Raw genomic sequence first — 130,476 nt, forward strand, 5'->3', positions numbered from 1 at the left:
TATCCTGAGATAGATTTGAGCTGGTCAACTAGATTTATTATCTTCTGATCATAAGTCCAACCATTGAGCGGTTGACAGTGGAACGTCCTCCCCACTCAGCTTTTTGCTACCCTCTCCGTTTCCCTTTCAGCACTGCTGCAGGTCTAGTGCTTTTATCCAGACACTCCTTCCCACTTTTTGCCACAGTTAAACCTATGCATCTGATGCCTTTTCAGTACCTTGTGAGAACTGGGTTCCAGCACATTCACTGGAAGACAGGGGTCTGCAGAACCAAACGTCACTCTCAGCTGGGCCCCTTGGTGGCAGTCTCTGCAGAGAGGCCAAACAGGCTACGGAGGCTAAACTCCTCTTAGCCTACAAGGAGTTCCTGTCAATGGGCAGCCATTTATCAACTTGGAATTCACTTAACCCTCCCCCACAAAAAATAAATCCCGGAACCACACAACAGTGGACATGTCCTGTTGAGACATACCACAACAGATAATAACAGGCAGCATTGGTGGTGGTGGGGAGGAGATAACAAAATATGCCACAGGGACACAATATACCAGTTCTTTCATGGGAATACCAGTGAGTTGGCATAGCTGTAGGTACAGCTTTTATTATTTCAAAAGTCAGTAAAGAGATTCCAGGTGCATGTTTTGTCTTTTACATTTTCTCATAAGGGTGTTGACCAGGGTTAGTTGGAAAAGATGTTAGGTGCGTATTCCTGTTTTCCAAAATACAGTACTTAGCAGCCTGGGCATATCCTGACTAAATAATATTTGAAGAGAGGCATGTTGTGTTGTCTGACCCAGGAACTCCTGAATTTTAATCACAGCTTTGGCAGTGACTTCTCTTTCAACCAGTCACTAAACTACTCTCACAATTTTGCCATCTGTCAAATGGAGAAAATAATTACATCACAGGGTGTCATAACTATTACTTAATGTTTGTAAAGTGTCTTGAAGACAGAAAGCTGCTCAGCAATATATCTCAAGCCTGCTGGTGTATTTTTGTTCATCTTTATATTTTAGCTACCAATGTGTTTGGAGTCCAGCAAAAAAAGTTAGTTGAGTAAAAGGAAAACTTGTGGGAATCTGAGAGAAGGCCACATAGCTCTTGGAACGCATCTCCAACTGATTGCTGAATAGTTCTCAGTAGTTGCATTGTTCCCTAATTGCCCTGCATGTCCCTGAGAACTTTCGTTCACACCTGGCTCTCTCTCAACACTGGGATTCAGTCTCTGAGGTGCCACAAGTCCTCCTTTTCTTTTTGCAGCTACAGACTAACACGGCTGCTACTCTGAAACTGGATTCAGTATTACCTCATGTGGTTTGACCAGACACTGACTGTCCTTCTGTCTCTCCATTTTTGAAACATCGCTGTGAAGCATCCTGAGTGTTTGTGGAAAGTGGGATGAACTAGTGAAGAGGTAGTCAATTATTTTTTGTCAAGGTCCAAATTTCTCGGTTAAGGTATAGTCAAGGTCCAGACTCCAGAGAAGAAAAAAAAATAATGATGATATTAATAAGTAAAAAAAAGATTTCAGGGTCCTTTCGAAAGCATCTGGCAGTCTGGGTTTGGCCTATGGTTTGCCTACTGACTACCCCTGAACTAGAGTGATTGTGGCAGAGAAACCAGAGGAATAGAGAACTGCAAACCAACTGCAACCACACACACAAGACAAAGCTCTAGACAAAGTTTCGGTCTAATACCCGAAAAAGAGGAAGCCAGGGCAGTGATGAAAGAATGAAACTCAAACTTCCACTTATCAGAGTAACTGATGGAAAAGAAACTTTGCTTTAAGTATTAAGTGAAATACACTGTTGCAAACTAAAGAGACTTTGGAAAAAAACAGGGAAAGTTAATTTTGCTCTAGAGTTGAAAACCCCATATCCACACTGAACAAGCTTGTGATTGAGACACTAGACTAGGATCTGGAAGATCTACATTCAATTCCTCCATCTGCCTCAGGTCCCCTTTTCAAAAATGGAAATTTCTCCCTCTTTTTAGAGGTCTTGTCTTTTTGGACTGCAAACTCTTTAATGCCAAGCACACCAGAACCCTGATCTCTGCTGGTGCGGCTAGGCACTACTGTAATAGATATAAGAGCAGTTCTTATACCCTGATCACTGGAGCATGGCAGGGCACGGACACAGTAGAATGATTAGCCAGCCATGCTCACGTTCTTTCAATTTTTCTAATATTTTTAAAAAATCCTAAGTCAAATACATAGAAAACAAAGAGTGAGTGCAATACGGTGTGAACTCGCACATTCTGAATGTCTCAATGGAGTATGAAGGGGGCCTCCTACCTGCAATGGCCTTAGAGAATTCTAGGCTATAGCTTCTGCCATTTTACAAACAAGAAGTTGTGATAAGTCACAGCAAGCTGAAATTGGCTAATGTCCTTGTTAAAACAGGATATAGCTCCAATAGCTAAAGTATCACAGCTAATTAAATTGCAACACTGACTTCTAATCCGAGGGGCATCTGCCTTGTGTGCCTCCAAATGCACATGCAGCATCCTCCCCAAATCATATTAACTTTCTCTAGAGGTCTGACATTTAAGTTAGCATAAACTACACCCACTGTCCTCCCCCAAGTGATCAGAGAAAGCAGCCTGAGTAGATTGTCACCTTTTTGGGCACAGGGCTCTTTGTCCTGTGTTTGGGTAGCACATAGTACCACAAGAATGCAAATAATAATAATAGTCACAAGACCCTTTCAAACCACATCTTGACTGGAACAAATTCCAGCTGATAAGCTATATTAAATACCAGTAGTTGATTGGTAGCATCTGCTGTTTCTAATAAGCATAGCAGAGAATGGAAATAGGATGTAGGAGCCAGGCTTTTTTTTCCCCTGATAAAGGCTGTTATAGGAAAGTTGAAAGGGAGCAATTCTGTTCCGCTCATCCAAGGAAGTTACTGATAAAAATGCCCTGTTTCTTGGCCTTGTGACTAAAATGAAGTATAGAACCAGTTTAATACCTGTCACAGCCTCTGACAGGGGATGATGTCTGCCCTGGTGTGCAGGTGGACTCAGGTAATGAACAGGTCAGTGAGGGAGCTCAGCCAGACTGCATAACACCCATGGATTTCCCTACAGAACCCCTGTTCATCAGTAACAGGACAGACCAGATGGCTGCTGTGGGTTGTCAGAGGCTTGAACAGGGGCCCCATTTAGTTACTCGTGGGCCTCACAGACGGTTTATTCCCAGGGCATATGTAGTGACACCATTTGTAAGAGACGAGGTGAGTGCAAGAAGGCACAGGACCAATACCCCCATAGGGCTAATAGACAAACTGAGCGTTCCTGAGACCAGACGTCATGAACAAGCAGAAAAAACGCTTGGCCCAGCCAGATCTCCCATTGAAACCCCACAGCTCTAAGAGAATCATTCTGCCCTGCCTTCCTAAATGGAACCCCAACGGACAGCGTTGGGTACCCCATCGTTCCCAGAGACAAGGTGAAGCAATTCTATTCTTCCCAGCCCCATCAAGTTGCCATTTCCCCCTATTCTTAGCACACATCTCTTATAGGGGAATTTAGTAATTCACCCCAGCTGAGCCCATTCTCACTGCCCTCTTAGTCAGGGTCATTACAATTAGTATAGGCATCTGTGTTGTTTACAGGGCTCAGGGAGCATCTCTATTAATCTTCTCCCTGCCAAAAGAGTCCATTGCCCGCACCACACCATGAAAAATGCCTGTCTGCTTTCCAGACAGGGGTATTGTCCGAAGCACTTTCTCGCCCAAGACATAACACGGCATTCTCTCTGACCTGTGGTAGTGCCCTTGGAAGTACCTCAGATTTTTACCCCTGTGCCGGCTGTGCAAAGACCCAATGTGCAGCCTATCTGCTAATCAAGTCCACATAAGCTGTACTTTAAGTAGGATTGCCACTGCTAAGGTACAAAAAACCAGGAGCTCAGCGATGATCCTGGACAGCTGGCAGTGTGCACTGAGCACCTGTACAGATTTCCCAGGACAGATTTGATCCTGGGAAACCCTGGCTAGATGGCAGCCCTAATTTTACATGGTCCCTAGGCCTCGTGCTAGCTTCTGCACGGGAAAGAATTGCACCCAGCAGGAGCAAATGAGACAGCGTGTTGCAGTGACATCTGAGTGATGAAGACTCATGATTGGCTGAACAAAGCCAGGTCCTGCACTCAACTTGATGGCATTTCTGTCTGTCTATAACATGGTAACTTTTGAACCCTGCATCCAATCAGTTCCAAAATGATGTAGGAACAATGGGTAGAACCCTATGGATTTTGGTGAAAATAGGAAAACAATGGACACACAAAGCCCTTGGCATCTAGTTAACAAACCGAGCAGCTTCAGCCACCTCTTTGATTGCCTATAATCAAAGAACCAGTTGATGGCAACCATTAACAACTGGTTAACACAGAGCCTCTGCATGAGAGAGATTAAGGGAGGTGCAGGGAATCCTTGAAATAGAGGGACAAAGGCAGGAAGCATATAGTGTTTTTGTTGTGTGATTGCTGGTGAGTATTTGCTTCAGGATGGGGGGCTGTCTGTAAGCAAGGACTGACCTGTCTCCCAAGATCTGTGAGAGTGATGGGTCATCCTTCACGATAGGTTGTAGATCCTTGATGACGCGTTGGAGAGGTTTTAGTTGGGGGCTGAAGGTGATGGCTAGTGGCGTTCTGTTATTTTCTTTGTTGGACCTGTCCTGTAGTAGGTAACTTCTGGGTACTCTTCTGGCTCTGTCAACACTAACCCAGGAACCTATCCTTGCAACAAAGCCCATTTCAACTGTGTCCACATATCTATTCAGGGGACACCATCATAGGGCCTAATCACATCAGCTACACTATCAGAGGCTCATTCACCTGCACATCTACCAATGTGATACATGCCATCGTGTGTCAGCAATGCCCCTCTGCCATGTACATTGGCCAAACTGGACAGTCTCTACGTAAAAGAATAAATGGTCACAAATCAGACGTCAAGAATTATAACATTCAAAAACCAGTCGGAGAAGACTTCAATCTCTCTGGTCACCCGATTACAGACCTAAGAGTGGCAATTCTTCAACAAAAAAACTTCAAAAACAGACTCCAACGAGAGACTGCTGAATTGGAATTAATTTGCAAACTGGATACAATTAACTTAGGCTTGAATAAAGACTGGGACTGAATGGGTCATTACACAAAGTAAAATTATTTCCCCTTGTTTATTTCTCCTCCTACTGTTCTTGGAGGTGCTGGAAAGGTGCTGGAAATGGCCCACCTTGATTATCACTACAAAAGGTCTCTCCTCCCCCCCCACTCTCCTGCTGGTTCTAGCTCATCTTTCTTGATAACTCTTGTTACAGTCTGTATGGTAACACCAATTATTTCATGTTCCCTATGTATATAAAATCTCCCCACTGTATTTTCCACTGAATGCATCCGATGAAGTGAGCTGTAGCTCATGAAAGCTTATGCTCTAATAAATTTGTTAGTCTCTAAGGTGCCACAAGTACTCCTTTTCTGTCATTGGTATCATGCTAAACTAGTGCTTAAAGAAATGGTGGTTTTAAATGTGAGTGGAGAAGAACAGATCTCAGTTTCAGTCATAAAGCACATTTGCTCATCCCTTATCTTTTGCAGTCATCATATGGCCATTTAATCTCACTTCTTTAAACGCTGAGCAATGTGTTTGTGTTTCTAGACATTTCTGCCTCTTTTCTATTTACGAAACTTGGCTTCTCTTTCTCAGATATTGTGAATACTGACTTCTGCTGAGGTGTGCAGCAAGTTTAATCGACCCAAGAGAAATAGAATCAGATTTACAAAGATATTTATGTGCTAAAGATGCAGATAGACATCCAGTGGGCTTTTTAGAAGGCAGTGCCCAACTCTCACTGGAGTTAAAAATCTGGCCCAAGGCATTTGAAATCCAAATAAGTGCCCATCTGCATATTTAGGCTCCTAAATACCTTTGAAAATATGGTTTTATGTACTGACCAAAGTGAAGAAGGGTTCAATATTCAAGTAACAGAGCATGAGACTGTTGGAGATATAGATTCCATTCCCAGCTCTACTGCTGATGGGTAGTGTGACCTTTGGCAAGTCATTTCAGTCCAGATCCTCAACAATTTTTAAGTGCCTGACTCCCACCGATTGGGGAGCCTAAATACCTTTCAAAATCTGGGCCTTCATCTCTCTGTACCTCAGTTCCCTACGCATGAGTGTGTGTGGGTGGTGGGGGAATGGAACACAGCTCCCTGTGCTCAGCTAAAACAGAGGCGAGCCCCCATCCCTCCTCTGCCTGGCTTGGATAAGCAGGGCTTCCCTACAGCTCCCCTCCTCCTTGAAGGATCTGGTAGTGGGCAGGGTGCTTCATTGTAACTTTGCTGCAGTTCCCACAGCTGTAAAATGGGGGTAACACTTCTTACTCACCTTTGTAAAGTGCTTGTAAAGCTATGGATGAATGTACCATTATAATCTTTGATGTTTCCCCAGCTTGTGATGGATCCTCACTATTTATTTATTGTTACATGTTTTTTTAAACATCTCCACTGTGGCCATGGATTTCATAAGCATCACAGCATTTATTTGAACATAAAATTCTACAGAGGACATGAAGTCCAGAAAAACAACCTGAAATACTCATCTCAAGATTCCATCAGGAAGCAGAGTTTTGCCTATGCCATCTACTATGGAGAATTATTTTTACGTGATTAACAAACACAGTTAACCAAAGCAATTGACAATTAAAAGATGAGATACAATAAAATGAACTATTTGAGTAAATACAAATTTAAGAAGGAGGTGTAAAAGCAAGTCAGAGAGGGACGAGACCATCTGACAGGACAGATCTAAACAGATTATAAGAAAAGTATTTCCTGCCTTTATCTAGTGTGATGGGGCAAGGAGAGATAGCTATGGAAGAGTAGTCTTATTGGGATCCGGGAAGAGGGCGGGCGAGGCCCGTCCACTGCTAAAGGATCCCCCCCAGCCTAAAAGGGGGAATCCACAGGACCTAGATGCCCAAAAAATTCCGGGGGACAACTAATAAAATAACAGGGACAGGAGTGCGGTCAAAGGGTCAAAAGAAGGGAACCGGATGGGGACACCGAGCAGAGAACCCCGGACAGCGCCCACTGCTCCTCAAAGGCGTCAAGGGAGTCAGAGGACGCCGCCCAGAGGAACTCTGCCCGGATACGTGAACGGACCGAGGATCGGAAATAGGCCCAACAGTCACAGGAGACTCCATCGGCCAACCTCCTCACTCTGGTTTTGTAGATGGCCATTTTAGCTAGGGCCAGGAGGAGGTTGACCAGGAGATCCTGTGACTTTGTGGGGCCACGGATAGGGAGTGCATAAATGAGAAGGTGAGGGGAGAAATGCAACCAAAATATGGAAGAGTAGTGGGAGATAGATATATTAGCTCCAGGCTAAACAAATCCCTGGTACCAGGATAAGTGAAATGGCAGCTGCTCCAAGTCAATTAAGACACCTGGGGCCAATTAAGAACTTTCCAGAAGGCCGGGAGAAGGCTATGTTGATTGGGACACCTGAAGCCAATCAGGGGCTGGCTGAAACTAGTTAAAAGCCTCCCAGTCAGTCAGGTGGGTGGATGTCAGGAGCTGTGGGAAGAAGTTGCGCGGTTGGAGAGGCTGAGTAGTACACACCATATCAGGCACAAGGAAGGAGGCCCTGAGGTAAGGGTGAAGTGGAGATTGAGGAAGTGAGGGCTGCTGTGGGGGAAGTAGCGCAGGAAATTGTACATGTCATGTTTCTAAAAGGTCAGCTACCATAGCTGATACTATTAGGGTCCCCGGGCTGGAGCCCAGAGTAGAGGGTGGGCCTGGGCTCCCCCCCAACCTTTGCCCCCTGATTAATCACCGAGACTGGGAGACAACAGAGACTGTGCAAGGAAGGGTAATTTTTCCTCACCTCCCTCACTGGCTTATGATGAAAATGGCTCAGTAGACTGTGACCCTTGTCTCTAGAGAAAGAAGAGTTACGTGGAGGGTCACAGTGAGCCTCTGAGGCTAGCGAAATCCGCCAGGAAACGCAGGACCCACGGAGGCAAGGACAGAGCTTTGTCACACTAGTCACTTATTAACACATGCAAAGAAGTTTCAGAAGCTGTTTGAAGGATCACAAAAATATAGCAGGAGGAATGAAAAGAGAAAGTCATCACAAGCAGGGTTATCCATGTTTTATATATAAGAAAATGGAGGCACAAAAGATTAGTGATTTCTTCAAGCTCACACCATGAGTCAGGGAGAGAACAATGGAATCTGAACTCCTGGTGACCTGCTCTGACCACTCACCAACACTTCCTTGTGGGACAGACCTCCATGCATCTTAAATAAATCAGCTGATGTTATACATGCAATATTTGGCAACCTGATTCCAAGCAGAATTGAGTGGCTGTGACAGAACTTCCATCTGCATTTGAACTGCAGGCAGCAAAGATGTCTTCATTTCACTGTGATTAGCACAAACTACAAAGCAATCTTTGACTGAGTCTTCTGTTTGAAAATCAAACTGGCATAGGTGATCTCATCGTTAGGACACGTAGGAACCTGTAAACATTATTTTGGAGTAAGGAGCTGCTGGAGTTCTGACTGGATTTCCTACCCTTCATTTTGCTTTCTAGGATGCTCTCAAATGTAGTCTAGTGTGAGCAGTCTTTTCCTGTGCATGGGGAACACAGAACTTGCCAGACCAATGGTCCACTAGTCTAGTACCCTGTGGCCATGGTCGATATTTGAGACTTCAGAGGAATCAATACCATAATGGACAATTATGGAATAACTTGCCCATAAGGAAAAGCTTCTTCCCAATCATCTCAGTTAGTATTTGGTTTATGCCCTGACGCATGAGGGCTTATATCCCTTATAAATGTTTATCCTATTTAACATAGCTGGGGAGTCCCATAATGTCAGAGGCGACATCCCATCTCTAAAGAACTGCAGATGGGGAGAGATTGAGTCCCTGAGGTATTTGGGGAATGCAGCATTTGAATCAGGGCAGGAAATATCTAGCATCCCTCTACAAACACCTCTTCCAGTCTCTGGCATCACAGCATGCTGAGGGGGATGAGGAGGCTGCAGAGATGAGGAACTGAGCATTTGGGTGGCATAGGTAGGAGTGATTATTGCTTTCCAAGGGAAAGCATTAGCTATAATTTAAGGTAAAAAGAAACTCTGAATAATTGTTACGTTTATATGAACAAACTTCCTTTTTTCAGTCCCAAATTCACGTTTATAATAATGTAGCATTTTCTACAGAGAATCTAAGACACATCATGAGACACATCAAGGAAGCAGTTCCAACCTTTACCTGGGTGTTTCCAGCAGGTGCCTGTTGCACAGTATCTGCAGGATGCTGCTCTTGAGAAGTCTCTTGGGGTGTATTGTGATCTGTAATGGAGACAAAGGAGACAATGTACCAACGACAGCCAGGCCCCAGAAGAAATCCCCGCCCTCTGGGTATGCGTTCAGAATCATTTTAAAGCCTGGATGAATTGATCCAGTTCATGAGGTGTGGAGAAGGGCAGAGGGCACAGGAAAAATTGGGGGCAAACGGTTCTGCAAATGGAAATAAATTTTTAATCAGGCAGGTTGGAGAAGAAAGGGCAGAACCACAAAGTGCGCAGCACGGGGCAGCGTGGAGAGAAAGTGTACAGTATGTTCTGACCTGCATCCCCTGTATTATTTTACTATATTGTCTGTATTGGGATGGTGCCTGGCAGCGCCAGCCGTTGACCAGGACTCCATTGTACTGGGTGCTGCACAAACGCACAACAAACAGAGGGTCCATGCCCCAAAGAGCTTACAATCTAAGGGTCTCTCTTCATTGCAGAGTTAGCGTATGGAATTCGCCTGCTGCTTAGCCTAGCCTGGGTGTTAGCTGCCACACTGCAAAGCCAAACTCAAGTCACTGTACCCTCACTGGGGCTAGGACTCTTGGATTCTTGATGTTTGCTGTAAACTGAGCTCCTCTATGATACTTTCCCAGGGAACTGTGGGAGAATTTGTCCACCCTTCTGATCACACAGCAGGAACTGCGGGAAGGCACTGGAAGACTATCAGCACTTCACTTGAGTGGCTTAGCCTGCATCCTCACTGCAAAGCAGGTGGGTTACCAGTCTGAATGAAAAGAGAAATGCCTGGCTCAAAACCACATCCCCAGAAATGGCCAGTTAGTTTCGGTTTAAAGCATCACTAAATATGGGTGATGGGGTTTGTGTGGGGACAGGAGGGAGTTGGAGCAACAGCAACACCTGAATAAAAGGCCGAACTAACCTTGCTGCGAAGACAGAACCTAAGTAATCTAGTAACTTGGATCTTATCTGTGTGGATTCCCACAGGAAGACCTTCGAAAGCTGTGGATGCTCGGTGCTTTGAAAAATCTGGCTCAGGGTTTTTAATAGTTACTATTCTTGGCTACAATGGGCTTTATGCTTCATTGCATGATGGCAAAATTACCATCATTGTAGTTGAAGTGGTGCCCAGAGTCAAGAGGTGGATGAAAAGTCATTGCTACAAACAGATACTTTTGGCTACCATTTATTCAATACTCAAAGTACATTCACATACAAAAAAACCTAGCACACCTGTCTGGGTTTTTTTTTTGAGTATTAACATTAGATAGACATGTGTGGACAGTTAAATATGTGTAATCAGAGTTTTCTCTCAATTAAATCAAATCACTATAAATGACATGTCATAGATATTGTAATGATGCTTACTCACTCTGTAATATAACACCCTGTTATGGAGATCTGATTTATTCTATTCCTGCCTAATGTTTCTTTAAACAAACGTTCATTGTTGTAATGATATTTTTGCTTCACATGGCAAGCATTTGTAAACCTACTAATACTTCCTAAATACAAAAATAGTAAAAAAGAAAAGTCATTGCTGTTAATGCTGCATTCAAACAGATATCATCTAAGCATATTTCCAATTGATCTCAATGTGCATTAGGTGCCTAAATACCTTTGAGGACCTGGCCCGTGGTAATCAGCTGTCCTCTGCCACAAGCTACAGCAGTCCAATATCCTGCAAGCATTATTCTTCATTGCACATCCCTTACCTTTCCTTTTCCTGATAAAGCAGACGATTGTAAATACCAATATGGTCAACAGGACAGCAGAGATACAGGCCACCAGTATGTAGAGGAACTCAGGGCTGTTAGGGCACAGAATACAGTGGGTCAGAAACAAACAGCTCCTCCCTATCCTACTCTCTGTCCTGGCTACCACACTGGCCAATACTATCTCAGCACCTCAGGGCTTTAGGCTGAGTTCAAACACTAATGTTACCAAAACTTCTGGAACCATGCCCAATGCACTGAATTTGAGTTAATAGAGATAGATAAATTTTACTGGATAACAAAATCACATGTCTACAGAGAGCTGCTATTTAGCAGGCCAAAATTCCAAATGAGAGGTAAGAAAGAACCTAAAAAAATGTGTGTGATAATATGAGATGTTTGCAACTAATAAGTGTATCATTCAGATATTATTATTTGGCATGAAAAGCATTACCACAGCTTATGCAAGCTGCAATATGGACCCTCACATTCATAGGAATAAATATGGGTAACAAGATCAGTAACATAATTAATTCTAAGTAACAGAAAGAGACTTGATCTAAACAGACCAGATTCAGCTCTGATGTAACTTCACTGATCTCAGTGGAATTGCATCTACTTACACCAGGACTAAGCCTGGCCTGGTTATTGGAAAGCACTGTACTGGAGACCATAAAACCTATCTCCCATTGAAGTTGATGTCTTGAAGTGGAGCAGGATGAGGACCTCAGTGTATATTTTAAAATGTTTTGGCTTTTCACACCCATTACAGAGCCTGAGTTTCAAAGACACAAAAATGCTGCATTCCGAAAATGAACATAAATCTGATGAAAAAGGTAAGTCTGTAAGGCAAACACATTAAAAAAAAAATCCTCTCACTTCAGATTTAAATTCAAATATATACAACCGCCGGACCACAGTGATATTCACTGAAGGCATTAATGTACTGGAGGCAGATTATCCAATTCACACACTGTAAGAAATATATTGCAGTTTGCAACCTGCATCTCATGTGGCTGGAGAAAATCTCTGGGGGGAAGACAGTAATAGGTGTTTTTACTAACAGTTTATATCTTTGAAGGAGTCATGAGGTATATATCTGCTCATTGTACACTTATGGATGACAAGAATCCACTCTCATTTGCTCCAGTGTAAATCAGGAGTTACTCTGCTATAGTGAATGGAGTCACTCCTGATTTACAACAGTGTAAATGGGCATAGAATTTGGCCTGATATTTTCATTTCCATGAAATTTTGAAAAGCTAAACACTGTATCCGAGCATCACCACTGAGCATATCACATCAGCCTGTCAACTTACATTGTTGTTCTATTATCTCATTTAAATCAAAATGTGGTGGTGAATGTATCAGAGTTATTTTAATTTAAAAACATCTCTTTTGGAATCTGATGCAGCACTTACTTCCAAGCTCTTTATGACTTATTGGTTATGTCGTTTCCATTAGAATTGCATTAAGGGCTGATGAAGAATACATGTTATCAGCAATAGAAATATATAAAGATTCTGGAGCAAATTCTGAGCAACCCTTTACAATTAGAAAAATTGAAGTCACTGCCCATAACAACTCTCCTTGGAGTCTGTGAATGATCTCTTGCCATCATGACAATTAACCCACAAAAATAGTTCTTGTTTACTTATCAAATATGCCCTTGTCTCTCGTAATCATGACTACAGTAGTTATGCTGGAACTGGTGCTGGCAGGGCTGGTGATAGCTGTAGTTGATGATGGTGCTGCTAGAAGGGAATAAAAAGAGCATTAAAACATGTTATCTGTTTCTTAAAATAAGTTTATTTTTGCAGCAGTGTTTCCAGTGTTGGGATCTGTTCTGTCCAGAGGCCCATGACCCACAAGAGAGCTATTAGTGTGAGAACGTTCTTTAAAATCTTCTTTTTATGATTACTAATTGCAATGCCTGTGGTTGAAAGCTGGGCTATGGTAAATCATGTTCTGTGAAAACTACACAGCCATGCTATCACTGCTGCTCAAAAATGTCTCACAGAGAGAGGTGAGATGATGTGCTGGTCTAGTGGGCCAAATATTATTACCAATTACACTAATGCAGCTCTATTGAAGTCTTGGGATTACACCAGTGTAACTGAGAACAGAATTTGGTTCATTTCCTCCCTGTGATGGGTTGGACCCCCTGTCCAGGATGTCACCTGATATACTGTGGTTTTAGTGAGCCTCTCCTGCTCCACCAGCCTGGATTCCCTCTCCTATGTTGCTGTATTAGGTTCTCTGGCCTCTTGCAGCACATAAACACAGGTAGGGCCACAACCAGCAGCAGACACAGACTGAAATCAGCTCTGTGCGAGAAGGCTCACCCAGCATTCACATATTGTTTTACACTGTATAGAAAAATCTGCACAGCGCAAACTCATAAAATTTCACCCTCTTCCTCAATGTGAAGAGAAATATGCACGACTTTTTGCTCCCCCCAAGTTAGAAATTACATAAATTGGGTTTAATAATAAACAAAACAAATTTTATTTACTATAAAAGCAGATTTTAAGTGGTTAAAGAGATAGCAAACAGAACAAAACAGATTATTAAGCAAATAAAATAAAACACGCAAACTAAGCTTGATTCACTAAAGAAACAGGTTACAAAATTTAGTCTCATTGGATATCATAAGATATATTGAATTTAGGCAGGAGGCAGGGTTGCATTTCGCTCAGAGTTCCAGTTATTTTTCTTACAGACTGGACCCCTGTCTCAGTCTGGACACCCCTGACTTTCCCTTCAGGTTGGTTTCTTTGTCCCTTCAGGTACTTTTAGCACTTTCTTCTTGGGTAGGCCAGGGAGGAGAGTCCCATTAGCCGTCCTCCCCACCCTTAAGTAAGATTTACACAAGGCGGGAATCTTTTGTTTCCCAAACTTGACCCCCTTCTCCTTTTAATAAAAAGTTACAAGAAGTCCAAGACAATGTTTAGTATCAGGTGACAAGACCACCAGACCTAGTAATGTCACAGCTAGTCCCAGGACCCCACCCAGGAAGGAGAGAGATTAGTATCTTCACAGTCTTGTCGTTTCTTCCTAATGGCCCATCAAATCTGATGGCCTGTTGTCTGGTGGCTGTCTTCCGAATACACACTGAGTTGTAATGGTTACTTAGTCCATAATCTGAATTTTAGATACAGAAATGATACATGCATACAAATTGGATAATCACAATCACAACCTTTCCAATGATATCTTACATGAGCCATCTTGCATTTCAGTTATGTCATACCCATAAACATATTTTCATAAAGAATACGGAGTGTAACGTCACACCCCTGTGCAAGATGCAGTTACCTGGATGTGATTTGTGATTGTTCTTCGAGGACCCACTTCCCATTCTCTCTTCCTCTGGTAACTAAGAATAAAAAGTACATATATACTGTTTAGAAAACTCTGTAGATTCTGGGTCAAGTCTCTGATTTCTAAGATCATTAGATTGTGTCTCAATGTGTTCTAAAGTCCTGGTCTGATTCATGGAGGACAGGTCTCTCCAGGTCATTATTAATGACTAGTATTAATAGTTTGTACTACAAACCCAAACTCTGAGTCTACTCTAATTTGTACTTCTCTGGAGGCTTTCATCCAAGGTGCTCAAAATGCTTAAACTGCAATGGATTAAGCCTCACGACATACCTGTGAGCTAAGAAAGTATTATCCACATTTTAGAGTGTATGTGAAGTGTAGCAAACATGGAGAGAATAAATAACTTGTCCAAACAAAATGGGCAGAAAGTCAGTAGCAGAGACAGGAACAAAAACTAGGAGTCATGGCAACCAGTATCCCACTCCACCTCTAGGTGTGACTGAATGCACCCCTGTATTCACACCCTGCAGACTATTGTAATCATCTTTGTACAAAATACACCTTGTGAGGTATCCTTTTAAAAACTAATAACTCACTGATGAATAATACCATGGTGAAACGGATGTAGGAACATTATGTGCAAAAAGAAAAGGAGTACTTGTGGCACCTTAGAGACTAACAAATTTATTTGAGCATAAGCTTTCGTGAGCTACAGCTCACTTCATCGGATGCCTTCAGTTATTTTCCACTGAATGGATCTGATGAAGTGAGCTTTAGCTCACGAAAGCTTATGCTCAAATAAATTTGTTAGTCTCTAAGGTGCCACAAGTACTGCTTTTCTTTTTGCGAATACAGACTAACACGGCTGCTACTCTGAATCTTCCTCCAGCAGACTCCATGTTTCCTTGCTCTCAGCTGGAATGAACCTTAACTAGGGGTCACATTCAGGAAAATGCTTTTCAGAGTGGCCGAACTATGAAAATGAGGGGCAAACCCACACTTATCTCTCCCTACCCATCTCTCTCTTTTCACCCAAGATGAAATAAACAGCCATTGCACTTTGGTAGCAGGCCCTGGCCTGAGAGTTTGGTCAGCAATCTTACCAGAAACCTATGGTAAGGGACTTCATTTTGAACCAAGTCTAGTTTGTTTAGGTTAGAAAGCATTTTATCTTTATTTTTCCTATATCCATTTCTGACTTTAATACATTACTTGTAACTCACTTAAAAACTAGTTTTGTTCTTTAATCAAAATAATCCAGTGTTGTGAATTGTTTGGGTAACTCCATTTAAGGTGGCAAGCTGTTGTATAATGATCCTATTTGAGGGGCAACAGACCTAATATGTCTGGACTGTCCAGGAGACGGTTGGATAGTGCAGAACACACATTTTAGGGGAAAATCCAGTACTGGAGTGTGTTGTTGTCATCCTGCAAATAGTAATGAAGGCTGCTGGAAGCCATAATGTGGGCAGGTGTGTTGCTGTCAGGCTGCTGGTGTCAGAACTGCTGGACCCGCATAGTGACTTTACACAGACACTCAGGGAATGACCTGCATGCTGACAGGGTATTTCTGAGGAACCTAAGTTGGAAGCTACAACAGCAAAGCATTGTGAGGAATCCAAGGTTGCAGGGCAGGGGTGACAGCCCCTCACTGGTCAGCACTGCACCCTGAAATGTTCTACAAGGCTACACTCGGAATATTTTTCCATACTTATAAACATACAGTCTATCTACTATTAAAGACACTGACTAAAGTAAATTCTATTTCAATATGAAAGAGAAACAGCCAATGTAAAAGCCACATTTCTGCATGAAAATATTTATCTACTATTTTTTGCAGCAGCTATGAATATAACTGAAAGGTTAGGAAAAATTTTTCTCTTTTCAGTTTATGTTGTGCATTTGACAGTGCTTGATGTTCCCCCGTATAATCAGTTAGTCCTCTATTGTTTGTGTGGGTCTTTCACACATCAACAAAGAGGAAAAAGTATTTTTTAAATCTCAGGACACGATCTGAAAATGACCAGATTTCTGATGATAAATATGACTGATTTATTCTTTACCAGTAAAAATGTTTTTAATTAAGATAAATGAAATAACTACATCTTACCTCCTTCCATGAAATTGTTGCCCACTGGACACCAAGAAAATGTTCCAAAGCCTTAGCAGCTGCAAAAACAACTTGATTTTCTCCCCTTTTTCAAAGCAGATCAGTAACAGCTATCAGAGGTAATTCAACATATCTACATCCATTCAGATGTTGAAAGATTTGCAGTCTTGGGCTAGATAGGATCTTTTGTTGCATGCATAAGGAAGTTCTGTAATATCCGATTTCATCACACAAGAAATCACCCATTTTTTTCCCACGTAAAAAAGACCCATTTTTAGGCAAACAAGTATGTTTGAAATCAGGTGTCAAAATTCTGATGTACTTATTAAGGGAGAGTGAACACAAGAGAATGTTTTGGTTTTGCAAATCTCTTCAATACTTTTTTTCTCCTCTGAATTTAAAACTTTGTTTTTAACAAAGCCAGTCAAAATTTTGGTTGACATTTTGAAATCTCTGATAGGTTCTATTTATTTTTTAAATTGAATCACCATGTTTAAAAAAACTAAAGTTTTGTTCCTCGTGTTAAATTATCTCATCCCTTTTCAGCACAGCATTTAAACACAATAATCTTATTTCAATGGGAAATAACCTATGAATAAATTACTTACCAAAGTAATGTGCATTGCTGAATAAGGAGGAGATTACTCATATTTAAGTGTTTTGCTCAGTTAGGGCTTGTATGAGGGATAGAGCTCCACCCCTGAAAAGATGAGACAATCAATGGAAAGCTCTCTATTTTTGTTTTAAATTAGAATTCTCCCTCTACTTGCTCCTTTTTCAAATCTCCAGTAAGTGGAACCCACACTCAATAACATTCGAGTCAAGATGACTGAGTGGGTTCAAATGTAAGCCAAGTGATTTACCTGTCCTTACTCAACACTTGGGACGTTACTGTTGTGCTTGGATTTTCACTCTGCTCCAGGAACTGTTTATATCCCAATAAAAACTATTTTCACATTGAATTGATTTTTCTGAATGAGTAGGATTAGTAGAAATGTTTATTAACAAAAAGCCTAAATGTTGGGCTTATGTCACCACTGTTCAGTTATGAATTCTGCCTGGTGTTCTAGTACAATGGATAGAAAGCAGTATGGAAAATGGAATGAGGGTAGTGGTCTCCAGTTGTTTGGAAATATAAGCTATTTAATTCCTGTTTGCAAAGTGCCTTTTAACTTAAACTCCTCCCACTACAGAACTGACTATTGTTGCTAGATGTAAAGTAGGTAGATGGGTAACAATACAATGAAGTTGAGGACACACAACTACAAACATCAGCTCCATTACAGAACATACACAGGAAGGGGGGGGGGGGGGAAACTAATTCAGCTTGGAAGCACAGATGGAAGGAAATTGCACTTCCTTGAGTTTTAAGAAACTGGTTTAGCAGATTAGCAACCATTTTCTTCTCTGCTTTATTTCCCTGCAATAATCTGTCCCAAAACACATATATAGCAAGTCAGGTTCGTATCTGCCTTCAGTGCTACTTCCTGCCCCCAACTTCCTCCCCTGTGGACCTGTGGATTAGTAGCTAGCCCAATCTTAGCTCACTTTTCATTGCTGAGACACTGCAAATTGGAACAGTAGAGTGGTTAGTGTGGGCATGTAGAATCCACGGAGTGATTTATATGGCACGAGTACAGAGGAAAGTGACACTTGACAATTCTGATTTTTCAGTTTGCTAACAGAAAGTCAAAGGGGTACGTGCTTTGGAGGAGACAAGTGGTAGACAGTGTGCAGAGTTCAAAGATGGCTTTAGCCCTCTCAGAGCCACTGGTAATTTCTAAAGGCAACTGTATCATACCATAGGGAGCATGATCACATCTCTGCTTGTGGGATAGATTGTGGGAGGGAGCCATCTATTCATCCAGAAAACAGGGGTACCATGCTAGAAGTGCACAATTGAGAGCATTAGTCTTTAACAATATCCACAGGAAAGTTAGACAGACAGAGGTTGAGGCTTTGTTTAAAAAAAAACAAACACACACACACACACCCCCAACACGCTAAGCATTAATTTCATTCACCGACTCGAAGGACCTTTCTCTCCCCCCACAAAAAGGAAGAAAGAACAGCCCCTCTGTCATTGAGTAAGAGGCTTCATAACAAAATTTCAGTTTAGCATTGTGAAATATGATCTATGGTCCGCCAGCAGGGCTTCTTCATGGGAACTTCTGCTTGCAAGGCGAGCCATGTGACAGACTTCTCATCATATACTGAAATACTGCTCATGGTTGCAAGGCAGAGTTCAGAGAACATAATGTGCCAAAATACCATCAAATTTTTGTTTTATTTTTTCCAGCTGAGGGAAAAGAGGGAGGGGGGAACTACCCTCCTATGCTCTCCCCACACTCCAGAACAAGTGGAGTATAACATACCCTACATAGTGCCTCTCTCCTTCCCTCTCCCCACCGGGAACAGATAAGCCATTGCTGTCTGTGTAATGGTTAGGCCATAACCCAAATGTATATCTAGTGTAAACACTGTTTGTTCATATTACTCAAGGATATCAAAATGCTTTACAAGTATGAATCATGCCTCACTTTCCCGTTTCCTATGTACTTATTTTACAGAGGAGGAAACTGAGGCACAGGCAAAAGTAGTCACTTGCCTAGACATATAGTGAGTCAGTGGCAAAGCCAGTCACAAAGAAACACGAACTGTTTGACTTTAACAAAGGAAGGATTAAGTTTTTATTCATCTGCAGAATCCTAATTTCTGCATAAAAACAAATTAGAACAAGTACATAGGTCCCTGTTCACATGTCAGAATTAACTGCCATAAACATACTCTGGGACTGCTGCTAGTTCAGTGCTACTAGTCAGACAGGGAGAGTACAGAACTTATTTTAATTGAGAGTTACAGTCGTACAGTTTCCAACAGCAGATCACAGATGCCACTCAAAGCTGATTGGAATTCAATGTTGTGCAATTATACTGCCACCTGCGGGCTCTTCGATAACATCTTCAAATCTGAGATGCACTTGGCAATACTCTCCTTCTCCTGAAAAAGGAAATGAATAGACTTTCAGAGGCCTTGAAACAACTCAGGGAAAAGAATCATTTGCATGAACCATGTGTACACACCAGCTATGTTCAGATTTTGCTGGGTAAAAACTAAAGCCAAGTACAGAAAGGATCTAGTTCCAACTCATGTATGATTAATACTTTGCACACCATCTAAGAAAGTCATGGAGATGGAAATCCAAATATTGGCCTATGTTCAAGCATTAGCAAGCGATGATCAATCGAGATGATTAAAATCTGATCCTACAAAACAGTCAGCCTGCACAATTCAAAGGAGACTGTAGAATGTTGGCAAGTGGCAGGCCAACCTAGCTAGAGGAAGAGTAAGCTTTGGGAAGAGTGAGTGGATCCTCCAAAGCGCAGGCAGAACTGATGGAGGAGAGAAGACAATGTTATGTAAATGAACTCCCCATCTAGTGCACTTCAACTCCATATCTAGGTCTACCCATTTTCTTCACCTCCCAGTGTGGAGGCAGACCACTGAAGAGACTTTAGCCCTGTGAGGCACCAAGGAAGGGAAACGTGCAGATGCCAGTCATCTTAAAAAGGCACATTTAAACATCTATGCTTTACATCAAGGGATGCTGCAGGGAAGTACCCCAGCCTCCTGGGCATACCTCCCACCCACAACCCACCGTTGTGCTGGAAGGTATTCCCTCAATTGGAGTCATTGGGCGGGTTTCTCAGAAGCATCCACCAATCAGCACCCAAATGGAATAAGGAAATGCTGCAAGTCCTCAGCATTGTGGTGTGGCTCAGGAGAGTAGGCATGTGCCTCAGGCCCTCTGGGAGCCAGCAAGAGAAGAGCAAACCAAAGAAATACGAGTCACGTTTGGCCAGAGGTGGCCGGCAGGTGAGGAAACCAGTATTCTGTATTAGGACACAGCAGGCACAGTCAACTGCTAGAAGCTCAGACACTAGAAGTACCTGTTGAGGAGTGATGCTCTGGGCAACGTTTCTCTCTATCCAGCTGATCATGTGATCTTGTTCCTTACGACGCGTCAGTTGCTGCACAGCGATTTGATAGTCTAGCCGCTTCTTCACTTCATTGTATACAGTGAGCAACCTCTCTCGGTAGTTAGTCTCTAGCAGCATAGCAATGTTATTCTAGTTAGAGAAAAGACGCATTTCAATTTTCCATTATGACTTTTCTGACCATCTTCCCTGGTATTCTTTTATTTCAGATTTAAAATTTGTATTAACACTAATGTTAACAATTATATAATACACAGGTTAAGAAAAGAGTGTGTCTGTACATCTTGGTTTGTTTTAAAAAGTCATAAGATACGTAATCAGCAATAAATATAGATCAATACATTTAATAATACAGTTTAGATATTAGCATCCTAGTATTTGGATACATCACTCCTGAAAAGTTATATAGAGAGTTGATTGGGGAAAGCAAATATATCAATGTGTGAAGATTATCCCTCAGTAGTTGAGAATTTAGGGTTGGTTGTCCATTAGAAAATACAATCCATCTGGAAAGTATTTAAGTTACTTTCCAGACCACGCTTCTCATCAGCACTCCAACTCATCCCTCCTAGTATTGCCAATGTGCAGTGAGGTGTTCTAGGTAGATGTCCCTCGATCACTACACTCTCATGTTGCCTTTCAAAGGAATCTAGAGTATTTTATAAAAACTGGCTGTGTGTTCATTCACAGATGGAAGCACAGAATGTAAATGACTTCACAAGGTCTCAGACAGAAACTGAACCTTAGAATCCCAACTCTATACTATATACAAAGACCCAAAAGCGAGAGTCCCACTATTTAAAAATCAATAGTATTAGTTAAGTGGATATGGTATTTTTAAAAATGTACTGCATTTTAGGCTTTTCAACGGAGAGTGTCTTTATACTTAAGATAAATATTTGGCAAAAAACTAGCATAATCCATCTCTACACAGGAGCTCTCACCATCATGTTCTTTTAAAAATAGGTTGCGTGTAATTTCCTAGGTTTAAAAAACTGGAAAAAATGTCACATTGACACCCACATGGGTTATCAGCAGGGTTGGAACCTTTAGATCCACAATACAGACCTCTGCCACAGTGGCAGATACAGCAGTAGGTGGCACTCTTTAGGTGGACCAACATGAGAGGAGGATGAAACACTCTGCCAGTGAGTTTCACAAATATTTGGAAAGGTGACGGACCATTCCCTGCCCCTCTGTGACCCCTCCTAGCCCATTCTCTTTAGCCCATCCCCTGTCCCACTTGGGTCTCTTCCTTACCCCCCAGACTCTTATTCCAGTCTCATTCCCCCACTCCTCAGGCTTCTTAGCCCATTCTCCTTGTCCAGACAGTTCCAGTTCATTTCCTGGCCCTCAGCCCCTCATCTTCCCTGTGTTCCTCATCCCATTTCAGTATCCCATTCCCCCCAGCTTCTTGTCCTAGTTGTCCCCCTATGCCAAGCACCTCACCTGATCTGTCACCACTCCCCCTCTTACCCAATCAACACTCCATCCCAATCTACACCCCTGCAGGTCTGGCTCTTGTCCCTTCTTCATTCAAATCAGGCAGCTTCCTCCTCCATGCTTGCCTGGGTCCAGCAGGACAGCACAAGATAGTCTCAGTTCACGTGCTCAGACCCAACACTTCCACAGCAGCTCACAGCTGCAATTGACAGGAAAGTCCTGCTTAGCCCTATGCTGCAGTATGGATGGAGTCTTTGAAAAATTTAGCAGCTAAACTCTAAGGAATCTCTACTGAGCACGTGTGAACTGTGATCTTTCAAAGACTTACAATTTGGCCAAATCTGGGCAGGTCAACATGGACTGCAAAAGGAACATCCTCAACACAGCGGTCTCCCATTGCCAAATTTCAAGTCTCTGCTCCATAACTTGCAGCTTCTAGAACTTCTCAAATGAAAGGTCACCAGAATGTTCTAACAATGTATTTTTCCCTAGCTTCATTCTCAGAAATGGCTGAACCATTTTCAAGGAAGATTTAAAAAAAAAAAAAAAAAAAAAACAACAACAAACAAAAAGGCTGGGGCAGAAACCCAAGATGGAAAAATTAAAGCCTGAATAATTCTGGTAAAGTTATGTGCAACTGAAAATAGGGTCTTATAATGGGAAATGTCATACAACTTAATTGTCTATGTGACCTGCCACACCTAATGTACCGATAGTCAACGTTTGCTGCTTAAGTACATATAACCACAGATCCTGAGTGTCTCTGAGGACCACGTAACGATGTAAAAAGGTATCTGTAAAGTTGTAATAACGTACCCGCTTGGCATCAAAGAGATAACTGCGGCCTTCAACCCTCCATTGCTCCTTCTTTTCCTGTTCAATTATTGACTCCAGGTGGTTGATTGAATCATTTTTCACAGCTAAAGCTTTGGCAACTTTCTCCTGAAATAAGAAGGAACTTTAAAATCCAGGCTAAAACATAAGAAAGGGAAAGATCAAACTGCTGATCTGATTGTTCAAAACTGTCTCCTTAAACTGTAACTTATCAAATCGGAAGGTGAAGAGGGGCAGCCACGAACAGTAATTGCCATTCAAGCTGCCATGTTTAAAGCTTAAGCCTGTTCTACACTTAAAACATACATAAATGCAGTTTTACCAGCACAGATAAGTTTCTGTCAGTATAGTTTATTTCAATCAGGGACCCAATATAAGCTACAAGGCAAGCACTTTTCTGTTAAGGGCTTGTGTACACTGGAAAAGGTTTACTGGTACAGATACACCAGCAAACAATCCTAGGGTAGATACAGCTTATTCTGGCAAAGACCTTTTTACTAGTGGAGCTTATACCAAATTACCCAACTGAAATAAGCTACATCAACAACAGCACTCATAAGTCAGGTCTACAGTACGAGTTTACTTAGGCCAAGACCTTGTCTACACTAGAAAGAAGCTATAGTTATACAAGCAAACCCTTTCTAGCATAGAAAAAGCCTTTGCAGAAAAGAACCAAGGAACACACATAAGAGTACAGAAATAAAAGAGCATGCCCCCAAAATATGAAGAATGAATCAACGAGGTCTCTAACTTCCAGACTAAATTCCTCCATTTAACTCTGAAATAGATGTAATAAAGACTGCAATGCACTGGCTTCACAATGTACCTACATGGTTTAGTTATTTCTAAAAAAACCCATACCAGCTAAAAAGCAGGTAAGTGAAAGTCAGAGGCTTATGCTCCCCAAGCATCCAAGTCACTGCTGAAAATGGGACTTAAGCTGCTTTTGAAAAATTTTACTCAAATTCTACATATATGGATATTGATTCATGACACCAACTATAAATGCATACTATGCCTCAGCCCTTTAATTTTAGATTGTGACACCCATGGCAAAATACCATAAAATAAGCTTTTTGCAAACAGGTGGCTTCTAAACATGCATGACATAGTCAAGTTCAGGCTCCCTTAGGCAACAGGGCCTGGAAGTACTGTTCTGATGAGAGTTTCATCCATTTCTTCAGGATTAGTAGATTACCAGTCAAAATGCAAGAACACTTAGTTGCAAGACAGTCACTACTGTACACAATTCTACATCAAACCTGTCCATGAATTTAAAATAAGTTGCCTGTAAGTGTGCCCTGTAAGATTTATTTGGCACCGAACACCTATTGTAAAGTGCTTTGTAGGCTTTCAGCACTGTACAAAGAGAACTATCATCAAAAAAGCCATTACTTTTCTTCAATATTAGAAGAACTGGTGAACTACTTTATTTTTTTAAAATTTGTCTTCTTAATAACTGTTTATTTCCAAACTTATTTTAGCAACTGAACACCTGGAATTGTTGCATTGAGAATCAGCGTCAAGCTAGATTAAGTTCTCTTTTTTCTTACCTCATTGAGCCTATCAGCAAAAGCTGCTACATCACCCCCATATTTTTTAACTATATAGATGAGGACTCCGACTATGCAGGCACCTGCAATTGTTTCATGGTTGACTATATAGATTTCCTTGGAGAGAAGGTAGAACAGTAGCCCAGTCCCCAGCACATAGGGCCCTAAAATAGGTAAAAAGGATATGTTTTAAATACATCACTTAGAAACGGATCCATTCCAAGTTCAACTGACTGAAAGCAGAGCTAGGTATTTTAATTTTTTTAAGTTACATAGGACTATTGAGGGACTTGTCACGCCTCTCCACAAAAAGGATGATTCAGATAGAGGAAACTCCATCTTACACCGTTCCCAGAGATATATTATTATATGAAGACTTCTATCACCAGAAAGTAACCATGGAAGGCCTAATATGTTACCGGTAACTTCTGCGGCCCTCTCAGCATAGGGCATTAACCTCCATGTTTGGAAGTTACTGTGAGCCAGCAGCTGCAAAAACTTTTCTGCTAATCAGGCCCATAACACGCACTTTGGACTTATCCTTTACTGAAAGCTAAGGTCTGTAAGGTGCCCTCTGATCAACTCCCCCATTTGATTCCCAGACTTCAAACGAGTTGAAGGTTCTCAGTATCTCAGAGGGAAACTTATCACCATGCAGGATCAAGTCTATAATTAGTACAATACCCTAAACAGTGTGTGTTCTTTCCCACCACAAAAACAAATTCATTACCCAAATCAATGTCAAGTTATTCACACCAGTAAAACCTAAACTTTTCAGACACTTTGCCTTACTTGATGGCCATAGCAGGTGTGCAGCACCAAGAAATCAAAATCAAACCCACAAAGGCACAACATACTAACCTGTGACTCCTGTTTTAGGATACAGGAACTGGAAAAATTCCTCCGGGATCAACCCATGACGAACTTGCCCTCCTTTCTCAGGGAGAGGTGGTAAAGGAGCCAAGTAGTGCTGACCTGTGTGAAACTGTCTAGACGCATGTAATACACTACGAGTAAAAACAGATCTTCTGTGAAGTGTATTCCTTTGCAAAAGAAGTCTCAAATGAAGTTAGGTTTCAGAGTAGGACACTGGTTCTTATATGAGGGCCCCAAAATCTTTTCAGTTATATAGAAGTCAAAACTGTATACCAAACATTCAAAATGGACTTTGGTTAATGCACATACAAACTTACCCTTGGTAAACAAATCTATTTATTTGCATAGATTGGGTAGATTTTACCCAGTTTCACATGAGCAAATGGGCACACATGGAGGTTGCAGGTATATGGAAAAAGAAAAAAAGAGACCTTCACGATCCTGTCTGAAGATTCACAGCGGAGACTTAAATGAGAAATTGTAGGAAATTATACTTCTGCAAGAACACTTTTCATTCCTTTAATTTTCTACTGAAGGGTCTCAAGGTGCTTTACAAAAAAATTATTCTTACAGATGCATAAAGGAAGCAAATTCTATTACCACGATTTAACAGGTAAATAGACTGAAAATTTAGGTGACTTGCCCATGGTCCAACAAACAGAAGTATCCCAACCTCCAGAACCCTGATCATATTAAAAAGTTTGATCAGAAGCTAGCTGAGTATTGCCAAAGCAGGGTGGATAATAGCACTCAAATAGCTGCCAGAAGGTAGCTCAAAATAATAAGGCCTGATTAACACACAAAGTTGAACCATTCAAGCTAAATGTGTTACTTTATACCAATTTAAACTGGTCTAGCTTTGTTGATAGTCTTGAACTGAAATAACACTATTGATATTGTATTTGCTGGTACCTGTACTAGGCAGAAGCTAGCTAAACCAACATAACCGGTTTGGAAATTACCCCCTCTATAAAGTGCCTGGAGATCTACTCACAAAAAGTGTGATATAAGAAGTAGCCATTATCATCACTCCATTAAACAGATATAACAGTGTGTACGCTCACTGGCTGAGTTAAGTGGGCGTAGGAGTTAAACCAGCACAACCTCCGTGCTTATGCAAAATGCTTCATCTAACCTGAAGAGGGATTCACAGAAGCGACTGCCACGGAGTTTTTAGCTCCATGCCAAGATAGGGCACGGGTCATGTCTAGCACAGCCAGCCAACTCTAACCCCCAGGAACAGGCCCCCAAAGTCTTAATTCCTAGCCCCCCTTCTCCCCACAGACCCCACTAGAAAGAGAACCCAGGCGTCCTGACCTTCTCCCCCCCCCCCCCCGGAGCCCAACCAGAGGGGGAAAGAGAACCCAGGCGTCCTGACCTTCTCCCCTCCCCCCCCGGAGCCCAACCAGAGGGGGAAAGAGAACCCAGGCGTCCTGACCTTCTCCTCTCCCCCCCCGCAGCCCAACCAGAGGGGGAAAGAGAACCCAGGCGTCCTGACCTTCTCCCCTCCCCCCCCGCAGCCCAACCAGAGGGGGAAAGAGAACCCAGGCGTCCTGACCTTCTCCTCTCCCCCCCCGCAGCCCAACCAGAGGGGGAAAGAGAACCCAGGCGTCCTGACCTTCTCCTCTCCCCCCCCCGCAGCCCAACCAGAGGGGGAAAGAGAACCCAGGCGTCCTGACCTTCTCCCCTCCCCCCCCCGCAGCCCAACCAGAGGGCAAAGAGAACCCAGGCGTCCTGACCGTCCCTCCCCAGGCCGAGGCAGGCCCAGAGGCCCGGCGCCTCGCCCGGGCCGCACTTACCCCACGGAGAGGGAGGGGGCCAGGCTCTTCAGCGCCGCCGGAGCTGGGGGAGGACACAGAGCGATCAGCGCAAGGCCCAGGCCCAGGCCCGCCCCCGCTGGGCTCCCCGCCGCCCCCCCGGGACGGGCCCCACTCACCGGCGCGCAGGCCCAGGCGGGACAGCATTGTCGGCACGGCTGCGGCGCTGCCCTCTCTGTCCCGGTGACCGCGGCGGCGGCGGCGCCAAGATGGCGGTGGAGCAGGAAGCCTCGCGAGAGGAGCTGGGGAAGGCCCCAAATCTCGCGAGTGTGGGGGCGGGAGCGGTGAAAGTATCGCGAAAGGAATCGTCGCTCGCCTGTCATGTCGCCGCGGCGGCGGCGGCGGCGAGGGGCGGGGCCTCGGGCAAGTCTCGCGAGAGGAGCGGCGGGGCGCCGGCAGGGGGCAGGGCCCAGTCGGGGTGTCCCGGGAGCAGCACGTGGGGGCTGCCGGGGTCCGTCTGTCGCGCGCTGCCGCCATGCAAGAGTCGGAGCAGCCCGACGGGGGGCCTCGGGCGGGCCCGAGTGGAAATCCCGCCCCAACGCGCCCGCCTGCATGGAGCGCCACATGGACGGGGCCCACTACGCCCCAGGTACCCCCGCCAGCGTCCCACTGCACCCCCTGGGGCATGTGCTTCCATGCACCCTGCCCCCTGGGCACCTGTGCCCCTGGAGCATTGCCCCGGGTGTGCGCTCACTGCACCCCCTGGGCATGTGCTTACCATCACACCCTGCCCCTGGGCACAGTGGCCCCTGGCAGCATGCCCCCGGGGTGTCGTGCCCCTGCACCCCTGGGGCATGTGCTTCCCATGCACCCTGCCCCTGGGCACCCTGTGCCCCTGGAGCATTGCCCCGGGGTGTGCGCTCCCTGCACCCCCTGGGGCATGTGCTTCCCATGCACCCTGCCCCTGGGCACCTGTGCCCCTGGAGCATTGCCCCCGGGGTGTGCGTCCCCTGCACCCCCTGGGGCATGTGCTTCCCATGCACCCTGCCCCTGGGCACCTGTGCCCCTGGAGCATTGCCCCCGGGGTGTGCGCTGCCTGCACCCCTGGGGCATGTGCTTCCCATGCACCCTGCCCCTGGGCACCTGTGCCCCTGGAGCATTGCCCCCGGGGTGTGCGCTCCCTGCACCCCCTGGGGCATGTGCTTCCCATGCACCCTGCCCCTGGGCACCTGTGCCCCTGGAGCATTGCCCCCGGGGTGTGCGCTGCCTGCACCCCCTGGGGCAGGTGCTCCCATGCACCCTGCCCCTGGGCACCTGTGCCCCTGGAGCATTGCCCCCGGGGTGTGCGCTCCCTGCACCTCCTGGGGCATGTGCTTCCCATGCACCCTGCCCCTGGGCACCTGTGCCCCTGGAGCATTGCCCCCGGGGTGTGCGCTCCCTGCACCCCCTGGGGCATGTGCTTCCCATGCACCCTGCCCCTGGGCACCTGTGCCCCTGGAGCATTGCCCCCGGGGTGTGCGCTGCCTGCACCCCCTGGGGCATGTGCTTCCCATGCACCCTGCCCCTGGGCACCTGTGCCCCTGGAGCATTGCCCCCGGGGTGTGCGCTCCCTGCACCCCCTGGGGCATGTGCTTCCCATGCACCCTGCCCCTGGGCACCTGTGCCCCTGGAGCATTGCCCCCGGGGTGTGCGCTGCCTGCACCCCCTGGGGCATGTGCTTCCCATGCACCCTGCCCCTGGGCACCTGTGCCCCTGGAGCATTGCCCCCGGGGTGTGCGCTCCCTGCACCTCCTGGGGCATGTGCTTCCCATGCACCCTGCCCCTGGGCACCTGTGCCCCTGGAGCATTGCCCCCGGGGTGTGCGCTCCCTGCACCCCCTGGGGCATGTGCTTCCCATGCACCCTGCCCCTGGGCACCTGTGCCCCTGGAGCATTGCCCCCGGGGTGTGCGCTGCCTGCACCCCCTGGGGCATGTGCTTCCCATGCACCCTGCCCCTGGGCACCTGTGCCCCTGGAGCATTGCCCCCGGGGTGTGCGCTCCCTGCACCCCCTGGGGCATGTGCTTCCCATGCACCCTGCCCCTGGGCACCTGTGCCCCTGGAGCATTGCCCCGGGGTGTGCGCTCCCTGCACCCCCTGGGGCATGTGCTTCCCATGCACCCTGCCCCTGGGCACCCTCGCGCTGCGCCCCTGGAGCATTGCCCCTTTTCTGTCCTGAACCTGGACAGCACTCAGGTCCCCAGCCCGTGGGCTGTGCCCCTCAGTGGCTAATCCCTACCCCTAACGCGAACCATTCTGCACCCCCACATCCCAGTGCACCTCCTCTCCCTGGCACATGTGAGCCCCAGAATTTCCCCGGGTGATCCCAAACACTGTGTTCTGGGGGATCCCGAACATCCTCCCTCCTGGGACACGGTGCATCACAGATACTGCCCAGCGATACTCCTCATGCGACCCCTGGGATACCCTGCAGCCACGTGTTACTCTCCTGAGACCGCATTTCTGAACAGTTTCACACCCCAAGAGAGAGCCCCTGGGTTGTCTCTTGGGACCTTGCAGGGCTCTACTGTTTTCTCACACTTACCTACAGTGCAACCACTGGGCATTGCTCTCCCATCCCCCATAGAATTTAGAAATGGAATAGAAAAATCCATACGCCCGAGCAACACAGTTAAACTGACCTGCCAGCCAGTGTGGACCGTACTAGTTCAATGGGAGACGTCTCCCATCGACTTAGCTACCTCTTCTTCGGAAGGTGGAGTACCTATGCCACTGGGAGAAGCCCTCCGGTCAGTGTAGGTAGCGTCTTCACTAACACGGTACACCTGTGCCGCTGTAGCATTTTAAGTGTAGATAAGCTCTTAGTTAGCATGTGTTAGCTCAGTCAAACCACAACTTTATCAGTCAAGACGAAGCTTTGGTTATGTTAACCTAGATAACCTGAGTTCTATATTGTGCTTTATGAATAGGCTCAGTATATCAGGAATTGTGGTATTTGACTCTCTCTCTCTCTCTCATCTTTATCTCTTTTCCAGATGGAGCTCTTCTCCTGGGTGCTTCCAGCTTGAATGGACGTTGCTGGGTGGGTTCCATTTGGGTATTTAAGGATCCAAAACGGGCCCCTAATGAAGGCTTTTGCTCTGCTGGGGTTCAGACGGAAGCAGGCGTAGCGGATCTGAAATGGGTAGCGGATAAAGGAATACTAGTGGCCTCAGATTCTGGTAAATTAAAATGGATTGCTTTTTTATAGCTCTGTAGTTTGTCCATAATGTTTGGGCATGATCAGTAGTTAGCCTGGTGCAGATCAAGGGAGTTGTCTAGGATGCCATATGGAAGGAAGTGGACCACGTGAAGGGGACCAGCTCAGTGGTCCTTATTGACCAGAAGTGGGTGTCTGTGGGATTAAAAATGTTTCAGAATTTTATTTTTTTTTAAAGCAAACATTGTGGACATGCAGATGAGCACACTGTTGTTGACCAATATTTGAAATGGCAGGGGAACATGTACAAAGCGGACTTATGTGTACAGACCTACAATGCAAAATCAGTTGCACTGCTGGATTCCAGCCCCTCGCCCTGGGCTCTCAGCTGAGACCGTGACAATTCTGAACATTGGTAAACAATGTCTGAACTCAGATTTGGAATTAAGACACCCGAACCATGTTCCTGGCCCAACTGTAAATCCACAGGGAAGCAATGTCACCGTTCTGTGCCATATTCCCATCTGTAAAATAAGAATAACAGGGACTGTCTTGTTTATTCTGTTTGTACAGCACCTAGCATTGTGGGGTCCTGGGCCATGCCTTGGGCTCCTAGGTGCCATGAGTAGTAGTAGTAATTTATCTCAGAGGGATGTTCCATATTCTGTAGTTTAGGGTTTTCTGTGACACTCATCACCATAATATTGAAGCCTTGTTAAGGTTTTTGATTGCATGTGTCGTAACGTGCTTTGAAAATAAAGACCACTCTGTAAGTGCTACCTAGTAGTCTTAATATGATCATGATGGCATTTTTGAAAACTTTCTTGCACTTTGTCTCTGTTAATTGATTTGTCTATGGGGGTGTTTCCATTTAGATCCCATCTGGTTCGCCGCAGGGCCCTTCTGGGTAATGAGTTCTCTTGGTAATAGAGCATCTTCTCCCCCAGGCTTTTGTGTTGTTTCTTGGTTGAAACCTCTTGGTAAAATGGTTGGCTTTCCCTGTTCTCCTTTAGGTGCTGTGGAGCTCTGGGAGTTGGATGAGAACGAAACTCTAATAGTGAACAAGTTTTGTAAATATGAGCATGACGACATTGTGACAACAGTGAGCGTTTTCACTAACGCCATTCAGGCAGTTAGTGGCAGCAAAGACTTCTGGTTAGTTTCCTTTGCATTTGTGCTTCTCTCTTTTGTTTTGAGTGAATCATCCCTCGCTCTTTCTAACTGGTTGTGTTCTTACTTGTAGTGTGAAGGTTTGGGACATTCCACAGCAAACAGTGCTGCACTCTTACAGAGGTGAGTGTCAAATTGACTTACGGATTTTGCTTCTCCTGTTCACTTCTAGGAGCTGCTTTGGGAGTCTGGACTTCAAATCCAGCTGTTCTCGGTCTAATAAAACACACACTGCTCTAATAAAACGCACAGAGCTGATATATATGCAGTATCCTGGCTGGTGACCACACCACAATCTTTGACCCAAGATTATTTACTTTGGATTTCTTGCCACTAATCCCAATTGTATTTATCCTGATTATAATGCATGATGCTCAGCTTTCAAGGAAAAATGACAGTACAGTATATTTCAAATGGACAGTGTTTATGATTTAACAAAATTTACAAAGTTGTCTGTTTGGTGGGATTATCGATAGGAGGTTTGTAGGCTTCCTAAAATTTTTCTAGTCCACATATTTCCAGGGATGTGTCATTCCCCTTGCTCTCATTTCTTCCTCCAAACATCACACTGACATGTGACAGTTCTCCTCTCCCCTCTCTGTGGATCCATTGTATGGTAGTTGTGCTGGGCTGAAAATATTTCTCCCCTAGAATTTTATATTTATTACTTTATAATACAAGTTTTTGTGAATTTAGAGCTGATGGAAGATGGTGGTATAACATCCCTCCTAGCCACAGCCCAGGTAGAAGCAGTGCAAGTGAGCCACACAGTGCCCCTCTTTGGCTAGGTGTCGCGTACAGCCTTGATGCACATTCCCAACACTTCAGTAGCTTTATCCTTTTTTTTCTTTCGATAGCTCATTCCAGCCCAGTGACATGTGTGGCCTCTTGTCCTGGTAAGGATACAGTGTTCCTGTCCTGTGCTGAGGTAAAACCAACTCTGTCTCCAAATCTCTATGGTATAAATCTGATTTGGCCTGTGAACTCTGCAGTTAAAAAATGTATTTACGTTTTCAATAAGTAGCACATGGTGTTTTGTCATCTTGAAGCATTCCAGTTTGGCACGTTCATTGGTCCATAATTTATAATGGTAATTTGTATTGACTACATTGAAATATGCTGTAGGCTAGCTCTGTAGTTGTTAACCCTCAGTCTGTACTGAGGGTATATCTACCCCAGCTTAAACTCTTATTGTAGATCACAGCACCAGAGGTTGCACTGGTCTAAAATCAGGGAAGGCTGCATTGGTGCACTACATCTATACTTTGCATAATAACAGGTTTCAGAGTAGCAGCTGTGTTAGTCTGTATTCGCAAAAAAGAAAGAGTACTTGTGGCACCTTAGAGACTAACATATTTATTTGAGCGTAAGCTTTCGTGCATCCGATGAAGTGAGCTGTAGCTCACGAAAGCTTATGCTCAAATAAATTTGTTAGTCTCTAAGGTGCCACAAGTACTCCTTTTCTTTTTTACATCTATACTGGGAATGTACATTGGTGTAGCTACCATGATACAAATAATCTCAGTTTAGAGAGACCTTAAATCTGGGGTGTGGGAGGGAAAAGGATGGGAAGTCATATACAACTGCAAAATATTGTTATGAAAATGTACATAATAAACTCTGCTATTAGCAGTTGTCACAATTTGAAAGAAAACCCTCTTGAATGAAATCATCTGAATCAAAATATTTGTGCTTCTCAGTTATGAATTTACCATATAGCTTTGAATGGATTCCGATTTGTTTAATACGTTATCAGAGTATTCTGATTCAAATACACGATATTGCCTCTAACTGATAATGCTTAGCAGTTATACTGCAGTATTTATACTTTGAAATCCTATAGAAACACTGATCCTCACTCTGCTGCGGTTGGTAAGTGTGACTGTCCCCATTTTAGAGAGGGGGACCTAAAAGCACAGCATGATTTATCCAAGCCCGTGGAGAGAGTGAGTGGGAGAACAGAGGTTACTACTCCTGATTCCCATTCCAAAGCTTAATTCAATGATGTGATATGTGGAGGAAGAGTTCATAAAACCTTTTTTTTTTCCTCCATTAACTTTGAATTTGTAGGATGACAGAATTTTACTGTGGGATACCAGATGCCCCAAACCAGCTACACGAATTGGTGAGTCTGTGGATATACAATACATAGAATTTTCTGGGGGAGAGGGGAAGGAGATAAATTTGCGATGTTTCATTAAGTCTGTAATGTTCTGCTACCATATAGAATTTATCTCAGCCAATGATGGTGCTAGGATGAAAGCACAAAGAAACCAGTCATAAAATAGCATCACAGAAGTACAACAAGTTTAAATAAATAAATAAAAATCTTAGCCAATCAGCAACTGAGGGTGCTAAAATAAACTGGGAATACCTGAGCTCACAATTCTCTTCACACTCACCATAGTTTCTTTCTTGACAGTTTGCAGTGCCTCTGCTTACCTCCCTACCTCAGTTATGTGGCATCCACAGCAAAGTGACACATTTGTGTTGGGTAAGGAGCTATCTTACTATATGGCTAAGATCAAGTTTAGCTGATTGTCATTATCCAGACTACACATTCTGATCGAATGCTCTTTGTTCTCTGTTGGATTTTCCTAATAATCCTGTTCTCCTTTGTTCTTTTAAAGGTGATGAAAACGGGACAGTTGCTCTTGTAGACATAAAGAACCCAGACTCTGCTCTAAGTTCAGCTGTGCACTCCCAAACTGTCACTGGGTTTGCATTTTCTACACACAGGTACTGATATTATGGTGGAATGAGGCAATTTAGATGCTGATATGAATGACCTTGTTTGCTCTCAGAACTAAAGCAATTAGAGGTACTCTTGGCCATAGCCTTTTGTAATAGGCAATATGTAAAAATGATATGAAGTGCATAGGAATTGGTGTCTTAAATTGATTCCCATGTATGTGTAAAGTCCATTCACCGTGCTCCTCTGTCTACTGTCTTTCCAATGCTCTGTATATACATTGCACCCTAACAATTCTGTCCTGTTCTTTTTAAAAAAAAAAGAAAAAACCCTCTGAACCAAGAACCATGTGGGGAAAGATGTTCATACTGCTCTGCACGAAGGTTGGGGCTAGCAGTGTATATTTGACTCCAGAGTGATGTGGAAGTGCGAGTCAGTAACACTTAAGCCCTTTTGAATCATCTTATAACTGTGTTTCCTTTCCTTTATGCAGTAACAGAATGTTGTCTATTAATGCTGATTGAAATCTATAAGATATGCATAGAATATTAAAATACTGGTAAAAGAAACTTGTGCAGATATGGGTTATAATATTGTCTGGTAGTCTTTGTTCACTCCATTAAGAAGCATATGTTTCATATGTTGTTTGTTTTTGAGCTTTCAGGTATATATGGTAGTTTTAACATCAGTCTTTCTTTTACCCTACAGTTCGCCCCTTCTGGCTTCAATTAGTGAAGACTGCTCGGTAGCTGTTCTTGACTCCAGTCTTTCAGAGGTGTAAGTACTAAATGGAATTAATACTTAGTGCATTTTGAAATTTTAGCCTCCTATTAAATGATCATTAAGTATGTTTTATAGGCAGGAAAAGTAATAGCCCTCCAGGAGTTGGGAAGAACATATTAAGCTTACTGACATACTGTTGTAACAGAAGTCAGGCTTTTTGTTTTGTTTTTGTAGTACTGCAGAAATGGATCAGATGCACACTCACATATTTATGGGAATGGACTTGGCTGGGGGGAATAACAAAGCAAAGCTAGAGTCTTTCAGACCCTTTTTTGAACTGAAAGCCTGTTTGGGGGTCAAGAAGCTGGGAAGATGATAAAGAAGCTTGTAGTATATTAGTCAGCAGGAGTTAGTTACTGAACACTGCCTGGCTGTGTGAGTGTTGGGATTTTCCAGGAATAATAATGCAGCTAAGTAGTAGTTTGTAATGTAAAGTAAGGCGGTGGGGCCCTTAAAATATTGTTGCCTTAGCACTGTATCTGTCTAATCCCGTTTTATGTCTTCTGATTTTCCCAGTTTCAGAAGTCGCTCTCATCGAGACTTTGTGAGAGGCCTGTCGTGGTCTCCCTTGAACAAGGCCTTGCTCTCTACAGTTGGATGGGACCATCAAGTTTTACACCACACAGTTCCAACACAGGCTACTGAAGCTGCTGGAAGCAACAGTGTACATGACTAGTTTCATAAACTCATTGGTCCAGATTTATCCCCAGTATAGCTCTAGATGTTATGCACCTGGGATGTGTATGGCCCATTTGCCTGTCTAAGTGCTTGTGGCTTGCAACCAAGAAGACAGGTCCTGTAGCAGCTTTGCATTAGGCACGAGCTAATTACAAAAACAGCCCCTTGATGTAGAGTCCAGATTCACCTGTGATAAAGCTTTAACATGTTGCACCAGAGAATTCTGATTTCAGGCACAAGGAATTGTGGGGAAGTGGGCAATTAGGTAAAAATAAATAAATAAAACCATAAAGCATTTGGCTTTTATTTGTCTTGGCATATCAAACCCCTTACAGAAGTAGCAGAACAGAAGTCTCCTGCCAGTTAAAAAGTCTGGCAGTCTTGTGGAGCCTTGTCTGAGTTTGGATTATGGAACAATGAGATTAAGAGCAATGTAAATTAATCCTGACAAATGAATAGGAAACCTTGATTCAGTATTTATAGCACAGAAAGTCATTCATGCAACCTCCGGCACAGTTAGGGATGCTCTGTCTTCCCTCTTGAGTGTGTGAATCCTGTATAGAGGCACGGAATCTGCTAGTCTATACTTCTGTGAATGGACATCTGAATGTTCAGATAATAAGAGAGACGATAGAGATCTGTGCTGTTCAGCAGGAATGCCAAGTGAAGCTCCCACAGTTGTCCAGTGCAGCCTTTGAATGCCTTCAGGGGGAAGTATTACCTAGGGAGAACTATAATCTGGGCTCTCCAGGACGTGTGTCTGCGTCAAAGATGATGGTAGTTTAGTTGGCTGCATTATGTTTGACACTAAGGGCGTGTCTACGCTTACTCCGGAGCGATCGATCCAGCGGGGGTTGATTTATCGCGTCTAGTCAAGATACGGTAAATGGAGAGCTCTCCTGTCGACTCCAGCACTCCACTGGAGTGACAAGTGTAGGTGGAGTCGACTTACCGCAGTGAAGACACCGCGGTAAGTGGATCTAAGTACGTCGACTTCAGCTTCGTTATTCAGGTAGCTGAAATTGCGTAACTTAGATTGATTCCCCTTTCCTCCCCCCCGCCCCAGTGTAGACCAGGGCTCCATTGAGGCCTGAAAGCCACAGCGAGTTACCCACTGTGGCTTTCCCAGGGTCAAAACTTCAGCTTCCCTGCTTTGCAGATACCTCACTTGAAGGGTTGAAGAGCTGAAGGGAAGAGCTCCCTTGTTGCAGCGTGGAGTCAGAGTGAAGATTCTGAAAGCTCAAATTACTTGTTTCTCTTCTGAAAGTCACTGTGACCAGCTGCTGCTGGTAGCTTTTCATAAAAGGGTGACTTCTGTTGTACTATTTGTTAAGTGGCTTTTTGTGCTGGGGAGTGGGGCGTACCCCCCAAATTCCTAATATTTGCTTTGCTTGTCATATAGTATTTTTGTAACTTACTGCATAACGTTTTTAAAACCTGGCTGTTTCCCTTATACTAAGGTATGGTTTTGAAAAACTGCACGGCTGCATATATTGCCAACTGCTGTTTGGATTTTTTGTTCACGGTATGGTTCCTGCCCACCTCTCCCTCTCCACAATTTAAGCAAGCCATGTACTATGAGGCAAATGGAAAGTACCTGATTGGAAGCCACTTCCATTCTTCTTAGTCTGTAACATGCTGTTCTGTATGAGCCAAGAAATCAAAATGAAGGATAATGTTAACATCATCTGACCTCCTATATAGGTTATATCATAGCAGACCCAAATTGTGCAGTGCCCACAGTTAATTGGCAGGCAGGTAGATAAGTTTCCTTGTGTATTTTTTTTTTTTTTTCATTTAAAACTAACTTGGCGCTCTCGTGAATTCCAACATAGTGAAATGTTTTCACAGAGAGCACATGCTCATCTGGTTCAGTGCAGTATATTCAAAAGGAAAAGTTATAAAAGCAGACACCTTAAGAGCTATTTTAAAATAAAGGAAGAGGAAAAAACCTTGTACTTGTTATCATGGACCTCTGTGATACTGTAGTGAGAACTGAAACAAGTTTTGTGCTGTTTACATGTGAAATGGGTGGATGTATTTGAAAAATGCAAGGCAGTTTTTAATAAATCATTGTTTTAATTTCTAAATGGGTACAGATTTACTAGGACACTTTCTTCACAGACTTGCATTATTTATCTTGCATTCGCTCCAAAGAGTGAATCTAGACCCTATGACTTGCATAGAGAGACATGCAATATATTTGTCTTTTGGTCCTGGATGTGAATTACAGAACCTTTCTCTTGGTAGAAAGAAAAGGAGTACTTGTGGCACCTTAGAGACTAACAAATTTATTTGAGCATAAGCTTTCGTGAGCTACAGCTCACTTCATTGGATGCATTTGGTGGAAAATACAGAGGGGAGATTGATATACACACACAGAGGACATGAAACAATGGGTTTATCATACACACTGTAAGGAGAGTGATCACTTAAGATAAGCCATCACGAGCAGCAGGGGGGGGAAAGGAGGAAAACCTTTCATAGTGACAAGCAAGGTAGGCTAATTCCAACAGTTAACAAGAATATCAGAGGAATAGTGGGGGGTGGGGTGGGGAAATAGTTTTACTTTGTGTAATGACTCATCCATTCCCAGTCTCTATTCAAGCCTAAATTAATTGTATCCAGTTTGCAAATTAACTCCAATTCAGCAGTCTCTCGTTGGAGTCTGTTTTTGAAGCTTTTTTGTTGAAGGATAGCCACTCTCAGGTCTGTAATCGAGTAACCAGAGAGATTGAAGTGTTCTCCAACTGGTTTTTGAATGTTACAATTCTTGACGTCTGATTTGTTTCCATTCATTCTTTTACGTAGAGACTGTCCAGTTTGACCAATGTACATGGCAGAGGGGCATTGCTGGCACATGATGGCATATATCACATTGGTAGATGCGCAGGTGAACGAGCCTCTGATAGTGTGGCTGATGTGATTAGGCCCTATGACGGTGTCCCCTGAATAGATATGTGGACAGAGTTGGCAACGGGCTTTGTTGCAAGGCTAGGTTCCTGGGTTAGTGGTTCTGTTGTGTGGTGTGTGGTTGCTGGTGAGTATTTGCTTCGGATTGGGGGGCTGTCTGTAAGCAAGGACTGGCCTGTCTCCCAAGATCTGTGAGAGTGATGGGTTGTCCTTCAGGATAGGTTGTAGATCCTTGATGATGCGTAGGAGAGGTTTTAGTTGGGGGCTGAAGGTGATGGCTAGTGGCGTTCTGTTATTTTCTTTGTTGGGCCTGTCCTGTAGTAGTGACTTCTGGGTATTCTTCTGGCTCTGTCAATCTGTTTTTTCACTTCAGCAGGTGGATATTGTAGTTGTAGGAATGCATGATAGAGATCTTGTAGGTGTTTGTCTCTGTCTGAGGGGTTGGAGCAAATCCGGTTATATCGTAGAGCTTGGCTGTAGACAATGGATCGAAACAGCAGCCTGGACTTCTACATAGAGTGCTTCCGCCGACGTGCACGAGCTGAAATTGTGGAAAAGCAGCATCACTTACCCCATAACCTCAGCCGTGCAGAACACAATGCCATCCACAGCCTCAGAAACAACTCTGACATCATAATCAAAAAGGCTGACAAAGGAGGTGCTGTCGTCATCATGAATAGGTTGGAATATGATCAAGAGGCTACTAGGCAGCTTTCCAGCACCACTTTCTACAAGCCATTACCCTCTGATCCCACTGTATTTTCCACCAAATGTATCCAATGAAGTGAGCTGTATGCTCACGAATACGAAAGCTTATGCTCTAATAAATTTGTTTCTCTCTAAGGTGCCACAAGTACTCCTTTTCTTTTTGCGAATACAGACTAACACGGCTGCTACTCTGAAACCTCTCTTGGTAGTGGCCTCCTAGCGAAGTACTCGTACTCAGGAAAGCATGTAAAAGCATGGAAGCTACCATTGAGTTTTTTAACCCTCAGGAAGGATAAAATTCATCCCTGTGCGAAGGGGCCAACATATGGTCTTGCGCATTACTGGCCCCCTGTACAGGAGTGAATTTAACCTTAAGTGAGGCAGACTCTGTACTGCAAAGTTAAATTTGTTGCCTGCACTTCCCCTCAGCCCAGAATCCATGAGAAGTTGCTATAATCCTATAGTATTTTTTTAATGAGGTCTCACTTAAGACCTCTCTCAGATTTTGCAGTGGGATTGGCACAGCTGTTCACTATCACATTTCTCTGCTCCTGGGAACTAATCTCCAAATGTCAAAAACCCATGGATATTTTAAAACCAAATGCTGAAACTAATGGAGTTTGTAACTCCCATGGCATAAGCGAAACTATCACAATGAAAAGGTGGGTGATTCTGAGCTCAGGCTCAGTGGGGCTGTGTCTGAAGACCCCTAAGACTGTACTGGTATTATAAAATTGTATGGTGTCAGATCAGTATTCAGTGCTTCTGTTAATGTGTCAGCAGCGCACAAATGCTTTGCTCTTCCCCTTCAAACTTTTAATAGTTTATGCTGAATACTAATCTTCCCTGCATCCCACCACATGGGGGCAGCAGCTCTCTATTTCTGTTTGGGTTACCTAATGAGGAGCTTTTGATTGCATAGTTGAGAGCAGCGTGAAAGAATCTTCTTTCTTTGAAAGTTGAGCCATTTCTTTTAGGTAAATGAGTATCTGCCAAGATCATTATGAATTAAACTGGTAGGGTCTTCTCCATCAGGATATTTCAGCATAATGGGAAATGAGACATTGCAGTTGGAAAAAGCCATTATAGAGCTAGTTTAAAAAAATATCTAATACAAAGTTGTACATAGTCTTCTCTACTCATATTGCTGTGCTTTCATATTAAGATTTCTGACAGTTGAATATAAACCCTAACTTTGCAGAGAGAAATATCTCATCTTTCAGCCCCACCCTTATTTTTTTATTATTTATACTGTGGAAGTATCTAAATGGCTCAATTAAGATTTAAGCCTCATTGTGCTGGTGGAGGAATATGTACTTTCCACCCTAAGGAGATTACATTCTGTGGCCTTAAGGATGCACGTGTTACATGCAATAGAGTGCTCATTGATAACTGAACTGGTAACTCAATTGGTTAACAGAAATCTTATTGCTTCATATTCTATAGCACTAAGTTATGTTGATAACTCAGTTTCATAGTGTTAAAATGTACAGAGGTACCTGTTCAAAGTATGTTTATTACAGTGCTTTGGGTAATGCGAAGTGCTATATAGGTACTTAACTAAATTATTTAGGAACAGATGGAATATACAATGGTATTTTTTCATCTCTAAAATGGCTTTTTATCTAACTTGCTCATTGTGCCCCTGTAATTTAGGGGACTGGCAGGTTGATTGTGTGTGAGGCAATTCACTTGTATATCCCTTGATGCTAACAAACATATTTTGCAAGTATTGCCAAAGTACAGCTATCAGATCTGGATATGGGTCAAGACAGCAGCTGTGCAAGGTGATTTAAAGCTCATCTTTGTACTCCTCTGATCTTGCTTTTTGTAGCTTCTTACAGCTACTCGAATTTACATCTGCTGCAGAGGACTCATTTATAAATTTTAGTTCATAAACTAATTAATGGATTTACATGCAAGTGCTCAGAACATTCATTTGTCTGTAAGAGGTAAATGTATAATTCTAAAAAGGATCGAGTTTATTCCTCATACAAAAGAGGTTGAATCCCTACTTTAAGTGCAAAATTCGACTCAGCCTTATCTGGAGTTTTGACTAATACCTCCCTAATAACTGTTTAGTGTATAATTCCCATTGAAAATAATGAGAGTTCAGTATGCATAGCTGTGGCAGAATCTGGCCCCAGCTAACTTAAATGAAGTATGTAAGCCCTGTTTCAGTTGTTATAAACTACTGTTTGCCTTTGGAGAACCAGTGGATCCTGCAGAAAAAATGGAGGGCTGAATAATTTAATTATCCATTTCTATCTGTTCCTTTTCTACAGGGCCTGTTGTGTAGGCACAGTTCAGCTCCCATTTAGGCACCTAAAGAGAGAATGGTATTGGTAGTGTTCGTGAGCCAGCATGCTGAGCTCTGGGAAGATCCAGTCACTTATTTTGGTGCCCTAATAGCAGATGAAAAGGAGTACTTGTGGCACCTTAGAGACTAACAAATTTATTAGAGCATAAGCTTTCGTGAGCTACAGCTCACTTCATCGGATGCATTTGGTGGAAAAAACAGAGGAAAGATTTATATACACACACACAGAGAACATGAAACAATGGGTTTATCATACACACTGTAAGGAGAGTGATCACTTAAGATAAGCCATCACCAACAGCAGGGGGGGGAAGGAGGAAAACCTTTCATGGTGACAAGCAGGTAGGCTAATTCCAGCAGTTAACAAGAATATCAGAGGAACAGTGGGGGGTGGGGTGGGAGGGAGAAATACCATGGGGAAATAGTTTTACTTTGTGTAATGACTCATCCATTCCCAGTCTCTATTCAAGCCTAAGTTAATTGTATCCAGTTTGCAAATTAATTCCAATTCAGCAGTCTCTCGTTGGAGTCTGTTTTTGAAGCTTTTTTGTTGAAGTATAGCCACTCTTAGGTCTGTGATCGAGTGACCAGAGAGATTGAAGTGTTCTCCAACTGGTTTTTGAATGTTATAATTCTTGACGTCTGATTTGTGTCCATTCATTCTTTTACGTAGAGACTGTCCAGTTTGGCCAATGTACATGGCAGAGGGGCATTGCTGGCACATGATGGCATATATCACATTGGTAGATGCGCAGGTGAACGAGCCTCTGATAGTGTGGCTGATGTGATTAGGCCCTATGATGGTATCCCCTGAATAGATATGTGGACAGAGTTGGCAACGGGCTTTGTTGCAAGGATAGGTTCCTGGGTTAGTGGTTCTGTTGTGTGGTGTGTGGTTGCTGGTGAGTATTTGCTTCAGATTGGGGGGCTGTCTGTAAGCAAGGACTGGTCTGTCTCCCAAGATCTGAGAGAGCGATGGCTCGTCCTTCAGGATAGGTTGTAGATCCTTGATGATGCGTTGGAGAGGTTTTAGTTGGGGGCTGAAGGTGATGTACCCACCTGCTGAAGTGAAGAAACAGATTGACAGAGCCAGAAGAGTACCCAGAAGTCACCTACTACAGGACAGGCCCAACAAAGAAAACAACAGAACGCCACTAGCCATCACCTTCAGCCCCCAACTAAAACCCCTCCAACGCATCATCAAGGATCTACAACCTATCCTGAAGGACGAGCCATCGCTCTCTCAGATCTTGGGAGACAGACCAGTCCTTGCTTACAGACAGCCCCCCAATCTGAAGCAAATACTCACCAGCAACCACACACCACACAACAGAACCACTAACCCAGGAACCTATCCTTGCAACAAAGCCCGTTGCCAACTCTGTCCACATATCTATTCAGGGGATACCATCATAGGGCCTAATCACATCAGCCACACTATCAGAGGCTCGTTCACCTGCGCATCTACCAATGTGATATGCCATCATGTGCCAGCAATGCCCCTCTGCCATGTACATTGGCCAAACTGGACAGTCTCTACGTAAAAGAATGAATGGACACAAATCAGACGTCAAGAATTATAACATTCAAAAACCAGTTGGAGAACACTTCAATCTCTCTGGTCACTCGATCACAGACCTAAGAGTGGCTATCCTTCAACAAAAAAGCTTCAAAAACAGACTCCAACGAGAGACTGCTGAATTGGAATTAATTTGCAAACTGGATACAATTAACTTATGCTTGAATAGAGACTGGGAATGGATGAGTCATTACACAAAGTAAAACTATTTCCCCATGGTATTTCTCCCTCCCACCCCACCCCCCACTGTTCCTCTGATATTCTTAGGTTTCAGAGTAGCAGCCGTGTTAGTCTGTATTCGCAAAAAGAAAAGGAGTACTTGTGGCACCTTAGAGACTAACAAATTTATTAGAGCATAAGCTTTCGTGAGCTACAGCATCCGATGAAGTGAGCTGTAGCTCACGAAAGCTTATGCTCTAATAAATTTGTTAGTCTCTAAGGTGCCACAAGTACTCCTTTTCTTTTTTCTGATATTCTTGTTAACTGCTGGAATTAGCCTACCTGCTTGTCACCATGAAAGGTTTTCCTCCTTCCCCCCCCTGCTGTTGGTGATGGCTTATCTTAAGTGATCACTCTCCTTACAGTGTGTATGATAAACCCATTGTTTCATGTTCTCTGTGTGTGTGTATATAAATCTTTCCTCTGTTTTTTCCACCAAATGCATCCGATGAAGTGAGCTGTAGCTCACGAAAGCTTATGCTCTAATAAATTTGTTAGTCTCTAAGGTGCCACAAGTACTCCTTTTTCTTTTTGCGAATACAGACTAACACGGCTGCTACTCTGAAACCTGTAATAGCAGATGAGCTCTTTTGAAAAAGCTGACCTGAAATGTCAGGCTAGTGTAAGAACTAACTTACATGCAATGGGCTGCATAGATTGTGTAAAGAAAAAGCTTGGGTTAGAGGAGACCTGTGTTAAGCAATTTCACCCACCCTCTGCCTACAGTTGTCAGAGAGCTTTCACTGTGTTTTGTTTTTAACTGATATAGCTGTTAATTTTAGTAATTTAAACTACAATCTTTATCTCTAGAGATGCTGGTATTTTTGCCCCTGGAGTAAAATCTGGCATGTAGGCCTGTTGATAGCTTTGAAGACAAGCATACCTGGTTCAGTTATGGATAAGCCATTTTGTTTGGATGGTGGTGGTTTGACTTTTGCTTTCTGTTCTGACTCACTTGTCTTTCTGCCTCTGTAGTTGGTTCTGTGCCAAATGTTGAATGAGTTTTTCTTTAGTAAATGCTTTCTAAATGAAGGGAGTAGCAAACACGTTCTTCCCTGCTCACATTCCATTAACCCATTTTGCACAAAGATATCATTGGCTATTAGTATCCATCTTTCAATCAGTTTTACAAAGCTTGTACCTCTGAGCTTCTAAACCAGACATTATTTTTTATAGTAATGCAATCTAGGAGCCCTACTCATACACCAGAACCCTATGGTGCTAGATTCTGTACAAATACAGAAGAGCAAGCCCCACAGAGCTAAGTAGTAATAACCTGAGGTAGCTATATGCTATCTGCACTGGACGTGGGGTGGGGGAAACAAAATTAAAACTGTATTATTTTTCTGCACCTCAACAGACATCAATACACTGAAGTAAGTCTGCTAAAGAGATCTAAGGAAATTCACACTGAGGTGACTGACTGATGTAAACTGCAACTGTGTAAACTCCATTTTACATCAGATCTGCTTTAGGGATTTGCCCCAGTGTGATTACAGCTACAGTCATACATGCATGTGAGCTTCCTTAACATAGGCTGGACCTTTAGAAGCACTTTAAAAAAAACAAGGGGGAGGGTGGGCCATAAACCCCAATTTATGTAGAAGCCATTTATAAAAAGGGCTGTGGAAAGTTAGATTATTGATATCTCCACTATTGGACTCACTTGTACACTGATCTTAGTTTTTGGTGTACCTCTCAAATTGTGCATTGATTTAGGATTTTTTTATATATAATATATATACATACACACACACACACACACATTCTCTCTCTCTCTCTCTCTGCACTTCCCCAGTAAAAAGTCCTGGTCTGTAACCAGAGTTGAATGAAAAAAAATGCAAATGTGTATTTAATGTGGAGGAGTGGAGAGAGGGAGCCAATGTTTAAAAGAAGCTTTAAGTCTTTTCTCTTAGTGTAGTGTGAGTAATGTGAGCATTTTCCATTTTAAAAGACACTCATGTTAGGACTTGCACATGCTTAGGGGAGTTTCAGTGCTAGTGAAAGAAGCTGTACAGGACTGACAGCTCTAAAGACTGGAGTCCTGTGGTTCTATAGAACAAGTGTGATACAGAGTGTATAAACAAGCTTCCCGGCCCAGAGGGCCTAGCCCACTGTTTATACCCATTCAGTCCTTAGACTCTAGTACCCCTGCTACAGCGGCCAGTACCAACTGCAGTGGTGTTTTGTTATGGACAGTGAGGTGGACTGATCCACAGACAGATGGTGGTAATTATAGAGGCTGAATTTCAGTTACTTAGAAATGAAAGGCTCCTTTGTCCTTTACCAATGGCAGGAGACAGGCAATCCCCACCACACTCCTTTTTTCTCCTTAAGTCTTAAAGTTGAAAGATTATGCTTTTGCAGCAGCTGTATCAGGAGCAGAGTGTCTCTCTCAAACAACTTTTGGATAACTGAATAAGTCAAACAAGGTTTTATTTAATTAGACAACTGAGCATAACCCAACCCTTTCAAGCAAAAACTAAAGTGAAGCATATTTAATGAGAGAGATTGCACAGCATGTGACTTTAACACAGTCTATAAATAAAAGCTTGTTAAAGTACACTGGCAGTTGTATAATAATATTTTTACATGTAAAATGTGTAGAATACATACTTGCTGGAAATAACTGCAGGTCTGATAAATGAGTAACCAAGTTATCAAAGTTAAAGCAAATTGTTTAAAAAACAGTAGAAAGTTTAATATTAAATTTAGTATGAACTATAATCCACTTATTCATTTTGGAAGCGACCTATATGCAGTGATCTATATACAGTGACTAAGTAGAACATATATAACCATAAATTCATTGGGTTTTATATTAAAAACAAAACCAAACAGCATTATTGAATTGAGAAAGTTGGTGAAAACTGCCAAATAAAGAGGCCTGCAATTAAAAGAAAGTCCTGTGTTGATCTACAGCACAATGCAAACTACACATGCTGTCCTGTTAAAGTGCTTCCACCCTGACCTGGAGGCACTTGAGTCCTTCCCTAAAAGTCCCTCTTCATTGCCCATCTGGGTTTTGCCCTCTGCTTATTCTGCCACTAACTCTGATGATTTTTTTTTTTTTTTTTTTTTTTTTTGCAATGTGGCAGCTCTCCACTGGGAGACCGTCAAAGCACCAAAGTGAAGCTCTCCTTGTAGTCTACAGAGAGTGTTGCCATTGAATTCAGAGGGAGCAGACGTGGCCAAAAGCAGGCATGCAGGAAGTAGAATATAATTCACACTACCCACGTTTATAATAATGAACACAAAACGCCACTTGCATTAACATTGGTTTGGATTAACCACCCTAGACACCATCTTATTGTTCTGTGTAACTGTTTCATCTACTTACAAGGGTAGGTGCCCATATTAAAGTGGAAGTTGTTTTTCCAGTCCAAGAAATAAACTAATCTGTTTTATCAATATGAACAATGTAACTATTTAATTTATCATATAACAAATTTTTGATGGAAGTAAAACCTTCCTAGACCACATAAAATAGCAATACAAATTGGTGTATCCAGTAAGACTGAAATACAAGCAACAAAATTGAAATGTCAAAAAACAAACAAAAAAAAAACCCAGTATTTCAGATTGTGTTTTCATAATAGCAGGCTAACTTTACACAATTTTGCTTGGAAAAAACAAAACCCAAAACAACCTCGGACCATTCTTTAGTGAAAATGGGTCATTTGAGTAAAGCCTCCAATTTCTCAAACTTGTTTTTGAACTGTTTTGACAGGAAAGTTAGTGTTTACAATTTCAAGTTATTAGAGGTCAATGCCAGAATCTTAGTTTGCAAAAAGTTACATAAGCAGAAAAATCATGCCTGTGTGAAACTGAAGACGTTGGTGAAAAGTGGTTTTAAAATAATAAAAATTTAAGGCACTGAAAAATCTGAATGTTTACAAAGAAAATATATTTAATAGTTCAAATTCAGGCCCTGATTCTGCAAACAGTGAAAAAAGTGCATTGCTTTACTCACACATGTAATCCTATAAACTTCACCAAGAACTAGGTACAATATAGAAGTTGCATGTGTTAAGTATTTGAAGGATTGGGGTGCTAGTACTTTTGGCAACTAACTATTTACAATATAGAGAAAATTATTGCTTCCATCAGTATCCATTTTATTTTTTAAACACCATGCTGGCATTTCGTGTGTTATTGCATACCACCTAGAGTAAGCTTATTTGGAATTGTGTGTTGTGTATTAGGGGAATTGAATTTCAGCTATACAAATGTGATAAGTGTAAGTCTCGTATTTGTAGCAAAGTAGAAGTACAGAACACTTAAAATTTATATCCAATATATGGGGCAACTGGAATAAGGCCAGAAGTTAGGTCATTAGTATAATGACTTACAAATGATGGCACACTTACTATCAATTTACAACATGATGTTCATACCAAAAAAACCCAAAAACTTGTTTTAAAAAATTGTATATAGTGTAAGCCAAAGTTTTTCACTTAATGTTAAGAGTCCAACAGCAAAAATAAAAACCTTTTACATAAACACACACTACATGGGAAAGTGTCACTGAACTAAAGATATTGTACATTAGTGAAAATAAAAAGTGCTTTAAATAAAAAAGTCTCAAAGTGCTTTTTGTTTGATGTCCATAACTAGAAAATACGTTCTACATGTTTACACATTTATTTTAGTCATTTTAATTAGTTTATTTTGATACTAGATTTGTTTTGTTTACATATCTTTTACCAACTAAATTAGCTAACCAAACTTTGGTTATGTAAAATGAGGGGGGGGGTGTATATATGTGTGTGTATATATAAGAGAGAGATTTGAGCTGCCCATTTACCTACAGTTACTTTCATAGCTTCCATCTCATTTGGATAACCTTTGTTTCAGATAGATTTTTGAACTGGAAGAAAGCAGACACAATGCAGCATGCTTGCCTGATGAGATGGTAAGAGTGCATCTGTAATACATTTACAGAAATAGCTAAAAACAGACTATGCTATAAACCACTAATATTTTACTACTGGCACACTACCAAAGACAGTGTCAGCTACTTAAGGACTACATTAAAAATTAGCTGACCCCAAAGTAGGCTAAAACTAAAACCACATCCTTTATGAGAGATGAATTTATAGGAAAAAAAAAGTTGCTTAACTGTTTGGAATGGGGCATTTATAGAGGCATTCGTCTGAGGGACAAGAGAACTGTAAACTCTACATAGTTTGTAAGTCACAGTGATGTCCATTAGTACGGACAGAATTTAAGGACAAAGCACTTTACAAACCTGAACCAGTTAATCCTCTCAGCAGGCCTCTGAAGCAGGTGGTCATTAGCATTAGCACCATTTACAAATAGGCTAAATGAAGACAAGACATTAAGGCCCAAATTTTCAGAAGTGGCTTTTAAACTTGCACACTTCCATTTCTGGCTGCTCAATGAGAGAGCCCAAAGGTGATTTTTTTTTTCCTGAAATGCTGAAGCACCTACATCTTCCATGACCTTGGGGGTCAAGACAGGCCCTCAAAAATCAAAAGCCACTTTTGAAAACATGCAGCTAATTGACGTGCCCAAGGCTAGTGAGGGAATCTGTGGCAGAGCTAAATTCCAGATCCTCCATCCTCTGCCCTGATCACGTCTGACTGTTCTGTTAAAGCTCCCTATTTCTACATCCTATTTTTAGCATATCACCTTCCCCTTGTCATGCAGGTTCCCAGTGGAGCTTTTCCCCCCTTCCAAATAAATTGCATTTAAAGTAGGTTTAAAACTGAATTTAACAAAAGAAAATCACTAAACGAGTAATTTTGTATCACGTGCTTTTAAACAGCATGCAGGGCATGTTCTTTTACATTTTAAAAGCCCTAATAGGCTAAAGCATTTACCTAATAGTCCTGTGGGGGGAGAGATAAGGCATTCCCCCAAGATAACAGTACAGCAACTGGTCCTCTCCAGTAACTACTCTCCATATCTGTTTTTTGAGAAGGGTTTTAGTCTCACCCTCACCCCCAATAATTTACAAGCAGTGCATTTACAGGATACTCCAGGATCCATGGTAGACTCTTATGCTCCTACAGAACTATTCCTGGATTGACTTCATCATTACTGACACGTCAAGGTCCATCCTGTATCACGCCACGTTGCAACAGGCTTGTGGGGTTTATGTAACTGGAGGAAGCAAAGCAGCCTCTGGAACCAACTTATCGATGGCTACCTTGGTGCGTGTAGGAAATCGGTTGCCGTGTCCCAGGCCTGACAGTGAAGGTGTTCACAGGAGAACTGTACTCTGGGTTGCCCTGGGTAGGCCTAAGGGAGGAAACAAAGGAGGAAGTCATCAAAAGCCATGGAAGCCATTTATAAAACAAAGCAGCAAAGCATCCAAAAGGGGTGGGGGCAGGCGTAACTGTGTTCCTGTAGATACATTTCATTCTGCACCCAGGGAGAGCAAGCTGTAGTTCTCGTCCGTGCCTGTTGCCATAGTATCCAACAGCCCAAATCTGAAGACACGCATGCAGGAACAGATTGGCTAGGGCAATCCTTAACCACTCCTCCATCTGCATGGCCTATACCAGTGGGCACGCCGTGCCTTTAAATGTGCACCATTCCTTTATCTGACGGTGCAACAAGACATACCTACAGCGCCCCCAGGCAAAGGAATCCCTCTGCTCATGTTTTAAATCTGCTTCAAAACACGCTCTAATTAAAGCCGATTCAGGAGCATGTTCCTTGGGAGGAATGCGCACATGGAGGGGACACACCTCTCCCTGCGTTGCCAGCTGAAGAGCCTCAGGATTCCGGGAAGAAGGCTTGTTCATAGTGCTCTTTCTGGCATGCATCTGTATTGTGGCGCTGCCCAGATGCCCCAGTCAGGATTGAGACCCTGTTACTAATAGGCATAGTGCAAATGTGGAGCAAGACATGGTTCTGTTCCCTGCCCGTCCTGCTCTTCAAACAGACTGTTTCAATTTGGGGATATTTTCCCCTTAAGCAAACCCTCCCCACCCTCCAGAACAAGTTATAATTAGAGATGGGCTGAGGGGGCAGTGCGTGGAGCCAGACAGTGCTTGGGTCAGAGGGAAAGCCACCTGAAAGTCAGGCCTAAGACTGAGGTGGAAGGAAGAATCAGGTCTTGGGTTTGGGTTAGAGAGAGCACCAAAGAGGTTCTCAAAAGTCATCAGTGGCACCCGAGCCAGTATGAGGGGAGAAGCCTCTTCCTCTCGGATGTGACCCAGAACGAGAACCACAGCTATGGGGATTCAAATTGGATACCCCTTCCAGCCCCCCATTCCAAGGGGTTCCAGCATCAGCCCACCTGCCCTCGCAATAAGTGGAACGTACCTACTGGTTGCTGCTGCACTGGCTCCAGAGTAGTCCCCATTCTGCCCTTTATACTTGGCGTTGTTCATGGTGTTGCTATAGGACATAGTTTTCCCAGGGGGGTCCAGTGACATCCGCCTGCCCTGCGTGCTGCTGGGGGTACTCCTGTGGGTGGAGCTGACCCAGCACATCCCCTCCGCAGCCTGGGAGCCATACCCCACTATGTTGTGGCCATAGGTCACGGGTGTGCTAACGTTCCTGGAGGATGTGGATGTTCTCGTGTAGGACCTGTCGGGTTCAGACACGTACAGGCGTTTCTTGATCAGCGGGCGGCTGTCTGGGTGGCAGACAGGAGGGCCAGTGGAGTAACTGCCACCTGGGTAATGTTGACTGAAGCCGCTAGTCCTCGTGCTGCTGTCTGGGGCCATTTTGGAGGGCAGGGCGTAACTGTTACCATAGCTGTAGCTTGGGCGTCGGATATTCTGCTGCCTTTCCCAGGGTTGGCTGTAATCTGGGAAACTGGGGTCTCTGCAGCTCTCTGCCACATTTGAAGAAGCATCCTCGACCCTGTTGGAGTCATTGCTGAACTCTGGTGGTGGTGGGATGATCTCGTAGTCAAACTTCTCTCCATTCTCTTCCTCCTCCTTGGGCAAGGAGCTAGGAGGTGAAGAGAGAGCATACAGGGGAAGGTCAGGTTTGGGGGGCAGGTCTTGCAGTCTCAAGTGGCTGGACTCCAAGAGGCCTTGAACTAAACTGGAGGCACCAAACCTCTCTGGCTTGGAAAGGCTCTGGAACTCCCCAGCGCTAGTTTTCTGCATGCTCTGGCTTTGCTCAGAAGTGCTGGAGAACGACAGTGGTTTGTAGGCCCTCTGTCCTGGTTCCGAGAAGCCCAGTGCCTTGCCTTCAGGTGTGACCATCCCGTCATGCTGCTTGCCCTTCAACAGGGCAGGGGATGCCTTCTGTGGAGACTTTGGTACCACCACAAAAGAGTAGGGCTTGGATTCACTGAAGTAGAAGTTGGTCAAGCCACTTCCTGACTGGCTGCTGCTGCCGCTACTGGATTTCTCGGATGGCTTAAGGGGGTGCTTTTTGGACAAATAACTGTTCTGGCGGGAGGCAGATTGCCTGCCTCTTTGGGCCCGCTGTTTTGCGGCCAGGAGGAGAGCCATTGGAGAGCCTTTCTCCACCTTTTCTCCTGTGACAGGGTGGATCAGGGCATCGTCATCCTCCTGGTCTGCATTCATGGAGGAAGAGGATGGCTGTGAAGGCACCCCTGGCTTCTCAGCCGAACACAGGTTTGTGCCTCTTTCTGCATCATGTTTGTTTGTACTGACTGGCCCCTCCTCCACAGTTTGGAAGGGGGTCAGAGAGGACACACTGTCTGTGGAGCTAGTCTTGGCCCGATGGGTCTTGTATTGGACAAGAGAAAAGTCTGTGTGTGGCCCAGAGGTTTGTGTGGGAGAGGTAGCCTCCCTAGAGGAGAGTGAAGAGGAGGCTAGAACAAAGAGTTGGTCCTTTGGTTTCTGAGGTGGGTCTGGAGACTTCCGAATGTGGTCAGACAGCAGGTATCCTGGAACAGGATTTAATTTCTCCAAAGTCTTATTACTGGTGAGGGCAATGGGAGTCTTAGGATCCTCCTGCATCTTCTCAACTTCCACTGAAGCTGCTGTGGGTGGGAGCTGATTGGCTACAGGTTTTGACAGCCTGGAGTCACCAGAATTTGTCTGGCTGCTTCCAGAATTCAAGGTAACTCTGTTTGTGCATGGACTGTGTCTGTGATTTGTAACTCCTGTTGGTGGTTTACCTTCCTTTGTTGGGGAGAGTAGTGCTTCTAGCTCGTTCCTGAATTTCATAACACTGTTTGCTTGCGTGCTGGTGGGTTTATTTCCTGGAGCAGAGAAAACGGAGGAAGAGTTCTCTTTTGTAGTGAGTGAATTAGTAGGTATCTTCTCTTTCCTCTCACTTTCCCCCCCTGCTGGTAACTGTGGATCCTTCAAAGTAGGTTTAGCTTGTTTTGACCCAACAGAGCTAAACCTATCATTGCTAGCATGATCAGTAATACTGTTGGTAGGTCTGGCAGTTATGGATTTATCTAGCTGTCTCTCCTCCCTTTTCGAAGAAGAGGAGAGCAGGACTGACAGTTCTTGCTTCAGCCTGTTTAGATTACTGGGTTCCTTCCAGTCATCATCAGATGAGGTGTAGTCTGGAGAGGGCTCATCCGGTTCCTCCTCTGCAGCAGGAAGCTCAGATTTTGGACCCAAGTCCTTTTCAGCTTTCTCCAGCGGGACATTTGCTGCCTCTGACAAGGAGGACTGATGGCTATTAAAATTAGTCCCTTTGCCACAGTCTGACCCTGGTCTTGGGCTCGCAGGTTCTGTGATTTGTCTGACAGGCTTTGTTACTATCTGCCTATCCAAGGTAGATTTCTGCTCAGCTTCTCCAGCTAAGTGCACTTTTGCTGCAGGTCTTATGGTAAAGCTCGGCGGAAGGGGGGGGCGGGTGCGAGGCTGCCTGGAAATAGGCCCATCTTCCTCACAGGAATCTTTTTCTTCCATGGAAATGGATGAAGTTCTCACCGGGGCAGCGGGAGGGACTTTTAATGATCTGGGGAAAGTTAGGTGAGGTTCTGGGATGGACTTGGTCGGCGACTCTTCTTTCCGGCGAGAGGCTGGTGGAGTGGGGACAGTGAGAGAGGAGGCGCTAGCATCTTCCCTGGCGTCTGTCTGCCTCATGTTCAGAACAGTTTCCGATTTCCACTTGGAGACACCGTTCGAGGTGGGAGTATGAAGCACGGGAGGTGCTGGAGGTGGCAGAGGAGGTGCCGGAGGCACCAAAAAGGCAAGTGGAGGTGCTGGAGGAATGAAATCCGGAGGGAACAGTGGGCTGGGAGAGGATAAGGTTGAAGACGAAAGCAGAGGTGGCACCACGGATCGCGGAGATGCTGCTGTTGGAGGTAGTGGTGGTGGCAGTGGCGGTGGTGGAGGAGGTGCCGTGCACAACGGAGGCAGTGGTATTTCCATCGGTGGGGGTGGGGGTGTCATGGAGGGTGGAGGTGGGGGTGGGGCCATTGAAGGAGGTGGAGGAATATCATTGTCCAGATAGTCTCTCTCAAAAGCTTTTGGCCGCAGGTCTCCAACTGACTTGTACATTCTGTAGCTTCCATTGATTTGGGGCCTAAGGCCTATGGGAAAGAACACTGGTATTAAACACATTGCACATTGGCAGGGTCCATACGGAGAACATCTCCAGCAAAACTGTCCTTCTAAGAAGAGCCAAGTGTCACAAAACCAGCTGGAAGCATTTCATTTAAAACAACCTGATTAAAAGTGATTTTAGCAGCAACACAGCCATTGCAACTCACTCCTTAATAGCGTGTTTGCGTTCAATACATCTTTAGGAGATGCCCAGAATAAGAGCCTGATTTTGCAACTAAAATCCCAGGGGCAGACCCTAATGAAGCAGGTATAGCTTGTACCAGACTCTCTATGGAGTAGATGAAATATATTAATCTCTAGTTTCAGAGTAGCAGCCGTGTTAGTCTGTATTCGCAAAAAGAAAAGGAGTACCCGTGGCACCTTAGAGTGAGTGAAGTGAGCTGTAGCTCACGAAAGCTTATGCTCTAATAAATTTGTTAGTCTCCAAGGTGCCACGGGTACTCCTTTTCTTTTTATTAATCTCTAGGTCACCCTCAACTCCTGTTGACTTCACGGGCAGTTGAAGGCACCTAGCACCTCCTTAGGTGGCCTGGATAATATTTGTAAACATTTCAGCCCAGCTGGAATTAGTCATCTGAAAAGCCTAGTTCGTAATTATGCTAACATAAGAGTTGTATCTCACTACTAAGAAAAAAAATGGATTGAGCTTCTTCTTAAAAAAGAAGTTGAGGTTAATGGACAAGAGAAGGTCTCTTGGCTTCTTTCTGCACTGGGAGATCCTGCAATGTATTTTGTGCTCATTTGGTTACGAAAATTAGAGAGGAATTAATAAAAAAAATTCTTCCATAATTTATGGAATTTTGATTGTGGTTCACGAGTTTTAAATTAGCAATTGCTACTAATTTATTTTGTATTGTACTCTCCCTCAGAGCTCTCTCTGTCTTTTCTGATTTTCATATAAAATGTATCAAACCAGATAATCTGGGTCCACAAAGGAAACAACTAGAATTAAATTGTTTCAGGACTCCCAAGATTTTATGCAATACTGAGCAGAAAAGCATATTCAGTCTCCTGGCTTCTTATTATCACTATCCAAAGTCAAGACAAAAATTAGTTACCGCCTATGCTTCCTGTTGAATAAGGGAACAAATTAAGCAACCAAATTTCCATGTCAACAGTGTAATAACTTTATATATTTTTAAAACTCTTGATAGTTGCCATAGTTGCATCACAGAAGAAACTAACCCAACATGCTTTGCAGGTGTTGGCTTCATCTGATGAGAGCATCTCATAACTCTGTTTCAGTCCTTTTCCCTAAGGACACTTGGAATCCTCCTCAAGTCAGCCAGCAACCGAAAGTTTGCTCAGTTTGTGTGGAGACCAGGAGACCAAATCCTGGCACCTAGATATATTGTTTTCAGACAAACTAGTTGCATGATTAAGGAATGGTGACGGCAACATAAGTGGATCTGTGCATTAAAGCCATTTTAAGGGCTTTGAATACCTCAGCAGAGAGGACACCTTACCTAGAGATGCTTTTTCTTCAAAGCCCTCTGGCACAGAAGGGGTTGGCACAACCACTCCATGTGTCTCCTGGGTGTTCTGAAAGGGTTTAATAAGTGGATGGTAAGAAAACTCACAACAGTATATACACAACACCTAGCACAATGGGGTCCATTACTGGGGCTCAAAGGCACTACTACAGTACAAATAAATAATAAAAACACCTCAAATACCCTGGGTATAAAGTGCTGGGCATGAGTTTTACCCACATTATGTCGTCTGAATCTCAGCTTTCAGTTGTGTGTTCCTAGGCCTCCTGGTTGTGAAGAAAAGCTTGAAAACATGACCTGACAGTGCAGTGATGTCTGTCTGCACGTGCAGACAGCCTCCCACCAGAGAAGTAACATCAGCTATTTCCGGAAAGCTACCACCATTGGTGCACCCGCTGCTGGCATGGTGGCCTTGGGAAGCACACCCATTGGGAGTGGACTTGGCACTCCAGATTGCCTTATTCCAGCTCTACTGGACAGGGCAGGGCAGGGGTGAAGATAGACTCCACCAAGCAGTGGTGGTTGCTCACCAAAGTTCACACGCAGAGGACACTAATTCACTGAAGAAATGACATGAATTCCATCTTCTGGAGGGGCTGTGGCATTCAGCACAAGTTAAATACCACTGACACTGCCCTCCACCCCCCAACCCTCATGGGTTTGCATGCCTCTCTCTAGTTAGCACTGAGGACTCACTGCGAAACCCAGTATAATTGCCGAGTCTCAACTATTTTTGCATCTGCACTGCAAATTCAGAAGCATTTTGATGCAAAACCAAAAAAGGAGCTGACCCAGGTACCCAAATCTTAGTGACCCTGCTGAGCTTCAGGCTTGTGAAGCTATCTGAAGCCAGGGCGTGCAAAAGTTTTGATCAGCTCCAGTTCATGGCATTTTCCTGAGAAATTCGTGGCACTTTCAACTTGGCTGAAATGCTGAACAAGGGCCTCCTAAACACAAACAACCCAACCTGCCCCTCCAGTGATTCACTGTGACCATCATTCAGCAAAAGCGTTTAAAGTTTTTGCAGCTCACTAAACACACACTAATGCGTGAAAATTAACAGATCGAGCCCTGCCAGGACTGGAACTCTGTAATTCCTGGACCAACGCTTTACTCAGCAGTTTTGAGCCTTGGCTGTACCTTGTCGAGACTTCATTATAGACATTTCAGGCTCAATTCATCCTTACCAGGCACTGTGTGCAGTCACCTACACCTTGTGCGAAGTGCTACCAAATCAGAACAGTGGTGTTATACACCCACTTTGCTGTGACTGCACAAAGGGCTGGACAAGGCTGAATTGGGCCATTCTGTACCACAGTACAGAGAAATTTATACCAGTCAGATGGTTCTTGTAACAGGAGTGCTCTTTATAGATAGAAAGCATACATTGTTAACAGATAACGAACCAGCAGCTAGAGCTCAAGAACAGATAGCACAGTTCCTGGGTTTTGTAGGACCCATAAAATGTGGTGGTGTGCACTGCCAATGGCTTCTTCTAGGCAACTCTTTACAGTCCTTTGTGCAAAGAGAATGTTGCCCTAAGAGCAGCTTCCACCATTGCACAGCGTGGCTGTGTTTCTTGTAGAGCCCCCTGGATAATGCTGTAGCCAGTGCCCTTTGCCTTTCATTTGGTAATATTGTTACTTTTGCAAGAGATTGCAGTTGGGTTCCCAGGTCCCAGGGGCCAAAGTTTCATTTTAACACATAATCTACTCCACCATCATAAACACATCAAGAGTCTAGATTAACTGGCTGTAAAGGCACTAGGTGTAAAAAGAAAGCAAACACAGGAATTTCCAGAGCAGTGGCACATATAGCCCAGTCTCCCGTCTCTGACAGCAGCCAGCACTAGCTGGTTCAGAGAAAGGGGCAAGAACCCCATGGTAGGCAGTTATGGAATAACCTGCCCATAGGGAAAGCTTCCTCCTGACCCCAATAGTTAGAGGTTGGCTTGTGCCCTGCAGCATGAGGGTTTGCGTTTCTCATTGCAGCCACTGTGGCTGCATGGAGCCATCAGGGGATTTTTCTGCAGCCACAGCAGCCTCCTGGGCTGAGATGGGACTGGGGCATGGTGGTAAAGCAGCGGCCCCTCCCTGTAGCTCCTGGCTGCCTTGGTGTTTGCTGGCACCAACAGCGGGGGGGGGGGGGGGTTGGAATCAGCGCCCTGCACCACGCAGCCTTCTGGGGGTTCTGGGCAGCGCCTCTGCAGACACATGTGGCCAGCACGTGTGCTCAGCGGGCTTCAGGTTTCAGCCTCTGGGCTTTGGCTTTGGGCTTCAGCCCAGTGCGGCGGGGCTTGGGCTTGGAAAAAATTGTGAGAGCAGCCACCAGCAAGGGTTAATGGCCACACCCTAAGGCCACCAGAAAAATTGTTCTAAGAACCAGATACCCTGTTAAAGTCAAAAGAAACATTGCAATTGTTTGGGTTGTGTTTTCCACACCACCTGATAATTATACATACAGTGAATACATGTTATTAAAAATATCTTCCTTCCTGGATTCTACACAGATCCAAAATATTGCTGGCTGTAAATTGAAACCTGACCATTGTCGTGCAATTTCACAAGCATCTTCAGACACTTGAATGCTTAGGATTCTCAACCCCACCCACTCCGAGTGTTGCTAATATGCATCAAGAATGGTTTTTTTTTTTTTTTGCAAAAGCTGCCTTGGCCTGGATTCATGAAAGCCAGCTGGCTCCTATTTACATTAATGCTGCCAGGAAAGGGGGGTCCCTTGAGGACTATAATATTGCCCAACTCACTAGAGTGCTATTAAGCTGTCTCACTCAGGGATCAAAGTTTATGTCCCAGAGAGATCACACTCAGCAGCAGCAGGTAGGATGGGGAAGGAATGGCTGACTTGTTAAAGCACTCCGTTTTTAGTCTGCGTTGGGAGCAGCAATCAGAAGTGGCAGAGAAACCCAAGAGGACCTCCTAGAGAGAAGACAATATAAATGAACGTGGCAAATAACTTCCCCACCCCCATTCTCACCCAGAGTTTCCTACCAATTCTTGACCAAATGGAAAATGCAGATGTTCCCTCACTGTGTGCTTTATGGAGTCCCAGTCGCAGCCTTCAGTGCCTGCCCTAAATGGATTGTGACACAATCAGAAGACCATCCTCCTCAGGCCCAAAATGTTTGTCAATATTCAACCGACCAGGCACGTTAACAGTGGTGAACAGGCTGGCTACTTTTAAGGCATCAGGTATGAACCTCTGTCAGAGGCCGACTGCCAAGCTCGATGGACTTCTGGCTGTTCCCAGGCAGGGCATTCTGTGGCTCTTGGAGATACACAAGTTAATGGGAAGGAACTTTCTGGGCAAGAACCTTAGCTTTTGTTGAAGGGCAAAGGAGAAGAGGGGAGAAAGAAGCATTTCAGGATTTCTCCCCCTTTGCCCTTGCCCAGTGGCACCTCTCCTGCTGAAGATGTCAGGCCATGACTTGAGTAGGATTTCCTTGAGGTCTGCAACGTTGCCAGCAAAAGTCAAACAAAGAGGCATCTAAAAGCATTTCATACAAGCTAGCATGGCCCTCTCTGGTACAGCCATGAAAGCATAAGGAAGGCGACAAATAAAAAAAAAAAAACCCAGCAATTCTTAGCTATTCCACATTGCTTTGAATCTCAGGAGTGCAATACACATAGTAGCTTGTTAACAAGGAAATAGAATGATTTCTAAGCATTCATTTGCCCCTGCATTCTGAGAGGTGCATGCGTCACAGGCTAGATTACAGGGACACACCCCTACGGAAGTGAACAAGAAGAAGGCCTATATTTTCAAGTGTCCAGTAATTGTTGGGTGTCCAGTTTTTTGAGATGTTAAAATGATGTTTCAGGGTCCTGTCTGAGCACCTGCTGCAGTCCTCAAAATTAGCCCCCCCAATGTCACATGTTTGTCTTCCAAAAATGGAGGAAGCCCAAGTCAGTGGCCTCTCTTGACAATACTGGCCATAGCAACTTCATGTATTTGCTAGGCATGTGACTAGCTTTACTCAGCCTCCCTCTGACTCATGGTGAGGTGCTTCTACTCTCTTGAGCGGTTCGCTTAGAACCAGCATTTCAGGTTTGAGGAGGTTTTCTGCGCCCTGAGCAGCCAGCTTGGGATGAGCATTCACTGGCACACGAAGGCGCACCTTCATGACTGTGGGACAGAATTAGGTCGTCCCTCTCCAGAGAAGCTTTTATCACCCTTCAAATGCTGAAGAGAGCCCTGCCTGACTTTACTTTGCCCGGATCCACTATCTCCTATCACAAGGACCTATACTTCCTTCATTTGGAATGACTTTGGTGCGTCTCATTGTGGTTCCCAGAGGCAAGAGTCTGTAGCAAAAGATCTCAGAGAGGCTGAAGGCTGACTGAGCTCCCTCCTAATCCCTCTTGGTGACTCCTCCAAGGCAGGGATGAGGCACGACCAGGAAAGCCCCCTCCGCTGCTGCCCCTGCTTGGTGGTTAGCTAGTGTGCTTTGGTCTCCAGGGCTGTCAAGGCAGCACCTTGCACTGGCAATGAGAATGGAGGAAGTTGTGTGAGGTGCAGGCTGTTGACCACTGAAGAAAGAGCCACTGCTCCCAAGAGTCCATGAGTTGCAAGTACCCTCTTATTAAAGTGCCTATTGGAAAACATCACCCCTGGTAGCAAGGCCACTGCTAAATGCCATAAGGGTTCATGTGGGAAGGAAGTTAGTCTTGCAAGGGAAAAAAATGTCAAAGAAAGGAATGCTGAAGAGATCTAGGCACAATCCCAGGGCAGGTTGTACACAAACCCTAAGCCACTTTCAATATTGGCTCACGATTGCATCTACGTCAGCCCAACAAAGCCTTGGCAATGCAGAATTTCAGTTGCTGTGTGAAAAGAAGGGCTGTAGATTAGTAAATTGCTTATGTGATGTGTGTTACAGCAAGGCCTCAGGAGCAGGAGAGTGGGTCTCAGCTCCATCCAACTCAGCTGGGTGAAAAAAGGCAAGGTTATTATGCAAAGAAAAAAATGTTTAATTCAATTTTTTTTCCAATTAAAAATGCTTCTTTCCCCCTTGCAGCCCATTTCAAAGAGAGGCAGAAGGCTGGGTGTGCCACAAGCATGAATCTCCCCTGGAAAATTGGCCACACAGGGTTCCCAGGCTTGTTCCTTCTCTGATTCCATACAAGATACAATTTAAAAAAAAAAAAAAAAAAAAAAAGTTTTTCCAACTAAAAGCCAACTCTGCAAACTCAATCTGAGCTCTGCCAATCAAGCAGGGTTCTCTCTCTCTGGTGTGATCAGCTTTAAGAAACATTCTGCAGGCAAGTCATACCCTCAGTGACACCTATGCAGCTCCATTGCTTCCTTATTATTCCTTCAACAATACTGGTGTAATCCCACAGCCTCCTAATTGTTCCTTTAATGACACCTCTGCAACTCCATTGTCTCCTAATACCCATAGTAACACCTGTAGAACTCCATTAATATTTATGCAACCCAGTCGCTGTCAATGCACAAGTGTAATAACAGACTGAAATGTAATAAATGTAGCTATGCTGATGATGCAGAAGAAGCAACAGAACCTGGCTCGTTCTCTTAGCTACGTCAGCTCTTCAGGGCTAAGAATACACGATTTGCATGACCAGACCAGTATCTGGTAAGGATAGTATCCTACCTCTAGCAGTGACCTATGTCTGGTACATTTCATGCAGTTCAGCTATCCTGTCTCCGTAATACACCTAGGCAGTTGTGCCTTATTCCACATGTCTTTTGGGATTGGACCCTTGGGAAGGCTCATCATGCAGGGAAAAATATACTCAATACTCATAACAAATGGGGAAATTTTACTGAATTTGCAAGGAATACTCTCTCCTTCCGATTCCAGAGATAGACAGAGTCTCTTCTGGAGATTCTTTGGGGAATCCCCATATCTAGCCCTGCTGACCATACCTCCTAATTTCAATGCTAGCATCCAGTTGCTATGCAAGTGCTGCTAATCCTGTCTGAGAGAGTCCCTGTCCCAAGGAGTTTATATACAAGGACCTGTCTAGAGGTTACGTAAAGGTATGAGAGAACTGTGACAGTACAAACAAGCGAAATTGATGCACCAAGAGCAAAAAGTCCAAGAGATCCCAGGGAAACGCTCTCAGCCTCACCCATCATGGAAGAGCTCCAAGGTCACGGGCACAGAGCAGCAGCTACCCTTGGTTTTTGGTGCACTCCTGACTTTCATGTTAAGCAGCTGTGGCAGAGCTGAGCATGTATGTGGCTTGGTACACAGGGAACGAAACAAATAAAGAAGCTATTTCCATGGGGTTAATTCAACCTGACATAGACATACCAGTCTTTCCTCTCTCTGAGTTACATGCTCCCCTTAAGAGTGAGGATGGCCAAAATCACGATGACCCATCTTAATGCAACCCGTGTTATACAGGGGAGGCGGGAAGGAGCTGATGCAAAACCCCCAGTGGCATTTGCTGAATTTGGGCCGATTTAAATACATGACTCAAGTTTTTAAAATCGGGACAGGAGTTGTGTGTGTGCATCCTGTCCTGGGCATGGTCTGAGGCTCTGGAATGAACTCAGGACCATCACAAACCTTCTCCAAGTGCCACATGTATTTCTTTGACCTGCCTTCTCTAATATAAACACATAACGACGGGTATATTTATTTAACAACAAAATTCACCACACGTTTACCAAAACAAAAACACTCCACTGCACACATTCCTCCTCCTGGAGAAAGGATGAGAGAAACAACAACACGTGACAGATGTGTAGTCACGTTGCTTAATGCACTACTGGAAGACACTCAGATAAAAACCTATCTAGAATAGAAAAGAACAGTGCTAATTCTTTATTCAACGGTTATGTCCCTGTTACAGCAGCCTAGAGGATCGTTCAAAATATCCTGCAAAAAGGGTCCGATTCTCTAGGTTTTTAAAGTAATTTCTACAGTAGTTTAATCCCTATGAATTGTATAGGGTTTTCCCATCACACACTGGGAGGAGAATTTGCTTTTGGAGCTGGCTGGTACTGATCCGCACATTGACCCATAAATATCTTTTGGTGTAAAGTCCTGCTATACCACATCAGGACACTGACTGCTCCATTGTTCCATTCAGCTAAAGGGGTTTTTGTTCATTTACAGCATCCCTGCTTAGAGCTTTGCGAATTTCCCTTTCCCCACTACTGCTTCATGACCTCACTTTACTAATGAGTATCTCATACCTGAGCCAACGAGAGGGCATTACCAGTAGCAGTCAAATCAGAATACTGTACTCACAATCTGATTCTGATTTGCTACCAACACATTCAGCCTTGTATTTGCACCAGAAATGCTAATGCAGTTTACCAAGTTCATGACCAATGTAACTTACCTCACCTCACAGCTTCCTAGCTGGCTATTTTGCCTATGTCCATCATAAACTATGAGCTCAGCTCAGATTTCAGTCCCTGCCTGTACCCATCATCATTAAAAAGTGGTTTTGCTTCCGATCTGATTTTCTTTCTGCATATAGATGAGATATACTGAGCACCACACCAATCGAGTGGGTTCTAAACACCATTTGCTAGAGTGGCAGAGCAAGCTCCTTTAACCTTGCACCACCTGTGCAGTTAGACCCCCTGCATTCAGGAATGTAACTGGGGACGTGGAAAATACTCACAAGGGGCATGAATGTCAGTAATGGTCGGACTCTTGGCCGAGGCTTAAGCGTTGCTGTTCCAGAATCAGTCACTGTAGTAACACGATTATCCTCATAGTACAGTTCAACAACATCGCCTAAAAATAAGGAGAATAGAACCTATGAGACAGGAATAAAGCTAACTGCTGTTAAAACCAAACACTGTCATATAAGAAGGCCTGGTCTACACTATGAGATTAGGTTGAATTTAGCCACATTAGGTCGATTTTATAAGCAATGCATCTACACAACCAACCCCGTTCCGCTGATCTAAAGAGCTCTTAAAATCAATTGCTGTACTCCTCCCTGACGAGGGGAGTAGCGCTAAAAATCAACCTTTCTGGGTTGAATTTGGGGTACTGTAGATGCAGCACCGTGCAATTTGATGATATTGGCCTCTGGGAGCTATCCCAGAGTGCTCCAAATGTGACCACTCTGGACAGCACTTTCAACTCTGATGCACTAGCCAGGTACACAGGAAAAGCCCCAGGAACTTTTGAATTTCATTTCCCGTTTGGTCAGCGTGGTGAGCTCAGCAGAACAGGTGACCATGCAGTCCCCCTAGAATTGCAAACGAGCTGCAGCAAAGAGTGAATGGAAGATACTGGATCTGATTGCTATATGGGGAGAAGAATCTGGGCAAGCAGAACTCCGATCCAGCAGAAGAAATGCTTTATTTATATTATATATATGCCAAAAATCGCACAGGGCATGGTTAGGGTGACCAGATGCCCCGATTTTATAGGGACAGTCCCAATTTTGGGATCTTTTTCTTATATAGGCTCCTATTACCCCCCACCTCCGTCCTGATTTTTCACACTTGCTGTCTGGTCACCCTAGGCATGGTGGACAGAGACTACACCAGGGACACACAGCAGTGCCACGTGAAAATTAAGGAGCTCAAGCAAATCTACCAGAAGACAAAGGAGGCAAATGGTTGCTCCAGGTCAGAGCCCCAGACATGCCACTTCTATGATCAGCTGCATGCCATTCTGGGGGGGGGGGCCCTACCAGTACCCCAATGCTCTCCGTGGACACCTGCAAGGTGGCAGCCTCATGTAACACAGATGAGGATTTTGTGGATGAGGAAGAGAAAGATGTGCAGCAGGCAAGCAGAGAATCCATTCTCCCCAGCAGCCAGGACCTTTTCCTCACCCTGGAGCCAATACCCTCCCAGGGCATATTGTTCCCAGACCCGAAGGCGGAGAAGGCACCTCTGGTGAGTCCACATTTATAACAATACTACAGGGATTAAAAGCAATTGTGTTTAATATTTGATTTGATCTGAACAATTGGTATGCATTCGCGGCCAGTACAGCTACTGGAAAAGTCTGTTAACATGTCTGGGGATGGAGTGGGAATACTCCAGGGACATCTCCATGAAGCTCTCCTGGAGGTACTCTGAAAGCCTTTGCAGAAGGTTTCTGGAGAGTGCTGCCTTATTTCATCCTCCACGGTAGGACACTTTTCCATGCCAAGCCAGTAGCAAGTGGTCGGGAATCATTGCAACACAAAGCATGGCAGCGAATGGTCCTGGGTTTTGGTTGCATTCATGCAACTTTCGGTCTTTATCTTTCTGTGTCAGCCTCAGGATAGAGTGATATCATTCATGGTCACCTAGTTGAAATAGGGGAAGTTTGTAAGTGAACAGTATTCCCCTCTGTTTGGTGACCGCAGCCCCTCCTTTTAAATGGCAAACCCAACTGGCTTTGGTTGCTATAGGAAAGGAGGGCACTGCAGTTTGAAACCATTCCCACATGTTATGAACGCGGAAGAAGCCAACCCCATGTACCCTTTGGCTTACCATGGCTGCCTGGAAACCGAATTCTGTTGCCCAGCTGTGTGTGAGATGTGTCACCATACTGGCAGGCGCTCAATATAAAAGGCAAAATGCGACCTTGTACCTAAAACATAGGTGCTGTCTGCTGTGAATTGCTTGATTCACTGTGAAAGTCTCCCTTTTGTTCTCAGAAATGGAGCTTCTTAAAAAAGTCTACTCTCCCTTTCCCCCCCGACCTGCAGCTGCAAATGTTTCTATGCTCCCTATACCAACTCCATCCCTGAGGTTATCACAGATTAGAAGGTGAAAAAAAATGCACTCATGATTATATGTTTTCTGAGCTCATGCAGTCCTCCTGCATTGATAGGGCACAGTTGAATGCCTGGAGGCATTAGGTGGCAGAGGCCAGGTATCGAGGACACACTCCACTGACCTAATGCGCTTGGTGGGGACATGCACAATCGACTTTTATAAAATTGACCTAATTTTGTACTGTAGACATTTCCGAAGTGGTGTGGTGAATCCTAGGTCGTCTCCTGCCCATTACTAGGGGAACTCCATCTGTTTGGGTAAGAAACTAAGAGGTCTGATGCTTAGCCAAATCTCTTGGGTCAGCAAAATTGGGCTGAAGATGCCATGAGAACAGGCTTATATACGCTTTCAGGTGTTTGGGGAATCCTCAAGAGAAAAAGGGTCCTTGGTTCCAATACTTACTCACTTTGGTTCATTGGAACCTCTCTATAGGTACTTTAGGACATGATGCAAGTCAGCTTCTGTCTGACTTTTCCTTAATAGCAGGGGTTTCAGTCTGTGGGTCAGCCAGTAAGTGCAGAATTAGTTTCCCACTTGCTTAGTGGCTATGTTTACTGTGTGGATCAGCTTTCTGGTACCATGGGGAAAGGTGCCTAAAGATTCACCATAACTAGAGCTAAATGGAAAATATCAACAAATTAAATGTGGAGGAAGAGCCTGAACTAAATTGTTTGCAAAACTTTGTTCACGCTTTTCTAACCCGCTCCAGTTGCAATTAATATACAGTGACCAGGGCCCTGATTCTGCGAACACATGAGAAGCGGTTTGTATGGAATAGGCCCCTTGAAATCAGTGGGGCGTCCCACGTGTTCGATAGCAAGACATCATATCCAGGATGTGCTCAGTGCTGTGTCACAGGGTGTTCGAGCTGCAGATTAAAATGAGCTCTTGCTGTAGGAAGTAAAAGAAAGTCTTAATAAAAACAGGCGAGAAGAGAGAGCATCTGAGCTGAAAGAACACAGATTTAGTCGAGCAGGTGGGTCTGCCAGGTTAGTTTGCTGCTGTTCCAAATTAATTAAGGTCTGTCTCCGGTGGACCAAACTTACAAAGCTGGCATCTGAGTCACCCTTTGGGAGGGAGAAGATTTAGAAGCAACTGGGAGAAAACAGATGGTTGTGCAGGGAGACAGTCTCTACATAAGGAGGGGCCTGAGGAGAATGTCAAAGTAGCCTGGCTGGTTCCACAGCTGGATCAGTGGCTGGCAGTAGCACAAAGACTGCAGGGCCTGGCTGGTAGACAGCGTCCGGCCCTTCTCTCGCTGGTTAGCAACCAGATGGACTTGGGGGTGGCCGAGATCGACTGATGGCTTCTCTCTTTAACGCTGCCACAGAATCCCTGCTGACTCCTGACCTACTACCCTTGGTGCCTGTCCCCACCTGGACAGTTGCATATTCCTACAGGTAGGGAGGTGGCCTCCAACCTGTGGGCTTTGCTGCTGGTGTTTTAGGCTGCTGTAGCTCTGCAACAGATCACCGTCATTTAATCGTGCAGCAGAGAGGGACAATGGACCCTTAGTGTTGCTCAGGAGTAATATCCCGGCTCCCTAGGCTTGGCAGCCTGCACCGGCAGCTGCTCTTCTCAAGCTCCTTACAGTGAACACCAAATGAAGCCGCAAAGAACAAGCGAGCTGCAGCGTCTCTCTCCCACTGAGCTTTAATAGTAGAGACTGCAGAAGGAAGGGGCACACGAAGCTTTCCTTCCTGCACTTTCCTTTACTGCCCAGGCCATTCTCTAAGGCAGCCTAGAAGGCACTTTGGAAATGTTCAGAGGTAATAATGCCCTTGGCTGGATCAACAGCAGGGATTGAACCTGGGCCTTCTAGACCTGGATGAACCACAAGGTTGGTGTCAGCAATAGTGGACTCAAATTCTTTACATGGTCCAGCCGCAAAAGGGTGACTCAGGGATGTCTACAATGGAAAAAACAAAAACCACGGAAGTGAGCCTCGGAGCCCGTGCCTGCAGACTACGGTTCACAGGGATCATGCTACGGTGTTACAAATAGCAGTGTAGATGTTCACGCTCCAGCTGAGGTTAGGCTCCACACCCATTCCCCTCGCTAGGCTTCACAGCCCGAGCTGGAACGCCAACACTCAAGTTTTCAGTGCTATAGCACGAGCTCCGTGCGCCTGAGTCAGCTGAGACAGATTCCGAGACTTGCTGCTACCGCAGGTTTTTTAAGTCTTGACGTACCTGAAGACACGGGTCTGCTGCGTGTTATACGGACACAAATGTCATTGATTAGGCAGGGTGAGGAGTGAAGTTAAACCTCCGCCCAAAAGTGTCTAGTCAATGCAAGTAGCACTAGATTGAATTTAGTGAGACTCTTGTTGGGCACTCGGAGACATGGAACCAAATTCTGCTTCCACTTACTTCCAGTTTACACCAGGGCTGTCTCCAGTGGATTTATGGTTGTAGCAAAGCAATACTTGGCAGTCAAACTATGAATCCACTTCCATGTATCTCTCTTCTAAATGAATTGCTTTGCACTAGCGGGATAAAGTGGAAACATGCCCAGGCCATATTTCGGTTGTTTAGCTGTAGGGGGCTTAGTCAAATAATGAAAAAACAAACAAACAAACAAACCCACAAGTAGAGCACACACCCAGACATAAATAGAGATTAGGCAAAAAGCTTCTTTAGTCCCTGCAAAATCCTTGTTCCTCTTGTCATCAGATTCAGACCTCAGCTGTTCCAATGCTTCCTTCCACTACATATTATAGTGACACAGAGAGGGAACAACATCACTAACAAAAGACACTAAGATGCCACAAGTACTCCTGTTCTTTTTGCGGATACAGACTCACACACGGCTGCTACTCTGAAATTTGAGTCTTCAAAGTACCTTACAAATAATGAAGCCTAAAGACGCCCGCCGAGTTAAAGATCATTATCCCCATTTTACAGACGTGCATGGTAGATAGTTGACATGACGTGGCCATGACCTCTGAAGGTGCTGGAACAGAACTGGGGAATTCTCAGTCCTCTGCTTTTACCATTGGACTACACCTCTCTTCTGATTGTTCTTTCGGACAGTAAATAGAGCCCATAATTTACTTTAAATGACGTACTCTGTGGCTGCTTAATAGCACGAATTAACAGGCAGAGGCACCAAAGGGTGTAAACCACACCTTTACCAGAAGAGTAGCTACTGAATAACTTGCTATCAAGAGAATTAAAGCAAAGCAGGAGAGTTTCAAAAAAGGCATGTAAAATAGATATACTCAGAGATAAAAATGGAATAAAATTCCCACATGAAAGAGTCCACACCCATTGAAGTCAATAGGATTTTGTTACTGGTTTCCATGGGAGAGGGTTCATTATGTAAATCACTTTAATTTGGGAGCATGATGCTCACACCTCAGTGCAGAGGAATCCAAGGTTCAAATCTGAGATATGGGAGGACCATCTCATGGTCACCTTTAATTTCTGTGAATTATATGGCTAGAAAACTAGGATTGTGTAATCCATGCAAATAAGTGAAAGGGACAGGTTGCATTTTTTGCTTGGAAACCTCATTATGGTTTTTATTCAAATCAAGAATCTCTTTTTATAAAGGAAACACCCTGTTTGTTTGTCTTGCCAACCAGTTTGTCTGAGATTGTTCGGATAGCTGGTTGCCATTGTAGCCCTGCCAACAGGTGGGAATGACACCCATTCTCTGTGTCTCTGTCATGTCTTCCCAGCCTCGTTTTCCTCCTGAATGACCAGATCAATCGATGTGAAGCAACAGAATCTCGTGCTGAAAGGTCCCCAACGCTAACAGTCTGAGACATGCCCCAGATGGTTAGCTGGAGGAAATGTGATCCAGCAAAACAGATTGTTTGTGTTCTCAGGTCTCTGTTGTGGAGTGTGATTTGCATGCAGTTGGGATCATTAATGCAATCCTCAGAAGCATATATAAGCAGAAGGGAGAAAGCAAAACATACCTATCTTTCGAGAGGAACAGAAGCAAGGAGCATCTCAGTTTTGCAAAAACTATCTACTAGTTCTGGGTTTACAAACCACAAACTCATGAAAAAAAAAAGTTAATTTTCATCAAAAATGTAGATGACATTTGTCAATTTTATTTATTTAGTAAATGGGGGGGGAAATCATTTGCTGACCAGCCCTGTTATTAATGCATCTCTGCTAATCTTGGACTTCTCCCCTCTTTCCGAGAAGATCTTATGGTAACCAGGTGGCCAAGGATGAAAAGGAGACTAAACACCTGGAGGCCTCCATAGAGAGCTAGCAGGAACACCACACCAGTCTTCGTTTCAACACCTGCATGGGCGAGCCTGAGTGCAGTGAGTCAGCCACAAACGTCATCCCGTTTAATAAGGCAAAACTCAGTCAGCTTGGCTGATGGCATTTCCCTAACTGCGTCCATCACAGGCAGAAGGTTAGCAGGGATGGCTTGAGAACAGTCTAACAAGCTCTTTTCAGGCTGATGCTCAGAGTAGGATGCAGCCCTCCTGGGTTGAGGAAAAAAGTTGTTCCCAGAGAACAGCCTTCAAGAGCGGCGATGTCACCACCCACCACACCGTATCGTCCAGTGACAGTACACAGGCTAGAGCACACTGTGCTAAATGGCTGTTTATTTCCAGTGTTATTCCAGGTGTTATTTCCAGCCGCAACAAGGACTGCATGCACACTTGAGGTCCTTAAAAAGCGGAACTTCCTATACAGGCCAGTGTTCAGGCCCAAGAGCTGAGTTTAATAAGAGATTCTAGTTGTGACTCTCACTCAAATCTAATGCAACTTCACAGAGCTTTTGATTCAAACAGTTCAATTAATTTAGTAGAGAGACTGAATGGTCAAGGGTCTCCAAAATCATGTGATCTTTAAATTGAGCAAGACACCAACTGAAGCCAATAAGAGGCTGGATTACAGACCACAAAACTTTGCCCCAAGGTTATTAAGAATTTACAGGCTCTGAAGCATCTTTAACAAAGGAGCTTGAATGCTTTTGATGAAAAAGGTGGGGTAATGCTTGTACTTGTATTTTCCTTGCCAGATAAATAGGATTTGCCTCTTAAAAGACCACCAGCAATAAAAGTTGTAGTTGATCAACATTCTCCCCTGACCTTCCTCTACAAGTAAATGCTTGAGCTATATTTTAAGATTCCATAGGAAACGGTTTTCCTTGGATTGTACTTTGGGCACCTTCAGGTATATAGTGTTTTCCTGGAGACATTTGCAAATGTGACACTGCCTTGTTTTAAGAGTATCCTACGTTTGAACTAAAGTTCTCCTAAAAAGACTGTACTGTACCAGAGAATCAGTTGTGTGACTTGACAGAGCTACTCACAATTCATAACGTATTGTAATTTCAGTGGTTGCATTACCTATGGTAGCTGTAAAGCTAGTGTACCCCTATCTGAGGGAGGGGATGGCATTAGGCACTAAATTCAGGAATCTGAGTCAGTCACACGCAAAACCTACTCCCTTTTCTTGTTGCTTAACCTGTGTTTGCTTAGCAATATATCTGATGCAAAACTAGGGTGGGGATTAGCATAAGCAGTGGAGCACCTTGTAGCATATGAAACTATGAACATTCAAAGAAAGAGGCAAGATGAAGGGAAGGACTTTGATCAGGCAGAACATAGCGTTGTCTGAGATAAAAATTCAACTAAATCTGCACCTAGACTGCTTAGCAGTGAGGCAACAGCAGGCCTGGGATAAATGCACTGATAAGTCTTAACATGCTGGCTTGAAAAAACTTTATTTTGTATCTAAACATCCAAAATAAAGTATTACAATGCAAGAGCTACTAAAGGCCCGATTCTGCAACCCTTATTTGTTTGAATAGGCTTCCAGAACGGATGGATCTCAGCCTCTGCGCCAATGTCCCTTGTGCCTCCGAGGAACCCCATTGACGTGGAAGGAGACAGTCATAGGACTGAGGCCTAATTTTGTAATTAACCAAATGCACTGCCACTTTAAAACAAAAACCCTCCACAGGAAAAATAGTTGAGTCCCTCTTTGGACTTATAGCAATAATTAGAAGGGAACAATTTTTGAAAAAAGTCTCATGACACTTTTAAAAGTGCCTATTGCCCTCATCTGAATTTCCCCAGCCTGAGATCTGGATGTAATCCCTCTGTATATCTTTAACTTTTGTCAGTGTTAGCTACACAGCTAAATAAACAATTACTTCCACCCCTGACTTTACAAAATGTTTATTGGAATCTAAAAATCCAATCCAATCCACATTCTGTTATCTGTAATTTGGTTCAGCTCTAATAATATTTATCTGACGCTATCCCAGCTAAGCCTCCAGGGTGTTAAGTTTATTTATTCTGTGGATTTTATTTGTATCTCATTATAAATTTGACACCCCACAGTTCCTCGAAAACAAGTTACCTACAAAACACATGTCCAAAAGCTCATTTAAACCCCAGAAAAGAAATGCAAGTGAAATGTGTTAGCAAAGACTAGAACAAAGCAAGTCACAGACCACATTCTTCAAAGATCTGAGAATCCCTTATCAACCTGCATATTAAGCTAGATTTCCCAGTTTGTTAGCTATTAAACTTGTTTAGAAACCTTTCATTTTCCTTGACTTTACAGAGTTTATCACTTGCTGCTCATTCAGAGGATCACAGGTTCAAACATGTTTCCCTTTAATCTGCTCAGTCCTAACAAATACCTCCTATAGTTTCCCAAACTGCATGAATGAGTAATGGGGCTCTGCCTAGCAGAATTCAAATTGTCCACACCACAGCTCCCCAACAAGGGTATTGCTGCTCCCCCACCTCACATATCTAAGCTATGCCAGTCACTGCTTGGATTCAAAGCAGGAGGCTAATCAGACCAGGTAGCACTTTGAAAACAGGGTGAGGATTCGACTTCTTTACTGCCTTTCTCCTGAAAGCCCAAATAAAGAAAGATACTAACCAGGACCACCTTTGCCCTCAGAAGTGACCTCTTGTGTGAAGATCCAGGGTGGATTTGTGGCATAGAGGGAGATGTTGTTGGCATGTTTCTTCCCAAAGAGTTTGCTAAACGTCCCCTGCACAGACTGATTCTTCTTCATCTTTGCTCAAATCCCCTGCTGTGCTCTGCTCAGGTCTCCAGCATTTCCTTTAGCAAGACATATTTCCAGTGTGCCCTGTCACCACCCAGCTGAAGCTAAAACAGGTGTTGGTCTGCAGAACTACCTTTTCAGCTGCTTTAAAGGTAAACACCTGAGCAGGTAGAGGGCTGGCTGCTCTTACCTGGCCACACCCAACAGCAGCTCCAGGCTTGGTCACATTCCTTCCTTCCTGCTACAATGAACCCTTGTTAAACTCGACCAATCTCCAATCCCTGCTGCTCAGGGATGTTTCGTGGCTCTCTCTAAAACACTGTGATACCCAGGAGAGGATCCAACAGGTCCACAAAGCTGCTCATCTTCTCTTCTCTGGTCATGATAAAAACATTTACACTTTTCATTCTCCCTCCTGTTTTTAGAGACAAACTAACAGCAAAAAGTGTCAGTCAACTAGTGAATTTATTTCACAGCACACCACATCTTTTATCTCTCTCTTCTAATAAGGAGACACAAGGCTGGAGCACTGAAAAATAAATGGCCAGCATAGCCAGTCATTTCTGTGTGGTGCTACTGTTGATTAAATATCTTGTTCATCAGTAAGTGTACTGCTAACTAGTATATGGATTGAGTCAGGGTAGCAGAAGCAGATACTTAAAGTCTGTGATTTTTCTCTTTCTATCATTACTTCCTTCTCCTCGGCCCTCCTTTGCTCCCCACTTATCTGTTTATTCATCTGTTACATATAGTCTAAACCCTGGTTGGTGGACTCTTTTGGTTCAAGACTGTATTTGCTCCCTTGTTTGTAGAGTGCCTCTTGTAATGGGACCCTAATACTGTTTGAGGTCCTTAGATGCTACTGCAATAGAAATAAATAACAATTGTCTTAGGTAAAACTATTTCCCCACATTATTTCTCCCCCCCACCCCACCCCCCACTGTTCCTGAGATATTCTTGACAGTTTTCAGAGTAGCAGCCGTGTTAATCTGTATTCGCAAAAAGAAAAGGAGTACTTGTGGCACCTTAGAGACTAACAAATTTATTAGAGCATAAGCTTTCGTGAGTTACAGCTCACTTCATCGGATGCAAGGTGCCACAAGTACTCCTTTTCTTTCAGATATTCTTCTTAACTGCTGGAAATAGCCTACCTTGCTTGTCACCATGAAAGGTTTTCCTCCTCCCCCCCCCCCCCGCTGCTGGTGATGGCTTATCTTAAGTGATCACTCTCCTTACAGTAAAAAGAAAAGGAGTACTTGTGGCACCTTAGAGACTAACAAATTTATTAGAGCATAAGCTTTCGTGAGCTACAGCTCACTTCATCAGATGTTGTAGCTCACGAAAGCTTATGCTCTAATAAATTTGTTAGTCTCTAAGGTGCCACAAGTACTCCTTTTCTTTTTGCGAATACAGACTAACACGGCTGCTACTCTGAAACCTCTCCTTACAGTGTGTATGATAAACCCATTGTTTCATGTTCTCTGTGTGTGTACATCAATCTCTCCTCTGTTTTTTCCACCAAATGCATCCGATGAAGTGAGCTGTAGCTCACGAAAGCTTATGCTCAAATAAATTTGTTAGTCTCTAAGGTGCCAAAAGTACTCCTTTTCTTTTTGCGAATACAGACTAACACGGCTGCTACTCTGAAAATTGTCTTAGGGCAGCTAATAAGTTTAATCATTTTGCTCCATCATGTATTTTCCAGAATGCAAATTGGCAGCTAGAATTTAGATGGTGTGCTAATGGCTACGGGCCTGATCCTGCAAGCTGATTCATACTGGTGGGCAGGGCCCCTGTGCCTGTGCAAAGTCCTGATGCCTTCCTTCAGTGGGACTGTGTCTAGGCAGAAAAGCCTGTCTGTGCAGAGTAGTTTATAGGCCTGGGGCCTAAATCACAGTCTAAGAGCGAGTTAAAGTTTATGGAATTTGACCACAACTATAAGATCATAAGAACTGCCATACTGTGTCAGAGCAATGGTCCATTTAGCTCAGGACCCTGTGTCTGACAGTGGGCAGTACCAGAGCTTCAGTGTACAGGAGTGTACAGAACAGGGCAATTGGAGTGATCGACCCCTGTCTTCCCTTCCCAGCTCCTGGCAGCAAGAGGTATAAGGTCACCCCAAGCATGGGGCCACATCCCTGACCATCTTGGCTAATAGCCATTGATGGATGTATCATCCATGAACTTATTTAGTTCTTTCTTTGACCCAGTTACATTTTTGGTCACCACAATATCCAATGGCAATGAGTTCCACAGGTTAATTGTGCAGTGTGAAAAAGTACTTCCTCTTGTTTCTATTAAGCCTGCTGCCTATTGATTTGCTCATGTGACCCCGTTTTTTTGTTTTTTGGGAAAGGGTAAATAACACCATATAATTGATTTTTCTCTTAAGTACAAAAATAGGTGTCATTCCTTGAATTAATCCCTAACATTGCAAGCTATTTTATATGTGGTGCAAATAAATATTGCAAGTTAATGAATAATAACTTCAGTTAATTATAAATCTTGGGAATTCCATAGCATTTTATGCCTTCAAAAAGTCATTCAAACATTAACTAATTCTGAAAACAACACTGTGAGGTGATGAATGAAAATATTATCTTCAGTTGTACTTCCAAGTCAGCTAATAGGGTCAAAATGTGTGTAGATTTCATTACTAGAGTAAATTCTGGAGATATTGCCACCTGTCAGCTCACCTGTCCCACATTTTTACCTTGTCATAAATTACAAAACTATTAGAGCAATAGATGCAAAAGCCTTTCCAGAGTTTTGAATTTTATTTCCCAATGAATGAGTAGCAATGTAATACTCTGAAAATGGAAATCCAACCCAATGACAGTGTATTCAGAACTGCCAAATGCCACTGAAAAAATGAATCTTACATCCAGGGCAAAATGGGGGTAATATTAATTGCTGTATTAATGTAAATGTCTTTCTCATCATGAACCTTTGTTTTTGTACTTTTCTGGAAAAAATGATTAATAGGAAAGAAAAACAAAAACCTTTGGCAGTGGGACCTAAGCCCCTCACTGCAGACCTTTGATTCAGGAAATAAAACCTAAACTCCTATAGATACCATTCCTGCATTATGGGTTACAGTTGTGCTCAGTGCAGGACACGAAAGAACCAAAGGAAGGGACTCATAGTAGCTATAAATTAGGACTCAGATTCTGCTGCTTCACTCATATTGAGTAATCCCTTCCTCCAAGATGAATCCTCCTGAAGTCCAACAGGTCTCCTCTCAGAGTAAGCTACCACCCAGTGTGAGCAAGGGTGGTAGACTCTGGCCCGCAGTCTTTTTAACAGCTCTTTTCAAAAATGTTTGCATTTGTGACAAACTAAGGAACCAATCTGTCCAACCTTGACACCTATTATTAACTTTATCCATGCCTTGAATTTTCTGGGACCACTTGTGCACAGTTATTCTGATGTGTCATCTGGCCTAAGTCAAGGTCAAAATAAGGGAACAGTATTGCCTGCAGTTATGACAGGTAATAAGATAGAAGCTATAAAGAGACATTTTTCATAAGGGGGGGGGTTGTGGAGAAAACAATGTCAGCTCTTTGCCAGGGCCCACCCCAGATGTTCCTGCACCCCAGAGGTTTAAAGAAAATCCCCAGGTACCTCTCATGACTGGTGGTCAAACCAAATGAACACTCCCCCACCCCACTGCTGAGTAATATCAGCTTAATTTCCATCAGGTGTAGGGTAAATGCAAAATATGTACATTATAAGCAAACCAAACACTGTATCTTTGTGAAATATGCAAGACATTTGGCAAGTGCCCCCTGGTATTTGCAATGTTTGATCAAACCAGTTTAACTGGATATACGCATATAGACAAATTAACTCAAGGAGCAGGAGGGGAGGGAAGAGAGGAGCTAATCAACAGAGAAGCCAAGAGAATGTTATAGAGTGAGAGAAATCCACAAAGCTTTTGAGAAGAGCTGTTCCATGAAGGCGCTATGGCTACAGTCAACATAATTGCCCAGTGTTGTTACTGGTTAGTAGTAAAGTAAGATTCAACTCACTGGCACCCCTTTTCAGAAAAGGTGCTTATATACCCCAGTGACAAGGGCCATGTAAGAACCTGGATAGAGGGAGGAAGTCAGAGCCAGTGGGTGAAATCCTGGCTCTGCTGAAATCAGTGGCAAAATTCCAATGGGCTTCAATAGTGCCATGCTTTCACCTAGGCTGAATAAATGACCAGACTTGGTCTCATTCATATAGATGCACAGGTATGTTGTTGTTTTACATGTAAGGGCCCCCTCCTTGAGTTTCTCTTTTCCCTTCCCAGTTGCAGGTAGAAGGCCCACCCAAGCCAGCTCATACATCCCCACAGGAGGTGGGGCCAAGGGGGATAGCGGTGGGCACTTCAACAGACTGCAGCAGTTTCAAAGGCCCTGGGAGATCAGGAGGGGGAAGGTGGCACGGCAGGACCTACATTTACCCCCCTGCCCCCGGCAACAGCCAGTAACAGTCAGGAAGGGAGGTGATAAAGAGAGACCAATTTCTTTCAGCACAAGGCTATGTCTTCACCAGTCTTTTTTACTTCCAGTGAATTGATTGCTAACTAACAAGTGATACTTAACACTCTTATACAGGTTGTTGTGCACACCCCCCCCCCCCCCAGTTTGCTCCAGACTACAAATATTTGTTCTTTACCCCAGGCTCATCCCTAGGCTAGACTGGGTGAGGTCTGGGGAAGAGCACTGGTGAATGTTTGCAATGTGCTTGAAGGCCTCTGATAGGAGGCGACAGAGAGTTAGGATTTATAGGGTGAGATTTTCTAAAGCACTCAACTTTTGTCCTAACTCTGCTCCCATTGAAGCCAACGGTTTTTCAATGGGAGCAGGAAGGCCAACAGTGTGGCCTTGTGGAAATCCCAGCCATATACTGTGCTGGTGGGTGCTCTTTGTGCCTAAGACAGAGAACAATGCAAAATATTGGAATTGTATATAGCTTGGCATGTCACTTTAAGTATTCTGCACTTCTCCAAAAACAAAGGGCCAGGTACATCCAAGATATTATTGGAAACCACTGTGATTTCTTCATGCCAAGTCATTTTCCTCATGACAAAATCCTGTCTTGCTGTCCATGTTTGTTGAAAATGCACACATTACTGTTTCTAAAAACAGAAGTGGAAATATTTTCCAAAACACAGTACTTGTGTGTGTGTTCCCTCTCTTTCCTTCTCTGTTTTTATTGCATAAAAGTAAACACATGTGACCCATGAACTAAGTAAATACTAAGCCAAGAATAGCAGAGTGAGTTAGACACTGATAACGAAGAAAAGCACAAGACTGAGCAAGGAAAACTCTGGCTCTCTGGAAACCCCTCTCAGTTTAGATCTTGTCCATCAAGTTTTCTCTGAGCTTCACAGGGGCTTGGGAGGGGTATCACTGCTGATTGACATCTGGATTTTGCAGCTGTCAAGCTGTCAACTTTCTGCTAGAAATTATTTTTCTTTGTCCAGCAGTTAAAAGTTGTTCACTGTCTCTATGAGAACACCTGATGCCTGTAATGTGCCTAACAATGTCCATTATCTGCTGTAGAAATAGCTTATTCTGTGCTTTAGAAAAAATAAATCAGCAGCAGAAATTCAGGGTGTGATATCAGCCTTGTCATTTGAAGGAACAGTGCCACTAACTCAGGCAATAAGAGGGCCAGTAGACAATGGCCTGGTACATTTCCTCCAGAGGAGGGCAGTGCTTTACACAAACACATTCAAGTGTTTCAAATTAGGCACCTACATAAAAACAGTCTGATTTTAACATGGGAGCTACAGATGCTCAGCACTTCCTTAGGAGTGGATGGCCATGTGCATTTAGGTGCCTATCTGAAGGAATGCCTGTATGGCCTCCACCTATCCATCCCATCGTATATTACGAACCGCATCTATCCTTACATAATGACATTATCCTTTTAAAGCAGGTCTATTTGTGAGCACCACAGCTGTCAACTGAGATATTTAGAATTCCAACAGAAACAGCATACACATTCCACACACGTAGCACGCCACCAAGTTCCTGATTGTTAGTCAGAAATAAATGCCACTAGGAAACAAATGACTTAGGCTGCCAAAGACAACACAGTAGATAGATGAGTTTTCATTTGGCATTCTAGTAGCCAGTGATGTCACTAGCACTCCCAATTTCCCAAACGCATCTGCCGTGACAGGGACAATGCCAGATTCCATACCAAAGTCTGGTCTATTTCCTCAGTGAGTTATTGTAGAAAAGGCAAGTATATGTTTGTGTCATATCTTAAAGCACAATACCTGTGGCAGGTTACATAACTCAGGAACACAAGACTTCTATGAAACACTTCTTATTGCATGAAGTGAGTTAAGTTATTCATGCAACAAAGTGACAAGAAACTTTGCTAGCTGGTGAGGAGCTCATGTAAATAAAATGTGTAATCCACCCCTACAGAGGTGTAGTCCCTCTCTTCTCAGATTTAGCTATAACAGGTTGAGGCTGGAGCTCATAGACAGCGGAAGAACAAAGTAACTGTTGTGGCTGTGACAGCAATATCAATGTTATATTTCATCAGTGTGACATCAAATCTAGAAATATGAGTAACGAGCAAAACAAAGACATTTGAAATTTACAAAGGATTGTAAACTAAGGTCAAATCCTTGGAAAATTGGCTCAAGTGACTTTTTTAAAATTCAGGTGAACAGTATAAGTTAATAAACATGAATGTACAGATTACTTAATATACAATTATATAGACTTGTTAATGGAGATAGATAATACAGTGCTCTGATGATGTAAAGACATCAGAATGGCGTGCTAAGTATTAATATCTGCATCAATAACATTTTCTTAATGTGCCTGAATTTTGAATAATGAGAACTTCCATGAAAACAGTGGAAATTAACACAGTTTGGCACCGGCCAAGAGTATATCAAAATGTGGAAAAATGGCCTGTTTTCACAGTGAATTTTTTACACAAAGAAGATTTTCACTTTCATGCAGTGTTAGTGATTATTAACTAGTCAGGCATAAAATAGGGTCTGTTATAATTTTTCAAAGTATTTTGTTTATCACAGGATGAATTAGTCATTTAATAATAATATGTTTCTGATATGTATATTCTTGAGTGATTTTGTTGAATTTTCTATTCTTATGAAAGTAAATAGCTGGTGCGGGGCTGACACTATTAAATTTGTTTCACTTGTCACCTAAGCCAACTTTGAATTTGCAACTCTTGAGATGAAGAACTATTACTTTAATGCAAATCTGGTTCATCGGCGATAACATCTGAAAGACCCCTTTCCTCAGCTCAGGGATGCTTCAAGAAAATATCAATATTCAGGGGAGGGAAGGGAGAGGAGGAGGGGAATCATTCACTCAGAATTATTCACTCAGTAAAAAATGCATTTTCATTAAAAAAAAAGTCTGTAATCAGCATGGCAGCTCCACACAGATACACGAGTGAAGGGTTTTGTGCTGAGCAGTGCAGTGATATAACTGCCAGTGGTTCCCTATTCTTACAAACCGTCCTTATAGGATTGTACAGCATTATAAAGCTGTGCTGCTCCTGCCTGGTCATTGTGCTCTGGAAGAAAGTGGACTCTTCTAGCACTGTAGTTTGGAAGGGGAGCCAAGTTCTTTCGTTAGGTGTTTGGTCCTTTTGTTTTCTCCTAAATAATACTTGGAATGTAGACAGGGTCCCTTCCTTCAAGCTGGTCCAAACAGGCAGACCCCAATCCACCGAGGAAAGTCAGCCCCTCCCCAATAATTAAGTTGGCTTAAAACCCACAATATTTTTTTAAAAATAACACCCAGGTACTTTTTATGTGCCTTCCGCTTTCTGGGCCTCTCAGGGGCACTCTGGTCAATATTTCAGGCTCTTTCTCTGCAAGGATGAGGGCAAAAACAAACAGAAGAGCAGACGTTACTTTGAAAAATGAAAGCAGAGATTCACAGAACTCCAGGAGCTGGGGCTTTCGGGAAAACTTGAACTATCACTAAGGGTCAAGGCATTGGCAAGAGCGGGTGAGGCTAGAGACGGGCTGGAGTCTGGAGGGGCCCTGCGCAGATGCCAGGCTCTGCCCAGACAAAGTAGCTCAGGGGAGCAGGACCTTCCTATTCACAACACCCCTGATCATGGCCCCTGTCCCCACCAAAGTATGTTCCCTGGGGAGCCCGGGGGGAGAGACGTATCCGCCCCCTGCCCTGGCCCCCCAGCCCGGCTCTCCCGTTTGGGGGAAGGGAGGCCAGGAGCCCGTGGGGAGAGCTGACGCCTTGGCCGAGTCACAATGGCCTGGCCCCGCAGCACCGCGCACCGCCCCGCGGGCCGCCCGAGCAGAGGGCCCCGGTCACCAAGCCCCCAGCGGCCGCAGCTGCACCGGGCTCGGCCGGCCGCTCGCCAGCGCCTTAGAGCAGCGGCAGCCCACGTGCGGAGCGGCCGGGCGGCGGGATGACGCAGCCAGGAATCCCCGCAGGGGGGATTCCCTCGCAGGTAGGAGCCCGCCGGGCCAATGGGCCTAGCAGCAGGCACAGGAGGGGCGGCGGGGCCAGCGGCGTTCTCCGGTCGGCACTGGCAGGACCCACCCTGCCCCGGCCCAGTCCCCAGCCGCGGGGCAGAGAGAGCCTGGCCCGGGTGCATAACGCAGCGTGCATGGGCTGGGGAGGGTGGGAAATCCATGCCCTAAGGGAGGCGGGGATGGCCAAGGCAGGGAGGGACTCCCCCAGCTAGTTACTTTCCTGGGGAGAATAGAGCATTCAGCAGAATCACTCCAGAAAGTTTTGGCGGGGGGGACGCTTTTAACCATCCTGGGGGATGTGCAACAGCCCCCTCAAAGCAGAGACTGGCCCATGGCCATCCCCAGCAGAGCACAAGGCACTTGCACTCTGGGAATGGAATTCTCGCCCTGTCGCTCCAGGGATTGTCCATCTAGCTCAGCGCACATCTAGCTGGAAGTCAAAGTTTCAGAAACATCTAAACAACAAGGAGTCCGGTGCCACCTTAAAGACCAACATTGATTTGGGCATAAGCTTTCGTGGGTAAAAAAGGTGCCACCCGGACTCCTTATTGTTTTTGTGACTACAGACTAACACAGCTACCCCCTGTTACTTGAGAAGCATCTAAGTAACTTAGGAGCCTAAGTTCCATTTTCAAAAGTGACTCGGGCCTGTCTACACACTAAAGTTGCCCTGTCTTAACTATACTGGTAGCATGGATGCAGTTATAGATATAAATATGTTTCTATTGGTATAATTTATCCTTGTATGGGATGGGGAATATATGATACAAGTATAATCATCTTTGTACTGGTCTAACTGAGCCTACACCAGGGGTTGGACTGGTGTAACTATTTAGGGTAAAATGCCCACTCCCAGCTGAAATGGCTGTTCTGGCACAAAATCAATGTTTAGATTGGGCCTTAGGTACTCAGGCCTAGATTTTTAAAGGTATTTAGGCATTGCTGCACTCAGCATTGCAAAGCCAAACTGATTTAGGAACCTAAATTGCATTTCCAAAAGGCAGTTAGTCAGCTGATGTGATTTAGGCTCCTAAGTGTCTAAATCCCTTTTGAAAACAGGACACAGGTGCCTAAGTCACTTTGGTGATTTTGAAAATTTTATCCTAGGTGCTTTACCGATGAATTTGAGGAAGGGTCCTGGCCTTGAAGAGCTTGTCATCCAAACAGACTCACATAATGAAATGTCAACATATACATACATTATATGGATCTAAATCCACACCGTGTGTGTGCTCCCTGCACACCTATCTCTACTCCTTCTCCCCGTCCTCAGCCTTAACTCCAAATATTCAACCTGCTGTGACACCCCCCCCCTACTATTCTGGCAGCAGTGACTGGGTGACGCTGGTACTCTATGGGTGTGTTATCTTTCCCTATGAATTGTGAGAGAGGCCCCCTTTTTTTTTTACATGGATTATAGCAAACCATGACACATCAGAGCTGTCAGAGACACTGCTAATGTGCTGAACAGCTGGCACATTTAATGTAAGGCGGCTCTGGTCCCTTCAAGGCCATCTCATGTATAACGATGTTTATTGATTTATGACCTTCCCCTGAAGCACCTGGTGCTAGCCACTGTCAGAGGCAGGCGTACTGGACTAGATGGACCAGGGTAATGCAATTCCTGTCATCGCTTAATCTCATCTCAAAAGTGCACGTGCACAGGCGGTAGTGTTGTGCATGGTTACTGATGTGTATGTCACTGCTGTGACCAGCTATAGAAAGGGTCCTTGGAAACCAGCTGGATAACATAGAAAATACCTAGAGTTTGGGAACACCCACTGTTTTGCTGCTCTGTTAAAAGCTGTAATGTGTGTGGGAATGCAGAGTGCCCCATGTCCTTTAGTTTAGTTGCTAGTGAATGCTTTGAGCACAGATGAAGCCAAGCAAGGAGAGCTGTCTGTTTCAGTTTTAACCTATGCTGCCAAAACTTACAATTTTATCTCCAGTCTCAGGATATCTGGTGTTTTTCTTGAAATCCCAGCTCCTTGAGCCATGTAATGTCATGAGAATCTCAGCCTTCTTTAAAAAAAAAAGGTTTCTAGCTTTCAGGGTTACAGAAAATATGATCCAGCTGCATCTTAAAGGTTCAGAAAGCACATAAAAAGTGCCCAAAATTCATATTAAAAATGCATGATTTTTAAATCACTCATAATTTTTGGAGCCTGACACATGATTTTTGAATACGTCGGGTGGACAATACTGGGAAGCAAAAAGTCTCCTTTATAGTCACCACTAACTGCTCCGTTTTTTTCCCCTTGCATTCAATTTTCTCCACAATCATGTCTTTTAGATAAGGACTATACTAGATGCTGAAGTACTTATTATCTAATGCTGTTTGTTTAAAGGGTGTGGTAATTGTCTGCAGCATCTTTGGTATTTACTAATCTCAGGACTCTGTCTCGAAGCACATAATGTACTTTGGCAAGAGGTGAAAATTATAGTGGAAATGAGCAAGAAAATAAGGTCCCAGTTCTCCAAATGGGGTAAGATTTTCAGAAGAGCTCTGCACCAAACGTGTACCCAATGTGTTGGTACCCAACGTGCAAATGGCCATAAGAGTCCAAGTTATCCCCTGAGCTGTAATGTCCACACTACTATTTTTAGTCCACTAGCTGGAGCCCTGCTAATGTCAGTCTGTCTACTGGCATTGGGAGGCTCAGTTCCAGATACAATGTAAACGTACCATTAGTGACTTCAGAACTGGGGCTTAGACACTCAAGCCATCCTCTTTAGCTGGTGTATAGGAAGCAATTCTGCACATTCCAAGGAAGGTCTGCTATCACCTCTCATTCCTATCGCACACCTGGCACCGGGGACACTGCCTGCTTGGAGACTGTCATTCCCAGAAGTAAATGCCATCCTCCCAAAGTCAAGACACTTCAGACTGGGGAAGAGGGGTCAGCAAATCATGTAGAAAGCCTGTTGTTCCATAAGGCTGGAACATGCTGACCTCTCGCTTGTAATCTGCAGCTAGGTCTGATGCAAAGCCCAGTGGAGCCAATAGGATTCTTAACCTTGACTTCAATGAGTTCGGGATTAGGCTCTTAGAAAGCAGATAAGCTTCTGAATTGTAGTGGCATCCTGAGAATTTCTTCGAAGGGAAGATTTTCTCTCTTCCCCACACAGCCACCACGAAGTGGAATCCTGCTGCCACAATGCAGATGGAAGCACTAACCATTGGGGAGGATCAAGGAGGCACTGAGCTAAATCTGAGCAGCTCTCAGAAGCAGATGAAGGCTCCCTGAAGAAATGGTCCTGCAGTGAGAGCATTAAGGCCTCTGGCAGCTGGCTGTTTGGGGAGTGGATGACAGGAGCAGGGGGTAACTTTATGGGGTGCTGACCCCCTTCCCTCAAAGACAGTAGGCAATTTAATTTACATAATCATTTTACTCATCTTCCTGTTAAGTGATTAATAGGCTGAAAATAGATCAGCTGTATAAGCCAAGGTGTCATTGAAACCTCTTTACATGGTTAAAAATAAAGCTAGGCATCAAAGATTTTGTTTAGGATGCACAACTAATAATTGAACAGGGAAAATTTGGTTCCCATTTGACCTTTCCAAGGATTACAGGCATCCTCAGTGAAAAGCAGCATATCTCAAGCAGCTCTAAGTGGTGGTTAAGTAATGAAGGTAAAAAACATAATGTCCCTGCCAAGAAAGACTTCAAATTACCAATAGTAACAAAGTCAGAACAAGTGTGAGTGCAGTGGCAATTCTGGAGGAGCAGAACTGCTGGGTGATATAGAGTCACTCACTACACTAAATGTTTTATCTCTATATGTGCAGGGTAGTTTTTACTTCTGAGAGATGTTTGCACCTTCCCCAAGTGACCTGCATTTTTCAGCCCTATGTGCATTTAAATCCTATTTCTGTTTTCATTCTTTCAGAGCATTTAACACTAGCACAAGGTGCTGCACTGACGATCTCTGTTGACCCACAGAACAGATACAGCATGGGCAAGCTTTCCCCATGCCACCACATTGGTATGCATCAGCATAGAGGGATCACCTTTAGGGTTGAGAGAGGCATTTATGGTCTGTGTGGTCCCTGAATACTAGCAGGGCTTCTACCTGGTTGCAGTTCTGATATCAGTGGGTAGCTGATCCATTAGGAACTGGTCTAGGACCATCATCTAGTTGTTCATTAGCCTCTGAGAAATGAGTTTGATAGTAACAACATCTCGTCAGGGCTGAATTCAGGCAGCTGACCTAGGGATGAAGGGCTGTCCTCTCCCATTTCCAGTCTCCTGAGCTCTCCTGTTGCCGGTGCACTGACTCCTGTTCAATAGTTTCCCATCCTGGGTGTGTTTGTCATAAAGCTGGGTAAAAAAAGATCTGTGAAGAGAGAATGAAAATCTTTGGGGGGAGACGAAAGACTAAATTCTGTCAGCAGAGAAACATTGTTGCATGCTGTATTTTACCTGGTGAGGTGCACTTAAATGTGAATCTGTTCACACTACTTGCTGTAAGAATCCCAAGGCTTCATAACCATCACTGGGTGTAGAACTGAGACTCTTTTGTGCTAAAGAATTACGCCCTGACCCTTTAGTCTAGCACCCTAGGGATAGCTCAAAATACATGAACACAAGTGCGCTCTGTGATCAGGCTGGTATCACCTCATTCTGCAAAAAGATTATGTTAGTGCAAATTTGGAAGATGGGGTTTCCACAGGGGATATGCTCAGCTGGAATAAGATAGTGAACTGTGCAGCATATTTTGGGTGTGGTGTCATTATTGGCTCAAGACACAAGGAACATGTAGATCTCTATTGATTACAGATAAGATTTATTGATTCATATTTTCCTCTCCATCTTTTGCATATTTGTGTGCAAAATAAAAATAGACCCACTGATGCATGTGCCAAGGTCGTGGCTAGGCCCTGCAAAGAACATGTCATACAAGTAGCACAGAAATGCATGGCCTGGCAAGGCATCAGAAAGCCAGTGAGCAAATACAGCAGTGTGATCAGGGAGTTGCTGATACAGCTGTGTGAATAATTTAACTGATGGTCTCACATCACTGACAGTTCCAAAAAAATCAAAATAATGGTTTGGTTCCGCTCAAAGTGAAAGTGATTGAGTGTGTGTGTGAGGGGAATTTCTGGCAAATTGAAAGGTTTGGGAAAACTTTGGGTTCAAATGAAGCATTTCATGTTGGTCAATTTTAACAAAAACAAAGAGCAACATTCATTAAACTGAGGGGTGGTACCCGGTTGTAACCTGTAGCCTACTGATTAGGTCAGCTGGAACCTGGGAGACCCAGTTTTGAATCACTGCTCTGGACCAGGAACTTGGAATACTCATCTCCCACATCCTACATGAGTGCCGTAACCCTTGGGCTATGTATCCTGGAGTGGAGCTCTCTACATCTGTTCTGTTAAAGTTGTTCCACTTTGTATAAAATACACGAGTAGTTATTTGGACAAAGAAAGTGTGAGTGACTCTGGAGCACTCACCTTTATCCTAGTCCCTACTCCAATGAACATTTAATTATGTACAAACGCAGAACAAAAAGACAGTCCCTGCCCCAAACAGTTTGCAATCTAAGATAAGTGACAACAGCTAGACACAGACAGACAGATGGGGAGCACAAGAAAACAGTTTGAAAGCTCTTTACACCCACTTTGCAGTGTGTAAATGACTGCAAAAGGAGAAAGGTCACAGAGAATCGAGTCCTTCAGATCTACTTTTATGTTTGGTTTGTGAATTCCCTTGGTATATTTTTTCTTTATTAGTAGCATTTGTAAAAAGATGCTGTCAAGTTAAAAATAATACATTTTCTTTAAATAATCCCCTACCTGTGCTACGGGCAACACCTCAGATGCTCATTAAAGAATTTTAAATGGCCAGATTTTTACCATTTATATTAGTTGTTGATGTTTTGCTGTTCGGTGTAACTAGACTAGCCACTTTCACTACTGGGCCTGGTCTGTTTCACTTTCCAGTTCTCACGCACTAGTGCAGCACCATTATGTTTGGGTAGATGATAGAGAGAACATGAAGCTCGTACAATTCTGTGCAGGAAAAAAAGGATTGCAATGTCTCTTTGTTTGACGTTTCTTTTCACAGGTCAATGGGGCTCTGAAACCTACAGCTCCCATCAATGCCTGCAAGAGATCAAGGGGAAGAGAAACAGCCAAAGTGTTACAGGATTTTCCTTGTCCCCTGCGTGCATCCAAGGATCAGTCGTCTCCAATAGGCTATCGTAAGGACCAGTCTTTAGCCTATGTTTGTTCCTTTCGTCCTACACCTGGGGAGTCATAAGCCTGATTCGCTCAAGTTTGTCTTCTATAAATCGAATTACTCTAATTCATACGCGACGTTTTACACTGCGCAGACGCCAACCTGTGGGTACCGGTGTTGCCGGGACACTGATCACACCAGGAAGGTGATGGACGTTGAGCGTGCAAACATTGTCAAATGGAGACCCATTGTTGAGATGAAACCACAGTTGGTTACAATAAACCCAAAGCAATGAAACTGACAGTATGCTTGGCCCGAGTCTCTCATTTGTGCAGGATATTCTAGTGCAGTGTGTGGGTTGAAGGGGAAAGGTAAAGCTTATCTGGATGGCTGTAGAAGACCACTTGGGAGATACTGCAGGAGCTAAGCTTTCACAGCAGCCTAGCAAACAGCTATCGTCACTTCTACACAACTCCTCCCAGAATGCAGTGTAGTAGTGTAAACCTACCATTGCGGTTAAGTTACCAAAACTAGCCACTAGCTGGCACTTTAAATGAAGAATATTAAAATGACAACTGGTGCCTGTGATAGCAATGCAGTGGATATAGGGGTTGGGTGAATCCATCCACCTGATGAATGTACTGATCTCTGAGAAATATGTTGCCTAGAGTGTGTGTAATTGTAATGATATAGGAAAACCCAGTCAGACTTGTGTCCCTGTTGCTGGGAACTCTTTAAATTGAGGTAGTGAGACTCAGCAGTGAGGTGCATAAAATATTAATTCTACTGATCATCTATGTACTGCATGGGTATCCCCACAACTAAACGCCAGACTAAACGCTAGATGTCTTGCCCCAGCATGCACTGGGCTCAGTGTAGAACCTGGGCTGTATTCCCTAGGAGCTGGTCTCTTCTTTGGTTTCCCAAAGTCCTGGTCAGACTCTGGAAAGCATAATAACCCCTTCATTGCTAGGCATGGTATGACATTGTGCTCAGTGAGGCAGAAAGCTCGTTTTGTGTTTGGAGCTGTAAAAACTTGTTTTGTGTTTGGTAATTATCACTGAAATGTATCAGGCACGGGGGAGGTCTCTACTAGCCCCGACTTAGACTACACTGTAAAAGATGTCAGGTGGCACAAGATATACAGGATTTTTTTTAATAGTCTGCGAATCAAATGCATTGGCAGAAAGGTACAACTATAATCATAATATTTTGTCCTTCTGTAGCATTGTGAGCTGATGGACTTCCCACTCTGCTCTGAACAGTGTAGTCATAAAGTCCAAACGTATCCTCTTTCCTGGAGTTTGGCTTGACTGGCAGTTGAAACAATAACAGTATGTCATAAATCTTAGCCCAAGTCTGGCTGGTCCTAGGGCTTCCCTGCTGAAATCTCTGTGCCCCAGACCTTGTGGTCGGATGATCATCACACACTTCCTATCTTCGTAGAATTAACAAGCCATGCCTGCTATAATGATCCAACAGAACTTACTCAGCAACTTTATGTAGGGTTCTAACTCTTATTAACAGAGTGGGTTGGGGGAGAACCTGGACTCCCCGTTAGAAGCACCTTTTAGCAAAGGAGTTTAAAGCATTTTACAAGTAATAATTAACTAAGCCTCATGACCACCCCCATGAGGTAGAAGACTATCATCATCCCCCTATTTACTGCTGGAAACTGAGGCCCAGTGAGCTTAAGGCCCAGAAACTCAAAGGTGTTTAGGCACCCAACTTCCACTGAAATAATTTAAAACTAGGCACCTAAATAACTCTGAGGATCTGGGCCCACGTGCTTAGCCCAACCTCATACAGGGAGTCTGTAGCACAGCTGGGAATTTCACATGGCACCTTGCAATATCCTGAAATAATTCAGGGCTTTCATTCTACTCAATGTGTGCTAGAGATTAGCCCTAACAGCCAGAGCCAAGTTTGGATGTGTTTAAACCGGATTCATTTCAGGCCCATCTCTTCTGTCTGATCCTGCTAACAGCAGGTGCCACTGCATTTACTGACTCTGAATTGAAGAACTGAGTACACTTAACACTAAAGAACAGTGGCACCTCATATTTCAGATGCTGTCAAGATGCACAGGGGAGTGGAGGCCTCCATTTGCTTCATGCGTTCCCCCTTTAGCACTGAATGTGAGTGTGAGGGCTGTTTCCCCTGGGTCCTGGGTATCTCCACCGGAAGCTCTTACAAAGCATTGATATTTCATATACTGTTAGCACATTGGTGTCTCTTGAGGTACAAGCCCACACTCTTTTATTAGTGGTTTATTTTTAGGTTGCCTGATCATTGGGAACTGGGGATTGCTAGCGTGATGAGCAGTGCAGAGCAGACAGCTTACAGGCAGAGGCCATGCTGGGACACAGCAGTCGAGAAAGGTAAATTCCTCCTTCCCTTAGGGGTCTAGCCAGGGGCCAAGACCACTTTTGCTGATTAGAGGGCAGCCCCCTGGCATCACAACCCTAAGGGCCAAATCTGCTCTTCCTTTGCACTGGCACAAACCCAGATGTAATTCCATTGACTCTGGATTTGGAAAGTAGATGTTCACAGGTGTAACCTACCGCTGAATTTGACCCTAACGGGTGCTTATATCAGCAGCAAATCTGGGGGAATCTCCTTACATCCTGCACATCTGTGAGGGTTGCTCTCGATTCCTCCAGTGGCACAAGGTGTTTCCTTGCCCATGATATTAATCCCTCTTGCACAAACCACACAGTTCTGTCACTTGCTGAGCAGAAAGTGCTCTGCGCTGCCCCTGACAGAGCAGCTCCTTCCCAAGGTACATTTCCCTTCAGCATGAGTAGGGGGAGGTGCAGCCAATGAGAATGCCGCAATTGGCATGCAGAGGAAGGTCACCAACTACCCTTCAGGGGGTGCTGTTGACTCTCCCGGTGGGCTGGTTCTCCCCACGGGCTTGGGCAGAAAGGGAACCCCTGGCCCTGCCCCTCCTTACCCCCTTGTGCACCTATTGTGCATCTCTAGGTTTGTTGTGCAGAGGGTGCGATTGTGCTAGGCCCATACATTGGTTGCACATGGGGAGGAAAGTTTCTTGTGCTCTCCTTCCTCATGTTAACCCACATAAGGGCCAGGAACAATCTCTGCCATAAATAGCTCAAATAAGAAGGTCAGCAGAGGGGGTCTGAGGAGAACTTCTGCTTCCATCGAGGCAAAACAGGGCAGGTGTGCAATCTATTAGGTGGTTAGTGCATAGGACTGTGGGGTCAGGGCTCCTGGGTTCTCTTCCCAGCTCCAGGAGCATGTGCAGTGTAATGGTTAAAGCAGAGGATGGCGAGTCAGGCGCCTGGGTTCTGTGGCTGATTCTGCCATTGAATCACCTTCCTGTAGCTCAGTTTCTCCTCTTGTAAAATCTGCAGAAATAATACTGCTTCGCCTCTGAAGGAGGAAGTGTGAGGGTTAGTGAATTAATGTTTGCAAAGCCCTTTGAGGCACACTCAGGTGAGAGGAGCTCTCCATGTTCAGCTCATGGTTAGCACAGTTTGCTTTGTAGATGTCTGGGAAAGGTTTTGCTTTTGCGTGTTCACATTTTCCTTGTTGAATTTCTCAGTGCTGGCTTGTTGGAGTACACTGCCCTTGTTATACTGACTGTCGCTGGAATCTCAAACCTCACAGTATTTCTGCTGGAAAAACCCTGTTTTCAGCCTTATACTATTCTTCCAGGTTTTTCACTGCTGTTTGCCCCGCTAAGTGTTTCTGCTGTCCAGCCATTGTCAAGCTTCTAGGAAATGTAGTTGACAAAGAGTTGGTGAAGTGTAACCAGCCTGCACACTTTTAATTTGAAGCCTCTCTTTTATTATTCGTAACTGAATAAATCCAGGGAAAGCAGCATCAGGCCATGTTCAGAAATTGGGCTCCTTGCGGTGTGTAGAAGAGGTGTGTAGAAGAGAAAAATATTTATGAATACTATGGTGTAAATCCAAGTAGCTCTATTAATTTTATACTCTAGCTGAGGATTTGGCCTATTACACATTTTAGGATAAATTTTTTTTAATTCTTCTCTGTTTGTTGCACCTTAGATATGAAAACAACATTGGGCCCAATTCTCATTCATGCTAAGACCTTTTCACATATCTCTGAGGCACATAATAATTGGCGGCAGATCCTTAGCTGGTATAAAGTGTCATAATGCCATTGAAATCAGTGGAGCTATGACAATTTATTAATTGGAGATTTGCCCCCTGGACCCAATCTCTGCTAGGAGGGCTGCTGGTTAGGGTTTAGTGAGTGGTTAGTGATTCTCTTTCCTTGATGTTGTCCTAGGCCATCAAAATTAACCCCAGCAAAACACATGCGACAGGAGCTGAAGTGTTTTTCTCCCCAGCCTGACTTTTCATTCTCAGGTTGCTGGCCACTTTTGGAAACCCTCTGGCTATAATGGGTTCTAGGGGAGAAGTGAAAGGACAGACTAACAAAGGGTCTTCGGAGTACTTTACTCTCTTCTCTTTTGTTCTGATGTTAGTATCAGAATCATCACTCACATGGTCAGACACAAAATCAGAAATGAAGTGGATTAGGAGATTATGCTTGGAGCAAATCCTGCCACCATAATCTTACCTGTAATCTGCAGGTCTCCCATTTTACCTCCTTTCTATTTTAACCCTGAACTCTGGATGCCCCAGTTGGGATCCCATCACTAGCTCTTCCTCATTGGCTGGATTAGGATTTGCTGCATACTTAAATGTCAGGTCCTTGTTTGAAGAGAGTTTTGCGATTTTAAATTCACTTTAGGAAGTGTGAAACTCTCTCTGGAGGGGTGCCTTTTTTCAGCTCTGTGACCCATGACAGTGAACTAGAAGAATCTTGCACTTGGGTGTTTGGGTTCTCTAATTAGTGTAACTCCTGTGACATCAGCTGATTTTGAAACTTTAAGACAAAAAATAGAATTGAAAAAAAAAACCCAACCAAACCCCCAACAACCAAGAAGGAGAAGTCTTCAAAATTTCCATTCTTCCTGAAAAATCCTGACAATTTCTTTGTGTGGAAATGGGGAACATGGATGGGAAATCCGTGGAAGAATTGAGTGCCACCGAGTCCCACCAATGGTATAAGAAGTTCATGACGGAGTGTCCCTCAGGCCAGCTCACCCTGCATGAGTTCAAGCAGTTTTTTGGTTTGAAAAATCTGAGTCCAGCATCAAACAAATACATTGAGCAAATGTTTGAGACATTTGACTTTAATAAGGTAAATATTACCATCCCTATTTAATATGTATGTACCTGTGTATATATATGTGTGTGTGTGTGTGTGTGTGTGTGACTACGGTTCCATAGGTACTCTGATAATACAAATAAAAATAATATATAAATATGGCCTGTCTTTCCATTGCCTTACATGTTATGTAGTCATTTACACCCATGTAAAGGGCCAACTGGGTGTAAAACACTATCAAATCCATATTCTCCACTCTCCAACAACCAGTTTTGGTAGCATTTTGCACCTACTTTGCACTCATATTGCACAGGCCTAAATGTCTGAACAATTTGCAAGATGGTAGAGAATCAAGGTCATATAAATATATTTATGTGAAAGTATTTAACATGAATGTCTCATATGACTCTGTTATATGAATGCAGGTAAAAGAAAAGGGAATCTTTCCAAAACAAATGTTCCATCTTTTTTAGTTTTAAATTATTTGAATTGTAGGTATTTCTGTTTAATACAACTTTAAAAGAATTATTTTAGTTGCTGGTTTCTAATCCCTTTAAAGTAAACTACCTTTTAATCCCAAACTGTCTAATGTCACGGAAGTAAAAAGAAATTGAGTCAAAAGTGCCGCATTCATTTGACGGAGCAACAGTAAGTTCCACATCCACTCAGTATGGCGTGTTCCCTGGCTTAGGGCAAAGATGAAATTTTTTTATTTTTGATTTCTATGTTTATTATCGTTGGATTTGTTTTATTAAACAGCTGTGTTTTCCTTGTGCTGGGCTTCTCTTTTTACAACTTTTTAAAATGTCTAATTACTTGCTCCTACTAAATTCGTTCATGATTGTCAGAAGGTGCTGTTAGGAGCAAAAGCACCAAATGACTCATTGAGGCTTTGGGTAGAGCAATTGCTACTAATGGATGCTGTGCTTTGTCGTAGGAACCGATCTTGTTCCCATTGAAATCAGTAGCTAAATGTCCACTGACTTCAGAGGGAGAAAGACCTGATCTTTAAGATTATTTTTTAACAGTGTCCTTTATGGGCCTGATCCAAAGCCCATTCAAGTCAATGGAAAGACTTGCATGGGCTATATCAAGCCATATTTGGAGAACATTTGTTATCATCCAGAATCACTTCCTTGGCTGCCATATCTGCATCCCAGTGATGGCTGAAAGATCCCTCAATATGCAGGCCCCAAGTCATTACTGCATGGCCAGTCTTATGCCGACACAAGTTCATTGGCTTCAGTGGAGTTACACCCACATACTTCTCTGCGTAAAGCAGGAGTGAATCAGGCCCATCAACTTGTAAGGAGCTATCAGCAGGAAATGAAATGAAAAGAATTGCTATCTAGGAATAACTAACTAGCCTCTGTTACACTGATATAAATCCGGAAGTGACATCACTAGAGTGATTCTGGATTTGCCTGTCTTCATGGTGTTTACTGATGCGCCTCATCAAGGTATCTGTTCACCTTCCATATAGGACAGATTGGCAGCGGTGGAGGCCTTAGTGTCTCTTCCCCCTTTTCAGGATAAGAAAGCAGGGCGTAAGGTAGCTTTATTTATTTAAGAGGGTTTATTTGGGTCTAATTGACTGCGTAATGGCATGGCCCTATCAATAGTTGGCTTTCTGTTTATCTATCAGACCTGAAGAAGAGCTCTGTGTAAGTTCAGAAGTTTGTCTCTCTCATCAGCAGAGGTTGGTCCAATAAGATATTACCTCACCCACATTGTCTGTCTCACAAACTGCCATTCATAACATCCATCAGCCCTTGCTGAGGTTTCATTTCATCCCAATAGTTTGTGTCTAAAATTCAACCCAGTGCAGAAAACGTGAGTTCTATCCACTGCTGAAATCCTTGACCTAGGGCTTAACTGAGATTTAAGTGTCACCTAAGCCTTGTGCAGGCCATCTGGTCAGGAATTAATTTCACCCACACAGAAAGCTCTCAGTAGGTGAAATACAGGAGATTACTCTCCAGGCTGCATAGAATGGGAGCCCTGCAGAGCTGTCTGTTGAAAAGTGTGTTGAACTCCAAGATGGGAAGAAGCATCTTTGGAGCCTCCTTGCACCTTGCAGGAGCATGGCTGCCATTCAGTACTGTGGAATAAAGCAGATGATCTGTTCTTTAACTGGGCCCCCAGAGCAGTGGGCTGATTCCATGACAGTACATGGCCTATACTTCCCGAGGAATTACCATTGCTTTGTATAATGTGCCATTTTTCACTTGAAATATGTTTGGGAGTATGCCTTGCGGCAGTTTAAGAAGTTGTGACTGTCAGCGATCAATACCTAGAGCCAGGACAGTGACTAGCAAGCTCCCTCCTGCATAGCGCTGCTGCAAATACACCTGTCCTGACCTGTAACTTCCCCTGAACTAAGCCTCTCCAGCTGAATGTACCCAACTGTAGTGTGGGGCAAATGTAATGAAGCAGAAAAATGAGGCTAAAACCCCTTTCCCATTGTGGCCTGACCAAGTGTGAACCCAGGTTTCCAGAGGGAAAAGATTAAAGCGCAAGACCCCATTCTACATGCTCTTTGTGAATTCTCTTCTCCCCTTGACGTCTGCATGCAAATCCCATTAGCAGTGAAAAGAATTACATATGCACATGGATGGGATAGTGTTGGGTAACCCATCAGATTTCATCTGGATAAGCCTGTTCTTCTTTGCTTCCTGAGATATAACTGTATTGCATAAAGAGATTCTCATAGCACAGAATAGCTCTCTAGGTTTAATTAATCTCTAAACCCAGCAGATACTCTGAGATCTTGTTGATTATTAACACATTGTGCATCTGCAAATTTAAAAATTACCACCTTTGGGGTGGAGGTGTTTGGGGCAACTAAAATGAACTGCTGCTTGCATTCAAAATGCACTGGAGAGAGGGCGAAAGCCTTTCACCTCTGCTAGTTTCATATAGAGCAGATGAACTCTAGGTCCTTATGTCTGTTTGGTTTGCATATTTATTCAAAATTGGAAATCAGCAGGACGCAGAAAACCTTATCCAGAGCAGATACAATTCACCCCTGTGCAGGGGGACAGGCACAAGGCATATGCACCAGTTAAGCCTGCAAAATAGGTCTTTAATTGTGTCAAGGTTCCTTCCCCACTCTGAACTCTAGGGTACAGATGTGGAGACCTGCATGAAAACCTCCTATGCTTACTTTTACCTGCTTAAAACTATTTTACCTTTTGCCCTTGGACTTTATCGCTGCCACCACCAAATGTCTAACAGGGATATAATTGGGAAAGAGCCCGTTTGGAAACGTCTTTTCCCCCAAAATCCTCCCAACCCTTATACCCCCTTTCCTGGGGAAAGCTTGATAAAAATCCTCGCCAATTTGCATAGGTGAACACAGACCCAAACCCTTGGATCTTAAGGACAATGAAAAAGCAATCAGATTCGTAAAAGAAGAATTTTAATAGAAGAAAAAGTAAAAAGAATCACTTCTGTAAAATCAGGATGGTAAATACCTTACAGGGTAATCAGATTCAAAACATAGAGAATCCCTCTAGGCAAAACCTTAAGTTACAAAAAAGACACAAAAACAGAAATCTACATCCCATTCAGCACAGTTTATTTTCTCAGCCATTTAAAGAAATCAGAATCTAACGCATATCTAGCTAGATTACTTCCTTAGTTCTAAGACTCCATTCCTGTTCTGTCCCCGGCAAAAGCATCACACAGACAGAGAGAGAGAGGCTTTGTTTCTCCCTCCCCCAGCTTTTGAAAGTATCTTGTCTCCTCATTGGTCATTTTGGTCAGGTGCCAGCGAGGTTATCCTAACTTCTTAAACCTTTACAGGTGAAAGGGTTTTTCCTCTGGCCAGGAGGGATTTTAAAGGTGTTTACCCTTCCCTTTATATTTATGACAAAGTGGAACTTAAGTGTTGCCCATTCCCTGTGCTGGCCCTGGCACGGGGGTGGATGTCCCCCCAGAGAACCCTTGTTTTGCTGAAATGCAGAGGAAATCTTTGATGCCTGATTTTTTTTAAACTCCTCCCAAATTAGGGCTTCTCTATCAAAAATAGTACCCTGCACTTTTGAGGTTCAGGTTCCATTTGCTCCAGCAAAACTTGAGTTTGGCTTTTGTTTTGTTGTGTCCTTCTGGGTACCAGGGGCAAGAATGAATTACCAGCATGACTCTTGATTGTTTGAATAGCCTGGGCTTCCATTTGCAATAGTTAAAAATACATGAACTTAATTAAATTTAAAAAATAAATGTCTAAATTAAAGAAAGAAATGTTTTCCCAAATGACATACAACTGGGTTTCCCAATTCCCATCACTGCTATTGGAGAGAAATCACTACAGTTTGTTATATAATAATATTTATTCGTAGTATTTATTAATAAAGTAATAATTCAAATGAACGTATTTAGTTTTTTTTCACCAAATGATTTGGTTAAATGGGAAGGATAGTCTAATGGTTACAGCCCTTAGAGACCTGAGTTCAATTCTCTACTCCACCCCAGACTTGGGTAAGTCACTTAGTCTGTCAGTGCTCAGTTCCCCATCTGTGGAATGGGGATAATAGCACCACCAGACCTCACAAAGGTGATGTGAGGATGAATACATGAAAGATTGTGAGGTGCTCAGATACTACAGTGATGGGGGCCAGATAAGTACCATCGATTTCAAAGTGCTTTTATACTTCTTGGACCAGATCCTCAGTAGGTATAAATTAGCATCATTTATTGACTTCACAGGAACTACAGCCAATTTACACCAGTTTAGGATCTGGTCCAGTAGTTAGAGAAAGGTAAGTAATATTATGCCAGTTTTATTACAGAAATGCAGTCAGCTGTTCCAAAAGATATCAGACAGCACCTTTAAAGCTGACTGTCTGACGCATCTTCACCTCTGATGTAGCCCTGTTCTTGTGCTTTTCAGGATGGCTACATTGATTTTATGGAATATGTGGCAGCTCTGAGCCTTGTCTTGAAGGGAAAAGTGGAACAGAAACTGAGATGGTATTTCAAGCTCTATGATGTGGATGGGAATGGCTGCATTGACAGAGGAGAATTATTGAATATCATCAAGGTGAGCAATTGCCGCTCTGCCTCTCTTTTCTTCAGCCAATAACTGTGTTGCCATAGCACCTTGGATATCAGCCATTAGACAAATGTACAGAGGTAGAAAGGCCATAAGAACACATTTCCAAAGGGAGAACATTCCAAGCCAGAGAGGTAATTGTGCTCCGTCAACTGGCAAATTCGCAAGCATTGGCCAAATTTTTAGTCCACTCACAATACTGGGCTGAAGGACCTTCAGGCTCAGTTAGGCACAAATTGGGAATAACAGCAGTGACTTGTGCCAAGCCTGGTGTGGGCATGCATTGTGCCAGTTGTTGTCCCCCACTGCTGTGCTGATGGACTGGAATTCCCTTGCAGTTCAAGTCCTGAACCCTCGGCCTCCACACATCTCCCCATGTAACTTCCAGTTCTCACCTGCAGCAATCCCTTCTGTTCCAGTCTTGGCTGTTTAGATACATCAATTTAAGACTAGGTTGAGACTCGCACTAAGGATTTGAAACAGGATTTACAGACGTCAAAGGTTTATGAGTTATCCCAATGTGCCTCTGTAGCTACTTAATCTTTTAATGCATTTAATGTGTTTTAAATTGATTTGAATCTTTTTAAAAAATGTACTTGTTATCCCTTTGAGAACCTAACCCATTGCATAAAAATTTGGTAATTTATGCTACACCCCTTTGCTACTCACAGCCCGCAGATTCATAAATCTACCCAACATGCTCATTAAATGTTCTCTATGTCCTTCTTTGCCTCCAGGCTATTCGAGCCATAAACCAATGTCACGAAACAATGACAGCTGAGGAATTCACAGACATTGTGTTTGATAAAATCGATATTAATGGAGACGGTAAGGAACTTTATATGCCTGAGAGAGCACTGCACTAACTTGAACCCCCTAACTCTAATTCTTCCTGCCAAGTTACTGCAAACTCCTGGAATGCCCAGAAACAGAGCTGTCAAAAATGGATCTGAAGCATCTGAACAGCCAGATCTTCGGCTGGTTTATATGGCTGTTGCTCCATTGACATCAGTAAAGCTATGGCCATTTACATCAGCTGAGGATCTAAAGATCTGGCCAAAAAGCTTTAGAGTGCGAGGGGAAATCTAGCTCCCAGTCCTTTTAAATGTTGTTCAAGGTCTCAGCAAACTAAGAAGAAACAGGTACCATCTAACCTGTCCATTTCATCCTCTCCTGTTCCCCCCTTGGCTGAACTCTAGGTGCTTATACATTTCTCACTCTTAATCATAGAATCATAAGGTTAGAAGGGACTGCAAGGGTCATCTAGTCTAACCCCCTGCCAAGATGCAGAATTTGTTGTGTCTAAACCATCTAAGACAGATGGCTCCAGCCTCCTTTTGCAAACCTTCAGTGAAGGAGTTTCCATGACCTCTCTAGGCATCTTTTCCATTGTCCTACTGTTTTTACAGTTAAGAAGTTTTCCCAGAGATTTAATCCAAATCTGCTATGCTGTAGCTTGAACCCATTGTCTCTTGTCCTGCCCTCTGTGGCAAGAGAGAACAACTTTTCTTCATCTTTTTTGTAGCAGCCTTTCAAGTATTTGAAGACCGCTATCATGTCCCCCCCTTAATCTCCTCTTTTCCAAACTAAACATATACCACTTCCTTCAGCCTTTGCTCATATGGCTTGTATTCCATCCCTTTGATCATCTTTGTCACTCACCCCGGTTCCTTTCCAGTTTCTCTACATCTTTTCTGTACATTGATGACCAAAACTGGACTCAATACTCCAGCTGAGGCCTCACCAGCACCGAGTAGAGTGGTAGTATCATCACCTCCCATGACTTGCATGCTATGCCTCTGTTAATGCAACCTAAAATTGCATTTCCTTATTTTGCAACAACATCACACTGTTGACTCATGTGGAGGTTGTGATCCACCACAACTCCCAGATCCTTCTCACCAGTGCTGCTGCCAATCCAGTTATCCCCCATTCTGTATTTGTGCATTTGTTTTTTCCCCCCTCAGTGTAGCACCTTACATTTGTCTTTGCTGATTTTCATTTTGTTGTCAATAGTTCAGTTCTCCAATTTATCAAGATCCCTTTGAATTTTAGCTCTGTCCTCCGAAGTGTTTGCAACCCCCACCCCTCAGCTTTGTGTCATCTGCAGATTTGATCAGGATGCTCTCTATTCCTACATCCGCGTCATTCATAAAGATGTTAAACAACATCACAGCCGGTACAGATCCCTGTGGAACTCCACTTGAGATCTCCTTCCAATCTAACATCATTCCATTAATAGTTACTCGCTGTTTGCAGTTGTTTAACCAATTAGGTATCTACTTAATGGTAGTTCCACCAACCCCCCATTTCTCCAGTTTACTTATCAGAATGTCATGTGGGACTGTGTCAAAATGTGCTCTGCTTCTACCAATCCCTAGAGTTTAAACAGTCTTCAGGGGTGTGAGATGATTTTTTTCAGATACTTCCCAAATTTCTTGTCTAAACACGATCTACTTAATTTTTTATAGTATGTATAAAAATGACTTACTTGTTATGTTAAGCTTTGTATCCTTGTTATAGAACCCCCTGGTTTAGTGTGTTTGTTCCTCTGTGCACTTTAATGTAGTGCTGTTTCAAACAATACTAAAACCTAAAATTCAAAAATGAAAATCAGAAGCCCTATTTAAACAGTTCCAAAATAAGCATGGGGTTGTAACATCAACATCTCAAGCTCTTGTCATAGTGTTTGAATTTAATGTCCATATTCCCAAGGGCCCAGAATCCACTAGGGGGATTAAGCAGAGGATGAGATTAAGAAAGAGAAACATTTAGCTGAAATGTCAAGATAAACTTCTGGAGTGAGTTATGCACTCCGCTGGGAAGAGTCTCCCAACAGGACTGGTAGAAACCCTTTGACTGGGGAGATTTAAAACGATACTGGAAACTTTTAGAGAACGGTCCTAGACTGCCTGGCAGGGAGATAGGCTCCTTTTTTTATCTCTCTCCTTCAGTAAATAAATCCTGTTGGTTCCAGATTTCTAATGCTAGTTTTGATCTATAAGGCCTTAATGGTGTAGGACTTTGCCCCTCTACTCATGACATACTGATATAAGTGCGATCAGAGGAACTCAAGCTGGACAGAACAAGGAGATCCCAATAACACAGAACAAGGAGTTATGGTCTCAAGTTGCAGTGGGGGAGGTTTAGGTTGGATATTAGGAAAAACTTTTTCACTAGGAGGGTGGTGAAGCACTGGAATGAGCTACCTTGGGAGGTGGTGGAATCTCCTTTCTTAGCAGTTTTTAAGATCAGGCTTGACAAAGCCCTGGCTGGGATGATTTAGTTGGGAGTTGTTCCTGTTTTGAGCAGGGGGTTGGACTAGATGACCTCCTGAGGTCCCTTCCAACCCTCATATTCTATGATTCTATGACACCCCTCTTTCTAAAGGAGAGGGAACTGGCCGTTGATGGTTCTCTGTGAGAGGCCTGCAGCTCTCAGACAGGCTTCCCCTCCTGGCAGAAATGGCCCTGTGGTCTACTGTTCTTCAGGGCACACTGCAAGCTGCTTCTGTTCACAGAGGCTGGGAAGGAGGTGGGTTTTGAGAGCGATTGGAGCTGTGGAGAGGAGTGGCATGGCTTTGAGGTTGTGCAAGTAGTTTAATTTTATTTGGCAGGGGGCCGAGAACCATGGCTAGGCCCTTTCTTACGTTGTGTCTACATAATTCCTCTGGGCCTGATTCAAGGCCCATTGAAGTCAGAGGAAATGGGGGCAGGATTTAACAGAACCCTCTTTGCATATGTTCCTGCAATCAGGTGAGCTCTCCTTGGAGGAGTTCATGGAGGGAGTACAGAAGGACGAGCCGCTCCTTGAAATTCTCACCCGGAGCTTGGACCTGACGCACATTGTCCAGATGATCCAGAATGATGGGAAGAACCCGCAGGGCTCGGATCAGACGGGAAAGGCGGCTGAATAGAAATTTTCAAAACTTTTATTTTATTGTCTAACATTATTAAAAAATGGGGGGGGGTAGGGAAATTGGTTTTCATGCCACTTAAGACTTAGGGTCAGAACCTGACTCCATTAAAGCCAAGGACAAAACCATCTGATTTCAAAAGGAGCAGCACCTGGCTCTTAATGGAAGCTTAACCCCTGGGGGAGGCCTGATGTGAGCAAGGGGCAGGTGAAGTAGGACTGCAAAGGCACTCTGCCCAGGGGTGAATTTCCCACTCTGAGAGTAGAGTGATAACCACAGCTATGTGACCTATATGGAAATCGGTATGTGAAAAACACAGATGACCTTCCAAGGACTTTGCAGAGTTCAGTTCATAATGTACAGCTTTTCTGTCAGTCAAATCAGCACAGATTCCATGGTTACTGCAGGAGTTCAAAGCAAATAGGCAATAAGGGTGCAATTTGGACCTGCGCAGGAGCCCTCAAAAAAAGACTTAGAGCACCCCTTAAATCCTTAACACGTGTTAAATGGCAACATGGGCATCTGTGGACCCACTATGCTGGGGTCAATTGCACCCTTGCTGATCAGAGCAAATCCCTCTCTGGTTAGGCCTGTGTATGTGTGTGTTTGGGGGAAAGGGAACTAGGTTATACTTAGAGGTGTTTTAAAATATAGTAAACACACACACGCGCTCACTGAGAAGTATCCCAAGTAACATACATGACAGGGAAACAGATATTTTTGATAGAATCGTTTTTTCTCCTTATTATGTCTTTGAAAGGAATGAAACGGAGCTCGTCGTAAACTGGAGCATAAGCAAATTGTATAGAGTGAAATGGTATCAATGAGTCACTTCACAACTCAAATTATAGGGTGAAATTCAGGGCACTTGGGCGCAGCTTGAATCCATCGTAAGCCCAGCGAATAGACTGTAAGTGATGCATGGGGCCTTTTGCTAACTTTCCTCTTGTGGTGCATTTCAGCCACAGTGTTCAGGGAGGAAAAATTGACCCTAAGAGTGTCCAGTCTCATCTCTTTTGCGTTGACCCACTATAACTCCCTGAAAGCGGGGATTCCAGAACAGCTGGAGAAATGATCTGGATCTTCTCTTTCCATAGGTATTTTGAGACAGCTGCCCTTTGGCAGTAGCTCTGATGCTTGCACGTGAGCAGAAGTCCGTGGTTATGTCACCCACCCTTTGGTTTGAGGCTATCTTTAAACTAAAGGCAATGGACAGTTAAAAAACCCCACAACATGAGCTAGAAAAAAGGAGTGTTGGCAGTAGCTACTTTTTTCCTTCCTTTTAAAATGTTAAAACCCTAAATGTGCCTTTTTACTCATGTCTGAACTATTCACACACATCTGCATGGCTCAGTTTCTCCATGAAGGAATTTGAAAGGGCAGCAATGACAGTGACTTGAAAGGTAATGGCTTGTCATGCGTCTGTAGAAATACTCCTGCATGTCTCATCTGTACAGAAAGAACAATGTATAGTGTCCACTCTTCGGTCTTTAGATACTTTCTTAGTTAGCTATGGATCCCAGTGAGCCAAATTTTGGTCTCAGTTATTCTGGATTTACAACAGTGTAACTCTACTAATTGGTCCAGCTAATTTAGGATTTGGATAGCTGCCAGAATCACTTTTATAGGTGGGGGAAAGAGTTTTCATAGATTTCAACCTCATTAATGCTTCTTATAGCAAGTTGGGTGGGTGGGGGGGAATCCAGAGGAATACAACATCTCCAGAGAATATTCAGCTAAGCCCCAATGAGGGTATAGCATAATGTTTGGCAAATACACACCTGTAGAAAAGGAAAAAGAACATCGTTGGCACAAAAAGAAAATGATTTGTGAAGACTGAAAATCTGGCCTCTAGTTTCCAGATGCTGTGTGGATCCTTGCACATGTGGCCTGGGCAAGCCTTTTTTCCCATTACTGCTTCTAGTGGCAAGGCTGAATATAGAAATTTGTGAGCGAGGTGGGACCCATTGATTTGTCTCTTTGCACACCAGTAGCCAGAATACCCTTCCACTTCACAGTGCAGGTGCCTGAGCTCTGGGAATAAGCAAACAGAGTTAGAGTGCTTTGAAATCAGTGGGAGCGGCGGGTCTTCAACACCTCTGAAAGCCAAACCACACAAGTTCTGTCTCTTTGCCTGCTCCAACTGTGGAAGGCTTGGTAGTGGGACTGGGTTAAATCTTTATCCCCAGGCTTCTTCTCGCCCTCCTGCTTCTTTATAACACAAGCATGTTTACTCTCGCTACTGTCAAATTGCAGTGACTTGTTTGTTGGGGAATCAGAATGGGACAAATCATCTTACTTTTATATGGAGTCCAGTCTACTAGTCACCCACACAGGTTCAGGTACCAAACACAAGGTCCAATGGGAAATAGAAAGTGATCTAGTTTAACATTTTTAGTACGATTTGCTTTTATAATTTCCTTTTCCAACCCAGAGATTAGCTACCTCCATGGATAATTTCATGCTGGAGGAATGTCAGTCACTAAGCTGTGGGCTGGTAGGTTACACTATTTCATTTTCCATTACACCTTTTAGCAATAGCGCTTTTTTCATACAATGATCCTATTGGGTTCTGGGGAGGTGGGCAGGTGCAAGCTAAAAGGACCTGTTCCCAGCCTGTGGGGAGGATCCCCGAGCCCGGGAACTCAAATAATTACGGGGGACATCAGAAAATATAACCAGGACAGGTGAGAAGGTCAAAGGGTCAAAACAAGGGAACCTGCAATGGTAGTGGAATGTCTAGGTGCAGTTCAAAGAAATCCATGGGTAGAGATGGGCCAAATAAGTACTCCTTTTCTTTTTGCGAATACAGACTAACACGGCTGCTACTCTGAAAAATGTTCAATCTGTGAGCTTCTTCCAAACACTAGGGCATTCAGGTAATGAGTAGAACCAAACGTCTTTCCCCATAAGGTTGAGTCCCTGCCCTTCCTAGAAGCCATTTCCCACTTTTCCAGAAAGAGACCTGGGGATCGCAATGATGTGCTAATTACCTAATGCAATTACTTCTCTCTGCCTCTATTGCCAGGACAGATGTAACATCTTGGCTGCCCCCAGTATCCAACATAAACATAGGAAAGGTTGACAGGTTTCAGAGTAGCAGCCGTGTTAGTCTGTATTCGCAAAAAGAAAAGGAGTACTTGTGGCACCTTAGAGACTAACAAATTTATTAGAGCATAAGCTTTCGTGAGCTACAGCTCACTTCATCGGATGCATTTGTAGCTCACGAAAGCTTATGCTCTAATAAATTTGTTAGTCTCTAAGGTGCCACAAGTACTCCTTTTCTTTTTATAGGAAAGGTTGGTAATTAATGGTTAACCAGCCCCTCCTCCACAGCAGCTCAGTGGGGCTGGCCATTCATCATCGGCTCATCTCTCTGTTATGTGCTCACGGAGCAGAGAGTTTCTTCATCCCACAGCAGCAACTAACGCACAAGTGACTAGGCAGCACTGCACATGGGAAGCAGTTATTTCCACCACATTCAATGTTTTGTTATTTAGCACTGGCTGTTTCCAATGTATAAGCACTTTTCTGATTTTTTTTGTGTGTGTGTGCATTTGGCTGCTTTTTAACTGTTAAGTTTTATACTTCTGATCCTATAGTGTAATTAAAGAACAAAGTAAAGATGGTATTTTATAAAATTATTTCACTTGGGCATTTTATTTTATTAAATCAATGTTTCTATTCCCAGCAGGATATATTAATTCCCTGGTACACATCAAAAGCAAGTCCATTCAGGGAATTAGAGCTATACTACAGCTTAAAATGGTACCAGAGAAGAGAGGCCTTGGGTTTTCAGACTCAGATTCTGCTCCTACATTCACTGAATCCCATGCAACTTCAGGGCTAGCTGACCGTACTGATGTTATTTTGGCTTCAGAAGGGCTCACCCAGTCTGGCTTCAGGAGCCCCCATTCCTCAGTTTCCCTTCTGCTACAGTTAATAAACTTTCATCCTGCAGGCATTTTCCTAGTAACCCTTGTTTCTGGAGGCTGACTTATTCACAAAGTTCAAGCCAGCTCAAGTTTTCCACCACTCTCTTACTGGCTAGCAGCCTTTGGTACAGGGTTCCTAGCCCTGTCTCTGCTGAAGCTTCCCTCTAGCCTCCCTACCTGGCTCCTGCTCTTTGCAAGCCTTCTGCATGGGAACCGAAGAGCATCTCCCACCTGTTTTCTCTGCATGAAACAGTTCACACAACCTTACTACTCTTTTAAATCTTTCCTCTGACAGGTCTTAGGTTGCATTTATATGCTCCAGCAGGCCTGGTTCCTAATCACATGCTCCCATCACATGGTCATTGGATTGAGAGGTGAAGTAGTCACAGATGAAGCTGAACTCAGAACTCTGGTGAAAGACAGTTCACCCAGTGACACAGCCTTTACACAGGCGTAATTGAAAGCAGAATTTTGCTTTATTGTAAGATCTTGGATGATCTATTTCTTTGGCATATACATTCCCATGTGAGCTCTGTGGGTGAAATTTGCTGTGGGGCAGGGAAACCATCAAAGACTTATGGATCACTTAGACCCTCAAAATAGAATTTATGCTGGACGTAAGTGCTGCGTGGACATTGTGCTGGGCCTCCACACAAGGATGAAATTCTCCCCCATATGTATTTGAAGATTGACCTTTATTTCCTCCATACTCTCAATTGTGAAGGAAGCTGCAGTGTTACCTGTCATAACCTTGACAGGCCCAAGTTCTGTTTAATCAGAAACTTTTAAAGGCTAAGCTGTCCTAAAGGCCAATGCAAAAAAAACTAGCTGGGTGAATCTGAGGGTAGATGTGTGTCTGTCAAACCCTCCCCTCCTTGCCACAGATGCTGCTTTCCAAAGTCTCTGACAGCAAATTAAAAAGAAATAAAAACAATCCTGAGAATCTCTTTGCCCCAGCTCATGAATAACTTAATAAACAGCAAAATGGTAGCAACCACCTCGGGATTGTTCAGGTGCCAGCTGTCTTTCTTTACTTACTATTAATTTATGTTTTATTAGCATTTCTGGTAGACAAGCTGACACTGTAACCCCAGTTGCTTATGAGCACTGGAGAAGCTTCCTTCCAATGACTGGCTTAATAAGAACAAATTAATGAAATACCAATTGGTCAGTGTGGTGGGCAAAACTCATGAGCCAGTGGACTGGGGCTTACTGGATCTCAGTTCAATTCTCTACCTGTTCACTATGACCTAGGACAAGGTCCTTAGGACTAGATTTTAAAGGTATTTCAGTGCCTAAAGATGCAAATATGTGCTTAGTGGGCTTTTCAAATGTGCCTAGGTGCTTATTTCAATGGGAGTTAGAGGTATTGGTTGCCCATCTATAAATTGGGGATAATACCCTCTTTCTTCCACCCTTTGTGTGGCCTCACTATTTCAATTATAAAGCTCTTCACAGCAATGGCTGTCTCTTACTTTGTGTTTGTACATTCTGGGCATAGATCTCAGCTAGGACTTCTCTATGCTACTGTAATACAAAGAATAATGTGTTTACCATTTTCCTCATTGTCAGGGAATTTCTCCTGCAGTCGCGGATTCCTGCAGTAGAGCAATCATGCCACCATCTGACGGCTGTCAGGATTACTTGAATTGCCCGCTGCTGAAACCTTTCCAAAGCTACCCCCCACACATGCTGTGAGGTCACATGGATTATGTGTCGCCACTTGAGCTATCTAGGAGATAGAACTACATTGCAAAAGCGTACTGATAGCAAACAATGCAACTTTTAATCCTTAAAGTAATAATGTTATTTTACATTTATTGGGCACATCTGCCATATGGAATAGAATCATTAGTTGTTTTGGCGGAAACTGGGAATAACTCTTTCTTGGCTGAATCCTCACCCCCTCTCCCATTTTCTCTCAGCCCTTTAAAAAACGACAATAAATACGTTTTGCATCCTTTGAAATCAAGAAAATAATTTTTCTCTTATTGAAAGTGAACATGTGTAACACTGGAGATCAGAATCTACTTCCTTCTACCCTCCCCCCGTCTAATTTACATCACTTTCATAATTCTGGAAAGGGGACTTGAATCAATTATAGCCACGCTGAAAGTACTGAGAGACCCCACCCAGGAGACCAGAAAGGAGATTAGGCAAGGAGACCTTGCTTCATTTGCACCGCTGCTTCCATTGTTTAGTGCTGCAGAAGAGTGAAGAACAACTGCAAAAGGAATCCAGAATAAATAAAGGTTTAATGCCCTCAAGCTGCAAACATGCCTCCTTTTACACCCTGTTACATTATGGTGTGAGGATAAAGAAGGCAGAAACTGACATAAAACAGATTCAATAATTCTCTCTCTCTCCATTACCACTTCGCCACGTGTAGGCGCTTGACTGCCATATTGCCAGCCCCACACGTTCCAACATCATGAGTCAGGCCCTAAAATGTCATGCAACTGGCTTAAATATTATTAATTTTTTTTAAAAAATAATATATTTTGAGGGCTTTTTATTTCCCTGCTGGATTCTGAGCCTTTGAGGTGAACCTGCTTCATATTTTCCAGTTTTTCTTTATAGTTATGAGGGCTAGAAACTTACATTTTTTTAAATGAAAGCTGAGGGTCTCACATTATTATAGGGTTTTAAGAAAAAGATCAAATATCCTGAGACTTAAAAAAAAAATTACAGAATTGGTAGCACAGGGATTGTGCAAGTATTTTACATGGGGCACAGCTGGCTGCCCACCACTGTTGCAACAGGATATTTGTGAGTGGAGGATACATGTGGGTGGAGGTGAGGTTAAGACCTTGACATAGTCCTCCCCTCAGAGCAGGAGTGAATCGCTGGCCCCTACTGTGCTCACTTCCTGCCTCTCAAGACTGTGGGCCTGTGGACAGAGAATGGGCGTGTCAGAATAGATAGGTTTCAGAGTTGCAGCCGTGTTAGTCTGTATTCGCAAAAAGAAAAGGAGGATTTGTGGCACCTTAGAGACTAACAAATTTATTAGAGCATAAGCTTTCGTGAGCTACAGCTCACTTCATCGGATGCCTTCCACCAAATGCATCTGATGAAGTGAGCTGTAGCTCACGAAAGCTTATGCTCTAATAAATTTGTTAGTCTCTCAGGTGCCACAAGTACTCCTTTTCTTCCTATTCTCTATCACATCTCCCACACAGGCAATCTCTGCAGCAGCAAAGACTTCAGCTTTCTAACCTCATTATTTCACCTTCAGGCGTGTTCTAACTTTGGTGAAAATCAAGAATGGGAGCAAATGATGATCAGCTCAGAGAGTCAGATGGTATTTGTCTTTTAGCAAGCCTCAATACCCATCCTCCAGTTTCCCAATTTAGGCCAATGAGAAATTGGATCAGGCAAATTCAATTTCAGCTAGGCAGGAAGTCTGGAAAATGGATACAGTAGTTGACAGCAAGAGCCGACACAGAGGTCAAACTGAGTTTGGGAGGAGATCAAAGCATTTAGTGCTTATAGACTTAGCAGCGGGACTTTGGTTCCAGTACGATATTTTTGACAGAAGATGACAACGGCATTGATGACACAGAGAGAGAGGGAGAGAGAGATTGGGGCTGATTCCTCACTACTTTATGCCAGATTTATACTAGTGTAACAGAGTGGAAAATTGGCTTCATTATTTCTTTTATTTAGCCAGAATTTACATTTAGGGACTTTTAAAAAGTCTAATCAGCTCTTCTTCCCTTTGTCCTCAGCTTCCATTCTTAGCAAAGGCATGGCACTAGAAGTTACAGAAGGAATAATACACAGCACTCTGTATTTTGTAATTTGATAAGAGGAGCCATCTAATTAAAATAGCCCACTACCAACCCACTGGCTCTAAATTGCAGAAACCAACATTTGGTCACACATGCAACAGTGCCTACCACACAGGTGTTTCCATCACCCCATTAAAAATCATTTCACTATTGTGGTAGCAAAGTTAGTTTAAAAGACATTAATTACAAAAAAACAAAACAAAAAACCACCAGTAAGATTTGTAAACACTAGTGGCCAAATACAACCCTAGAATGAATCAGTGTAATTCCATTGAGCTCAGTGGAGTGGCATCTGCTTCCTTCAGAGCTTTGTTTGACCTTGATCCTACTGCTCCTAGTGAATGCACATGCTCCACTTATACAGTCAATAAAATATACTTACTTGAATCTGACTGTGGTGTATTCCTTCATAACTAATACAGCCACAATCCTGACCTCATTAATCTGATTAAGTCAATGATTTAAGGGGGGACCTTTGCTTCTGCCATATGAGTTTGCTGCTTTCGGATTAGTCCCTTCACAAAGGACAGTGGTCAGCTACATACAAATATGTAGCCTTTACCTTTGACAAACAATGACCAATTAAATAAGACCAAGTACTACCAGCAGCAGGGAGAGTCATCTGAGGACTGCCCTCTGGCTGAGCTGGGCTTGCTCCTGGTTTCACCTGGGAGTTAACCCCCTGCTGTCTGAGCTGATCTCAACAGGAAATCTGGCTCTTTATATATGTTGCTGCTGTTGGAGAAGCTGCCACTGTCATCTTCAATAATTCTGTGTCACTGGTCCTTGTGTAACCCACTGGTGAGCGTGTGTTATGTGGCCCTTCTCTACCTGCTACACAGAGGCTGTGAGTCTGGTACAGCTATAGAGCCTGACTCTTTAACTCCAGCTGCATTTAGCTCTGGAGTTCACTGGTTCAATGCCCAAGATGGTGGCCATCACATCTGCATCTCGCGTGGTGCATGATTTTGTCAGTGATGCTATATCAAATCCAATCTGGAAGAGAAACACTTATCTCATGGGCATCCTATTAGTTACAGGACAGTGAAGAAACCTATTAAGTCACTAGCCCATCTCCTTGTAATTGCAGGGTCAACCCCTACTGAATATTTTTTTTGCCTCATTCTGTTTAGTTATAGAAGACCCAAGCAAGGTGAGCCCCACCCCTTCCCAAGTTCATTATTTCATACCCTCAAAGATTTCTCTTAGACAGAACGTTGCTCCTGAGACTCATCTCGCTAATTTCACCCCATTGCTCTGCTTTATACCTCATGGGCCACCACTTCAATCTGAAGGGAAATGAGAAAAGGTAGAACATAGAAAGAAAACACACTATTTTAATAAATAAATATTCTTTATTAACTTTAAATGTTACAAAACTCTAACAGTGATTCTATACAAGCTTTCACTGCAATAGCCCACCAGCATATAGTTATCTGAATGGGGATGGGGGATTTCAACCATTTTTCTTTCTCCACAATCTGATTGGCTGACTGGCATAAGGAAGCTTCTACTATGTAATGAGAAACTAAAATATCAGCCACACGTAAACCTGAAAAGAAAATGAAATATGGAGTGGAAAAGCAATTGTCAAGTTGTATTAGGTTGGTTTGGATCCTGGAATTCCTATTATGAAGGTATAAATTCTGGATTGATTTCAATGAGCTTTGGATCAGGCCCTTACACCAGTGTGAAGCAGGACTAACTCCAATTAAGTCAAGCAGTTATATGCGTATAAAACCTGTGAGAGTTCAAAATCTGGTCTTGAGTAAATGACGACACAAAGTGCAAGGCAGTGGAGAATCGGGCTCCACGGAACATCTCTCAGTAGAGTGAGTATGAACAGAGCTATGTAAGTGGAAGGAGTCTAAGGACATATCATTTAGGCCACTCTCCATGTCACTTCTGAATTGGGTTGATCCTCTCTAACCCTGCTTTATGGGGAAGATCCCCAGCTGGTATAACTCAGGAACGCAGAACTAAAGTAAATAGAGCTACACTATCTTATACTAGCTGAGAATGTGGTCCCGGATTTATACCATGTTTACAACTAATCCATAGGCTGCTGTGTATTCTTCATTTTAAGTGTAGGGAATATCTCTGGAATTGGTAATAACTCTGAAACTAGAATGATGTTTTCAGAGCAGCCACTGTATAACCCAAAGTATAGCTTTTACTTAGAAATGAAAACCACCACCTCTTTTCTGTGCTGTGGCAATAACTGGATCACACTCTTACAAAGTCTATTTAACAAATAGACCAACATGTTTGGATTCATCTTTTAAACATGAGCTGCAGCACAATTTGAATCTCATTCTGTTTCCCCCTATTTCCCTACATTTAAAAAACCATGAAAGCCATAAAAGAACAAACCAGTGAACCAATGAGAAGCAAGAACATTACAGTAAAAGGCCACAGAAAAATGAAAAGTGATTGCAAGTCTCCCATAGATATGATTAGACGTACTGCTTCAAAGGGAAAAAATACAGGTCTAGTATATTCAGTCATATTTTTTCCTGGTTTAATTTTTTGATTGCAAATAAACTATTCAATACATTTGTCCCTTTTTTTCCCTGTCCATTATCCAACATGCATTCTGCAGATACAGTTGTTATTTGTAAGTATAACAAATCTCAGGCTAGAGGATGTCTATACATTATTTTCTCTATCAGCTATTCACTATTTGTGGTGTGCAACTGGCTTAGTGGCTCTGGAGTAAACTCACACCATGCTTATCCCTTAGGATAGTCATAGATCATTTTTGTTTCATTCTACCAGCACTCATTACAAACAAATGCTGGTGCTCTTGTTAATATGAAAATTAATGAACAAAATTCTGCCCTCTCATACCCACTCATTCCAGACACAAAACACCTCTCAATGGCAGTGAAAGTTCTGCAAGCTGAATGAGTTCAGAATAGATTCACAATGTAGAGAAATCTGCCTGACAGCAATGACTCAATATGAAAACAGAGGCTCAAAAAGAAGTGGACTTCTAATTATGTCAACCCAGCATCTAAATCCTGCAGTCGAGTAGTACTGCACTTTCTACTGCTACTCCATGGTATGGAGTTTTTATTTTCCCAACTCACCCAGAACCTACCAGAACCACCTGGCTTGATGCGGGGGTAGCATTTGGCAGATAGAAACTGGAGACAGAAAAGGCTTGTTCTCCATCTGCCCAGCCGGTATACTATTGTCCTCTACGATATATTTTCCTGTGCTCTGTATACATAGATTTGGCTACCAGCACAGAAATTCAGAACATAACATTGTCTCACGGGCTGGAATGTAACTTGCATTTGTGATGCTGTTATATTGATGTCTAATGATTTTAGGTTAGCAGCAATGCACTTATTACAATTAGTAATCGTTTGTATTACCAGAATGTCTAGAGCCCCAGTCACAGACCAGGACTCCCTGGTGGTAGGTGCTGTACAGACACAGAACAAAAAGAGTCCTTGTCCCAAAGAGCTTATTGTGGTCTATGAAATACTTCCACCTTTCATTCACACATGCATTAGGCATCATAATAGACTTCTTGAGTACTTCTCAGAGTCTGTTATCAAAGCACTTATTTTTTGTAGCTGTTTTCCAATATTTTCATCTCTCTGCAGGCATTGATAATATTGACAGACACACTGATCTACCATGAAAGCTATTCCACTGCATCAGGAACACTCCTTTCCCAATCCCCTGGTGCAGTCTCAATAACAAACACTGCTCAGAATACCAGCTGTGGCAGTATACTATCAGACATTACTTCTTTTGGGTGCAACCAGGAACCTGAGCTGACAAGCACGGTAGCATGTACAAAAATAGGCCTATTCCCTACAGTGGCTTGCCAGCAATGGTCTCCATGCTATATTCAGCATACAGGTGTGACATATGGAAAGATGGTTTCTCAAGCAATCTTAAGTTCTCATTTGGATGCTGATATTGTATTAAGAGTGACAGGCGATTGCCATCTGCTGATTTCACCCTCAAAATGAAATAGCCACCAGTGCATCCGGTATCACCCATTTTCATCCATATCATGATCACAGAGGATTCAATTAAAACAAGCACTTTTCCTTCTCTGTTCCACAATCCACCCTCCAGGGTTTACGTCCATTTGTAACATCTTCATCACCCATTTGTCTTTCCGTGCACCATCAATGAACTCATCAAGGGACAATTGCCCTGTAGAAGAAATGGGGAAGATAGTGATCAATAGAGTGTGACAGAAAGGCCTGGTTTACACTTAACATTTAGGTTGACATAGCTGTGTTGATCGGGGTGTGAAAAATCCATACTCCAGAGCACTGTATCTATGCTAACCTAACTCTCAGTGTAGACACAGCTAGGAAGATGGAAGAATGCTTCTGTTAGCCTAGGTACTTTGACGCAGGGAGGTGGTATTCCTTCACTGACAGAAAATGCCTTTCAGTCAGCACAGGCTGTGTCTACAACCTGGATATGTCTACGCTACACACCACTGGTGGTGACATTTAAGGGACATGAAACTCCATGCCACAATGAAAAGCACATCGTCTCCTCGCTAGGGTGTGTAGCTACACCTGTCAGTGAAAGGCTCCAGCCATGAGAAGGCAGCAGGACACTACACTGCTAAAAGTAGCATTGTAGCTGGAGAGGCATTGCTTGGGCAAATAGAGAGTGTGCAGGGTATGGACTTGAATACAGACCCACAACCTGCAGGTGTATCTTTACTTACTTAAGCTATGCCTCACCAACTACATTGCTCTTTTTACCTACGCTAGGGGGACTACATATGTGTGTACCCTATATGCTGCAAAAGAAGGGTGCAGTGTAGATGCACCTATGAGGTTATGCCGGCATACCTATGGTGCCATAGCTATGCTGGTGTACTCTCTGTAGTGTAGACATACTCGAAGTCAGAGAGAAGAGGTGAAAAAGAAGTAAAAATGATATTCTGTACATTAAATGCAAATGTAACAATGAGGGCAACAATTCATTACCAGTCCTCTGCTCATCAATATGTAACCTCTCTTTCAGGGTGCTGTAATATCACCAAAGGTATAGGTATTTCAGGTTTCAATCCATCCCACAACACGGTTACACAAAGTTTGTCATCAGATCCCTTTCCTAAGGCCTTGTCTACATGGGAAAATTGACTGTTCAGAATAACTATTCAGCTAGCACTATTCTGGTATAATTTTGCGATTCTGGAATAACTCCTCTGTGTGGCCTCTCTATTACTGAATAAAAGTGATTGTATTCTGGAGGAATTATTCCAAAGCAGAGTAATTACTCTCCAATAAAGTCACTTTTATTTTGGAACAGTGTCCACATGGGGGGTTATTCCAGAATAGCTAATATTCTAAAATAGCTATTCTGGTCAATTTCCCCATGTAGATAAGGCCTAAGAGACAGAAAAATATTCAGGCCTATCCTTCATGAAGTGGGCTTTTGACTAAGATCAAATGTTGCTATAGTTTCTGATACATCCTTTCTCAAACGAACTCTGAACCTGATCCTGCAAACCATTACTGATGTGAGTGGTCCCATTGACTTCAATGGGACTATAAAGGACTACTTCAGGGTTTCAGGATTGAGCCCTGTATTCTGCCTTTTCAGGGTACCTCATAATCTCAGGGATGTAGATGGGTATGGAATAATTACTTAGCTAGATTAGAAGATCTTTCCCATGTTGAACTCCTGTTTTCTTGTGTTATGATAACAGGAAATGTTCTCCTTCCCTTCGATATTGACCTTAATATAGTTACTTCAAGATTTACCCCAATATAACTGAGATCAGAGCTTGGTTCACCATTTCTAATATAAATAAGATGATCCTCCTTCTAAGTGATCAACAATAAAGTCAATTAAATTGGACTAGTCAGCATAGGTGTTTGTTCACAAGGCATGAATCCAACCTGAGTTGTAAATTTCTTACCATCCCCATTCTCATCTACTAACTGAAATATCCTCTCCACAACTTCCTCGGGGGAGAGCAGTGGAGTCCTCTCTTCCCTTTCTGACCGACACACTTTCTTCAACCTGTAAATAGACTGGAAGAAAAGAAGCTTGTGAGTAAAAGGGCTGTCAAGCACAAAACAACAAAGAAAGAGAGTTATTATTAATGATGACATTTAGCACTTTCAATCTGCTGTCTGTCTGTCTGCCTGTGTCTATCACAAACATTAATCAAACCTCAATGCTCCCCTGCAAGCTGGGTAAGCAAGTATTACTGTCCGCATTTTACAGAGGGGAAAATTCATGCTGAAAAGTTAAACGATTTGTCCAAGGCTACATAGCATGTCAGTGGCATATCTGGGGAAAGAACCCTAGTGCTTCCCTCCATCCATGCCTCCCAGATCTGAGCTCATTCACATCTCATTATTAGAATTACTACTAATTTATTTGGGGTGAATATAGTTGCTGATATTGGGGCCAGCTTTGGCAGTCACTGTGCTACTTCTGGCCCTGCTGGCACTCTCTAGCTGCAGAAAATATTTCTCTGCTAATAGAAAAAAAAAGAGGAGGAAGGGAAATAATAGTAATAAAAATAATGGTAAGTGAAAGTGAAAATGTTATTATTGATTGATTAATTAATTAATGAATCTATATCATCAGGATTGTTTCCTTTTCTGGGTCCAACTGGGCTCTCATGGAAGTTTTTGCCACTGAATTCAATGGGAGCAGGAACAGATCCTTACATTCACACCCCTAGAAGCATTTCAGTCTGTAAACATGTCTAAATGCAAAAACCCAGTAATAATAATGACCTTTCATTTATGTAGCACCTTTCATCCAAACAGATCCCAAATGAGTGTACTAGACAGGTTCCTAATACGATTTCAAGCTAAGAGCAGATACACTAGTATGTTAAAATATCTGGTCTAAATTGGAGTCAGTGGCATTACTCAAGATTTGAAGTGATGTAGCTGAAAGCACAGAGAGGTCTATTCTATTTTCTGTCACTAGAATTAGACAGATCTTTTCTATTCACCCCTCCATCCCAGCTGCCCTTGGGACAAATGCCTCTTCAGCACCAATTGTGTTCATGAGGTTGAAGCGTTTGGCTGGTATCTTGCCAGCCTGGAGATTGGTGAAGGTATGACACAGCCATGCCTGATTCAACATAAGAACATAAGAAAGGCCGTACTGGGTCAGACCAAAGGTCCAGCCAGCCCAGTATCCTGTCTACCAACAGTGGCCAATGCGAGGCGCCCCAGAGGGAGTGAACCTAACAGATAATGATCTAGTGATCTCTCTCCTGCCATCCTGACAAACAGAGGCTAGGGACACCATTCTTTACCCATCCTGGCTAATTGCCGTTAATGGACTTAACCTCCATGAATTTATCCAGCTCTCTTTTAAACTCTGTTATAGTCCTAGCCTTCACAACCTCCTCAAGGCAAGGAGTTCCACAGGTTGATTGTGCACTGAGTGAAGAAGAACTTCCTCTTATTAGTTTTAAACCTGCTACCCATTAATTTCATTTGGTGGCCCCTAGTTCTTATGGGAACAAGTTAATAACTTTTCCTTATTCACTTTCTCCATACCACTCATGATTTTATAGACCTCTATCATATCCCCCCTTAGTCTCCTCTTTTCCAAGCTGAAAAGTCCTAGCCTCTTTAATCTCTCCTCATATGGGAACTGTTCCAAACCTCTAATCATTTTAGTTGCCCTTTTCGGAACCTTTTCTAATGCCACTATATCTTTTTTGAGATGAGGAGACAACATCTGTATGCAGTATTCAAGATGTGGGTGTACTATGGATTTATATAAGGGCAATAAGATATTCTCCGTCTTATTCTCTATTCCTTTTTTAATGATTCCTAACATCCCGTTTGCTTTTTTGACTGCCGTGCACACTGCATGGACATCTTTAGAGAACTATCCATGATGACTCCAAGATCTTTCTCCTAAAATGGTTGTAGGGGACAATCTTGGCTCAAGTGATCATGAGCTAATTCAGTTCAAACTAAATGGAAGGATTAACAAAAATAAATCTGCAACTAGGGTTTTTGATTTCAAAAGGGCTGACTTTCAAAAATTAAGGAAATTAGTTAGGGAAGTGGATTGGACTGAAGAGCTTATGGATCTAAAGGTAGAGGAGGCCTGGGATTACTTTAAATCAAAACTGCAGAAGCTATCGGAAGCCTGTATCCCAAGAAAGGGGAAAAAATTCATAGGAAGGAGTGTAGACCAAGCTGGATGAGCAAGCATCTTAGAGAGGTGATTATGAAGAAGCAGAAAGCATACGGGGAGTGGAAGATGGGAGGGATCAGCAAGGAAAGCTACCTAATTGAGGTCAGAAGATGTAGGGATCAAGTGAGACAGGCTAAAAGTCGAGTAGAGTTGGACCTTGCAAAGGGAATTAAAACCAATAGTAAAAGGTTCTATAGCCATATAAATAAGAAGAAAACTAAGAAGGAAGAAGTGGGGCCGCTTAACACTGAGGATGGAGCGGAGGTTAAAGATAATCTAGGCATGGCCCAATATCTAAACAAATATTTTGCCTCAGTCTTTAATAAGGCTAAAGAGGATCTTGAGGATAATGGTAGCATGACAAATGAGAAGGAGGATATAGAGGTAGATATTACCAAATCAGAGGTAGAAGCGAAACTGAAACAGCTTAATGGGACTAAATCGGGGGGCTCAGATAATCTTCATCCAAGAATATTGAAGGAATTGGCACCTGAAATTGCAAGCCCATTAGCAAGAATTTTTAATGCATCTGTAAACTCAGGAATAGTACCGAATGATTGGAGAATTGCTAATATAGTTCCTATTTTTAAGAGAGGGAAAAAAAGTGATCCGGGTAACTACAGGCCAGTTAGTTTGACATCTGTAGTATGCAAGGTTCTGGAAAAATTTTTGAAGGAGAAATTAGTTAAGGACATTGAAGTCAATGGTAAATGGGACAAAATACAACATGGTTTTACAAAAGGTAGATCGTGCCAAACCAACCTAATCTCCTTTTTTGAAAAGGTAACAGATTTTTTAGATAAAGGAAATGCAGTGGATCTAATTTACCTAGATTTCAGTAAGGCGTTTGATACCGTGCCACATGGGGAATTATTAGTTAAATTGGAGAAGATGGGGATCAATATGAACATCAAAAGGTGGATAAGGAATTGGTTAAAGGGGAGACTGCAACGGGTCCTACTGAAAGGCGAACTGTCAGGTTGGAGGGAGGTTACCAGTGGAGTTCCTCAGGGATCGGTTTTGGGACCAATCTTATTTAATCTTTTTATTACTGACCTTGGCACAAGAAGTGGGAGTGTGCTAATAAAGTTTGCAGATGATACAAAGCTGGGAGGTATTGCCAATTCGGAGAAGGATCGGGATATTATACAGGAGGATCTGGATGACCTTGTAAACTGGAGTAATAGTAATAAGATGAAATTTAATAGTGAGAAGTGTAAGGTTATGCATTTAGGGATTAATAACAAGAATTTTAGTTATAAGTTGGGGACGCATCAATTAGAAGTAACGGAAGAGGAGAAGGACCTTGGAGTATTGGTTGATCATAGGATGACTATGAGCTGCCAATGTGATATGGCTGTGAAAAAAGCTAATGCGGTTTTGGGATGCATCAGGAGAGGCATTTCCAGTAGGGATAAGGAGGTTTTAGTACCATTATACAAGGCACTGGTGAGACCTCACCTAGAATACTGTGTGCAGTTCTGGTCTCCCATGTTTAAAAAGGATGAATTCAAACTGGAGCAGGTACAGAGAAGGGCTACTAGGATGATCCGAGGAATGGAAAACTTGTCTTATGAAAGGAGACTTAAGGAGCTTGGCTTGTTTAGCTTAACTAAAAGAAGGTTGAGGGGAGATATGATTGCTCTCTATAAATATATCAGAGGGATAAATATAGGAGAGGGAGAGGAATTATTTCAGCTCAGCACCAATGTGGACACAAGAACAAATGGGTATAAACTGGCCACCAGGAAGTTTAGACTTGAAATCAGACGAAGGTTTTTAACCATCAGAGGAGTGAAGTTTTGGAATAACCTTCCAAGGGAAGCAGTGGGGGCAAAAGATCTATCTGGTTTTAAGATTCTACTCGATAAGTTTATGGAGGAGATGGTATGATGGGATAATGGGTTTTTGGTAAGTAATTGATCTTTAAATATTCAGGGTAAATAGGCCAAATCCCCTGAGATGGAATATTAGATGGATGGGATCTGATTTACTATAGAAAATTCTTTCCTGGGTATCTGGCTGGTGAATCTTGCCCATGTGCTCAGGGTTTAGCTGATTGCCATATTTGGGGTCGGGAAGGAATTTTCCTCCAGGGCAGATTGGAGAGGCCCTGGAGGTTTTTTTGCCTTCCTCTGTAGCATGGGGCATGGTTGACTGGAGGGAGGCTCCTCTGCTCCTTGAAGTTTTGAACCATGATTTAAGGACTTCAATAGCTCAGACATGGGTGAGGTTTTTCATAGGAGTGGGTGGGTGACGTTCTGTGGCCTGCGCTGTGCAGGAGGTCGGACTAGATGATCAGAATGGTCCCTTCTGACCTTAGTATCTATGAATCTATGAATTGTAGCTAAATTAGCCCCCATCATATTGTACGTGTAGTTGAGGTTATTTTTTCCAATGTGCATTACTTTACATTTATCCACATTAAATTTCATTTGCCACTTTGTTGCCCAATCACTTAGTTTTGTGAGATCTTTTTGAAGTTCTTCACAGTCTGCTTTGGTCTTAACTATCTTGAGCAGTTTAGTATCATCTGCAAACTTTGCCACCTCAAGGTTTACCCCTTTCTCCAGATCATTTATGAATAAGTTGAATAGGATTCGTCTTAGGACTGACCCTTGTGGAACACCACTCGTTACCCCTCTCCATTCAGAAAATTTACCATTTATTCCTACCCTTTGTTCCCTGTCTTTTAACCACTTCTCAGTCCATGAAAGGATCTTCGCTCTTATCCCATGACAACTTAATTTGCATAAGAGCCTTTGGTGAGGGACCTTGTCAAAGGCTTTCTGGAAATCTAAGTACACTGTGTCCACTGGATCCCCCTTGTCCATATGTTTGTTGTTTGTTACCGGTCTGTAATTGCCAGGATCACCTCTAGAGCCCTTCTTAAATCTTTGCTTTACATTACCTATCTTCCAGTCATTGGGTACAGTAGATGATTTAAAGGACAGGTTACAAACCATAGTTAATAGTTCCACAGTTTCACATTTGAGTTCTTTCAGAACTCTTGGGTGAATGCCATCTGGTCCCGGTGACTTGTTACTGTTAAGTTTCTCAATTAATTCCAAAACCTCCTCTAGTTGCACTTCAATCTGTGACAATTCCTCAGATTTGTCACCTGCAAAAGACAGCTCAGGTTTGGGAATCTCCCTAACATTCTCAGCAGTGAAGACTGAAGAAAAGAATTCATTTAGTTTCTCTGCGATGACTTTATCATCTTCAAGTGCTCCTTTTGTATCTCGATTGTCCAGGGGCCCCACTGGTTGTTTAGCAGACTTCCTGCTTCTGATGTACTTAAAAAACATTTTGTTATTACCTTTTGAGTTTTTGGCTAGCTGTTCTTCAAACTCCTTTTTGGCTTTTCTTATTACATTTTTACATTTAATTTGGCAGTGTTTATGTTCCTTTCTATTTACCTCACTAGGATTTGACTTCCACTTTTTAAAAGATGCCTTTTTATCTTTCACTGATCTTTTACATGGTTGTTAAGTCACGGTGGCTCTTTTTTAGTTCTTTTACTGTGTTTTTTAATTTGGGGCATACATTTAAGTTGAGCCTCTATTATGGTGTCTTTGAAAAGTGTCCATGCAGCTTGCAGGGATTTCATTCTAGTGACTATATCTTTTAATTTCTCTTTAACTAACCTCCTCATTTTTGCATAGTTCCCCTTTCTGAAATTAAATGCCACAGTGTTGGGCTGTTGAGGTGTTCTTCCCACCACAGGAATGTTAAATGTTATTATATTATGGTCACTATTTCCAAGCGGTCCTGTTATAGTTACCTCTTGGACCAGACCCTGTGCTCCACTCAGGACTAGATCGAGAGTTGCCTCTCCCCTTGTGGGTTCCTGTACCAGTTGCTCCAAGAAGCAGTCATTTAAAGTATCGAGAAATTTTGTCTCTGCATTTTGTCCTGAGGTGACATGTAACCAGTCAATATGGGGATAATTGAAATCCCCCACTATTATTGAGTTCTTTATTTTGGTAGCCTCTCTAATCTCCCTTAGCATTTCATCATCACTATCACTGTCCTGGTCAGGTGGTTGATAATAGATCCCTACTGTTATATTTTTATTAGAGTGTGGAATTACTATCCATAGAGATTCTATGGAACATGTGAACTCATTTAAGATTTTTATTTCATTTGAGTCTACATTTTCTTTCACATATAGTGCCACTCGCCCCCCCCCGCACACACAACCTGTTGTGTCCTTCCGATATATTTTGTACCCCAGAATGATTGTGTCCCATTGATTGTCCTCACTCCACCAGGTTTCTATGATGCCTATTATATCAATATCCTCCTTTAACACAAGGCACTCTAGTTCACCCTTCTTACTATTTAGACTTCTAGCATTTCTGAACAAGCACTTTAAAAACTTGCCACTGTTTATTTATCTGCCCTTTTCTGATGTGTCAGATTCTTTATCTGAATGTTTCTCGTCTGATCTGGCCCATACGTTATCCTCTTCCATCATCTTCTCCTGACTAAAACCTAGAGACTCTGTATCAATAGACTCTCCTCTAAGAGAAGTCTCTGTCCGATCCACGAGCACCTCTGCAGCCATCGGCTTTCCGCCCCATCTCTTAGTTTAAAAACTGCTCTGCAACCTTTTTAATGTTAAGTGCCAGCAGCCTGGATCCACTTTGGTTTAGGTGACCTTAAAACCATTCCCCGTTGACCTTAAAACCATGGCTAAACTTCACTAGGGCTGTCCTCCCTGATGGTGCTCGTCAAAGGATCCTTACCACACCTGCTGCCATGATCTATTCAAGAAGAGGGGTCAATTGGCTTTAGTGAAGAAGATACTAGCTAATTACAATCACTGCTGTGACTACTAAGTACTTCCTTTGCTGTTTAGGAGAGAATTGAGCAAAATTGCGCAAATTTGTTTCGGCATCCGATCCACAATCCGCAAACACAGCTTGCGGATATCCTCATTTGCGGATGTGGATATCTGCGGATATAAAGCAGATATCCATAGATTTGCAGGGCTCTAAGAATTGGGAAGAAGTTCCCAGAAGAGGTTAAGTGCTCAGGTACTACAGTGAAAAGAGAGAGAGAGAGAGCGCAATCTTAATTCTTTCAAAGGAAAGCTGATCCTGCCTGGTCAAAGAGAACTTGTGCCAAGAAGAGCTAGTCCATCCTGATTTCTCTGAACATATTCATTATTCATAAAGATTTTTCTAAGATTTCAGCTGATAAATTTTCAGCCTACAGGGTATCCACGAACTGGGGACTGTGACTATTTGCTATTTTTTTATTCATGATGTCTGACTGATCACTTATGTCACATCGAATGTTTCTGATCCATGACTGAGTAACTGAAAACTTTTAAACGGGAGAAGACTGAATAAGGCATCGTGAATATCCTTGTTTCATGCACAAGCAACCTGGCTCACGTATGAATGCTGACAGGCACACAAAAACCATGCTTTTTTCCAATTGCTTGTGTGTACAAAGCTCATTCAAGGAAATGTTCACCAAAGGGATCTCATCAAACCGGAAACTGATGGGGATTCTAATGGATATTATTAATGATGTTTTTGCAGCATTCACCTGACTCTAGTTATGAGCCTAATCCCAGCAATTCATCCTCTCCAGTTAGAACCAGAGAATAAAATTCACCCTCCTCCCTCACCCCGATGATTATTTGTTCCATACTCATTTCACATGTGACAATGACATCAGTAAATTAGAGCTGATTGAATTTTTCCAAATTTTGACTTTTCAACAAAACAAAGGGATGTTTTTTTTGCAGAAAGTGTCCCTTTCTTTGACCAGCTCTTTTGATACAGTATCTTTTCAGAGAATCTCAAAGGGGTTTATAATCACTAATTAAGTCTCACAAATATCCCTGAGAAGTAGGTACATATAATGATACCCAGATGGGGTAACTGCAGCACAGAGAGATTGAGAGTTTTGTCCAAGGTCACACAATATCTAGAACCAATGAGTCCTGGCGCTCAATCCCTTTGCCCTAAACTCTAAGCCACAAGCTCTCCCTCAACCGCTGTCTATGTATGAACAGCAATTGCAGAATACATAACAGAAATTCACAGTGTGGATCAGCAAGGATGATTCTGCCCAGTATTACCACTAACTTGTGTCTCTCCCCTTACTGCACAGTATTCAGGCAGGAAACCTTGACCCAGACTCATAAATAATATGAAATTCACACGAGTAAGAGTATGTGTTGTTGAGTGAGGAATCCACCGGTGGTTACAGGGACAGGTCCTCCCTGGCTACTATTTCTGCCTCCTGCCTTCCTGGGCCTCTGATGCATGGTCTGTGGGCAACTGATCCATATGTCTGCAGATCATGGAGCTTATTTCCTGGCCTTCCCCAGTGGTTCCCACCTTGCCATTGCACAAAGGATGCGGTAGTCCCTGTCACTGAGGCTGGCCATTCTCACTTAGGGTTTCATCATTATCCCGAATTATTTCTGCAATTACTAACTCATTTGAGAACAGTACAGGTCATTATGTTGAGCAGGGAAAAGTGTCTTGCTTAATGACATTAATCCCTTGGCTCATGAGTAGTATGAGGCATAAAGAGCATACCCAAATGAGTAGATAGATTTAGATCTTGGGCTTGAGGCATTGAACTGAAGCGGAGAAGATGGTTCTGCTCCTGGCTTTGCCACAGACTCCCTGTCTTTGAGCAAATCACTTAATTTCTCTGTGCTTCCCTTCCCCATCTGTAACATAATCCTTACTTATATCCTTTGTCTGTCTTGTCTACTCAGTTTGTTAACTCTTTGAGGAAGAGACTGCCTTTACTATATGTATATATAGTGTGTAGCATAATGGGCCCCTGGTCTCAGTTGGGTCCTCTAATTGCTAGTAATAGTGAAGTCCTACTTACATCAACTATTTCTAAGAGCTCAGGTTTGTCTATGCAGCCGTTCCCATCCTTGTCGTACACTTTGAATGTCCATCTCAGCTTGTGTTCCAATTTTCCTCGTAGGACAAGATTCAAAGCAGCCACATACTCCAGAAAATCAATGGTATTATCCTGCAGACAAAAGAGAGGCAATGACAGGGACACTTAGTCAGACCCGATCAATACAATTGTTTTGTATTGTAAACAAGGATGAAAAATATGCCGAGGTGATTCTCTTGATTATGTGGTTATTTATTTATTTCCTTCCGTACATTTTTGAAAGAATCCTGTGCACTTTCAAGCCAATTGATTGATTATGCAAAGGGGGATCTGTTGTTGAATCTGATCTGAAGGTTTCAGGTGTTCACTGTCTTAAACAAAAAACCAGAGCCTTCCCCAATTGCTCTGTTTAACTAGGTGAGAAGGGAAAAGACAAGGAAAAAATCAGGTCAAGTCTTGTATATACAGAATTTTTTAAACTTTGATGTATTTATTTTAACAAGGAACAAAAAGCGCTGTTTAAAATGTGCATTTATTTTAATACTCCCTAGTGTGCTCTAGAATTGCTCCCAGTGGATGAAATTCACCCCTGTGCAGAGGGCCAGCCAAAGTCTATGCTTTGTGTAAGTCCTGCTTCAGCCCCACTTAAGCTCTGCTTTGAGAGTTTTAACTGGGACTTAGTACCACCTAGGCCTTTGCACAGGAATGAATTTCACCTTCTGTGACCCTGCTGGATTGAAACTGATATCAGCCCAGAGTAATCTAAATTTCCAAACAATGGAAGATTTTTAACAATTTAAAGATAAACCATGATCCAATCTACAAAGGTACTTGTGAGCTGGTAGTCTACAACTTGATGTGCTGCTGCATGGAGATTTGAGGTTCAAAGGGAGAATGAAGTGACTTTTCACTAATACCTAAAGCTACAGACATGGGTCTAGATCTTTAACTGGTACAAATTGCTGCAGCGACATTGACTTCAATAGATTTAAGCCAGTTTACACCAGCTGAGGATCTGGCCCCAGATTCCCTACCACTAAGTCCGAGGACTGTCTCCCCTCAGGGCAGGTTGCCCTCAGAGAGGCCCTGCTATGTAATACCAGGTTTACAGGCATATCAGCTCATGGCCAGTGATCAGAAGCACACTGGAAGTTGCACAGGAGAGTACTCAGACGGCCTACCGAAATGTGCACTTCTTAAGGCAGCGAGAATCACTTGTCAATGCCCAGCATGTTCATTCAGTTTATTATGGCTGTTCCATAACAGTTGTGGTGGGTCTGTGCTTTATGGGAAGAGCAGAAGGGCCGAAGTGTTTCTATCTTGTGTGTGCACTATCTAGTCTATACTTTGCAGGCTATGATGTCAGAAAGATTTCCTTACATTCACCCTCCCTAACATTTGGGAGTATTATGATCATTACATTGTTGTTAAAAATATTCCCTTTTTCATTCCATTCATGCCTGCGCTTCTCTCCTGCTAGTGCTAATGGGAAGTATGAACAGTATGTGGGCCGACTGCAGAATTGACTTCTATGACCTGATACTGCAACTGTTAGTGTACAGGTTTCAGAGTAGCAGCCGTGTTAGTCTGTATTCGCAAAAAGAAAAGGAGGACTTGTGGCACCTTAGAGACTAACAAATTTATCTGAGCATAAGCTTTCGTGAGCTACAGCTCACTTCATCGGAGTGTACAGGTCCCCTGTTGCACCTGGTTGGAGCTCCATTGATTTAAATGGGGCACTCATTTAGCACTCAGGTGCTGTCATTTGCAAGACAGGGGCCTGTGTTTCTTTGGAAATGCAATCTTTGCTGAATCTGTAAAATTTCAAATTAGAGTAATGCAGAGGCAACCACACAGACATTTAGTCAGTTCCAATGCCCATTTAGACACAGTTTAACACCTTTAAGAAACAATCTTAATGAAATTAAACTGCATTGAAAACCCCCCCTTTTTGCTCATGTAAATAGCAAGGCCCTGAAAGTCAATGGGGTTACACAAGTGCCCCTGGCATGGCTGCAGTTGCAGTACTTGGACTTAAGGTTTTGTAGAAGCTTCTTTTCAGCAACCTAATTTCTGAGCCAAATGTGATTTGTCAGACTCTCTTTCATGGCCTCGCCCGCTATCCTTTCTCTGGACTTGACCCTACTGATTTCAATGGTAGCAGGATAGGGACCCTCTATATCTAATGGAGGAAGGCTGATGACCATCAACCCTTTGTCCCACATTGACTTGCAATAATTATTTGCACCACCATACAACTAATATGGCTGGGGCTTCAAAGAAACTTAGGAGAGTTGTAGGAACCCAACTTCCCTCAAATTTCAGTGGGAGTTGGCTGCTTAACTCCTTATACTCCTTTCAAAATCTAACTATCTACCTATCTATCTAGCTAACTGATAAGGTTAATATTTAGCAAAACAGATTAGGGGCCTATTTCTCCATTACCTTGACCTTGTATCATAATTTTCACCAACACAAAGTTAGTACACAGTGGGCATAAAGTGTTACTGAACTGGAATGGTAGCATTTCACACCCATTTTGCAAAGGTGTAAATGACAACACAACAGAGAATCAGGCCCAAATGTTATAATTATTTAAGTCACTTCTTACTTCTTGAATGGTTTAAATCAATATATTGTTTAACTTCCACCTGTTTATCGTTATTTGTGCATCTGATAATGATAATGAAACCTACCTTTTATAGAGTACTTTTCCAAATCCAAAATGCTTTTCCTGTTTATAACATAGATGATGTTAAAAAGATGTGTCGGTTGTCACTACTTAGGGACTTATCTTGAACTGCTCATGAAAACAGCAGCTATGAAAATTATTTAAATTATATCAGCGAATTATTAATGCTCTTGTGAGAGCAGTGGAGAAATTTCAGAGCATTAGAAACTAACAAGGACGAAATATTGTCATGGTAGTACAAATAATTAATGTTAACAAAAATGAGGTGCATGGTAACTCTTCACGATAGAGGTTGGCTTCTTTTGTGGCTTGTACATTTCTGGTGCTTAATTAATCATCAATCATCATCATCATGAGTTACCGTGGGAGTAACATGAGCCAGTGAAATCAGAGGGACTGCTTGCAGAGCGAAGTACTAATCAGGATGAGTAAGAGTGGCAGAATCAGGCTCAGTAATAGTCATCTCAGCACTAGATCAGTATTTGAACTCCATGGGGTGCTCATAGAGCACTTTGTCCTGTTATTTCCAGCTTCGCCTTAGTTCTATATTAACTATATACAGCGGGGCTCTTTTTTTAGGACTTGACCCAAGGACTAATTAAGTCAATTGGAATCTTTCTATTGACTTTGGTGGGCTTTAGAATGGGCCCAAAGTGAAGTGACTTTCTGCATATAACAGCTTCACTCACCAGATGTTTCACTAAAACTGGGATTTCAGTCTGTGCTTTCATGGCACTGACAATACAAGACTCTCATTCCATTTCACAGAATACAGAGCCTCACTAGACCTTCATTCACTACAATTCCCTCTATACCACGAGAGGAAGATAACTCTTTGGCATTCATCTCTACTGTCTGAGGATCTTTAGGAACATTGGCTAACGTGGGAGCCTAAAGTTAAGCATCTAAATCCATACTTAGGCATGTGAGTGAGAAAATGTTGGCCTTAATTGATACCTATGGTTTAGATTCAGCTACCAGAACTAAAGGGGATGTTTTCATTTAGTTAGTCCTTGCATCATGGAAGGAACTAGAGCTCCTTCTTGGGCTACCAGGGTTCAACCCTGACAGATCTGTCACTAACTTTGTCTCAAACTTAATAAAAAACAAACAACAGGATGTGATGAGCCAAGACAATCCCCAAGTTTCAGAAGGAAAAGAAGACTGGTTATTGATCTACTTAACCAGCACCACTACTGCAGGTCTTTAACACTTACCCCATTCTTATCAAAAGCTTTGAACATAGTCTCAATATATTCTGCTGCTTTCTGGTTATCCTGGACTCCAAAGAAGCGTTTGAATTCATGCATGAAGAGAGTCCCGCTGGGACATTCCACCACAAACTTCTTATACCATTCCTGCAACTCAGCAACATCAATGTCTGCTTGTTCCCCTTCCTCATTGGTGAAATGTTGTCCCATGTTGCTCCCAAAAACAGAAGAGAAAGAAAGACAGAAAGAAAAAAGAAAGTAAAATGTAGTCAATGTCCTTTAGCTTATATTGTTTCTTTTTCTCCTTCAGCTGCTTTTTCTTCCTTCTGTTTCTTCTTGGGTTATTTCCTGTCTTTGTTTCTCTATTCTATCTTTCATGGGTTCTGTATATTTCTGTTTTGTTACCTTGTGTTGCCTTTGCTTTATTTCTTCTCTTCTTTCTTTCTCTTTCCTTCTATTCTGAGGTCTCTGCTCACCCCTACAATCTCATTCCCTCACTAGAGGATCCGGGAGTGGGTTTCCTTAGTTAAATTAGTACAACATGTGGTGTTAGACTGGGATAAAAATAACTAAGATCATTAGGAGATTCCCACTATGTGTCACAGAGACCTTCACATGTTCCAGAGCAGGACCTCATTTAAGAGCAAACTCCAGGCAGGATCAAAACGATTTCTAATGTCAATCTAAGGATTTGAAAGCTGAGGTTCCCACTAATATGTGATGTATAATCCCCTTCTCTCTGACTCTGTGCATTATTTGAATAATAAAGCAATCAGAAATGAGTAGTTTCTAGTCACTGACATAAGTATGAATTTTTTGGGATGGACACTCCAGGCTTTCCTGCAAGTGTGTAAAATATTCACAAGGATAAGCGAAACTACTAGAAATAGAAGTGTTTTTACTTTTTTAAAAAAACTCCAAAACAGGTCCAGTTTGATGAAACATGTGCCATCTTTTACACATTTTTAATTAAAAAATAGGCTCCTTTTCCAGTGAAAATGAGGTTTTTGGTGTAGTTTTTTAAAGCGTCTAAGTGACTCATCAGCCTTGGACTCTTGGAAATCTCACCCAGAGTACCCCAATAAGAGATACAGATATCCCGTAGTACCCCAATAGGACATACAGCTTAAATTAAACTGAAATTACTTGGATATGATCATGTTGCTTCCTACCTTTCTGCTGCTATTTACACTTTCCATAACCATCTCACTGTTAATTTGTGTTCCCCAACTGTCTACTATTTATTGCACAGAACAGTTTTAAACATTGTGTGAGCGATTAACACACATGAATTTTGTGTTTTCTCTCCAGGAGACTGCAGTTCAAAATTTCAAATTGTGTGCTGAAAGTTAGGCATCTGCATCAATACCTGGATCTCAGAGTTGCAAAACTTTCAGTGACTTCAGATGGAGCTTAGGGTTCCAAGCACCTCTGAAAATCAGGCCCATCTAGTTGCATTAAATATAGATTTAGGTGCCTGCCTTTAGGAATCCAGGCTTGAAAATTTGGCCATTGGATTTTCCTATTATGAATTTTTCATTCTCTGATATTCTGTATGCATAAATATGGTCAGTCAGGTTGTATTAATGACTAACTCTTATTTGTTATAGGCCCTGATCCTGCAAACACTTACACATATGGGTAACTTTATACATATGAGAAGTCCTGTTAACATCAGGGGAACTATTGCCATGCATAGAGTTAGTTGTGTGTGCTTCAGACCTTTCCTATGAGAATTGATAAAATTAAAAGAGGAAAATTAAAACCTCTTAATGGTTTGTATATAAGATGTTTGATTTTCAAAAAACAGCATTCCTATACATTTATTTAAAAAATTTAAAACAGAAATATCATATTAAAAATCTTTTTTTTTCAAATCTTGTATCTCATTCTTTCATTGAAATGCTTGAAAGTGTTTACTACATGCCGTAATGAAATATTTCAGGTCTTATAGAGAGAGAAGAAACATCAGCTTCTAATAGCTTAATTATTATTTATTATTTATATTATGGTAGCACCTACAAACCCTAGTAAAAATCAGGACCGTATTATGCTAGGCACAGTATACAGATAACACAGCCCCTGCACCAGACATCTTACAATCTAATACCTCACTCCCAAAGATTGGGCCCTCATTTCTCTATATGCCGGATATTATTTTTTATTTTATTGTCATGTTTTTATGACACTACCAGAACGGTGTCCAGTGCCACACACCAGGTGTCGGAGTTCAACTTGTCTTACCATGTTAGCTGGAAACAAATGACCTATTGCTATAAATGTGCCTGAGATAGGATTCTACTCCTAAGAGGATTGGAGCAGCGTTAATAGGAAACAATAGACTCCACACTTACAGTAGCAAGGGGCATGAAGATTAAAGTCACTGTTTTTAGCAGTAGGTTGGAATTTATAATGTCATGGAAGAACATGGTTCAACCGTTCAGCTAGGCACATGCTACCGCAAAGAAATCAGGCTGCTGTTGAGAAGAATAGCTCCTGGACCTGCAACTCCTTACTCACTCATGCTGACCTTTTACTCATGCAAGGAGCCCCAGTGAAGTCAATGGGACTAAACACCTCGATGAGGGCTTGCAGGATCATATCCATACTTTGCATTTCTACAGCACTTTCCAATCAAGGCTCTCTACAAGTGCTTTGCTGATTCATGTCAGAATCTGCACAAGGGAGAGGGGCATGGTCAGGGCAGGTGAAGTGTGGGTACAAATGGGGTCCAGTGGAGTCACCAGTGAGATTAAAGCTGCTTTCCCCTAGCAAAATGCCAAGTGAATTTCACTGAAGTGCAGTGTACCAAGATGGTACCGAGAAATCCAGTTGTCACCTCCCTGCCCCCAACAGGGATGGATTTGGCCCAGTGAAATTAAGCTGTGATCCTGCGAATACTTACGCATGTGCTTAACTTTAGTACCATTAGTAGTGTAAGCACATGCATAAGGGTTTGCAAGATCACAGCACTTATAAAGTGAGGTATTATTAGCCCTATTTTACAGAATGGG

General features: G+C 43.2%; 5 protein-coding genes across 5 annotated transcripts; 2 read left to right on the forward strand and 3 right to left on the reverse strand.

Annotated features, from left to right (window-relative positions):
- Positions 1-19,154: 19,154 nt before the first annotated feature.
- Positions 19,155-27,358, reverse strand: ATP5PB (ATP synthase peripheral stalk-membrane subunit b). Its single transcript, XM_038380050.2, has 7 exons — positions 27,130-27,358; positions 26,993-27,035; positions 25,179-25,324; positions 24,318-24,481; positions 22,747-22,872; positions 20,440-20,619; positions 19,155-19,489 (listed from the first exon to the last, which is right to left on the reverse strand). Exons 1-7 carry the CDS (start codon positions 27,155-27,157, stop codon positions 19,418-19,420), a joined length of 759 nt encoding a protein of 252 aa, XP_038235978.1. The 5' UTR covers positions 27,158-27,358; the 3' UTR covers positions 19,155-19,417.
- Positions 27,359-27,416: 58 nt separating this feature from the next.
- WDR77 (WD repeat domain 77) lies at positions 27,417-37,560 on the forward strand. The gene is given in 11 exon segments (XM_038380051.2): positions 27,417-27,513; positions 27,516-27,599; positions 29,984-30,169; positions 31,161-31,302; positions 31,391-31,440; positions 32,175-32,245; positions 33,388-33,442; positions 33,740-33,811; positions 33,948-34,056; positions 34,718-34,786; positions 35,309-37,560. Coding segments are annotated over 11 exon segments (1,026 nt in total). The 5' UTR covers positions 27,417-27,485; the 3' UTR covers positions 35,469-37,560.
- Positions 37,561-45,620: 8,060 nt separating this feature from the next.
- On the reverse strand, positions 45,621-72,098 carry C21H6orf132 (chromosome 21 C6orf132 homolog). Its single transcript, XM_038380359.2, has 5 exons — positions 71,812-72,098; positions 62,821-62,936; positions 55,169-55,244; positions 50,509-53,668; positions 45,621-49,476 (listed from the first exon to the last, which is right to left on the reverse strand). The coding sequence occupies exons 1-5, from the start codon at positions 71,948-71,950 to the stop codon at positions 49,371-49,373; spliced, it is 3,597 nt and encodes a 1,198-aa protein (XP_038236287.1). The 5' UTR covers positions 71,951-72,098; the 3' UTR covers positions 45,621-49,370.
- Positions 72,099-86,913: 14,815 nt separating this feature from the next.
- On the forward strand, positions 86,914-100,824 carry LOC119846433 (guanylyl cyclase-activating protein 1). The gene is made up of 4 exons (XM_038380101.2): positions 86,914-91,825; positions 96,687-96,836; positions 97,586-97,676; positions 100,604-100,824. The coding sequence occupies exons 1-4, from the start codon at positions 91,628-91,630 to the stop codon at positions 100,762-100,764; spliced, it is 600 nt and encodes a 199-aa protein (XP_038236029.1). The 5' UTR covers positions 86,914-91,627; the 3' UTR covers positions 100,765-100,824.
- Positions 100,825-112,541: 11,717 nt separating this feature from the next.
- Positions 112,542-127,800, reverse strand: GUCA1B (guanylate cyclase activator 1B). The gene is made up of 4 exons (XM_038380326.2): positions 127,469-127,800; positions 123,542-123,691; positions 114,408-114,522; positions 112,542-112,672 (listed from the first exon to the last, which is right to left on the reverse strand). Exons 1-4 carry the CDS (start codon positions 127,670-127,672, stop codon positions 112,542-112,544), a joined length of 600 nt encoding a protein of 199 aa, XP_038236254.1. The 5' UTR covers positions 127,673-127,800.
- Between the last annotated feature and the right edge of the window lie 2,676 nt (positions 127,801-130,476).

This window comes from Dermochelys coriacea, chromosome 21, assembly GCF_009764565.3.
Source record: "Dermochelys coriacea isolate rDerCor1 chromosome 21, rDerCor1.pri.v4, whole genome shotgun sequence".
In the NCBI taxonomy this organism is placed as follows: Eukaryota; Metazoa; Chordata; order Testudines; family Dermochelyidae; genus Dermochelys; species Dermochelys coriacea.

What these genes read in the sequence shown, in the direction of transcription:
- LOC119846433 (XM_038380101.2), top strand. Translation starts at nt 91,628, where the DNA reads ATGGGGAACATGGATGGGAAATCCGTGGAAGAATTGAGTGCCACCGAG. An exon ending in AGACATTTGACTTTAATAAG is followed by an intron (nt 91,826 to 96,686) that starts GTAAATATTACC and finishes TGTGCTTTTCAG; the next exon opens with GATGGCTACATTGATTTTAT. An exon ending in AATCGATATTAATGGAGACG is followed by an intron (nt 97,677 to 100,603) that starts GTAAGGAACTTT and finishes TCCTGCAATCAG; the next exon opens with GTGAGCTCTCCTTGGAGGAG.
- GUCA1B (XM_038380326.2), bottom strand. Translation starts at nt 127,672, where the DNA reads ATGGGACAACATTTCACCAATGAGGAAGGGGAACAAGCAGACATTGAT. An exon ending in AAGCTTTTGATAAGAATGGG is followed by an intron (nt 123,692 to 127,468) that starts GTAAGTGTTAAA and finishes TTTTGTCTGCAG; the next exon opens with GATAATACCATTGATTTTCT. An exon ending in AGCTCTTAGAAATAGTTGAT is followed by an intron (nt 114,523 to 123,541) that starts GTAAGTAGGACT and finishes CTTTTCTTCCAG; the next exon opens with TCTATTTACAGGTTGAAGAA.
- C21H6orf132 (XM_038380359.2), bottom strand. Translation starts at nt 71,950, where the DNA reads ATGAAGAAGAATCAGTCTGTGCAGGGGACGTTTAGCAAACTCTTTGGG. An exon ending in TACTGACATTCATGCCCCTT is followed by an intron (nt 55,245 to 62,820) that starts GTGAGTATTTTC and finishes AAACCCTTTCAG; the next exon opens with AACACCCAGGAGACACATGG. An exon ending in TGAAGAAAAAGCATCTCTAG is followed by an intron (nt 53,669 to 55,168) that starts GTAAGGTGTCCT and finishes TCTTTCCCATAG; the next exon opens with GCCTTAGGCCCCAAATCAAT.
- ATP5PB (XM_038380050.2), bottom strand. Translation starts at nt 27,157, where the DNA reads ATGCTGTCCCGCCTGGGCCTGCGCGCCG. An exon ending in CCGCCTGGGCCTGCGCGCCG is followed by an intron (nt 27,036 to 27,129) that starts GTGAGTGGGGCC and finishes GTCCTCCCCCAG; the next exon opens with CTCCGGCGGCGCTGAAGAGC. An exon ending in ATCTCTTTGATGCCAAGCGG is followed by an intron (nt 20,620 to 22,746) that starts GTACGTTATTAC and finishes TTCTCTAACTAG; the next exon opens with AATAACATTGCTATGCTGCT.